The sequence below is a fragment of the Bidens hawaiensis genome, unplaced genomic scaffold (assembly GCF_021521415.1).
Source record: "Bidens hawaiensis isolate Kalapana, Puna unplaced genomic scaffold, B.hawaiensis_p1.1 tig00002123_1, whole genome shotgun sequence".
NCBI classification, from domain to species: domain Eukaryota; kingdom Viridiplantae; phylum Streptophyta; class Magnoliopsida; order Asterales; family Asteraceae; genus Bidens; species Bidens hawaiensis.
The window spans coordinates 2,510,911-2,655,089 of NW_027491112.1; the positions used below are offsets into that span (position 1 = coordinate 2,510,911).

The following is a 144,179-nucleotide window of genomic DNA, read 5'->3' on the forward strand; positions in this document are numbered from 1 at the left end:
ATCAAAATCTAAAGAGCAAAAGAATAGCTTCAAAGCTATTGAAGAAACACAAATCCACCCCTTAGGTCTAACAAGTTAGTCCAAGGGTAATGGTTAAGTATTCCCCACAATGGGTTATAATCTTTCTTGGCACAGATGAGTATTCCTGCAAAACAGAACACCGTAAGCTCGTTACGAGGAATGGGGGGATTCTCTCGTAACCACCCTCCGGCGCGACAATCAGTACTTGTAGTACAGTGGAAATATATTGAGAGAGAGTTAGAATGCTGGATCGTGGATCCTTTACCGTTTGGAGGTATTTCTGTATTTATAGCCGGAGGAGAGAGTATAGCCAACTGCCTTGTCAGGCTTTCCACTAATTATACTCTCCATTCGTGCGGTCATGGAGGTTGGTGGATATCATGGCCTTTTGATATTGATGTGGTGTACTATTTGTACCGTCTTTTATGTGTTATCCCATCTCTATTGGTTAGGCGATATTCCCGATGTATATTCTTCTTTGTTGTCCCATGCTTGTGGGAATCTTAGCGCTACCATACCCGAGGTGTCAGGGAATGTTTATTATATTGGGCTTTATTCATGGCGCCATGCACCTCCTACTGGCGCTTAGTCTATCCGCTTAAATTTGACTATGCTTGTGGCGCCATGAAGCCCGCCTGGCGCTTGGTTTATCCATTTATTGGGTGTTATATTAATTTGAGGTAGGTTTAGTACCCTACCTCTACAGCTACCCACCTTGTTATTCTTACCTGTGTTTTGAGAGGTCATCACACTAGTGGTTGTTCTAATTATTTGGCAAGTAAGTTATCATCATTTTGTTGATGATTTGAGATGGGAACACACTATCTTAATATAGCATTGTTAATCTATTCAATTGGAAAACTCTATCTATATATAGAGTTTATTATTAATTGAGTGAAGACTCACATCTTGATATAATGAGATATTGAAGAAGTGTAAAGCCAGTTACTTAGTGTAACTAGTGAAGAATGTGTTCATTTCCTTTGACTAGTGTAGAAATGTAAAGACCACTACTTGACATAGTGGGTTGAACAAGGTGATAACTAGGGTTGTTCAAAAAATTCATGGCTCGGAGCTCGCTCGAAACTTGCTCGAAAAAAGCTCGGAGAAAGCTCGCTCGAAATCGGCTTGATTGTAAACGAGCCGAGCCTAGATCGACTCGATTTCTAAACGAGCCGAGCCTGAGCTAGCCCCGGCTCGACTCGAGCTCGCTCGATTGGCTCGAACTATTTTATTTTAATTTATTATATATATACATACATGCATATAATTATCGAGCCCAATTATTTTAACACATGGGCTTTCCTTTAATCCAGTCCAATTTCCTTTCTCACTCCATAGTCCATATTCATAATTCCATATACCGAGTAACTGAGAGATGAGATTTCATAGTTCACACACTCAATAATCAGTATACTTTCCATTTTCCATCCTAACCCTAGACGCTCATATTCACCTCCGCCGCCGCTCATATTCACCTCCGCCATCGGCCGCCACTCATCCTCCGCCATCGGCCGCCAATTCTCTGCTTAATTTTGTATTAGACGTATTTATTTAGTTTGTATTTGGTTGGTGTTAACCTCAACGTCATATTTATTTAGTTTAACTTGATAGTTGCATATAATTTTTATTATTACATGTAAACTTGAGCCAAATCGAGCCGAGCCGAGCCGGCTCGATTTAAAACCGAGCCGAGCTTGAGCTCATATTTTTAGCTCGATTAAGAGTTCGAGCTCGAGCTTGCCTTGGCTTGGGCTCGGCTCGGCTCGGCTCATGAACAGGCCTAGTGATAACTTCCTTTGAAGAGTGAGATGATTGTACTGATGATCACTTCCATTTAAGTGCAAGGCGATTGTATCGGTGATCCCTACCGTTTAGGGAGACGATAGTGAAGAAAACTTCTTATTGGTGGATCAGGGAGAGAACTTAGGGTGGATTAGTTAACATCTACTTACATCTCAATATATTGGTTGTCTCATTTCTATCCCTTAAACTCTTTACTTAATGCATTTATCATTATAAGTTTGAAAAGGAATTTTACAACGTCATTAGCTCATTAAAATTAAATTAATTAAGAAACCCTATTCACCCCACCCCAAAATTCTAGTTTCCTACACAAAACTTGTAAATCGAGTCCCAATGATCAAAAAAAACTTACAAATTTGATTCGTTTTCAAGATCATGAAGCAAACATATAAAAATGAGCACGTCATACCGGGACATTCAAAATCTTATAGAATAACACATATTAAAAGTTATATGAGAAAAAAAGGATGTGTTTTTAGTCATGTGACATAGTGCGGTTGGTTAAAAAAATAATCAAGAAAAAACAAACGAAAAAGAATAGGGTTTAAATGGTAACTGTAATTAAACTTGAGATGCATATTGTAAATTCAATAACTTAAGTTTAATATTGTTTCATTTCAGTTGTATAATATGTGATTTGACACTACAAATAGTGCTCTTGTTAGAAAGCACATACATCAGAAAATATAAATATGGTATAGTCGAATTTTAGATATTAAAATTGACTATATCAATTTAAATTTTAAATTGATTGAATAAATACATATCAAATTACTAAATTATAATATAAGAAATATATAATTTATTTTAAGTAAATAGAAAAAGTGAAAACGAATTTTGTAAGTAAAAAATGTAGATCTTAAAGTTGCTCATTAGGATTTTGGTTGGTTAGGCCATACGGTGTGGACGTCAAAGATTTTGGTTGGTAATGAAGGTGGGGCGGTGCATTTGTCATTATCACCGAGTCACATCATATTTTCATCTTATTTTGGCCTCTTCGTCTCGCATCTTTCTTGCTCTTTTCACTATTAAATTTTTTCTCTCTCTATTATCAAGTTATTTATTTATTTATTTATTTGGGGGGGGGGGGGAGGGAGGGTTGTGATTTTTGGCTTTTCATTTTTAACTTTATGGCTAAAACACCCTTCCATCAACTTGATCTCCATTATCTTAATATCAACCATCTAAAGGACACAAATCCTTATTTTTATACTATTATAGATTTGCTTTCATAAAATTTTGGTATGGTCCAAATTCCAAATCAATCCAAATGCAAAATCACGTGATTGTGTGGAGTGTGGACAGATACTCTTAACTCATTCTTACATAAGAGCTTACGTCATCAATAAAGTTTTCCTTTTTTTTCAACGACTTTGTAACGACCTAACTATTCTAAGTCTTTTTTAAACGGGATGTCAATTGTTCATGTTGATTTTGACATTTTAGACCTGACTCAACCAGAAATATCATCAAGAAGAAAAGTCACCACTACAGAAAAAGACTTTTAAATCATATTTGAAACTTGAGATTATAATATCCCAAGCATCACCCCATATCATTGGACTAGAAGACCAATTGCATCAATAAAGTTATCTAAAGGAAATTGGTAGAATGTACGCAATCGATAGGTAGTCACGCATTGGAAACGTGGAAGAGAAACGTCGCGATCCAAATTTAAATGCTATTCGTGAGAGAGAGAGGAAGTCAATGATATGGATTTTATTAACCCATATATGGATTTTATTAACCCATATAAAGATTTCATCACATTTTGATATTTGCATTAACCCATATATGGATTTTATCGACTTATAATCCATAAACTAAGACTTTTAAAATTACCCAATAATCAACTTAAGAGGCCATCTAGGTTTTAAAACCTACTGACATTGATGATTATGTAACCTCCCTAACTAAGTTGAAATGAATGTTGGAAAGTTTAATGATCCTACCCCTTCTAATTAAACCATTAAATCAATCAATCTTCTGAATGGAATAAAGCTATTATTAGCAAAATTGACTCCATAAGTCAGAATAACATTTGTGATTTGGTTGAATCACCTAAAAGTGTTTATAACTACACTAAATCCCAATAAAAAAAATAGTTTAAAAGCACGACTGATTGTTAAAGGTTATATTCAAGGAGAAACCAGTTATCAAATAATCTTCTTACCTTTATTACAATAGATTTTTTTAATTATCATTATTGTTCTAGTAGCTTTTAATAGTTTAGAGCTAAATTAGATGAACATTAAAACAATTTTCCCTAACAATTGGCTTACATACTTATTTGTTCATAAGACAACCTAAAAGTTATAAACTGAAGGTCAAATAACTTTTAGTCTATAAGTCAATAAAATCCATATATGGGTTAATGCAAATATCAAAATGTGATGAAATCTTTATACAATTATTTTCATTAAAAACCAAGTGGATTAATGTACATACCTTAAAATGAGTGGGAGCAACTAAAAACAAACTTGTCCTTATATAAATGGCATTCTTCTGACAAGTATATATTACATAAGTAAAAGCATTGTTCATACACTTTGATATTATAGATCTCAGAGAAATTCCTTACACATGTAACAAACAATACAGCTCTACTTTAGAGGATAATAGAAACACATAGATTATTTCCTTATGCTTCATTAAGTAGAAGCCTTATATAAGTTCAAGTCTATACTCGTTTAGATATTACTCAAAATTGCAACACACTAGATATGTGTAGATTAATGCGAAACATCTAAAAGAGTACTAAGATATCTTTAAAGAAAACGAAAGACTATAATATAAATGAAGAAGTGAGAATTCAAACCATTACACAAAACTTTGTTATATTCAGATATAAGAAAATGTAATTTTCGAGATATATTCTTATGGTAGCAGATACATCTATCTCATGGAGGAGTCATAATGAACTGATAACAACAATCTAAGTTATAATGACATAATGTGTTGATTAATCACGACGTAGTTAGCAATAAATGTTGTTGAAAATTTATCAGTGGACTCATAAGTTTATTAACTCCATATAAATTATATATTGAAGATTTAATGTGATAAAGTCAGCTACCATGTTTTCTCAAACAATAATAGTTCGAGAAGTGCTGCATTAAAATTCGATATGAAATTAATTATTCGTTTATGAACGAATTGAGGAATCTAAATTTTCGTATCGAATACGATCATGATATGCTTAAGGATCCGATAACTAAAAGTCTCACCCATAAATATTATGAAGGCGCTTATAATAATGACGGTTATTAATGATTATGCGCAACTGCATATCATACTATGAGTGATTAACTCTTAATATGTTTTGCATGCATAATGACATATACACGAATTAATATACAAATCAAACGTTTTAAAGGGCTTACTTTAAAATTTTGATCATAACTACTTAGTTTTAAATAAGGACTTCAGTATGATTAATGGGGTCTTGAGCTGATGTTCAATTCAATGACTATATTTCTCTGCTCCAGTTTATGTTTAAAGCTATGAGTGTTAAATCCTGATCATGCTTATCTAATACTCCTAATAAATTATTACTTTCATAGTCGAGATTTTGAAGATTGGATTTCGGATTGGTGTTAAGGTTCCGGTTATGTTCAGAGAAGAAGAGAAGGTTGGAGTGTTGGTGAAGAAAGATGATATCAAGTTGATAGTTGAATGTTTGATGGGAGATGATGAAGATGGAATACAAAGAAGAACAAGGGCTAGTGAGTTGGCAATAATGGCTAAGAAAGCAATGTTAGAAGGTGGATCTTCTTATGAAAATGTGACTTCATTGATTCGAGATGTGACAGAAACAATACAACAACAACAAAACCATTAAAAGATTGATAATCATTTTGTTTAGTCTTTCTTTCATTATCATTTATGAAAGATACAGCATCACAATTAATCATTGAAAGCAGTAATCATTTTGTTTAGTTTTACAATTTCATTTATGAACGATACATATTCAAAGTTGATCATAAAATCGGTGTAAGATTAAATATATAATTATATATATGGCCATTATAATCATTTATATTATAATAGATCAAAATATTAGTTATACCTTATTATATATTAGTTTGGTAATTGTTGATGGGCACCCTTACTAGCTAGTAAAGGGTTTCCCCTTGGGTGTATATAAAGAGAGATAAATATTAACATCATAACCAATCACACACACATTATAATTTTGTGTGTCTCCTCTCTCCTAAACCGGGTTCCTCTCAAGAACCCTAACACCATCCTTAATTATACATCTTAAAGGAGAACTCGATCAAGATGACAAATATGTCGACTGCATCTTACCCTTATGCGGTAACTACTCTCCATGCTGTAACAGGTTCATGGGATTATTTTTATTCATGTTTGATGACGGGGGTAGCCCAAGGAATTGATAAAATGGCTTTCACACATTAAAGCTAAAAGGGTTAAAAGGTTAAAAGCTTCGTTTCCCGCCCAAATTTAGGAAATAAGTACGTGAACAGTAACCACGTGCAACAGTACGATGTCAAATCACTATTCACATCACTGTTCCCTCTGAGCAAGGGACATGCTCAGAAAAAGTATTATTATTATAATCGTTACCCAACGGTTAAAAGCTTCCCGCCCATAAAAGGTCAACCCTCTAGCAAACTGGAGGTTAACTAGTTTACACACTGGATAAAAGGCTTGCATCTCCCTCTATAAAAAGATGATCTAGCCATAAACAAGAACACACCAGGTTAGGGAGTTAACATATACTCTCTAATCTTCTCTTCTTCCTTGAGAAATCTGCACTTTGCTTATTTCTTTCTTACTTCAATAATATCATAGCTTCACCAAGAACTTCATCCAAAAACCGGTCTCAAACATCTCGGTCTTGGATCTCCGGTGAACTATAACAAATAACAACAAACTAGTGAACCTCTCTCTACGCTTTGCAAACATAGAGGGAGACCACGACCTGCGTTAGGTTAACCTGAACCCTTGAAGCCTGTTAGCCTAACCAGTCTCTTCACTATCATTGGTCTTATCTTTGTTGTAGCAACAAGTTGGCGCCCATCGTAGGGCTACGCCGCTTACTTTATCTTAAAGACCAGTAGTGTAGCTCCATATTCATCAAAATCACCATGTCGGAAGGTGGATCTCCCGATGAAGTCAACCAAGTGTCAAGAACACCGACACCAAGTGTCGGCCAGGAAACACCGGCGGCTACCACATCTTTTTCCACCCCGGGAGGAACTCCGACGGAACCTTTGTTCCTCGAGTTTTCACCTTTCCGAACTCCAACCCTTCACGATCTGGAGTCCCATCTCCTCATGCAGGAGTCACGAACACCCCGGAGCGTGTCGACTTGACGATGGAAGGGGTATCACGGCATTTCTTGCAACTAAGACATCTTCTTAACCAAAACATGAGCCAAGAAAGAGAAAAGGGGATAAGATTAAGGCTGGAGTATGACGATCCGGAGCCCTCACTGTCGCTCGGACATCCACCTTCCCCTATAACCAGCTCACGACCGGCTGTTTCTCATTTAGAAAATGGTCCAAGTATAACCTTCCAACCCTTTAACCCAGCTCTGTATACCTATGGGAGGCCAAGCCCAACGGCCTTCCCCTTGTTCACTTCACAACCCCTTGGGCACGAGACCACTCTCGACCAAATATGGCAGTCACCAGCTTCAAGTGTTCCTCCTACAGCCACTACATGGGAGCAGGCCATGTCGGTCTTGCCCTTGGCTCAGAGTGCAACAATGAGCACCCCCATGGGAACAAACCAAACAGTAGCAACCACTGAAAGCCTTCAAGGCTTTAACCTCATGCCTTAGATGATGGCTCAAATGATGGCACACTTCCCTTGGACCCAGCTCATCAACCAAACTCTGAGCACTCACCAAGGGGCAACGAGTCATAATCATGCTACAAGGGTAGAAGAAGACCTTAGAAAGCCCTATAAGCCCGGTAACCTATCTTATTTCTCTCAACAAATTGCCTATTATGACTCTCAAACGAAAATCAAGACGCCACACCATATAAAAACATATGATGGAACCGAAGATCCCGAAGACCACCTCCAGGTCTTCACTGGTGCAGCTAGAATCGAAAAGGGGTCCCACGCTGAATGTTTTTTGATGTTCATGCAAACACTAGTCGGATCAGCCAGGATATGGTTCAACGACCTCCCTGCCCAAAGCGTTCGAAGCTTCGATGATCTGAGCAAAGGATTCTTGGCCAACTTTTCACAACAAAAAAGGTACGTCAAGGATGCCACGGTTATTTTTTAGATAAAACAAAAAGATGATGAAAACCTTCGAGATTTCATCGAAAGGTACAAGAAAGAAGGGTTGACATATGTGGGGGCCGACGGAAAAATGAGGGTAGTAGGCTTCATGAACGCCATCACCTCTAAATACCTCACAAGGGACTTTAACAAGTGCCTGCCTAAAACCCTTGAAGAAGCTCTCGAACGAGTTGAAGCTCATATCCGAGGTGAAGAGGCCGTTGATTTCAAAGAGCAAAGAAAAAGAGCTCCTAGTTGGCGAGGCAACAGCCCCAACCGAAAGAAAGGGAACTACAATCCCTATGATAAATACCCAAGGAGCTCAGACCAACGAAGGCCTGAAGGCCAGAACCTTCCAAGCGGGGAGAAAACTGTGAACTTCACAGCTCTAACCAAAACCCCTCAGGAAATCCTTGCCACCGAAGAAGTGAAACACAACTTCCGACCTCCTCGACCCTTGCCCAAAAGCAAGAAAAACGAAAACTCCACTCAGTTGTAAGGCCCCGTTCCCGGTAGCCCTACTTTAGCGTCGGATTTACTCATAAACACAGTTCTACAAATCAGAGTTTATTAAAACTTTCGCGGAAACGTTAACTTAAATCATTTGTTACAAAACATTAAATCTTTTCTTTGATACCATAACACAAAATATCATATTTAAAACATCGTTTCTTCCATCTTCAAATGCCAGCCATTCAATCTATGCCATGTGCCATCCTCATGCTAGCTCCTCAATCTACTCACCTGCGTGCATACTAAAAGTCAGCTACGCTGAGTGAGTTCTAGTTAATCAAGCAACTTATCATACAACCACTACATGCATCATATACGTATCCGAAGACACGTAGTCCACTATCTAACCTTCTCACCTTACCACTTAACCTCTTATTTACCCCTACCACTTTGCCACTTTGCCACTTTAATAACGTATAACGTTATGCCACTTTAATAACGAAGTCACGTATAGGCTTACCCTACCACGTACTATCGTCATGCCACTAACACACTTACTAGACTCTTGCCACTTCTAACACGCTCTACCTTTACTTGTCTACAACACACTACATATCATTACACCATTTACATAATAAGCAAGTCACACCATAACATTTACACACTTATAACCACTTAGAGATCGTTTCCCTTGCCGACACGTGCAATATCCGAAGATCGTTCACTTACCGACAAGCAATCATATAATAGCTACCTCGTATATCATCTATAGCATACACTTACCACATAAGGTAAGTGTGTTCACACTTCACATCGAGTATGCACACAGCCCCGAAAACATAACACAGAAATGGGGCTATAAACTCACCTGAACCCGGTTACTTCTTCCGTTAATGGTTACTTCTTTCTTGAGTAGTGCACGACTAACTGTATAACAATTACACGTATCAATTAACTATCACTACCCATATCGTCTTTTTAGTTCAATTATTACCCACAACGAACGGGGGTCCGGGGGCAACGCCCCTGGCAGCGGGGTTCTAGGGGCGGCAGACCCTAGTGGGGTCCAAGAGGCAGAGCCCCTGGCTGGGGTTAAGCTATCTTAACACATTTTATTTTCGTTAACTGTCTTAACACATTTTGCATATGGATTTTAATTTATTATTTTATTCACCTACTCATTCGTTAGCCCGATTCGTGGTCTAGAACTGGATTACTTTTACTTAGCATTTTAAGCGAACTTAACGTTTAGCGAACTTAACTTGGTGAACTTATCAGTAGACGAACTTGTACACACACAGCTTAGTGTCCGACGAACTTAGTGTTCAGCGAACTTAGTGTTCAGCGAACTTGGTGTTCAGCGAACTTAGTGTGGCGAACTTGCCTAGCAGCGAACTTATACATTAAGCGAACATGTCAGTGGGCGAACTTGGCTGGCAAACTTGCTTGCAAGCGAACTTGCGTGCATGCGAAGTTGTTCAGCAGCCGCCGCTGTTGGTCTTTAATCACCAAAATCATCTTCGTTTCATCAAGAAATTCCTGGATATGATGTTAACCGAACCCGTGATCATTCCCATGGTCTTTCTCGGGTAGAACTAGGCCCGGAAAAGCATAAAGTTTGGACCTTTAAGCTTAAAACGTTCAATAACATAACTACGGTTTATCTTAAATGAGTCGTGCCTGGCCGTGGGTTTGTTAAGTTCGTTTTAACGTCAAGTTTGCAACTTTACGTTTCATTTACACTCGATCTAATCTCGTTCTACGTTTCAAGACTAAACGTTAATAAAAACGTAAACTTTAAGATCAAAACATACCTTTTCATGTTTGGCTTAGTTATGGACTTTAGATCTTGTATTTATCTTGTGTAATGAAGGATCTATCAAGAATCACGTTTGCTTGGCCTTGGATCTCACCCTCTCTCTCGGCCGTGTATAGTGTAGGTGTATGTGTGTGTCTTTGAGTGTGTAGAGAATAGGATGGAAAGAAATGAGGGTTTAGGGTTTAAGGGTGGTTTAAGGGAGTATTTATACTCCTAAGGCCCATGGACCGTAAGCCCATCTTATCCATAATCCCATCTTGATTAATCTAAGCCCATGATCTTGTCTCTACTAATTATTAACGCGAAAACACTAAACGTAACTTTCTTTATTAAATATGAAAATTTTAGGATGTTACATCAGTTCTGTGAGTTCCACGAAGAAAAAGGTCACCACACTAATGATTGCTTTCAACTCAAGAGAAGAATTAAGGAAGCTGTTAAGTCCGGAGAATTGGCTCATTTGGTAAAGGGGGTCAAGGACAAGATGGACGAAAGAAAAAGCAAAGAAGTGAATATGGTGAATATAGACGAAGGTGTTTCCCACAAACGACAAAGCTTGGAGGCTTGGGAGCTTCAATGCGTCTGCTTCCCACCACCTCAAGGTAACCTACTCTCAAACCCTTTGGTGGTAGAAGCGAATGTGGGAACACTCAAAACAAGCAAAGCCTACATTGACACAGGGGCGGCCATAGAGATCATGTATGAAAGGTTTTTCAATCAACTAAGCAAGGAAGAACGTTCAAGGCTTCAACCCTCCGGGTCTTCTATAAAAGTGAAGGCAAGATGAAGAAAACCAAACCACTCACTTTTGTGGTTATCAGCATACCTTCCAACTATGATGTAACCATAGGAAGGCCAGGACAATGTGCGTTCAACATGGCTGTCTCGGTTGGTCAAGGTGCCATAAAGTTTCCCACCGATATGGGAATTGCAACCATTCAACCTACCCAAGAGGTTTGCACGGTTGAAGGGGAAAGCTCACAAAATGAAGATGACGAACAAGGCTTGATCATAAAACCAAAGTATCATGAACAAAAGGTACGGGTAAACACAAGCCTTTCCAAAGAATCTCTCTCACACCTTGAGAAGCTTCTAGTACGCTACAATGATGCTTTTGCTTGGTGCCCGTAAGACATGACCAGCATCCCTCGAAGCATTGCACAGCACGAGCTAAAAATACCACCTGATGTCAAGCCTGTTGTCCAAAAGAAACGGAGCTTGGGTCCTGAACGAAGCTTGGCAGCATGCCAAGAGGTTGAAAAGATTGTCCTAGCCGGAATCCTACGGGAGGTCAAATATCAATCTTAGGTGGCTAACCCAGTCATGGTTCGAAAACCTGACAAGTCTTGGAGGATGTGCATCGACTTCAAAGACTTGAACAAATCATCTCCAAAGGATCGCTACCCTTTACCCGAGATGAACCTCAAAGTTGACTCTTTAACCGGCATCCCTTTAAGTGTTTTCTTGACGCTTACAAGGGTTATCATCAAATTCTCATGAAAGTGGAAGATGAAGAAAAAACCGCATTCCACACGGACAAGGGTATTTTTTGTTATCAAAAGATGCCCTTTGGCCTACGAAATGCCGGTGCAACCTATCAACGATTGATCGATAAAGCGTTTTCCATCCAAATTAGCAGAAACCTGGAAGCTTATGTCGATGATTTGGTAATCAAAAGCAAAACCGAGCATCAAATGCTTGATGACATAGAAGAAACCTTCCAATACTTGAGGGAGATCAATATGAAACTCAACCCTGGAAAATTCTCATTTGGGTTCGAAGAAGGCAGGTTTTTGGGACACATTGTGGGGAAACAAAGCATAAAAGCCAATCCCAACAAAGTCAGGGCTGTTCTTGACACTAGATCTCCACAAAGCAAAAAAGAAGTGAAGAGTCTGAACGGAAGGCTTGCAGCCTTGAAGCGTTTTACCTCCAAGCTCGTTGAAAAATCCCTACCCTTCTTCAAAACGTTAAAGGGTTGCACAAATAAAAAAGACTTCAGGTGGACGGAAGAAGCGGAGGAAGCCTTCAACCAAATGAAGCAACACTTGGCTTCACTTCCAGCCATTGCAGCCCCTGAAACAGGAGAACTTATCTCTGTCTATCTCTCGGTGGCTGAAGAAGCATTAAGCGCGGTTCTAACCATCGAACGAAACAAAGTTCAGGTACCCGTTTATTTTTTTAGTAAAACATTAATGCTGGCAGATATCAAATATTCTCCTTTGGAAAAACTTGCTCTAGCCTTAATTCAAACGGCCAGAAGGCTTCGAAGGTACTTTCAAGCACACCCTATACAAGTGGTCACTGACCAACCCATCAAGAGTGTGCTTGAAAAACCAGAAAATTCAGGCTGATTGGCCAAATGGGCTGTGAAGCTAGGTGAGCATAACATCACCTATGTTCCAAGAAAAGCTGTCAAAGCCCAAGTCTTGGCGGATTTCATTGTAGAAATCCCAAAGCAAGTCACTCCTGAAGTATATACAACTGCCACTGAACCTTCTGACCCCGAAGCCTGGAAGCTTTTTACCGATGGAGCTTCCAGCATCGAAGGGTCAGGAGCTGGGCTCATTTTAATCAACCCCGAAGGGTTAGAATTTACATATGCTCAATGACTTGAATTTCAGACCACCAACAACGAAGCTGAATGTGAAGCATTGATCGCCGGTCTGAAGATTGCCAAAGAGATGAAGATCCAAAAGCTACAAGTCTTCACAGACTCGTTGCTTGTTTCAAGTCAAGTCAATGATAGCTATGTAGCAAAAGAGCCCAACATGAAGAAGTATCATGAAAAGGCAAAAGGGTTGATGACCACGTTTCAAGAGTGCACTATCAAGCAAGTCCCAAGATCACAAAACAAAAGAGCCGATGCCCTGAGCAAACTAGCATCCCTCACGTTTGCACACCTCACCAAGAGAGTTTTGGTTGAAGTGTTAAAGACTCCTTCAATCCAAGAACTGGAGATTCAATATGTAATCACTGAAGAAGGTCCCAATTGGATAACTCCCATAGAAAAGTTCCTCAAAAATGGTGAGTCAGACAGAGGCTGAAAGGGTTTGAATCAAGTCCCGACAGTATGTGTTGCAAGGAGAAACCATTTATAGAAAGGCCTACCTTGCACCACTACTAAGATGTGTGGGCCCTGAACAAAGCCAATATCTGATCAAAGAGGTTCATGAGGGAATATGTGGAGCTCATTTTGGGCCAAGAACGGTGGTTGCAAAGTTGATGAACCTTGGATACTTCTGGCCCACAATGCACCGCGATGCAACCGAACAACTCAAGAAATGTGAAGCTTGTCAAATTCATGCATCGGTTCCCAAAATCCCTATCACGATCTGGTTCCCATCTCTTCGGCTTGGCCATTCCACAAGTGGGGAATGGATATCGTTGGTCCATTCCCACCAGCCAAGGGTGGGGTAAAATTTTTGCTAGTAGCCGTTGACTACTTCACCAAGAGGCCTGAAGTCAAACCACTTGCAAAGATAACGGGCAAACAAGTCATCGACTTTGTATGGGAAAGAATCATTTGTCGCTATGGGCTTCCAGGAGTATTGGTCACGGATAATGGGAAGCAATTTTCCGAGAAGCCTTTTAGCACATGGTGCAAAGAATTCAGAATCACCCAAATGTTGAGCTCAGTTGCATACCCACAATCCAATGGCCAAGTTGAAAGAACAAACATAACCATTGTGAAAGGTACAAAGCAAGGCTGGGAAGACATAACAAAAATTGGCTTGAAGAACTCCCAAATGTTCTATGGGCAATAAGAACAACCGAAAAAACAAGCCACAAATGAACACCTTACAGCCTAGTGTTCGGATCGGAAGCTGTAATCCCAGCAAAAGTCGGAGTTGTGACTCAAAGAATACTTAACATGGATCTCGAATCAAACAACAATGAGACCATGTTGAATTTGCAACTCCTTGAAGAAATTCATGATCAAGCCGCAACACAAGAGGCTAAGTATAAGCAAAAAATGGAAGCTTATTACAATGCAAGAGTGAAACATGAACGTTTCAGGCCGGGAGACCTTGTACTCCGAAACAATGAGGCCAGCAAGAAAGAGAATCAAGGAAAACTGGGCCCAAAGTGGGAAGGACCATACACAATCCTTGAAGCTCACCAGGGTGGATCCTACAAGCTGGCCGACGCAGAAGGCAAAACGCTTCCAAGGCACTGTAACGGCAAAACCCTTAAAAGGTTCCACGCCTAGTCAAGATCCTAGAATGTATTTCAAGAGATGTATAACTCTCCTTTTTGTAAAAAAAAATACCTCTTGAATGAATAATGAATTCTTTATCATCACTTATCATAACTATCCTATAATCAGGTTGAGAACCTTGCAAGAAACTCCATGGAAAGGTCCATGTAAGGGGATGAGCTCTCAGGCCACATCGCTCAATAGGTTCAAGGGTTAAATGAACCTATATAAGGGGTGAGTTCCTATATCAATCCAACTCCATGAGACTTAGAAAATTTTTCAACCAAAACTTGTCTCATAGACGGGTCCGAACAGCCTACATCAATTCGTTCCTTAAACTTTAAAAAATTTTACGAAACAAACATACATTAAGTAATGATACAAAGGATAGTCAACATGTGCTTTTTACCTAATGAAGCCTTGAAGCTAAAGTGACTGCAGCACTAAAACTTCTTAAGGAAAGTTAGCTAAAAACACATCAAACTAACAAGACAAGCAACCAAAACACAATACATAGAACATTACGATTCATAAACAAGGCCTTTTAAGGCCATAACTAGCATCATCCATGATAGGCCATTCCGGCTAAACAAAGGAAATCACGAGGATTCCCGTGAAAATGTTCAAAGGTCCAAACATGCCAATCACAACCATAAAGCAGAAACCTTAAGGGTTTCATGCCAAACCTAAATTGTTCAAAGTACATAACATTGTTTAAGCAGTGCTAAGAAAGCTACGAATAAAGTGTTCAAACATCAGAAACATGCTTTAATGTACTAGCCTCACCACTTTTCCCTTTCTTGGACTTCTTCACTTCTAGACCACCACCAGCAACGGTCGAACCTCCAAGGTTTGCCACATGAGACCTGTCGCTATCTCCAGATAAAGTTTCTTCGCTATCACCAGAACGGGAGCGCTTCTTAGACAAGGACTCAAGCACCTCTTTGGAAACCTTTTTATCAAGGCCGGCTGGTTTCAAGCCCTGCAAAACAGAAAGAGGCTTACCAAAGCATGAAGAAACTTCACCCACATAAGGGTAAGTGAGCCTTTCCATTGCATGCACTGAGTCTGAGAAGAGCTTGGAAGCTTCACGGTTAAACATGGTCGAATGCTCCATAGGCTGACCAGCTTCGTGATGCTTGAAGCCAGCAACAAAGCCCAAATGCTTCCCATAGCCCAGCAGCTTTGAATAAACATTGCCCAACACCGAGTTAAACTCAGAAGAATGAAGCAGGTAAGTCACAACCTGATGAAACCCGTGCTCAATTAGCCACCGGTTGTCGTTAGAGGTTTGGGTGACTGAAGCCTTCAAGCCTTCTTTCTTCATCTCAAAGGCTTTCCTCTGTACCTCAAAGGCTTCCTATCAGCATCCAACTTAGCTTTATCAGCTTCCATTGCTTTTTTTAACCCTGCTATCTCAACCTCGTGTCCACGGGACAACTCATCAATCTTCTTCACATAACCCTCTTCCTTCTTTGAAAAACCATCAACTTCTTTCCTCATGGCTGTCATAGAGGCCTTCATCTTTTCCTTCTTCTTCGAAAAATCCTCATACTCCTGCATCCCCTTTCGAAAACGAGTAACACCCTCAGCCAAAAGGGCAGAAAGGTTGCAAGAACTCAAGATTAACCTTGACAACATGGAATCACCCTCCATCTCAGAAATAGTGTTTCTAACCCCTGGAGGAGCAAAGTTAGCCAACACATCAGCACAGACTCCTGGGTCTTTGAAGCTATCTCCGACCTTAACATTCCACTCAGGCAAATAAACTTCATTTCCATCCAACCCTTGAACCGTTGCCATCACAACCTTCTTACCAGTCGATTTCTTCTTCTTGGAAACTACCAAGTCCTGCTCCTTTTCCCCCTCCACACATGGACCCTGATCTTCGGTAACCTGAACATCATCACTAACTTCAACTGGTTCGTGAGACGACGATGGGCCAGAAGAATTCAACAAACGTCGTGTGGAACGACGAGTAGAAGCTCTAGGAGCAGCAGCCTTGGTAAACCCTTTAACGTTCGGAACTCCCACATACCCTGAATCTTCGATCCTACTCTCTTTCCCTCGAACCACAGCATCATCCCCAGCAGTAGCTGCAACATACGTAAACCCAACATCTGAAGTATCATCACTCTTCAAGAAGTCCAAAGCTGACATAACTACAAACAAAGTAAATCTATAAATATGCATACGAGATAAAACAATTCAGGTGCAAGATAAACAAACGCATACCCTTATCATCCCTCATAAGCACGGGATCCCGATTAGTCTTATCCCATAATTTTCTAATTCCTAACAACACAAGAAGATTTTCGGGAAGAGGACGAAGACGCGATGGACACTTTCTAATCGACTTCAAAAACACATCATTCAACTCCGATTCGGCAGGCTCTGGTTCGTTTAAAACGGCCTCGGGTTGTCTCCAAACGGATTTGAATGGAAGAATGGAATCATAAACAAAGAAAAAACGGTCCTTCCAAGAACCAAGAGTCGTAACCGTCAACGAAACTAAACATGTATCAACCTGAGTATGTTCAAAGGTGTACCAATCGCCGTTCTTCGCTAAACGAAAGAAACGGCGAAAACCCAAAAGCGTCGGATCATATCCTAAAGCTCTACATAATACCTCAAAGTGTAAAACCCTAGCAAGCCCTAAGGGGTGAATCTGACCAAAAGACACACGGTAATACTCCAACACATTCAAAACAAAAACCGAAAACGGATGCGGAGATTCGAAAATTCAAAATGTCGACAATAAAGGGCAACGAAACCCGCCGGACAACGATCGATTGACGAGTCGGTCGGCGGAGCAACCGGTTTTAAATCTAAACCTATACCCCAATCGAGGCAGAAAGATTCAACCTCCTCTTGGGTTAATCGAGAGAAACTGGCCAACAGATCCTTACGAGCACCCATAAAATCGAAAGAAAAAGGAAGGATTTTGACTAACCTGATGAAGAGTTGAAAGAAACTTGATGAATGTTTGGAGAATATTATGAAACTTTACAGGAAAAACTGAGGAAAATGAACAGTTATAAACACTATTAAAGAGCAATTATTGGGAACCGCAACATGCAGTAACCAGAAAATCAACTGTCTTGTCAGAAATTCAAAAAATAACCAAAACCGTTTAAAGCCTCGAAGCCTTTAAGCAATAACAAAATGTGTGCAAAAGTCAGAAGCCCTTGAGCTTACTTCTCAAACACCTTTGACTTGGGGGGGCTGATGACGGGGGTAGCCCAAGGAATTGATAAAATGGCTTTCACACATTAACGCTAAAAGGGTTAAAAGGTTAAAAGCTTCGTTTCCCACCCAAATTTAGGAAATAAGTACGTGAACAGTAACCACGTACAACAGTTGATGTCAAATCACTATTCACATCACTGTTCCCTCTGAGCAAGGGACATGCTCAGAAAAAGTATTATTATTATAATTGTTACCCAACGGTTAAAAGCTTCCCGCCCATAAAAGGTCAACCCTCTAGCAAACTGGAGGTTAACTAGTTTACACACTGGATAAAAGGCTTGCATCTCCCTCTATAAAAAGATGACCCAGCCATAAACAAGAACACACCAGGTTTGGGAGTTAACATGTACTCTCTAATCTTCTCTTCTTGCTTGAGAAATTTGCACTTTGCTTATTTCTTTCTTACTTCAATAATATCATAGCTTCACCAAGAACTTCATTCAAAAACCGGTCTCAAACATCTCGGTCTTGGATCTCCAGTGAACTATAACAAATAACAACAAACTAGTGAACCTCTCTCTACGTTTTACAAACGTAGAGGGACACCACGACCTGCGTTAGGTTAACCTGAACCCTTGAAGCCTGTTAGCCTAACTGGTCTCTTCACTATCATTGGTCTTATTTTTGTTGTAGCAACAATGTTCTTTATTACTTACATGAAGAACTAATCAACAATCGGTCATCAAGAAAATTATATATGTGCCAGTTTTAAAAGAAAGTGAAAGTTGAAAAGTTGTTAGCTAGCTAAAAGAGTTTAAAATTATTCAGTAAGTTCATTTTTGTGTGTTTCTTTAGTACGTATGGTAAGCATATTAAGGTTATTTAGTTTCCTACAATACGTTTTCTTGTTTTGCAAGTTGTTTGCTTAGTATAGATAGAAGGTTAGGGTTATTGTTTTTGTGCGCAGGTTTTATTCAGTTTGATCATAAACTCCTAGTTCTGTTTTTCTTTTACGTTATGGATCTTTGGTGTGTGTGTGTGTTATTGACTGCGGGCCTAAACTATCGGTAAAGAAATCTATGAATGTCTACCGAAGTGTATAAATCATTTTCATTTTATTTAGCATTAACCAACGGTCTTTTGATATATTGTAATTACTAATTAATAGAGTGTGACAAGTGTCTTTTGATGCGTAATGGATTTCAACCTAACGTGGAAAATTAGATCACTTGGCAAAACATATTCAAATACGCATAGCATATTGTATTATTTTTACGCAACATATTGAATTTGTTGTGGCCGAGGCCACACGAACTAAAAATATAATTTCTTTTGTTTAGAATTAAAACATCTCACAGAAGATTTAAAAGATGCGAGAGACTTAACATTCTTTAGTTTTGGACAAACTCTTGCAAGGGACCCTATGTAACACCGCGTCTTTTACCCTATAATATTTGAGCCTAATATACTAACTTAATAAGTATATGGACCAAAAATGAAAATTATGAAAACTTCACCCATCGCGATACGCGACGGGGCAATCATAAGCCCATCGCGTAGCGCGATGGACTTGCACACAGACCCAGAAATGGGCGGCGTAGCGATACGCTACGGCCCAAAACATAACGGTCATCGCGTATCACGATGACCATGCTGAGTCATTGGACACGTGTCCAACCACGTGTCAACACGTGGCACGATATGACAGTCCACGTGTCACCACCAGATAAGGCGGCGTCAAATCGCGGTGTCGCGATACGCGACGGGGTAAGAGGAACCCATCGCGTATCACGACGGGGTATGGATTTTGCCTATAAATAGGAGGTTACGTATTTGGACTCCAGTCATCCCAAATTCACCTTCATTTTCACACACATGGCCTAGGGAAACGTGCCCTATTTCCGTGACGAGCCGACGTGCCATTTTCTCGTGGTTTGTGCAAGAAACGACGTTATAATCAAGCTAGCAATCATACAATCGAGTAGATCAAGATCCTGCCTTTTTCTTATTATCATTCTAAGTATCCGATCTAAGGTAAGAGTTATGTTTAAGTTACTTAAATTATAGCTTAGACAAACAATCGAGGCTATGGCCTTTAACCTTGAAAGTATTTTGTAAACATTCACATTCATAAACAAGTTTTCATAAACGTTACTTCATAGCAAAGTAATATTAACCAAAGATATATTTTGACGGGCATGTAGTAACTGTAAGGGTAATATCACTAGTAGTAAGTTCTTGCCTAAGGAAAAGTAATTCGTACAAATCCCAATCAACCGAGGGACCTGTTTACTTACCAGGAGAAACTTACCAACGTGTTATAACCTATTAAGCCAAAGCATGCTACATCAAACGTCACATGAGTTTTCATTCACAATCAATGATAAACGATTTCAAGGTTAAGCTTAGCAAACATAGCTTAATCAAAACATCATTCAAGTATTTATATAAACCTATTTATGTATAGGTTAAATATCATTCACAATCAATCAATCAGTCGAGGTTTCCAACACCGACGGTACATGTGAATATGTTAACCTTTTAGAATCAGTCAAAACATATTTATACTCAATAAGATGAATGGGTGTTTGTCTTAACGAGTCGGTCAATGTTTACATGAGATTATGTGATATCTAAAGCGTTATAATACAAAGTAGAGAATAAAATCAACTCAGACCGAATACAGTGTTTGTCTTAACGAGTCAGTCAATGTTTACATGAGATTATGTGATATCTAAAACGTTATAATACAAAGTAAAGAATAAAATCAACTCAGACCAAATACACATGTGTCCGGATCCAAACATAACCGTTCAGCCTAATCATTCAAAGCCTATGTGGCTGCGGGCTAATGATCATAATTAGTTTCCCATTAAGGGCTACGTGGCTCGGGAAAAATTGTGTGTGTAGGGCAGTGGTACATAAACCGGAAGTAGAAATGGTTCCGTTGAGCTTGTAGAGAAAACTATATTTGTATTGTAATAACATTGAAATGTTTTATAGAGTCATACGTGTTCACCAGCATATAGCTAACGTATTTTTTTCCAACCCATTGCAGGTAATTAAGCCTAAGTAGCATTAGCAAGGATTGGAGTCTTAATGAAAATAGAAGCGCGTACAAGATGGCTCCGTTTTTTATAACTAAAATCCTTGTAATATGAAACATATATTTTGTAAACTAAATACTTGGGTATTTAATTCCCAAGTAAATTTCAATGTAAATTAATATTATATTCAAACCTAAAGTCTTCCGCTAAAATTAACCCATAACTCTGATATATTTACAAAATAGGTACCAACTTGTGGTCACACGCCTAGGCCCTAAGTCGGGGTGTGACACCCTACCAGACCTTGGAGCCACGACACTCCTTCAATCTTTCTTATCATCCAAACTTTTAATAGAGAAATCAAAGGTCCAAGAATGCAACTATCAAGACCGAATTTTTAAGGAGAACATTTGACTAGTGATTTCAAGTTGATTCACCGATAGGATTCACTTAAATCAACTCCGGACAACTTAAACAGCTCTGATTAAAGATCATATTCGATTAAGGTTAGAGTTCTAGCACAAAAATCAAGTTTCAGTTGGATCTATTATGGGACTCTTAAAGTGTTGGGAAAACAATGATTTTTTAATCAACCTTAATTGTTTCGATAATGACCAAATTAACGTAATTTGACATAAAGTATTACTAGTTCATCGATCATGTTATACGTTACATACATCATACATGTCCTTAACACTTGATTAGGCATCATGGCACTAAAAAAGTATGATTAAATGATCAAAGTGTTCAATAAATTCTAAACCAAAAATTGAAGATAACAGAATTACAAGTCCAACTCATTGGATAAATCTTTAAAAAAATATAAAAAAAAATTATAACTTTAAAAAATTTTATAAAAATACTTAAGTAAAATTGATTGAATATGTATTATTTGTAATTCAAATAATATTGAAATAATTGTTCCACTTACGAAATGTCTTTCATTAAATTTATCTTTAAAATTTAACATTGCCTAAATGGTTAAGTTAAATACCCGTAAAGGTTTTGGTTGGATAAACCTAAAGGTTATTAACTCATTAAGTTAAATACTTGGGTTTAATTGCAAGAGTAAAACCAAGGTGAAAGGGACTCTTTACAACATATGAGGAATCTTGTTTAGAAGGCAAAAATGAAGAAAGGGGCCTCATACAATGTTCACCTTCTAAAGTTCAAAGTGAAGTGGACATGGCGTCAACGGTCGCTTGAAGAGAACGTGGAGGTCGACCATCGGGTCAGTAACACCTAACTTAGCCATCTCACATGTTTGGCTATAAATATAAAATTATGCAATCTTAGTTTCCACCCCTTTTCTCTACAATATTCACATATACATACATAGATGATCTCTTTCATTTTCAAAAAACAATTTAAGCTTCAATTTAAATAGAAGAGATCAAAATCTAGAGAGAAAAAGAATAGCTTCAAAGCTACCAACCTTGTTATTCTTACTTGTATTTTGAGGGGTCATCACACTAGTGGTTGTTCTAGTAATTTGACATGTAAGTTATCATCATTTTGTTGATAATTTGAGAGGAGAACATGCTATCTTGATATAGTATTTTATTTTATTTTATTAGGTTGGAAAACTCTATCTTTATATAGAGTTTATTATTAATTGAGTGAAGACTCACAATCTTGATATTATGAGATATTGAAGAAATGTAAAGCCAGTTACTTAGTGTAACTAATGAAGAAGATGTTCACTTTCTTTAACTAATGTAGCGTTGTGAAGACCACTACTTGGCATAGTGGGTTGAACAAGGTGATCACTTCCTTTGAAGAATATGACAATTGTACCAATGATCACTTCATTTTAAGAGTGAGACGATTGTATCGTGATCTCCTCCTACCTTTTAGGGAGATGATCGATGTCGAAAGGTCAATCAAAAACATTTATAAAATACCTCTACTAGCAACGGCAAGTAAGATCGTCTCCACAGGGAATCAGTGGAAAGTGCAAGTAAAGTTCATAATTATTAATTAATTAACTAAGGTGGACAGACGATGTCAAACGGTTTATAAAGATGATTATAAGAACACACGATTACTTTTAAAGCTGTAAACAATTATAAGATAATGATTCACTTCAGGTTCAGGTAAAGTGATAACCGACTAATCACATATTCATAAAGATTGCACAGTAATTACTAAACCTAACAATTACGTTGTGAGGACAAACGATACTCTAACCGAATTGTTGACACAACCGAACCCCAGTTTACAGTTTAATGTATGAAAAACAAATTGTAAGCAATAACTAATGATAACTGGTTCAATAACATAAGAGCTAACCCTACATGTGATGAACACAACCAGAAAAGTGATGCAAAGTTTGATAATCAAAATCATAAACTGTTTAAACAATCAATGCTAATGTAAAACAAGATTAAATACATTCAATTAAGTTCATAATCATTCAAAACATAGAATCTGATCAAAGTTAGTTTACACAAAACCCTAGCCTAAAGTGAATACAGTGGTTTAGCCTTACATACGCATCACGAAGGATTCGCTTATCTGATGAAAGGATGAAAGCATGCGATGAACTGACGAACCGGAGGCTTCGGGATGGTGGAAAATCGTCCTAGGCCTTGTACTTGGTTGTTGAAATGAAGGATAGGTCGAAATAGGGGCTCAAAACTGATTATATCAAAGTTAGGTTAATTTTCCCGTCTCGAGGGATGTTAGCGCGGCACTAACATCCAGGGGGAGTCCTTAGCGCCGCGCTAAGGACTAATTTCCTGATTTCTTAAATTTGATCTTAAAGTAGCTCTAACATCACCCTCAGGGGCCCCTTAGCGCTACGCTAAGGGTGTTTGACGCATCCTCTTTATTTTCTTCTTTTATTTTGCATAGGAAAACGTGTCAATCATCATGAGTCTTCTACATCTTCCTTCCAAGCCCGTAATTCATCTCGATAAGCGTCCTTAACGTCAAGTATCCTGAAACACATAAAAACGCTTGAAGTACCAAAGTTCACATAATATTTAAATAAAAGTAAACAAATAATATAATAATATACATGACTTCAGGAGATGACAGTGAAGAAAACTTTTTATGTGTGGATCAGGGAGAGGACGTAGGGTTGATTAGTTAACATCCACTTGAATCTCTATAAACTGGTTCTCATCTATATCCAATAAACTCTTTACTTAATGCATTTATCATTATAAGTTTGAAAAAGAGTTCGTCATTAGCTCAATAAAATTAAATTAAATTAAATTAAGAAACCTTATTCACCCCACTCCAATGTTCTAGTTTTCTACACAAAACTTGTAACTCAAGTCCCAATGATCAAAGAAAAACTTACAAATTTGATTTGTTTTCAAGATCATCAGGCAAGCAAAAGATCCATCGGTTTTAGAACTTACACAAAGAACTGAAATGAGTTATTGTGTTATTGAAGTTATCACATAAATATGTAAACACGTGTGATGTAGTTATTGCTCTAGAGTAGTTATTGCATAATGTAGTTATCGCCCTAGTGTAGTTATTGCATAATGTAGCCACCACATAGCATTGTTATCACATACGTAGCTATCTCATCACATAGTTATCACATAACGTAGTTAAGCAACAACTATCTATGTGATAACTTATCTTGGTGACAGCTTAGTTTTAGCGATAACTTATCCTGGGTGGCTACATAGTTTAATTGGCGATAACTTATTTTAGGCGACAATTTAATTTAGTTACAACTAAAAAGAAGCAATTACTTAGGAATTTCTTGAATAGTTTAATTGATAGATTTGTATATGAACCTCGTAGAGACGATCAAGGGTTCAAGTAGAGAAGGCTTTTGTTAAAAGCAGAAGAACTCACCTCAGGTGAGTTCTAGGTCCACTTTTTACGTGTTTTGGGGTGGTGTGCATACTACGTAAAGTAAGACGTGTTAGCCATGAAGTATAGAAGTATCAAGTTTTGACATGTATACTTTTATAGGTAAGTGCACGTTCTAATCTACTAATGGTCCCTCATACGGACTTAGTCTTCAAGAAGGGTGGAAGTTTAATTGTGGCTAGATATTTCTATAGAAGTTAGCAATGCCTTTGTATGGTCATTCTATAGTTTAGCGACTCCGGTCATTCAAAGGTAAGGTGTGTCATGACTTGTAAAAGGAAGTATGGGTGAATTTATAAAACATAACTTTGACTTGCAAATGATGTAAACGTAAAGGAAGTTCCTATCTTCCGAAGAAATGAAGGGTATACTATTAGGGGTGTTCTAAACCCGATATCTGAAGTTTCGGATATCAGAACTTCGGATATCCAGACCTTTCGGATAGTGAACCGGATATCCGAAAATCTGAAAAATAAAAAAAGAAGAAGAAGAAACCTGTTTTAAAAGCAAACTTACAGCATCTTGAAAAAGTTTTTCAATCCAACAAACTAATCAAATTGTTAAAAAATATTAAAAATAAAAAAAAAGCAATCTATGAATCTTTTATACAAGCTTCATATGTATTTTAACAATATCTAAAAGTCTTATAAATACAACTGTCCAATCATAAAGAGAATGGGGAGACGAGGTGTGGTGATGACCGACTAGGGCTGGCCGGAGGTGGTCGACGGTGAGATGGGGGCGTGAGGTGGTGACGGAGTAACGGTGGAAGAGGGCTGGAGGCTAGAAGCCTGAGGTGGATGGCCATGGTTAGATGAAGATTCAAAGAAGAAGGAGAAGATAGATGAAGATTGAAAGAGCGGTTGTATGTTTTGAAATTAGAATTAGGGTTTTCTAATTTGAGTCTTAATATATGATATTCAATAAATTAACAAAATAATATATCGGATAGTTCGGATATCCGAACTATCCGAAAAATCTCATAATTGCTATCTGAATCCGAATCCGAATTTTCGAATATCCGAGATTCGGATATCCGAATTTTCGGATATTTCGGATACGGGTTTTCGAATATTTAGGATTCGGTTTCGAATTCGGATTTTTCTGAACACCCCTATATACTATGACAAGTATTATGTTTTTTTTGTGCCTTCGGGTATGTGTCTGTTATTATTATTAAATACATTGTATGATCAATTGTTATGAATTTAGAACTTACTAAGCAATAACTTAAGCTTAATAGTGTTTCATTTCAGTTGTATAATATGTGATTTGACACTACAAATAGTGCTCTTGTTAGAAAGCACATACATCAAAAAAAAATATGGTATAGTCTATTAAAATTGACTATAAAAATTTTAAAATTGATTGGCTAGATACATATGTAAATTACTTAATTATACTATAAGAAATATATAATTTTTTTTAAGTAATAGAAAAAGTGAAAACGAATTTTGTAAGTCGAAAATTTAGATCTTAAAGTTGCTCATTAGGACATTTTGGTTGGTTAGGCTATACGGTGTGGACGTCAAAGATTTTGGTTGGTAATGAAGGTGGGGCGATGTTTTCGTCATTCTCACTGAGTCACATCGTGTTTTCATCTTATTTTGACTTCTTCATCTCGCATATTTCTTGCTCTTTTCACTATTAAATTTTTTAGCTCTATATTATCTAGTTTTATTTTATTTTTTTATTTGTTTATTATTTTTTTTTGTGGGGGGAGGGGGAGGAGGTGTTTGGGTTTTTAGGCTTTTCATTTTTAACTTTATGGCTAAAATACCCGTCCATCAACTTGATCTCCATTATCTTAATATCAACCATCTAAAGGACACAAATCCTTATTTTTATACTATTATAGATTTGCTTCCATAAAATTTTGGTATGGTCGAAATTCAAAATCAATCCAAATGCAAAATCACGTGATTGTGTGGAGTGTGGAGAAACACACTTAACTCGTTTTTACATAAGAGCTTACGTCATCAACAAAGTTTTCCTTTTTTTTCAACGACTTTGTAACGACCCAACTATTCTAAGTCTTTTTTAAACGGGTTGTCTACTGTTCATGTTGATTTTTACGCTTTAGACTTGACTCAACCAAGAATATCATCAAGAAGAAAACCCACCACTACAGAAAAACCTTCTAAATCAGATTTGAAACTTGAGATTATAAGATCCCAAACATCACCCCATATCATTGGACTAGAAGGCAAATTGCATCAATAAAGTTACCTAAAGGAAATTGGTAGAATGTACACAATCAATAGGTAGTCACGGATTGGAGACGTGGAAGAGAAGCGTCGCTGTCCAAATTTAAATGCTATTCGTGAGAGAGAAGAAGTCAAGTTGAGTTTTAAAAAAAAAAAAAATCGAAAGACTAAGATGGGGGAAGAAAGGAAGGTGGGGCGTAAGCGAATCAAATCAAGAACAGGCTCACAAAATATTAAGTTTGACTTGTTTTGAGCTGTATTTCTTAATCTTGAGCTTAACTTGTAAGAGCTTGTTCAATTCAAGATAACTCGCTTAGTATTGGATAGCTCATAATTATTTAATTATTTTATTATTTTATTTATACACAATTTATAGTTATATTTTATATATAATATACTACCCATATTTATGTTGGTACAAGTTAGGAGGCATGGAGTACACTTGTTCAAGAAAATATGTTGGTACAAGTTAAGAGGTATGGAGTACACTAGTTCAAGAGTATTATGAGTTCAATAACTGAGGAACCTCTATGTATTCTTCTGGGAGGGGTTGCCCCTTGCTGATCAAAGGAGCGACACCCGTTGCTGGTGACAGTACTGACTTTGTACTTCATTTCTGAACTGAAGTTCTGTAGTAACTTTGAACTTGGTAGTTAAGTGGAAGGTCGGTTGTGGTTCTAATGAACTTCGGTTGCCATTGGTCTTCTACCTAAGTACAATTTCTGGTACTAGAAGTAATTGTTAACTGTCATAAGTCATAACCACATTTGGAACAATCGCGAAGATTCACCTGGTGTCGATTTGAAACCCATACAAGAACATTAATTCCGTAATGGATTACACACTTCGAATTTCACGGAGTCTCATCAAGTGAGAAAGTTTGTCTTACGAATTATTGATTTAGTGAACGCGGTATACTTTAATCTGAAAACTATAACCGAACACTTTATTGTTCCAAAACGTGTTGTTCCAGACACACTAATCGGCCCACGCCAGACCGTCCTAGGCCCATCACGTGAGAGGTAAATTAAGTACTTGCCAAAACAGTAGCCAAACTCCAATCAATTTCGGTTAATTCATTTATGACTAATGGATAGGTTTTGTTACCCGAACTAATTGTTAATCAGGTAATATAACCAAAAGCTTTTTTAAACTTGGGATAATGAAATAACTTCTCAATCTTCTGTAACTGGACCCAACCCAGACCCGCCGAAACCGGTTCCACCTTTATCCAGTCAAAACCCAGCCCGGCCCTACCAGAAACCCAAAAACCCGACTATACCCGGAACCAGTTCCTACCCGATTTAATTTTGACTTTTGTCGAGACCATACCCGGAACTAGATTCCACCCGGTTCAGTTCCTAAAAATACCCTCTTTGTGCGCCTCTAATGTTGGCTGGAAAACACATGATTTAAAAATCTGAAGACTCGTCAACAAGCCGACTCGGGCTCGCTAGTTTGCAAACCGTGCCGACCAAGCTTCATATAAGCTTATAAACAATTATGACTCTCATTAATATTATTTAACTAAGATGTTTGATGCTTTGACATCTCTTATATCTTAACTAAAGTTTCAAAATACCAAACGACTTTGATCTTATGATGCAATCTCAGTTTTTACAAAATTACAACACAAATTCTGAAACAAACTATACAAATCTAGAATTTCAAACCCTAGGCACTCTTTCTACTTTCTTGAACAGATAAACCAAACTTTACAATACTCAAAAGGCCAACTTTACACACCATGCATACAAACAAAGATCAAGGACCAATCCATTAACCATAACAAAACTGATTCAACTTATGTTACCTCCTGCTACTAGATTCTGAATCAATACTGCTTCTGCCCGAGTCTATATGTTCGAGCCGGTCAACTCTCCATGAAATCAAATTTGTAGATTTCAATAGCATGCCTAAGGCTGAAGAACAAGTTGCTCTCACTATTGCATCTGTAGAACGACTTCCTTTGCTCACCAACAACCCGAAAACCTAAAAACAAGCAAATATATTTCAAAAAATATCCAGTCACATTTTTTATGGACTCCGCATTTTGACTTTCTGGACCCATATGCTTCACAGTTTAGTTGAAGCTTTTGGATTTCTTTGAAAATGTCAGAAGAAGGTAGATACGGAACATAAATGAACTCAAATATGATAGTTAAATTATTAAAGAGAAAATAATCAGATATATATATATATATATATATAGGGGAGTGTTCAAATAAGAACCAAGAAATATGTTGAGACGGTGAGATCCACATAAATACATAATGCATTTGTACATATTGCTTTAAATGTGATACACCTGCCAGATATATAACCACCCATATATCTCTCTCCCATTATTTCTAATTATATTTTATGCACGATGCACATGTGCGAATTTGTTTCTCATAGTTCTCAACATTATACTCTGGTTCAGAAAATAGTTGATCCCTGTGTGTATGTATATCGTGTGTGTGTGTGCGCGTGCGCGCGCGCGTGCTATAGCCTATAGGTGATGTTTTATTCTTTAATAAGGAGAGAGGATTCCACCTGATGATAATAAGATGCTAAAATGTGCTGATCATCTGTTAAAGAAAGCATACTGCTGGACAAATAAACGGCATTTGCTTGGATTGCAGGCCAAGGAGCATCAAAAGCCTACACAATTAACATATAAGGATTATTTTAATTCATGAAGGATAGATTATACATAGCTATTTTCATTTTTATTATATTTTTAAGACCTGTATTATTGATGCCATGTATGTATCAACCCTGGAAGCCAGATGCTGAATGAATAGCCTCGCAAGATCTCTAAGAAATTCTTGATAGTCACTCCTGAAAAGGGTAAAGAGTGGAAAATCAAACCATGAAACGAACGAGAAGAATATTATTATTGTTATTACTACTATTTTTATCAATATATACCTGTGATCAGATACATAACGATTTGTATTCAGTAGGGAGATCAAATCCTCAATTTCCATGAGGGGAGCCACCTGCTTGATTGTATTCTGTTTGGTAACCAACAAAAGTAACTGTCAAGAAGTGGAAATAACTTAAAATAACAAATTTATGAAACACCTAATGATATTTACCCGGCAAGCTTGTCGGACAGAATATTCATCGTCAAGAAGATGAAGAACCAAACGTGGCAAAACAGCATGTACCTGAAATGACCACAGGTTGTGAAACAAGCCAAAATGGTCAACTTTTTGGATTGGTCAAAACGGGCTAGGTTGACCCAAAACACTTGAGTGAAATAGTTGAAAGCAATTAAAAAACCTGCTCAAGAAAAGAGTCACGTGGTTGACCATATTGACTTAACGCTCCAAATGCTGCAAAAGCATTTGCTCTCATCTTTGTGTCCATTGAGAGCTGTTTACAAACCACAAAAATTGTCCATAAAGAAACTGAATAATTAGACGACTTTATCGTTTTTATATATTCAAAATGTTACTTTTACAAATTCACCTGAAGATTGCGAAGCCGGACAGACAAATTAATTAGAACATGCTCCACGCCGTTTGGTGCTAACTCAAGAATCTAACACATATAATATAAAAATTCACTATAAATTCAAGAAAAAGTTGTTTTATATATAGAAAAACAAAAACTGATTCTAATATACCGAAAGCAAGCATAGCACTGCAGTCAATTGAACCGAATCGTCTGAGTCATCGAGCAAGGCCAATATTACACCAAGAATTTCTTTTGTGTATGTATTAATATGGACAGGTGGAATCTGCAAAAACATGTTGAAAAGTAAGGCCTCAGAAAGAAACTTAACCAAATTGATAGAAATCATATAAGTGCAAGTTGTAAAACCTGCACGAGTCCACGTAGACAAAGACGCCTGACCATAGGAGAATCATCTGACACGTGTCGACATAATGCTTCAACTATTGGCTCCAATACTGAACCAGATCCTTCATTGCTGCATTAAGAAATACTAATTAAAAATATAGAAAGCCCATTATTTATTATCTAACTGAACAATGCAGCTTTGATATAGAAAAAATTAGGTGAATGTGTGAAACAGAGACTGTAATGCAATTATTTGAGACATACATGTGACGTACAAACTCTGACAAGGCTGCTGCTGCAGCTTCTCTTTGGAATCTCACCGGTTGATTCAAGTATTTACTTAATATAACTGATATTGCTGAAACCTGAAAAGGAAAAAAAGTTCGCATACAAGTCCAATAAAAATGAACGTTACACAACAGAGTTTTAAATGTATCATTGTGAACAAGAAACAAGAATTGCAAGGCAATTTTATTAAGATGGAGAACTCTAATTCATATAGCACATCATGTGTTTATCAAGCTTGAGTTGATTGGACCCATAATCTGGGCTAATCATTTCTTGGTATTTGTTTAGAGGGTGTTAATCCTAGATGATGACTGATTGATGTTATATGGAACTACTGGTCAGTTGGATGATTTAGGCTTGTGCATAAACCAACATGTTAGTTTGATAATGATTAATCCTTATTGTGGGTAATTTATGCATACCATAACTAAGCATTTATATGTGTTGATTATCTATTTATAATAATATACTTATACACTGTTAAGGATGGCTTGAGACTATAACTAGTAATAGAGATATGGTTGATAGTCAAAGGACTTGCCTAGTAGCGTGTAACTGTATTAGCAACCGCTTTCATTTAACCTTTCGTGGGGAAAAGAAGAAAACATAAAAAGTTTACCTCTTTAGGTCTTTTTATGGAAATAGAACCAGCCAAGTCACCAATAAGATTGATCCACTTTTCATCCACATTGTGTTCTCCATCTCTAGCCAAAATCTGAACAGCAAGAAGAAAAAAGAGGGTGGAAAATAGTAAATACACCTTTTGGATGCTGCAATTAGGCTACACTTATCCAAAAGTAAATACCTTTCCCATTTCAAGGTCTCCAACACATTCACAAAATGCCTGAAATGCTATTAGAAGCGGACTGCAATTTAAGATAAATACATATAAGAAAATTCAGCCTCGGAACATTCTCAGCATTAAAAAGATTTTATCTTTTGGCAAACTGCAAGAATATGCAATGTACTTTTGTAACTATTTAAATTAACATATTCTTACCAAACTATGCAAGTTGTTGCATTTAATGGTAAAAACAGATACACATGTTGCATCAAATGGTTAGAAATTTGCATAGTTTGGTAATGAATGATAGGTTCGTTGCTTTCAACAGTTAAAAGAATAAATTGTGTTGTCAAAAAAATTGAATTACCGTAGTTGCTCATGCTGAGAGGAACTGTGACACCTTCCTAAATGAAGAGTAAGTATGGCAGTAACTGATGCATAGTCGTGTTCAACTGCTCTCTTCCCAATTTTACCACCTCCTCTGCAGAAAATGCAAAGTTTAAACAAAAGCCACATCACAAAATAACTGAAAGTAAGTTAATGCATCAAAAAATGACCTGAAGAATGCAGTCAGAGCAACAATAGCAGCTTGCAGGATCTCATTCTCCGCACGGCCCCCAACAGAATCCCCTGAAAGGTCTCCTTTTCCTATGTCAGCTTTATGTACAGAAGTGTGACTCAGAGTAGATATCAAGTGTTCTAGAAATGATGACGAAAGCTCATTGTGCTGAGAAAAAACCTAAAAAAAACAAGCAAGCTTTAGCCTTGATGAAGGAATATATAGGTATTCTATTGTAATATCAATAGACACTCACATAAAACGCATCCTGCATTGGCCAGCCACCTGGCATTCTAAGTATATCCTTGGTGACAATATCCCGAGCTGCAGCAGTCAGTACTTCATTATAAACAACTCCCGGGCTGGTATGTTCAGCTAGAGATGAAATCTTTAAAAAGTCAAGAAAATAACATGGATAAACGACATTTTAAATTGTTTTTTTGGAACTTGATTATATGACCATTGTGACTTAAAGTTACAATAATCAGTTTTTATTGTTTGAATACGCATATTTTACTTCCGATTATTTAGAGGCTAGATAATCAGTTTCAAACCAACTGCAACAACTTTATTTCAACTTCAAACAATGGAAGCACATTTACCACCCATTTACTAAAGTTAACCATCTGATTAGGGTTATTCAATATCACAGAATCGGTTTCAAAACACAGATACAAACACCCTTATTTGAAACAGTGGAAAGTGTTGCATGAGAAAAAGGATACAGCAACAAATGTTTCATGGCGTAGGGATTTCTCAGTCACATGAACTGCAGCAGAAAGCAAAGACTGGGCCGTTCTGTAGAAAAACACAAAATTTTCCATGTAATTAACTATGCACAAATAAGAACATTAATTAGAAGCTCTACGTTAATGGCATTAGTGACCTTGATATATCAGTCTCGTTCAGCTCATTGCCCCTTCTAGTAACAAACTCAATGACTGCTTGTATACCACCTTCCGCTGATGACTTAACCTTATCACATATAGCTACAGAACAACCTTGAAGTGTAGCCACCAGCTGCATTAAGTTAACAAGACCAATAATACATGGTGATCATAATTACTTCCATATTTACATCTAAATGCATATATCACACACGTTGATGTGCGTGTTTAGTCTTACCTCGTCTTTTGTCAACAATATACAAACAGATGAAATGACGCGGTTAAATACTTCAGAAGGATCAATAGATGTGTCCTAATCATACAAAATAAGTTAGAAAACAAAAGAACATATAGGAGGTAGATTAATATATTCTGTAGAATTTACAGGCTATAAAATGAGTCAAATGGGACACAGACATCTTTTAATGACTCATGTACAAAAACATAAATTTGTGTTATATGCAGAACGGGAAAAAACACTTATTTTAAGGATTAGATTAACTTACTTTTCTTAATATAGCTATAACATCCTCAAGGGAAGACAAAGCAGCATAGGAAGATTCAATAGGTGTGCTAGAATTAGAAGCTACAGGCCTCGGAAGAGACAGAGATATATCAAAAAACTGGTCTAAAATCTGCATGAGGTAAGAAAGGTAAAATAGCAGACTCAAAAATATTATTATCACATGCATAAACGTGTAACATAAGATCCGATCAGCTTAATTATCAAACTTAATATAAAAATATTCACCTGTGCAGCAAGTTTTCTGACTTCTGAATTGGTATCTGCACAACGTGGAAGATACGCTATGACTCTATCACCCAAATATAAGGCGTCTCGACTTGGTAAAAGAAATGCAGCTGGCCATAAAAGCACAAGTATATTTACTAAACAATATACATTGCAAAAATTGGAAGTATAAGATGGTTTGAAGTTGCACTCACATGGCAAATTAGCAACATTAAACCGTGAGGTGCGATCAACTTGTTTGATGTGCGTGCAACTTCCCTGACAACCAAGAGTGCAGTAACCAGTGACACAAAGGGTCCGGAATTTCAGCAGCATCTCATAAACTGCAAGACAGCCTCTTTTCCTCTGATAATCAAGAGGTGAAGAAACGTATTGATCAATCTGTTTCAAGATATGCAACAGTTGCTCGGCACGGCTTCTTCCGTCCTCCCCACTAAACAAATAAAAATTTCGAATATAATATGTAAATATATTTAAGTTCATCATATGCTTCTGAATAAGGAGTACCTTGTGAGAAGAATTGCACACAGAAGAGTGATAAGATTGTGAATAAGAGGATTGACAGCATCAGCAGGTTCATTTGGCAAAGCAAAAAAACCTAAGGTAGCCTGTCAAATAAAATATTTTTTTAATAGAAAAAAGAGGGAAACTAATAGGAGTATAGGACTGAATAATAGACTAAACACAGTTATAACTGGCACCTTCATGACAATGTTGCGCATTTCATTTGTCAACTTTGGATCCACAGATACTAAAGTAGTACAAGCACTTAAAGCAAGGGCCTAAATACATGAAAAATAAGTAAATGAATTAACATGTGACAATTTGTCTTTAAGGTAATTAACTAAAAATAAATGAATCTATAAAAGGCTTTATAAACCTGTGTGCGTAATAGCTCAACACTCAAATCAGAAAAACCCTCTTCATCATGCGGGCACATTAGAGTTAATATGTAGTCAAGCAATATGTCTCGTTTTTTCAATGGAAATGATATACCACTTTCAGCAGCATTAATGACAGCAAGTCCTGCATTACCATCAATAATATGTCTTACATAACAGCCAACTTCCCCTTGAAATATTTTAAGGTGCCAACAAACAAGACTTTTCTATTAAAAGGGGTTGACACAAATATCCTAAAACATAAAAAAGAGAAGAAAATAAAACAAAAAATAGAGCTTTAGAAACCATAGCTTAAACTGTGAACTCCTATAAAATACTGCCTTGTGTTAATATATGCATTGCAAAGAAAATAATGTAACCACAATGAGTAGAGCATCTAAGTTAACTTCACCCAGAACAACATAGTTGTAAGACCAAAGGTCATTTGGCCCAATGGTACCTGGTTGTGTAATAGGTACTCCCTCCCTTTGGAGGTCAAGGGTTCAAATCCCGCAGTAGGTGGGTTAGGTGGATTTAGGAGTAGACTATTAGTTCGAGATGAAAGAACATAGGTGTAATAGTTTGACCAACCTAATAAGTCAATGGCAGTGATAACAGCTTGCTTTGCACTAGGGTGACGCACAATTAGAAGATGGGACAGCATGTTAGTGCCCTGAAAAAAAGAAATTACATGTCAATGATATATAGAATCTACAAAACATAATAGTAACCAAACCATAACTAATAATCTACTCCAACATGAACACATGAAAAAAATAAAACTGCACAAGCAAGGCATACGGGCATAGAACTGAATCAAAAAATAATGAAAGCTTACCACAAGTGCATCTATTCTGGCTTCAATTACAGTTGATGGAGCATATCTTGCAGCATATCCATACATTAGAGCCAATGCAGCATGAATATCATCAGAATCTATTATCTTACTTTTATCTGAGAAAAAGGCTAGAAATCTGCAATTCAAACAATCTCACAATGTTAAGACTCAAGATAATATATAGTTTAACAATGATTATAATCTAGTTAGCATATATTACCTCTGGAAAACACTTTCTCCAATGTTTTCAAGAATCTCTTTAAGTTTATCCAAAACAGTATCCAAGTGTGATGCTGCAACCTGCAAGGAATTGCCATCAGGAACTTACTAACATCAATGGCTAGATTATGTGATACAGATTTTTGGTATTCATTTACTCATTTATATTCGTATTCAAAAAACTTCACTAGTAATATATGCACTATACATACCAACCCCATGGCTTTAGCCAAACCGAGCCGATTTTCAGGAATGGTAATATTTGATTGCTTGTACATCCAGTCAATCTTATCACGAACATAAGTCCTGTTATCGACTTTCTGAAGAAGTATACCAAGACATCTATAGAAGTAAAAAAAATCTCATTATGCTTCTCAAGACTCACAATAAATAAGAGAAGACAATTAAATAAGAAATTCAATAAGATACAAAAAATGCAAGAACATATACCATATACGCAAATAAGTGCATACCGGTGAAGTAGTGCAGAATGCTCGTCATCAGATGTATAAAGTTCATACTGTTTTGCAAACGCATTTCCTAAAGAAATTACCCAATCGGTGTCTTGGACAACGTCCAATGTTTCAGCCAGAAACTGTAATGGGAAAGTATGCATTTACAATAAATGGTATTTCAAGACTGACATGCTTATAAGGCAAATAATGCAGTGAAAATACAGATAAAGAAATGCGTAAACACGCGTCCATATGAATTAGTAGAGAATTCATATCACGTACATTGATTATCATATCATCCCATGTCTCTTGATAAGAAAGGTCTTGTTTAAGGTCTTCTGTGTCGCTGACATATGCTTTCAATTTTGGAATCTAGAGCTTACCAAAACAATAAATTAGTTAAGATTTAGGTAAAAGTATATAATTATCAACCACAACAAATAATGCAACTAAATTTAAAACATAAAAAGCATGTTAAACCAAATTATTTCCAAAAGGTCAGCTCTATAAAATCATAAGCCACCTCCATTAGTCCATTTTAAGAATTGCATGTGTTAGGTGTAATAAAGTTATCATATCTAAGGTTAAAAAAAATCTATTACTGAATGGGAACCCTAAACTATGGAATAACCACATTATATATTGTTGGCTATATAACTTCACTACCTCATCTTGCCAAAACAAGCTTATGTTTTTTGGAAATAGAGACGCCAAGTAACACAGCACCTGCAAGTACCAAGCAGAAGGTTAATACTCCTGTCAAAGTTTGAAATTAATAAAACATATTAAAAAGAAATATATAATTAACAATATATATATATATAGTAATAATAGACTTACAGTCAAAATTTGAGTAGCCAGTTGCTCCCTTGCAAGAGGATTGTGAAGCAGCACCACCAAACGTGCAAAAAGCTCCTGAGGTGCATTTAAACAGATCACTATCAGTTGAATTTATGCACCATATAAACCATATACCCTGCATGTATGTATGTACAATCTAATGGTACCTCAGGGCGTGGAATATCAACACGAGTTCTACATTCACGAATCATCCTCTCACTATGAATAGCTCTATGCCTGCACATATCTGATATACATCTGCAAACCTGTAAAATGTCTTGATTACTCCAGAATGTCACAATAACTAATAATTCATCTAATAGAGAAAATCCTTAATAAAAACTTTAGACCTTTATCCTTATTCATATAGTCAGAAATAAGATCAATCAAACATTACCGTTGCAACTGCACCAGTGTATAGACGAGGTATGATCATCTTCAACATGAATGGCCAAAGAACATGCTGCAGAATCACACATAAACTGTAGTCAACTTTTGATTCAGATTTTTTATTTTTAACTGACCAATTTCATAGGGGATGTAAAAGGTAATACAGTAAAAGCAACACACAATTTCATCGTAAAGGAAAACAATTGCAATACATCAGAATGAAGAGGAGAAGTCTGGAATTTGGTCAGAGTTCAACTTTATTTACCTCCATTTCGGGAATAGTTATGGTTACTAAAAGGAGACCTTTTTCGCATATTGCCCTTAACTCCGTTGGTCGAACAGACCCAATTTTTGCCTGCAAGAAACAATGTAACACAGGCACACACTTAGTGGACTTCATACTCACAATTAACAAATACATATATATGGCACTCAATATATGAGATACAAACCTCTGCTCGCTTTTGCTGAAATGAATAATAAAGATTTGTAGGGCTAAATGAGTCTTTTGAGGTCACAAGCTCATCTATTTCTTGATCTGACATGGCACAATGTCGTACAAGATATTCAACAAACAGCTCACCAGAAGGACCAACCAAGTAACAATGCGAAGCCATGACGACTATTAGCTGGAAAGAGAAACAACTGAAGTTATGTTCAAACTATAACACCATGCCAATTTCCTAATAGTAGGAATATATGATTGATTAAAAACTGATTTAGTAGTTCCTTATTAACTTATAGTTTACAGATTCATAATCAAATACATATTAATCCTTCCAATTGGCATAATATAAACAAACAACATAAGTACAGTAAAAATGGATTAAAAGCGTACCTCTGCTAGTGCTTTACAAACCCCTAAATTTTGCTCATCTAACAATAATGTGATGGCTTCAATGAGTGCTGGTCTTTTATTATGCCAAGCTTCAGATAACCTTGTAATAAATATCCAATAATTGGAGTGAGAAAGGAGATAATAATGTTGTGTGTTACTTTTTGTATTCTTATTTGCACGGTGTCGTTTGAAAGTGTATCTATTGTACATATATACCTGGGTAGAAGATGCTTAAGAACACACAGAGCACCAAAAGTCATTTGATCTTCTTTCAACTTGGATTTCTGTAGAAGAAAGATACATGTCATTTAATGAAGAAGCCAAAATTATAATAAATAATATCAAGAACAGATTGTGGGACTTACATTTACAAGAAAACTAAACAATTGCTCAGGATACACCAACCCAACAGTGAGAAAGCAATGTTGAACTTCATTATATGTCTGCAACCGAAGTATCAAGACAGTTACAAATATAGGAACACGCACCAATCAGTCATAGTTTGATATGAAACTTGTATAATATTTGAGAGAAAAAACCACCTTGAGGCCTACTGAGAAATATGTACCCTGTTTGATGTCAGTATAACTACAAACAACTGGAAGAAGCGTCGACAAAACAACTGTGAGATCCTGGAAATTCAACAAAATACCATCAAGAATATCTCTACAATCACAAAAGCCAAAAAGTATAATTAAATGCTCAACATAAAAAACATCAGAAAGATGTAGTCTAACAGACCTCAAAATAAAGCAGAGTAGAACCCTTTTCAGAGAGTAAAGATGCGTTCAGTAGATTGTGAAGACTACATGTAGCCAAAAAAGCAGTATTATGGTCTCTTTTATACCTGCATAACATAGAAGAAAATATGTAATCATCGTTGATATCCCAATGTTAAACACTTTAACCATGCAAGAAAACATATAATTGTGAAGCAAAACAAATGATCTTTGTATCTTACAGTTCCAATATAGTTGGAACAAATTTCGGTAAAGCAGCCTTCAACAAGGTTCTTGTGACGAGACCAACCAATTGACCCAACGCTTCAACAGCAGATGTCCGAACCTGATGTATAAGTTATATTAGCTTAAAAAGTAGAAAAATACCTAAGTATGTAAAGTAATTCCAGTTTAGCGCTGACGATATCAGAAAACCATAGTCATCAGTGTTGAATTATAAATTATGGATTTGTATATCAGTTTCCATTGTATTTCAAACAGTAACTTTGCAAGAAAAGTGTAGTTTCATGGCAGCAAACCTTAAGATCACGTGAAGTTGCCCAATTTTGCAATAATAGCTCAAAGGCAGAGTTTAGAAATGACCTGCACTTAAGCATGTCAGTTTCAGGAAGGAAAAAAATGTGTACATATCATAGAATAAATATCTTCTGACAAGCAAATTGATTTCTCACGTGACATCACTATCAAGAATAGATGAAAGAGGGAACTCCACACTGTATTGCCAACAGGCTTGACACCAACACTTGAATGCTAGAAAAATGAAAGAAAAACAAACCCGTTCGATAGATTAGAAGAATACGTATGCACATGAAAAAACATTTAAAATGAAGTTCTTCTAACATACCATGTGCAAAAATTGGTCGATGTTGATCTCTAACATTCCCAAGAATGGGAAGAACTCGAGAAAGCACACCTTTAAGTCTTGGGGTAAACTGAAGAGCTTCAATCAAATGTTCATTTCATCAAAAGATATTCAGTTTCAGCCGTTATATTTTTATCACCCAAAAATAAAATAAAAATCTTCTATCGTCTACAATGCGAGTGAATCAGAGAGTTAGAGAACTAACCATCAGAAATGGCAAAGTCTGCAAGTATTTGGACCATTGCTGGTAGAGCTGAATTCTGTGCAGACATGTGAAGAAACAATTCTTCCATCATCTGCAATTAGAGTGGGTTAAAAGGCTGAAAAGTTAAACATATGAACAGATAATGAAATTCGTTTTGTTTGTTTGTAGCCTGTTTAGCAGACAGGACAGGTTTACAGTTCCAAGTTTCATTTGTTCTTTCATTAAAAGAGGTTTGATGTTGGAGATAATATTGTTATCTACTCTATCACTCATTTGATTTTTGAAATAAGATTTTCAGCTGTATGTTTGATTTGCACATCTGAAGCATACTGTTTAAGGTTGTATTGTTAGATTAAATCCATATTGTTATCCACTAGTCATCCATTTGATTATTATATAAATTAGGGTACTTAAAAGGCATCGGTACGTTGAACCCTATTTACACTTGCCCAAGGACTCTAAGCAAAAGCACACTACAACAACCTATGTAACATGTTTAACTGGGCATATAATTTCCATGGTATTTTTTTGCAAGGAATACAACCAGATAAAGACACAAATTGAACTCATAAGTCATAAAGGCAATCATTTCCCCAAAATCAGAGCCATTTCAACTCAGCTCTACCCCAAAAAAGTGTGTTTACTTACAAACTCTACATTGTTCATCTCATATATGTCACCCACCACTTATTAAGGTTCAACCTTATCACCGAACTACAAGACCATAAGCAGTTACCAGGTCAGGTAAATGAGAACCAATTGCAACAAGTAGAGAAGAAGCAGCTCTTTGCCAATCAGCTTTTATTTCCTACAAAACATATAAAAAGATAAACCTATATACCCAAATCTATTAGATAAAAAACTAGATGATAACATACCATATCAAAACTTGGCTCAATCCAATTGAAACAACTTCCTAACTCATTCAAAAGATCCAAGCCAGGAGCAAACAGTTCGTAAACCGTTCGGCAAGAACAAGAACTTTGTTTATGTTCGTATGAACGAACATGAACAAGAAATTTTGTTCGATTAGTTAAACAAACGAACATGAACAGAGCCTCCGTTCATTTGATTGTGTTCGTGAACGTTCTGTAATGTGTTCATGAACATTCGTTTATGTTTGTTGGTACATGTTGTTCATAAAAGTTTTTTGTATATTTACTTATTTATCTAAACATTTTGTATTCTTTAATTTATTACCTCTAACATAAAAAGGTAAACCATATTCTCACATTATTTTTGCACTGTTCCCATTTTCTTCCTTATTATTCACATTGATGAATACATCGACCACAATCTCTAGGCTGCGCCGACTTTATTTGTGTTTGTTTGTGTTCGTGAACATGTCCATTTCCTTATGAACGAACACGAACATAAAATCTCGTTCAGTAAGTGTTCATGAACACATTATTTCCTTAACAAACGAACATGAACAATGCCTTGTTCGTGTTCGTTCGGTTCGTTTGCAGCCCTACTCAAACCCACAATACCACTAGAAACTAAGCCTTGTATATCTATAATACAAATCTACATATGAACTTTGTAAATAATAAGCATTATGTTACTATATTACCTTCGATGAAATGATCTCAGCAGTAGCAAGTTTGGCAAGTTTGTCCATATAAACAGTGTCCACTTCCGAGTCCTCTAGGGCACTAACCGCAATCGACATTACTTGAAATACACCAGCAATATTCCCAAACCTCTGCCAATAACAATAAAATAAGTTCAAACTGTCTGTTTTATTATTACAAGTGTAAGTGTGTAACACATAGCCTACTCCTTCCTTTCCACAATCAAAACCTCCTTCACAAAATTTTATTTATGTTAGGTTCATGAAGGCCTTTTGAGCATATTTTGGTCTAAATTTACAAGGAAAATAAGGGCGGGCCATTTATTTGAGGAAGGCCCGGTTTTGTTTTGTTGGTCCCTATGTTACTTAACTTATCTTTATATATATATCCATGTCATGTATTGTAATATTTGTACTGTGCAGTATTGCAATATTAAAGAACCGTAGTTGCAACCACGTAAAATTTCTGCGTCCTGTTTATTTGCCTTCGTGTGTGTGTGTGTGATAGTATGATTCCACTGAGTTGTTGCTACGATCAATACCTAACAATTAACCTAGTATATACATCCACTTCCAAATTTTACAAATTAAACTATAATTACTTAACAACTATAGCGCGGTACATAATAATGAAAATATAACTACCCAACGGTCACCACGAGATATTGTTAACCTAATTGTATCTATATATCCAACTCATGTATTGTAATCTTTGTACTAAGCAATAAATAAACCCTAGTTGCAGCCTATGGACGTAAACCACTTAAACAACTACAGTGTGGCACATAATAAAGAAAATATAACGACAGTGTGTGCAACAATGTGATTCTGCTTCCTTGTTGCTCTGCGTAGTTGCTCGATACCTAACATTTAACCTAGTGTATATACATCCACTTCCAAATTTTAACTTAAACCAATCATTACTCAACACAATAGTGTAACACATAATAAACGACATATAGTTAACCCAGCAGCTGCCACGAGAAATGGTGTACCTAATTGTACCTCTATATATATCCAAGTCATGTATTGTAATCTTTGTACTAAGCAATAATTAAGAAACCCTTGCTTTTGTGTGTGTGCACGATGGTGTGATTCCGCTGCGTTGTTGCTCTGATCAATACCTAACAATTAACCTAGTGTATACATCCACTTTCTAATTCCACTAACCTAATTGTATCTCCATATATATCCAAGTAATGTCATGTGTTGTAATCTTTGCACTGAACAATAATAAATAAACCCTGCGTAACCACGTAAAATTCTCGTGTCATGTTTATTTGCTTTTGTGTGTGTGTGTGTGTGCGTGATAGTGTGATTCCGCTACATCTTGCTCTGATCGATACCTACCAATTAATCTAGTGTATACATCCACTTTCAAATTCGACTAACCTAATTGTATCTCTATATACATCCAAAAATAATGTATTGTAATCTTTGCACTGAACAATAATAAATAAACCCTAGGTTGCAGCCCATGGACGTAAACCACACAAAATTCCCGTGTCCTGTTCATTTGCTTTCGTGTGCGTGATAGTGTGATTCAATACCAAGCAATTAACCTAGTGTATGTACACATCCAGTTCCAAATTCCAAAACTAAACCTATCATCACTCAACAACTATTATAACCTAGTGTAAAACACAATAAATGAGAAATAACTAACCCGACGGCCGCCACGGGACACGGTTAAGCAACAGTCAAGCACTAGAAGTGGATTCCTGCAATAATATCCATCACGAAATTCAAATTCAATTCAATTCAATTTGAATTCAAGCAAATTCAATCAACACGTATATATAAATATATGCTTACAGTGGGGCTAGGGATTTAAGAGAGGTCATGGAGGCTTGTTTAACCATTGGCGATTCATCGGCAAGCGAAGACACCAAAACCTGGATCGCCTCTGAAGGATAATAATAATAATAATAATAATAATCAATAATAATAATTAGAATTAGAAGAATTATTAATATGAATTGAATTGAAGGAGGAAGTGTACCGGGAGCAGGAATGGAGTTACCGGAACTTGCTGCCATTATTATTATTATTATTATTATTATTATTATTATTATTATTATTATTATTATTATAACTGCATCTAATTATTATTATTAATATTATTAGGTACAACAAAAAAACCGACGAAGAAAGAAGGAGGAGAAGAAATGGATCGTAAAAGTGCAGGGGTGGGTTGTGATGTGATGTGATGACAGCGTGTGATGATTACATCACTTATTTATTTAATTCAATAAATGGATCATGTAACTAACATGTTTACTCGGGTGTTACAACGACTGTCATGTCATGTCATGTATGGTGATTCTGAAAGTCAGCATGGTCTGGGCATAGTAACCGAGCATGCTAATTCATCTAACACATAAATAAAAAGTCATCATTTTGAACCAAAAAAAAAAAAAAACTAATTTGGTTCGATATTAAATAGAAACATCTAAAACTTTTAGTTTTGCATTTATTGATGATGTTCAAACAATACAAAGCTAGTAATGCATAACAATTGTATTAATCTTAGCTATCATCTTTTGGTCATTGTTGGTTTCAACTAACAAACTGGTTGATAACGATCTCACATTATATCATATTTGTTCCCAACGGTTCGTGATTAATAGAATTCTAACTTCTTTAGTTCCAGGTCGCCTGAAAATCACATTTTTTCTGGAATACTCAACATTTTTGTCCCAAACATCTTTGTAACCTTTTATCGAACCTTTAGGAACTTTTTTCTAGTAAACCCTCAATTATTGAGGTCGCCAGAACCCTAGTTATATCGTCGGAAGCAATTGATGGTGCTCAAATGGTGATGGTGGTGAGTCGGTGGTGGCGGCGGGTTTACTCTTTCGGCAAAAATGTGACAATTCCGGCCAAAAGCATTTTTCCAGCGGGCCGCAAGTAACGGCTCGTTAGGGTCTTGTTAGTCGCGGACCATTGGGAGCAAATAAGTTAAAAGATGAGACCGTCAGTAGCCAATTCATTAGCTATGACCGGCAGCGGCCAACATATAATAGTTGGGATTAATAAAACCAATATACCTTCTTTAGAACATTCCCAACCCATTCTCCAAATTACGTGAGAGGGTTCTCTATTTTTTAGAGATGGTTAAAAGTGGTTATGAGAGGATGAGAGAGAAAATGTGATTGTTCATGATTAAATTTGGAGAAATACACTCTCCACCTCTATATTTTTTTAATATTTTTGAAAGTGGTCGTGACTTGTGAGTGAATGAGAGGGAAAATGTAATGATAAAAGTATAAAAAAAGTATTATTTAATTGAAAATGAGATAGAAAAGATGATGTTTTTAGTGTAATTATAGAGATGGAGAATGGATTGAGAATGCTCTTATACATTCTACTGACAAGTTAAATAAGGGTGGACGCATGGTTTACGACCGTGTAGAAAGATTTATTCAGATGAATTTTCAGGTAAGTAATAATGGTTGTCCAAGCTGCTATATCGTTTTGATCATGATTCCTTTGTTTTTCTTCACAACCATTTCTTCTTATCAGGTTGTCTGACCCGCTATCCCAAAACCACACATCCCATCTTTCCTTCCACTTCGTCCACCCTAACTAACATAAATCTCGAATTTGGGAAAAATACATAGTGAACATGCTTTAAAACCAAATCCAAAGAAAAGTAACATTTTAGTCATCAACTACTAAAGGTTAAACTCTTGTTTTTTTCTTGAAAAGAGCCTTATGATTATAACAGAATTCATGAATTTGGTGGCTGATTTTGCTCCACATGTGTTGTATTCATAAATTTTTGTTCATTAACATTGAAATACAAATTTATTATTGATAACATTTTGACTTTAATTACAAAAACAGTCTTTGTGATTATCTCTAGTCACACTTTAAAATTATAAGTTCAAAAATTGCATGCTTGGGTTATGTAGTTTTTATTTTGTAACAATTTTTGGGTGTAATCTCGTGTTTATTGTCCTTCTCATGTTTGTTCGGTTGGGTTCCTAGTTACTTGCTAGGATTCCCATGTTTTCGTTTTAATATATTTGGCCTTCAAAAAAGAAATAACAAAAACAAATTTGTGTAATACTAATCTTCGTTAATTTTTTGTGTCCCTTACATTTGTACGTATTTTCAGTAGCAGATTCTCGGAGTTTTAATTTTGTGATAAACAATTTCGCATCTAATCAATCTCTTCAAGTGTTGCATTTAAACCTCAAATTCGGACTTGATGATGAGTTTAACCTCAAACTAGGAAGCTTAACCCCATTTTAGTTTGATGAATGGTTTTTATTATAAGGGTGTATTTACATTTTAACAAAAGTAAAAATAAATCTTTAAAATAAAAAACATTTTAGAAGATAGTGTACATCCAAAACAAATCTTGGTCAACACAATAAAATTTACAGATTCACATAACAATATAACATATAAGAGATAAAGATTATGAGTGTATTCAACTTGCAAATACTCAGTACAGATTGTTAAAACCTAGGTGCTCAAACGCGTGTGACATGTGCAGAACTTTACATACTCCATATAATCCTGTATACTTTTGTTCATGGTAAGTCAGATAAGAAGTGGTTATTCCTATTCTCAACTCAATGATAAACAGAAATTGAACACTAAAAATGCATCAAAAAGGAATGATGGCAGCTTTTCAAAATGAGGATAATGAGTTAAAAGGAGACCCGACTGGCGCAGCAAGTCCAAGAGAACGCATTATTTTGAACCTGCGAACTTTCCTTGAAGTATGTAACGGGCGGCTCACCTCCTGCATTTATGTTAATTGTTAAAAAAAGGGTCTTGATTTATAATTAAAGATAACATGGTTGGGTGGGTTGGGTTGGGTTGGGTTGGGTAAAAGATTTTAAAAAATGTAAATTTATTGTGCGGGTCTGGTTGGATCAACCCGAAACACTTTTTGTAGAAATTTTTAAAGTTTATAAATAATAAGTTTGTTAATCATCAATTGTAATTAAAACTTGAAAAGAATTATAATATTTCAATAGTAATGTGGTTCTTTTTACAAAATCATTTAGGAGGCTTAATGCGTTTAAAATACACTTCTAGGTGACTTTCACCTATTTGACTCGTTTGACCTTTTAGAGATAAAATATAACATGAGTTGACCCGTTACGTACTAAAGTAAATAGGCCGAAATTGCCACCTCAGTATATATTATTAAAGAAATGAGAAGAAAAAAAGTATATATATTGGTGCATTGCAATAACTCACATCAAAATGAACTTTGGGTTTCCGTTCGCGTTTGCTCCTCGCTCTGCTTGAACCTGATGAGTTATCCCTTTCTGAATAAGGACAAAATAAGTGTAAGATGTCTGAAAACACTAATATAACTTTATCAAATTATAAAAGTAATATCATCGCTTATCTTAGCAATGTTTTTGGTTTGCGAATTAGTGTTACGCATTTTCCCATTGTCACGTCAACGACAATCACTTATTAACTAGATTACTAGAAGCATGTTAAAACTATTGACGCTTTGAGAACAAAATTCTTTGTTGTATCATCGGCGGATAAATTCATCAAAATAAAAGCATGTTGAAACTATACAGTTTTTCAAGGGAAAGAAGGGGTATTGATATATAAATAAAGAAAAACATCAACGAATATTGGTCCCTATGGTTTGGAGAAAACTGTGTATTTGGTCCCTACGCATTAAAATTAAAATTTTACGGACTTTGTCTCTACAACCACTGATTGCTTTCGATGGTCCCTTGTCAGATGAGATTCCTATTTTGACTTTTAAAAACTACAAAGAAAACCCTTGACTATTTTACCCTTTTTATTAAATCACAGTTAACATCTCCTGTTTGTTAATGCTACTGTTTATAAAAAGTAACATAGTCAAGGACTTGTAAGTGTAATTTTTAAAAGGGCAACATAGCAATCTCAACTGACCCAGAACCATCTTTGAAAATGCCCATCAGAGCCAAAATTTGTAAAATTTAAAGCTTAAGGACTAAGTTCATAATTTGCTCCAATCCACCGGGACCATCCATGTAATTTACTCTATATATTTATATACTAATCCTAATAAATGTCTATTTGAGGAAAACTAATATGTTCCATCATGTTACCTCCTTTCTCTCAAAAGCATGAGACATAAGTTTTACTTTAATGATTTGAAACTTTAACCTCTACGTTTTTGTGATTAAATAAACAAGAACATACCATGTGATTGGTCATGGTGATTTAATACATCAGATCCTTCAGGAGAACCAAACAAATCCTTACATGGTGTATGTTGTTCCTTATATTGCAATGCCTGCATTTACAACAAATTCCAACATAATTGAACTTTTATAATAAATTTCAGAGAATTGTGAAGGGATGAAACTAAATTAAAATATTTATTCCGAGGTCAAATATATTTTATTACCTGTTCTAAAGCATTTTGAAACTCTTTAGCCTGGTTACACCTCCTTTCTTCAAAACACTACACGTGCATAAAGAAAATTGTAACCGCGTTATGAACTAACTAAAATCATTGCATATTTGAAAATAAAGAATGAATTAGTTAAAGAACAAAATTATGTAATGGAATCTATACTCACTTCCTCAAATGGTGAAAGGTCTACAGCAGGATCAACCGAAACACTGAAAAATGAGAAGAAAAATTCAGGGCATATAATTAAAAGAAAATAGAATATTAAAGAATCTTTACACATCCAAAATAAACATATATTAGAATATTAAGTATTCATTACCTGCCTTGCTTACCAAAGGGTCGCACTAAAACAGACGGGCCTGGATTTGACACCTCTCCCAAAATCTGGAGACAAGAAACACCTCAGTTATCATCAATATCACAAGCAAAAGTTTCTCTTCACACACACAAATTGTTTGTGTGTATGTGTACGTAAAATGTATGTTTGTATCCAGAAATGGGACAATTATAACGTTTCAAAATATTAACATCACATATAGATTTCAGCAATTTATGTAGTCAGTAGTCACTAAAATCAAGTTAGCTTAATATTTGTAGCAAGATATTATTTCTAAAGAAAATTTACGCATATCTAATTCCTTACTTCTGCAGGCCACCAAAATTCTCCATCTGTTTTAGCCCAAACAACATTTCCAGGAGTTGTGTATACTTCCCGGGATCTACTAGGAGTCACCTCCAATGCATCATCTTTATTTTCATTATTTCTATTTCTACACATAAAAAAAAGGAAACCTATCAAAACATTTTATTTCAAAGAATAAGCCTATTATTAGTATATGAATATATCATATCTGAGACATATGATGTATATATGTGTGAACCCTCGGGTGGGCAAAAGTGAAATTGCACATATGATGTATATATGTGTGAACCCTGCTTGGGCAAAAGTGAAATTGCACATATGAATATATCATAATTTTTTCTTATGTTGTTAAGCCCTGCTTGCGGTGCACACATATGATGTATATATGTGTGAACCCTCGGGTGGGCAAAAGTGAAATTGCACTAATTTTGACGTTATTTTACTAATCTCGTGAAAATAACGTTAAAAGTGACGGACGGTTAATCAGGCATCATGTAGTGGCGTTGATAGCCGAAAGACAAGGGTACATGCACCGATCAGCCGGTGTCCCGATGATTGAGTGCTATGTGCCTTATGTCCAAGGCTTGATGCAAAACTACTATCGAGCCGGGGGTCTCACCGGAAGCAGCCTCTCTATCCTTATTGGGTAGAGGTAAGGCTGTCTACATCTTACCCTCCTCAGACCCTACCATAGCTTTGCTATTGGTGGGATATACTGAGTACGATGATGATGATGATGATGATATCTGAGACATGAAATAATTATAATAAAAAGGTCAAAATTTTGGCACCCACTTTGACATGTTACAAAAATTACCCGACCCGACACTTCATAACAACATAAGAAAAAATTATGAATAAGTATGTGTTGAATTGAACCTGTTACTGCAAGATTGAAGATTTGCTCCTTTCCCAAAGGATTTAACGTCTGTCAATGTTTTCCGTCTTCCATCTTGAGTCCTGTTTGACTTATCTTTGCTGCCACGTGGGTCCCGTTCCAATTCTTTTACATGAAAGATGAAAAGATACAACACAAAATAAATACATCAACCAAGATATAACAAGAGCTCATAATATTAAGGAAAAATTTACAAAACAATCATTCACCAAATCTCTAGAAAAAGGTTAAAATATGGCTAACTAACATCTTATGTATCATGTATCTTACATTATTTATCACAACTCACAAGCATCTGTTTAACAAATTACAAAAATACCTTTTACATAAGGTGGCATTTTTCATCAATTTTGCTATAAGCCTATAAGAACTTTGTTATACAAAAAATATATCAATTCAGTTTGATAATAATATAAACAGCAACCCGTACAAATTCATATAAATTATAAGCAATAACACAAATAATTATTATTAAAAAACAAAAAATCAGACAAAAAAAAAACCCTAATTCAAACAAACATCTAAAACACCCAAATTAACACAAACTAATCAACATTTAATCCAAATCACACCCAAATTAGCTCAAATGAATCAATCATTCAATCTAAATCATACATAAATCAACACAGATGGTTCACACATCAAACCACAGGTTTCTTTTGTACCCTTGATTAACCGAACCATTCATATTTACATATACTTCTAGCTTTTATATCTCCATTCCATGTGTTTCATGTTTAATTCCTCCATTTCATGTGTTTCTAAGCAAAATTTTAGCCCAAGGTTGGACTTGGTTATTAGCCAAAACTAACCAAACCGAACCGAAAAACGGCAAACAAACCGAACCGCTTATCCAAAAACCGACTGGCCAATAAAATAAATTAACCGATAACTTCGGTTTCGGTTGAGGCTAATAAACTAACAGGTCACAACCCTAAATTTTGCTACAGGACTTTATTGTACACAAGAGATGGCAATTCAATTCGATAAGATAAACAGCAACATGTTCAATTACACATATAAGCATAAACATCAACACATTTTTTTTAAATCACAGAAATAAAACCCTAATTCAGACAAACATGTACACAATTTAACCAATAATTCAATCCAAATAACACATTAATCAACACAAATGTTTCATAAACCAAACCACACACACACACACACACATATCTAGGGGTGAGTCAACGTACAATAATCGCTTAACATACATTACGTACACGAAATACGTTCAAGGTTAAAAAAACATATATGTTCAAGCCAAATTCCAAAACCTAAAATGCTCAAGCTTAAAACCTAAAACGTTCAAGGTTAAAACCTAAAACGTTCAGCCTTAAAACCTGATACATTCAAGGTTAAAACCAATCACTCAAAGTAAAAAAAATCATCGATTGAAGCTTCAAATTGATGATTAATTGAATCGATTTCAAAGATTAACCGATCAACTAGCTTCAATTTCAATTCTTATCAAAAGCTAAAACAAATTAGTGAACAACAAAAAGCGATGGTGTCTCACGACGGTGGATGGTGGTTTCAATGGTGGACGGTGACGGTGACGATGGACGGAATCATTGGGGGCAGAGGTAGACGAAGACAGGCTCGCGTAGTTGTGATTTTAGGTTTAGCGTGTTTTTTTTTAAATCAACAATCAAGGTAGTCGCGTACATAATATATCATGGTACATTGCTTATCACAATTTTGCTAAAAAAAATAGCCTTTATATAAATAAACCCTAACTCTAAGAAACATGTAAACCATTCAAACTAACCAATCATTCAATCCAAATCATACACAAATGCTTCACATATCAAACCATAAGGCACCAATTCCATCAAACACTTTCAAATTGAACTATCTAAACAATAATAATAATAATACCTTTGAATGAGCAAATAGGAAGATAGAAGACAGTACGTGGTTTGGATACAGAAGGAGTTCTGGGAAGCTGAAAACAGTTGGGTATGTGATCAATAATTTGATTAGGTTTTATTATTATGGCTGTCTTCTTCTTCTTTCTGTAATACACCTGCTTCACCTCAACTGCCATTTGTTTGCAATATTATCAATGAATGAATGAAACCAAACCCTATTATTATTATTATTATTATTATTATTATTATTATTATTGATTGTGTTTAATGGGTGGGTCGGGTGTTCGGGTAACAAATTTCTGCAAAGATTCTGCACCAATTTTGTATTATTTGTGTACGGTTGGTGGATACTTCCATTGCGAATTTGTAATGTCTGTTCATAAATTATATATATGGAGCCCAAAATTTTTCATATTTTTTTTACTTCTTATTATTATTATTACCGACTGAAACCGAACAAAAAACTAACAAAACGAAACCTAAATTAACCGAAAGCTGAATTAACTCGCTCGGTTAACCAAGATCCACATTGTCATATATTTCTAGCTATTATACCTCTCTTTCATGTATTTATTGTTTTATACATTTATACTATATATAATACACCAAACAGGGGCAAATTAAGACACTCATTTATAAGCAATTTACAACACTTAAAGCATGAAGTACATGTGTAATTAAGGGTAAACTTGTCTTTTAAACACAATTCACTCAACTTACAAGTTTGTCCCCTCATCTTTAATCATATCATGTTTTTAGTTTCAACTTTAAACCAACTTCTCACCCAACAATAAGTTTTTCATACGTTAATATTTTTGTAAAAATATTACACCATAAAAACAAGTATTTTATTCTCTTTAATTTGTATTTAATATTATTATAATTTTTTCAATTGAAAAAATTAATATGTTATGTAGGGGTGTTCAATGCCGGTTTTGATTGTTTTTAAACGAAAACTAAACCATTAAAAATTGAAACCAAACTGTTATTAACGGTATGGTTCTGGTTTGGTTTTTATGAGTTTAAGCTTTGGTAATAAAATTTGCTTAAAATGATTATTAATATAACCGTATCATCAATTCCAACTAAGTCAAAATATGATACTTGAAAAGATAAATGAAGTAAAAAAAACGACTGAAAGTAAATAACCCAGCCGGGAAACAAAACTGATGACCAGTTTAAACGGTTTCAAGGTTTTAAACCGAACCATGAACATAATTGTTACGTGATTAATAGATTCCGCGTTCAAAGAGCCGCTGCATCGCGCGGGCACTCGTCTAGTTTCATGTATGCATCTCAATTTCATGTATTTCTAATCGAATTGAACCAGAAACCAAAACTAACCGAATTAACTGATGACTTTGGTTAAGGTTTCGGTTTTGAATAATAACCAAACCTTACACACTCATAATTGTGATATAAAATATTGAACTAGAGTTTTTTTATAATAAAAAGGTTAAAATTAGAAAAGATTGTTATCATTCCTCTGTATATGATTATTTAAAACTTTAAGCACAAAAGAATGGTAAATAAAGGAAATGTTGACTCAACTAGACAATTACTACTCATGGTTATTGTCGATGGGGTACCGATACCGAATCGGGTACTGTCAGTATCAACTTTTTGAGGTATCGGGATCCGTACAATACATGTGTTTTACCAAATTTTGGTCTTCTAGATACCATACAGAGTATTTTCGGTACTCGTGCCCATTTTGGGAATACTGGGCAGTGGGCACCACTACTTTCGGTACTGGTACCTAGCTTATTCCTAAATTCTAATCACATGTCCCCATCATCTTTTTTCTTGAAATAAATTTAATTTATTAAATTTAAATATCATTTTAATTATACTGGATGAGTGAAACCATTACGCATCTTTTTTGTAGGATGTTTTCACCTGCGTGGTAGTAATGCGAAAAAGCATTTTTCACTTCTGTTTTTTATGTAATCACTACCAATGACCTAACGACTAATAGCTAACTTTTTTCATCATAGAGAATTTCACCATATAACTCCATATTATTAATCTTGTTTATTACAAGATTAAATTTGTAAGACTGTTTGAGTAATAACTAATAAGTAAACTTAAAGGTTCGTATTTGTTATGGTGAATAAACAAGACCACACTCACAATCAAAAATCATGTCAGAAAACTAAAAAAGATTGCACTGTTAAGTGTAAATTATAGGTGCACAAACCGAGTATTTTAGAAATCGAAACCAGATAGGAACTAATTATGGGTATGGTCAACAAAAGTCAAGACCAGGTATGGTACAACGTATATTCTGGTATAGTAGGGTTTTTGAGCGGGTTTTCCGGGTGTTTTTTTCGAGTTTCAGGTAAGTCAGGTCGGGTTTTGACCGGATATTCGGGTTTCGGTTTAGGCGGGTCCGGGTCAGTTCAGGTTTCGAGTACGACCATGGGGAGAAATACAATACCGGGTCGTATCCGCGGGTCAGGTACGGGTAGGAACCGGTTCCAGGTCGGGTCTAGAACCGGGTATTATGTGCACTTCTACTGCAAATCATTCCACATTCTTATTTCTTCTGAGAACTTATAAACAAATGCAAGTTTCTATGCAGGAAAACAAAAGGCATACCATGAAATAGTCCTCAAAATAATTCTGATAATTTCACCAAAACCCTATTGTCCAGCTACAAAATTGGGACCAACATAATGTATAACATAAACCAAATTTAAGAATACAACTTAATCAAACATTTACACATTTGTGTCACACATTCTATGCTCCACAAACTAAGACCACACGTGCCCGTCATCCTTCTTTTGTTTCTTCTTCTTTTTCCTTTCACCTTTCGGTTCTGCCCTCGCTGCAGCACGTTTCGATTGCTGTTCTCGTATTTCTAGTAGCTTGGATTTTGCATCTCGGAAGGGTGCATCGGATTTTGATGCCATCAATTGCTGTAATAAGTTAATTACAACAAGTTAATCAAAATCGGATTACTTGATAAGAACATAATGAAACATATTTCGAGAAAAAATCAAACCTTAAGATGATCCATGGCTGCCAGATTGAATCCAAGAGTATCCTTACATTCCTGTAAAAAAATATAAATTCATTCATATGTATGGATGCTTATATAAAATATTATTATGTCAACTGAAAGCCAAAAAATGTTACTTCGTGCTTTTAAAAGCGGTAAAACAAGAAAACCTTTATATACGTATAAAATTTTGTTAAAATTTACCTTGACTCTAGCATGAAGTATGTCTCTAAGAAGAGCCAAAAGAGGTCTGGTACTTGCGGTAGCAACTAGTTGATTATGATGCAACTGCAATAACACTGTGGCGATCCTACAAACCAGCTCAACCTGCCAAAAGAATATTATAAAATCATGTAGTGTATAAAAATATTAACCAAAAATATTGAAATCTTACTATTGACTGTTTTCATCTCTAGAAAATTGGGCTTAAAACATAATACAAAAGTAACGATGTAACGTGTATGTTCTAGAATCTTCTAGAACAAACATAGTCAATGGAATACCTTATCTGGATTCGAAGACCATTCTTTCAAAAATGATAAGAGCTTTAATGCATCCGCAAACGGTAGAGCCTGCAAAGTTAACATATGATTAATGATGGAACTGTTGAGACTAAACAAAGGATAAAATCACATAACAATATTAACTTGCATAAACACTATCTTTATTACCAATAATGTCTGCTCCAGATCATTAGTGTGAACTTTTGAAACTGCACGAAGGATAAAATCAGACGGAGAGAGCCCCAGCAAAAAAATATTGGACTGAAACTCTCCACCCTTTCCCCTTTTCTTTTCCTCCTGAGATTTACAAAATATTGAAATTTTACAAATGGTATTTTAAACATGAATATGTAATATATATTATATAAACAGCAATAAACAGACAGACCTCATGTTCAGCCAATCGTTTCAATTCTTCGGCTGCAATGTCGAGTGCTTCAAGAATCGAGTCGGTTGCTGTTAAAGTTTCTTGTGTCTTCTTTCCAGCTATAGCTACAGCTCCTTCTTCCGGAAGCTCTTGTTGAGGTAAATATCTGTTTTCTAGTGAGTTGTCCAGGTCAGCTTCAAACATCTCTTCTAATCTTTTCTCTTTCTCTTCCTGAATTTATGTCAAAATGAATATCATTTCTACATTTTTTCAAGACTTGTACAAGTAACTAATAGTCTAATATAACAATATTAATACAAGTAACTAATTTTCCACAGCATTTTGAAAGTTGCCGATTTGACTCAGTCTCCTTTTATCTAGAATTTTTAATGGGCCTGTTTGAGATAATGCACAGCCGATTCAACCCATTGATAGGCTTGTAAACAAACCCATTAATAAGCAAAATGTGTTCCTACGAATCATTTACAGGCTTAACCATTAATAAGCAAAATGTAGAAATATATACCTCAAGAAAAAATGGTTCTTCAGTGCGGTCCCACCGCCGTATGGATCGATCGTGGGACCCAGTAACAAGAAAATCACCACGATGGCTTATAGAGACACACCAAACTTCAGCATGATGGCCTTCTAGAGTTAAAAGTAGCTCAAATTTATCAGCATCCCAGTATTTAACCATGCGGTCTTTGCCAACACTAAACATGTAATGTGTATTGCGAACAAATTTCACTGCCGTTACACTGCCATAAAATTTAACTTTTACTAAAATTGATCCAGAAATGAATTTGTTGGATTATGTAAGTATTTTATAATAATAAATTGTACCTGTCAGCATGAGCAAATAAGGACTTGTGACAGTCACCAAAATCCAAACCCCAAATTTTCAAGTTTTTGTCAGCAGAACCGGTGACAATAAGATCTCCATCAGATGAGATATCCATACATAATACTGGCAGCTTGTGACCATATAATGTAAGAAAGAATTTTAAAGTGTCCATGTAGTAGACCTGAGAGTTTTTAATGAGATAATTAGTGACTAATACAAAAATAATATGAACAAATGCCAGAAAAGACATGTAAGACCTAAAATCTAGTCATGTAAATAAACCGAGCGTTTAGTGAACAGATCGTGAACTGTTTATCCGAAAGTTCGTTTATTTTTTTATTTAACAAACAAAAGAACATGAACAAAACTTTTTGGTTCATTAAGTTAACGAACTAATATGAACACGTGTTTTCGTTCATTTCTGTTTGTGAATGTAAATTAAGACTCGTTTATGTCGGTTCCTTTACACTTGTTTAAGTTCCTTCATTTACGTTTGTGTCTGGTTTTAATAACCTTTTTTGGCCCAACACATTGTTCTTCACATTACTTTTAACTGGTTTTAGCTCAAATATAACCGTTCATATATGTTCACTTATGTTCGTTCGTGAACCGTTTGTTTATACTATTAACAAACAAACATACACAAACACGAACAATCAGCCTACTAGAAACACCATCAAATTTATCTCTAAAATGTTTCTCGACGGCTTAGGTGTGGATTTGGATAAAATCAATTGTGCATCACAATATACCGAATAAAAGTGATTATATAGCAATTAAAACAACAAATAAACAACTCTAACCTTCACAGTGCAATCCAATAAGGCGGCCGCAATATGCTTCCCATCAGGGCTTACAGCCAGCACTATGACATCATCATTCATAGGTAAAGTCCTCACATTTGAAACAGTTAATTGCGCCGAATCCTGAAAGCCCAAAAAATAGAAACAGATGACTAAATACTCAAACACATTAATAAAATTCATCTAAAGTAAAAAAAATGCTGAGTTTGTGGTTTCAAAGTATAAGCACACCTGACCAGAAACTTGGGTGGTTTGATATTCCCAAAACTTAACATCATGATCTGTACTCCCGGTTACAAAACCACCACCATCTGGTGTGTGAACAATTGATTGAACCGAGCCCGTATGAGCTTTCACTACTTCAACAGAAGTACCACTTCTAACATCAATAATTTCAAGATTGCCGCTTTTTGTACCTATGACAGCATACTTATTACCAGGAACAAACAAACTGCACAACCCGTATCCAGAATCAATGGTTCTAAGACAAGAACCAGTACTAGGGTTCCAAATCTTAACAGCATTATGACTCGTTGACAATAAAAGTGAGCTGTCTGAACTAAGTGTAACACTTCTTACATCAGATCGATGCCCTTGAAGCTCAATGTCACTTGTTTTTGTGGTTGAATTGCTATCAATTGAATAAACTTCAAGCAAATTGTTGTTTAACGATAATGCTAAAGTAGCTAATGAGTTCTTGGAAGTAATGGGAGAGAATGAGATAGAACATATTTTTTTGTTGGCTCTTACGGTTTGCAAAAGCTTGAAAACATCAGGGACGGTAACCATGGTTTGTTTTCCATCATCTTTAAGTTCGTGATCTGTCTTTTCATTTTCAGTGGCATCAACAACCTTAGAACTTTTCTTTTCCTTCTTCCGATTAAGTCTTCGTTTTGCTTTACGTTTAGATTCAGCTTCATCTAATACACGGTATATCTCAACTGTCTTCCCTGCAGCTTGACAAGCCAAAAGGTTACCAGATTTGTTAAATCTCAAAGTTGCAACTCGGTCTTTACTCTGTCGGTTAATTTCACCAAAAAGTTTCAAACTTTCCCATTTGTTTCCAACAGATGAATCTTTACCGTCTGTGACGGTTTGATCAGGTTTCGATTCAGATTGACCATCTGCAACTTCGTGTTTTATGGTATAAAACCGGAGCTCTGAATCTGCTGATCCAGTGACCAAATATCTCTGTTCAGGGTCAACATCTATAGACCAAATTTCACTGTGATGGCCACCAACTATTTGTGTACAATGTTGTGTGTCAAGATCCCAAACCCTTAAAAATTTGTCCTTTGAGGCACTAACGAGTTTCTTTCCAGAATCCAAGAAGGCAAGATCGGTAACCTAATATCCAAAAGCATATTCAAGCAAGAATTCTTACTTTAGCTTACAGATCTATAAACGACATAAAAAATAACTAGGAAAAAACTTTAAAAGCCCTCAAAATTAGACAAATTGCATAAATGACAACCCACTTCTGTTCAATTCCCGTTTAAGGCCAACTTACCACCTCTAGTTGTTTTACATTTTTAAGCAAAAAATTCCTAAGTATGTTTCTATTTTGTTAAAAAACTGAAAGTAAAAATTCTGAAATGAATAATAAAATGGAAGCAAGTAGCTGTTTTCTAGCAAAAAAAAGTAAATCACCTGAAATGGGAATTATAAAATAAAAGGTTGTTAATACAAGCTGCCCTTAAAAATATAGACCTGATCACGGTGACCACGCAGACGAAAAAGTCCAACCTCACCAATAACATCCCATAAAACAATGTCATTGTCCTTGCTTCCAGATGCAAGTAATGATCCTGTCTTGTTGAACCGAAGAATTGTTGTAGCCCCTTTATGCCCATTCAAAGTTGTTTCACAAGTTCCTCTCTCACAATCCCAGATTCTTATACTTCCATCAGCATGCCCACTAGCTATCTGTAACCGATAAAAAAACGGCAAATACAGAAATACTCTCAGTTGATTACTTTTTCCATTAAAAAACAAACGATTCTACCAGCAAAACAAGCAAAAAGCATCTCGTCCTTTAAAATCCTATTATATCCAATCCATTACACTCATTTTAATTTTACAGCTTAGAACTATGCATTACACTCATTGCAGCCTTCAAATGTTATTCAAATTCTTCCAATGCCATCATAAAAACACATAATAATACTCTGATATTATCATTAACTTCAAAACGTAATTCAGCAGTCTCCCCATCAGTTTACACTCATTTTCATTTCACAGCTTTGAACTATGCATTACATAAATTTTGCAGGATTCAAATTCTTCCTAGTGCTATCGTAAAAAGTACAAACACAAAACCTAACCTAATATCTTCAGTGAAACTAACAACTTGAAGGTTAAGCAGCAAAAAAAATATCACTTTGATATGTATCATTAACTTCAAAACACAACCTAGCAGCCTCTCCACAACCCCTAACATTTCAAATTCTCAATAAGTAACACGTTCCTACACTCTATTTTTCACACAGATTAGATTTAACAAATTCTAAACTGGACAATATAACCTATACACTCGTTAACAACACAAAAAATATATAAATACATAAAATGAAGCAAATACTCTCAGTTGATTGTTTTCATTAAAATAGCAGTTCTATACCACACAGGTGCATTCTCAACTCTTTTAGTACTATTCTACAATCAAATTACACTCATTTTAATTTCTCTGAAATTCTATCCAATGCTTCGGTAAAACTAACAATTTGCAGATTAAACAGCAAAAAAAAATCATTTAATACCCTATCAAATCACCTAAATATGCATCATTAACTTCAAAACACAATCTAGCAGTCTACACAACCCCTAACATTTCAAAATCTTCATGAAAATACTATAATAATAACAATATGACCTGTATACTTGTTAACAATCTTACGCGCACGAAATCGAAAAAACAAACCGAATTAGAAACAGAGGTTTTAAAATTTAGTAAAAACCAAAATATCGGTTTTGTGTTTTGTAAAATACCAAAAAGACCAAACCAAACCATAAAAAAACGATCTGTTGAATTACCTTTCTGTTGAATCTTTTATGTTTTCTAAACATGGATACTTGTTTTATTTTTTAACGTTAATCAGTAATGTTTTGTCAATTTGTATGAGATTAAATCATTTAAAATATAGGAGTAATTATCATTTATTAGTTCTTAATTTCTAGGCCAAAATGTATAATATTCTATTAGCCCCAATTTCAATATATCATGTGTCAAATTTCTATACTAGCCCGACTTAACACAAAACCGCACCGAACCGCACCACGCACAACCCTAGACTAATCAACAAACATAACAACTACATCTACTATAGAGCAAATGAGTAATAATCAATCAATCAATCAATTACCAGAGACGAAGAAGACGGAACAGGTGCAATTGCCGTAACGGCAATCGACGGTCCACGAGACTGAGTGGACGGACTAAGCGTCTTCGCACAGACTCCTTGCCGGACGTGCCAAACGCCAACCTTCTCGAGTGCCGGAGCTAGTAAATGTTTACCGGAGGTGTCGTAACTGATGTTTGAATCCACGGACGTGATTACTCCGAACGACGCCGCGGACTCGTACCGGAGATACGACTTCACCATTGCGAATCGGTTGGTGGTTGAGTGGTTTGGGTGCTAGGGTTTAGTATGGGGTTTTAGGTTTTGTGAATTAGTTTGACTTATTTTGACTAATTAGATTCCAAAACTTGGGCTTTTTTTTTAACCCGGATTGAATTGATGAACTGGAAAAGAGGGTTAGGCCCAACTGTAAGACATTGTTTTGGGCTAATTTCGACTTGTTTTATATATAGAACTAGACGTGCACAAAAAACCCGAATTCAGAACCGGGCCCAAAATAAAAACCTGAAATAGGTTTTCTTAATACCATGGTTTTTAATACCCGAACCCGTACCCGACCCTACCCGTAGGGTACGTATAGGGTATGCATTTTGGCACTAAAACCCGAACCCGAATCAAACCCGATTTGTACCCGGTAATACCCAAAAACCCAGACCGGTTCCATACCCGGAACTGGGTTTTTCTAATACCCGAAACGGGTATTTCAAATACCCGATGTATACCCGAAAAATACCTTAAAAATACCTAAAAAATACCCCTAAAAAGTGCAAACTTTTAAAAAATCCAATCTATACCCAGAAAAAACCCGTAAATAGGGTTTTTTCAATATCCGATAATAGGGTATTCAAATACCCGGTTTTAGAATACCCAGTTCTATACCCTACCCGAACCCGATGAATAGGGTATGGTTTTTAGAGACAATACTCGGCCCGATTATTACCAATACCCGGTCATACCCGTACCCGGTCATGCCCGAACCCAGGTATATTAAAAACCCGATTTGTGCACCTCTATATAGAACGACAAGGGTTTATGGAATTTATGGAAGTAGAGGTGCATAAACCGGGTATTTTCAGGAACTGGAACCGGGTTTAGTCAACAAAAGACGAGAACGGGTTCAGGTAGATACCGGTTCCAGGTATGGTCCGGTATTTGACCAAGTTTGCTGGGTTCTTATCGGGTTTTGATCGGGTAGTAGTGGAACCGGTTCCGGTGTGTCCGGGTTGGTTCCGAGGAGAAACCCAAAGCCCAGTCTGTACATGTTGGTCAGGTCCGGTTCTGATAAGAACCGTCGGGTCGGGTTTGGAACCGGTTTTTCTTCCCGTCTCTGTATATAAGTGTTGCGTTCTAGTTTTAACATTCTATGATGTTTCATAATTTAGTTACTTGTGAGGTGTTTGATTTTGTTTATTTGGATGAGAAAAAAAAAAGAAGCTAAGGGAATTCTTTCATTAATAATAAGCAACGAATTTCTTTTACAATGGATGCATGGACATTAAATCATCGTATCAATTACATGTGTGTTGACAACTCATTTCATTGATGATAAATATCATAAAAGAATAACAAATTTTAAGTTGATTCTTAGCCATGAGGGTGATGATATCACGGAGCCCTCGAGGAGTGCATTGAGGAACAAGGGATAGAACGAATGATGACATTTGCCATGCATTATCGAACGATGCTACAATTGGAGAATTGCACGCTAAGTTCTCATTTTTGATTGGTAATGGTAAGTATGAAGCATTTGTGTGTCCCACATTATGAACGTAACTGTTCATAGTGGTTTGAAAGGATAAAATAATTCGTAACACGGTTAAATACATAAGATTATCACCGGCTAGGCTTGCAAAATTGAAAGCATGTGTTACCTATAAACATAGCTAAACAAAAATAATGTTTTCTACATGATTGGTCTTCCTAATCAACACTTCCATTATAAAAGTGTCCACTGAACATGAAACACACATTTATTTTATACTTTCTTAAAGACGAGCATGACTTGTTCCTAAAAAGACACAACTAATGAAATTAAACATCCACATAATACATGTTAGGCACCTGCCATAAAACCTAACTGCAAAAAGGATATTGTAATGTATGATGTTATTGTTATCCATAGCTACATAGTGGTGGTGGGTAACTATCAAAATGCACCAACAAAAGCAGATGAATACTAAATTTGATTTTTTAAATAACCAAATGATGTTGACAGCCATTAGGCTTGTGTTTTAGTGGTCAGGAGTTTTCTCTTAAGGGTTTCCTTCAAATGAGGTATCGAGTTTGATAACTTGAAGGAGCGTCATAAATTGGAACGGTTGAAATCACGTCACAAAATTTGAACATGGGTAATCGTGATCAGTGATCCAAAAGCTTGTCGTGGATCCAGATACCGTTAACAAAATGATGTTGACAAGTCACTTCACATGTTTCTTCATGAATGCGTCTATCATTTAGTTGTCAAAATTATATTTCATCATTTACAATTACGGTTACTCAAGATTTTTTTATTTTTTTGGGTAAAACAAGTGGAATTATACAACTATGGCAAAATCAATCTTACCCTACTAGTAAAATAAAATTAAAACATGTTATTTGAAAGTGTAATATGAAGAATCCATAAATTAAGTATTAGTAAATTACATTAAAAGGAAAAAAAAAACAAATATGTTAGTTTGAAATGGTTTTTATATGGCCTATATACGTCTATTGAAACATACTCGTACCATATTTTAGTATCTAGACATTTGTAGCCATTTTCCCACGTCATATATTTGGTAAAATAATTTAAAATTCCAATCACGTGAGATATTTTGATCTTTTACATCAATGTTTATATTTTTCTATCAATTTTGTGACGTGTCAAACGTTTGATAATCATTGTTGCTTATTTTACGTTTGAACGTTTGGGTTTACTAGCTAACCAGGATTTCATCGGGTACAACCTTAGTAAACTTTAAAGTGCATGCCTAGATTAGTCTACACATGAAACGCACCACTGGTCAAAGAGTTTTTGCCGCTCTCTAGATTAATTCATGGCATGACGAAACCATAAACCTTTATTATAAACAAGAAGGATTAGTTAATCCTCAAAAAAACAGAAGACCTCACACTGGCGTCGTTGAAAGACAACCTATTTAACAATATGGCATTTAGTATCATATAAAGTTTATCTATATTTAAAAAAAAAAAGCAAACAATTAGTTGCAATTGTAACAAAAAATAAACAATAATAATAATAATAATAATAATAATAGTGTCATATTATCTCAATTGATTGTATATAAACTGATTTGACATGTTTTGTTTGCCATTTGCATCCATGTTTGTTGCTCTCTGTTGTATTCAATTTCTTAATATTATTTGTCTATTATCGATTTGTAGTGCAACGTCCATTTATAGACCACCAATTCTTCTATCCATAAGTTGGCAAAAAGTTTGTGTCGGTTTTAAGTTCCAAAGAACCAAAAATTACGGTTTATTGATGAATGACAAACCAATGATCATTTTGGTATTCGGTTTTCGGTTTTTTACGTATAGGCTTATGATTATTTATCGGTTTAATTTGGGCTGGATTTTTTTATAAACTTTGTGCCTAAACTTTTTTTATAGGTTTATGAGAAATGAAATGCAATCTTCTAGCATCACGAGGGTCGGGCCATAGGGTGGCCCAGGTGGACGACAACACATGACCCAAAATTTACAGACCCAAATTTTTATTTAACTCGCTTCTCACACATACGTATATAATACAGAAATACAACAAGTTGGGGATGTCGCTCATAGGGATGACAATGGGTCGGGTTTGGGACGGCTTTTGGTATTTCCAAACCCATACTCGATTACTAAAGCTCGTCCCAAACCCGTTAGGTATTTCTCGGGTAACCTGCTACCACACCTAGTTGGCCGGAGTCCTTGACACCATTTGGTGCAACTATGATTAAGTTAGATGTTACAAATTAGTAAATTACCCATAACATTAATCATGATATTTTAATCTTTGTGTATTGTCTTGTTGCATTAAATGGCTTATTTAAGTTTCATTAAATTGATTAAAAACGAAAGGAGGCCCCACTATTTTTTTTATACTTAAGATTTGCACCCACAGCCCATGTTTGTGATAAACAATTATTGATGTGTACCAATATTGTTTTCTATTTTTTTTTTAAAAAACAACAACACATGCTTGTAGAAAAGCAAAATAACTTGTGCAATTGACATATTTCAATGCTATATTTATTCATCCTACCATACAATAAAAAAATGTCTTAAAACTCTTTTCATAGTTTTATGTATTAAAGATGGTGAGAGACTGAGGGTGGTAGAAAGATGGGATGAGACGTGATGTAGCGGCTGAGATGGATGGTGAGATGAATTGTCGATCGGGGTGAAAGGAAAGCCAAAACAAGGTGGAAATCATATGTGTTATGACAATACTCAATGAAACATCGTCTCACCTTTAATGCCGCCTAAAACTTTTAATGCCAGGTAAAACAAACCATCAGTATAATTTCGAAACACATTTTTTAGAACCATATCATAATTAGTAAATGAAAGCAGAAAAATATAGGATAGAAAGAAAAATCCTCTTGACTTATTGGTGGTGGACTGTTGGTATGTGAAGTTGTGAACAAGAGGCCTCAAGTTGACTTCTACTTTTTCTTCAAAAAAGTCAAATAACATAGTAATTGTTTTGCTACTAGAGTACTAGGACTCCCTCTCACTACATAGCGGGAGTTTGGTACCGATTCGTTTTGCTAAAGTACGAGTACAATGACAACACTTGGTATAATAGCTAAAAAAGAGAAAACCCATAAAAATAGTCATGAAACGCCCAAAAGAAGTACAGACACATGTTTTACTTCGATTAAAACCTGAAAATGGATATCATTACCGATAACGATAATACTATCAATTTGGTTCTTCACGCTAACAACACTCGCTTAGCCTAAAATACAAAATTTCTTATATTGAAATGCATATAAAAATAAGAACATCACAGCGACATATTCGAATTTATAATGCATTATATTATATTATTAGAATAATGAAAATGGTAAACGGTGTCCCTCAATAGAAAAAAAAATTTAAAGCGCGAATTGCGATGATAATATGTACGCTTATAATTCGAATACACTGTATATTACTGCTCACAACTTGATTTTGAATTAAAATTATATCAAGAAAAAGTTAACAGCTCACGACGACTCTTCAGTTATTTCTAAAAGGAATTGGGATCGACATTGGCGCCAAGGAAGAACAATACCCCATGAACGCCTGGTATTTTACAAACTACAACACACCTCAACCGTCATATTTTTACTATTGCCCCCACTACGTTTTTTACAAAATATGAACTCACACTCCGACTCTTTGCGATCAGATTATTTGTACCTCGATACTTCATTTGATTTAGATTTGGAAGATGATGTGATATTTGTTGCGGTTCGAGTGTCGAGCCAACTCTTAGTTGACGAATGTAAAAGCTCACGACCACGTACAAGACGACCTCAATCCGCTTCAACGAGATCGTGAAAGTGCTCATGACCTTTTGCCTTTGACGACATTTTTTCCCTCCTGATGACTTGTATTTTCTTTACCTTTTGGTATTAATTACTTTTTTAAATAAAAAAATATACTTAATTTAAAGTTAATGCTAATTAACCCACAACGCTCAAGTTAAAGAGCATGCTAGTTCCTAAAAATAGTGGTCTAGTCAACGCTAGCTAATTAACCTATAACACATAACCTAACTTTCATTTACCTACGAATCAGCCTCTTAATCAATCTTAATTATTAGATTAACCTGATCAAAAATAAAATATCATTTTACATTTTTTAAAGAAAACCCCATTACGTATTGCCTAACATTTTAGAGTGATCGATAATGACCATGCATCCAAATATTTAAATACTTCTCTTTGCTGTACATTATAGAGCAAAGATTCGTTAGTATATAATGCCAACGACTAGATTTACAAATAGTTAATTAATATTATTTGTAAAAACATCTAATCGAGCATCAAATGGAAAACTTCAACGAAAATAATCATTTTATTATTATATTGAAAAGTACTAATAACAGTCAAATATATAATAACCTTTTTAACAAAATAAATAATGTACAGTATTATTATAAATAATGTTACTTTGTGACCGGGGTTCATTAGTCAAAGATTTTGATTTTAATTATTTGTTAACGTTAAAATCTAGTAATATTTAATTGTCATTGAAGATCTATACTTTAACTACTAATGATTGTTAAGTAACCCAATTAACTTTATTTACGTGTTATTAATTTATAAGATAAATTTATTTTTCGTATTGTTGTGACTTGTGAGAATCAAAAAAACCAGAACCTATCGGGACGAACCTTATGGAACACTTGTCACCGCCCAAGCTAGTTCGTGATGGCATTAATTTTTAAGATTTATTCTTAGTTTATTTTTTCAAAAAAAAAAAAACATATGTACTTGTATTCTCAAAGAACATTTAAAAATTCATCAACGTTTTCAAACAAACACAACTCACAAATCACAATCACCCATATCTACCACCAACCATTATCACCATTCACCACCTACTATCTACCTCACTAACACCATTGACCACCACTCACCACCACCAACAAACCCTAAGACAAACATTATTCAAACACATAAAACATAAACTCTATCTCCTCCTTATCCACGCACGTACGTCGTAGAAGACACTACTTGTTAGAAACACATATTACACACAAACACAATCAAAACTTTTTATAATTTGTGAAACATAACTTCTTAATATGTACGCGTAATTTATGTGGGGTATAAATCAAAGCTTTTTAAGTGTTTGTTAACGATTATATATAATTGACATGCCTATACATTGATTCAAATAAAACCTCAAATGATCAAAAGCTAATTTCTAAGATAAAAATTTTATAGAAAAAAATGTATAAGGGAAATAAGAAATAATTTTGAAAATAAATCAATTTAGCACAACACCCATTATTGTGTCTAGACACTCAACCTTAGGCAGGCCCGCGGGGGTGTTACTTACAGATTTTCAAGCATAAATCTAAGCCGAGTTTAAGTTAAGTCTGAATCAGTTAGCATTATTTTTAACATTCACTTTCTAGAATAGTAACCAGGTTTTAATGGTTTATCAAATAAGACAAATTATTATTTTTAGAGTTAAGTGTCATTTTAGTACATGTGGTTGGCCAACTATGTAACTTTAGTACTTATTCTTTATTTTGTGTAAATAGCTACCTCAGTTTTAAAAAACTTGCATTTTTAGTAATTTTTTTCTAACTCCGTCTATTTTTTCTGTTAAGTTAGGAATAATTTGATAACTTCGTTAGTTTCTTTGTTTTTTTCTTTTCTTTTTAACGCTTATATTTTGTAAACCGTAAATCCTCAAATCATAACATAAAAATCCAAATCCTAAATCCCCAAATATCGTAAAAATTCAAACCCTTTGATGATATGGAGAAAGGGTTTGGGGATTTAGGATTTGGATTTTGATGTTATGATTTGTGGATTTTGTGTTTACAAGATAAAAGCGTTTAGAAGAAAAGAAAAAAACAAAGAAAATAACGAAGTTACCAAATTATCCCTAACTTAACGGAAAAAATAGACGGGGTTAGAAAAAATTACTAAAAATGCAAGTTTTTTTGAAACTGAGGTAGCCATTTGCACAAAATAAAGAATATATATTAAAGTTGCGTAGTTGACCAAACCACATGTACTAAAATGACACTTAACTCTTATCATCATCATCATCATCATCATCATAGTTGTAAATATCGCGCCTAGGCCCCGAGTACTCAATGAGCAATCCCCGCCTAGGCTGAGTTCTCGGTGAGCCATCCCCGAGTACTCTTCGACTAAGCCGAGGACTCCCAACTCCTCAGTAAGCCGCCTAAGGTACTCCTAACGTTTTTTTCAACCTTGATTATTATTATTATGCCTTAATTAAGTTAGTCAAGATGTTTAATTATTCTTTTCAACATTCTAATATAAATTATATTGAAAACAAAGTTGTATTTCGAATAAAATATTTTATGGTATCGTATACAACTTTCGTGCATGCTTTGTTGCATTGAGCGGGGCAACTCCAACTAGTTTATTATATTGTACAAATTCTCATCAAACGAGCTCCATAGTAATATTGTTGATATATGACATGAACGAATCACCATTGAGTAGTCGAATTGGAGAAAAATCAATTGTTAGTGTAGAGGGAATCATCCCAAAATTGCAACCGGATCTTTTGCTAGGTGTTTCTGGATTTTTAAATCACGGTGGACCAACCACGTAATCATGTAAGTTGGAAGTATTTGCAATTTATAAGAGCATTTATAAATTGTTTTCAGAGATATGATATGATGGTAAGATGTATTCTCTCTGTACCAGAAGTAAAGTGTTTAAATCATGTAAGTGGGAAGTATTTGCAATTTATAAGAGCATTTATATAAGAGTATAATAGTTTGCTGTAAATAAACACGTAATCATATATATATATATATATATATATATATATATATTCGTAACAAAATAACTAGCATTTGGCCCTTTTGTCAAGTGTCATGCCGATGACAATTGATGCTTGGGAAATTTATGGTGTCATGTTTGAAATCTGAGTCAATGGAGACTTCTCACAATTATGAGTTTCCTTGATGGCGATCCTAAGTGAGTTAGGCCTGGACGTCAAAAACAATATGGACGAGTGACATCATGCCTCAAAAATACTCACTCAGGAATCGGAGGTAGTTTCACACGTTAAAAAAAACTAAAAGAATATTTTTTTAGAGCGACGACTTTCTTTTGTGTGTAGGCTACCCAAATTGGAGAGACCTGCACTCTCGCCAGACTATGTTATTTTAACTGGGTCCACACTGGCTTCAAAGTTTGCCTTGGGCGTTCCACATGAAACCATACAACCGGCCGTCACTTGACAGTCGTTATGCCGTCACAAGAGCTAAACTCTCTGATGTAAAACATAGTGAGATGAAAACCCTTGTGAACTCAAGATTCGAACTGACAACCTACCCAAATCCTTTATTACCACAATTTACCAAAAACAACATAAATGAAGATAAGTTGAGGAAGAACTCAAACCTTCCTATTGCTACAAGTGTTGGCTATATTATAAGTAAATGAATAACTAAATATAGCTTCAAAGTATAACTATTTTCTTAATAAATAAATAAATACGTACATAAGTTAAGCCGAGAGTGCCGGAGAATAAAAAGGCAGCTTTAAAAGTTAAAAGACAATACAAAGCAAACATATGAGGCGACAAAACTCAAACTGTGTTGATTTCACTCCATATATATAGAAGTCAACTGCAGTATATCTATATCTATATCTATCTATATTGCATTACACTTCTACTTCTAGCTTTCATTAAACAAATCTATATCTCCATCCTTCTCTCTCTACTTATTTTACAGGTACAACTTCTCTCTCTACAACTTTTATATATTAATATATACCGTTTATATGTATGATTTATTAATTAAGATTGATTTCACCTGCAATATTATTATCTTGCTGCTAAGACCTGGTGTTCATAATTTGGTTGCAATTATATATTAGTGTAGACATATATTATTTGGATAATAATAATAATAATAATAATAATAATAATAATAATAATAATAATATTATCTGGTACCTTCTACAACGGAAGGTGGATTTCAAGGCTTCAATTGGAATCGGTGCTGCTGCTGGTTTTGTTTGAATTTGCTCAACTTCTGCTTGTACTCTACGCTTCAAAATTTGTACGTCACTAGATGTCATTTTGTGTTACAGTTTTTTGTGATTAGTGAAATGTCAATCCAAAATGTTTGTTCATTCATTTTTGTTGTAACAAACTTTTAGTTGAAGATTTGAAGATCTGAAATCTCGCTTTGGTTTATCGAGTTTCGTAGGGAAAATTATCAAAATAAGCATGTTTGACTAAAATATCTTAAAAAAATCTTAACCAAAACAATCATATCATATATAATTTCAACACATAACCGAGTTGGATACCTCTAGACACTAAGGTAGCCCGAACGAAATTCCATGCGAAAGTGAGTTGACACCAATAATGTCATGACATGTGTCTAAACTGGGCTACATAGGTGTCTAAACGTGAATAAAAGGGCTATGCAGCTGTCTTATATTTGCCATGGCTACACGTGTGCCCGACAACCGTGGCAGGGACTGTCCGACACCTCTAGAGCCTTGGCAGACAAAGCACCTGTATAGCCCTTTTATTCACGTTTAGGCACCTATGTAGCCCAGTTTAGACACATGTCATGACAATAGAGGTGCCAACTCACTTTCACATGGAATTTCATCCGGCTACCTTAGTGTCTAGAGGTATCCAAATCGGTTATGTGTTAAAATTATATTTCTTATGCTTGTTTTAGTTAATTTTTTTTTTTTTTAAGATGATGAGAGGATTAGGCATGATCTGATAGACCTTCACCTCTCAGAGGACATGGGTTGAGGATAGGAATTCATGGAGACATATGATTAAGGTTACGAACTTCTAGGAGCAATATATAGTTTATAAATGGGATTTTTACTGCGTATGATTGATTGATATATTTTGGTAATTTTTCAGATTTCATAGCTCTTTAATTGCCTCTCATTTCTGTTATATAACAAACTTTAACCGTCGTTTCAGCGCGAATACAGTTCAGAAGGTATTGAAGAACATTTAAGACAGTATGCATGTCTGGCCCTGTGGCCATACCGGAAAACACACTATCACTTTCAAATAGAACGACATCCTTCAGTTCGTTATCATTTCACATAACAAATGGAGAAATATCTAGATCATCAACCGAACCAATCCCCTTAAGATTTGAAGAATTCACACTCCCAAACGAGGAGTATTACTCCGGTTCACTGCTCGGGAACGTACCCGAGGGATCAGGAAAGTATGTTTGGACAAATGGTTGTACATATGAAGGAGAATGGAGTAGAGGTATATGGCATGGTAATGGAGAGCTTCATTGGCCATCAGGGGCTTATTATGAAGGCGAGTTTTCGGGTGGGTATATGCAAGGGACTGGGACTTATATTCGGGCCGATAAGTTAGTTTATAAAGGTCGTTGGCGGATGAACCGGAAACATGGGTTGGGGTATCAAACTTTTCCTAATGGAGATGTGTTTGAAGGGTCTTGGATCCAGGGTTCACCCGACGGGCCGGGTAAGTATACATGGGCTAATGGGAATGAGTATGTTGGGAATATGAAAGGCGGGAAGATGTCGGGTAAAGGCGTTTTTAAATGGACTAATGGTGATTGTTATGAAGGTAGTTGGTCTAATGGTGTTATGCATGGTTTTGGTGCTTATACATGGAGTGACGGTGGTCGATATGTCGGGTTATGGACATTAGGGTTAAAAGATGGGAAAGGCGCTTTTTACCCGAACGGGTGTCGGTTGCCTGCTAGACAAGAGTTATACCTTAAATCTTTGAGAAAACGCGGTTTGTTGTCTGACTTGCAAAAAGTCAAACAAGTATCGCGTATTCAACATGCTTCTTCGATTGATATGGGTTCGTTTAAACTCGGTGGTGGTAGTCGGTCGTCTCATCGTAACACGTCTGATAAGCTGGATGAAACGCGTAATACCAACAATGATAATAATAATAATAATGTTTCTTTAGAAAGAAGGTGGAGTTTAGAGGTTGCTATAGATAAGTTTATGGGGCATGATAATTTAGGTTCGTTTCGGTCTGATCCTGGTGGGGAGAGTGAGACGCAGACTCCAATTCTTGAAAGGGAATATATGCAAGGGATATTGATTAGTGAGCTTGTGGTTGATAGTCGGTTTTCATCTGGTTCGAAACGAGAAATGAGACGACACAAGAAACTTGTGAAGGAAGTTAAGAGGCCCGGAGAAGCTATTATCAAGGGTCACAGGAGTTATGACTTAATGCTTAGCTTACAGCTTGGGATCAGGTACATATTAGCTTAGAAATTGTAGGGGACAAATAAAAAATAAAACAAAGACCACTGATGTGTTATCCGGACACCATTGATGTGTCTTACGGGCCGTATGCTAGGGAGAAAATGGCAATATGGCTGTATTACAGGGCGGAAAATGGTCAAATGGGTTGTATGAGGGCAAAACCATACAGCGTCCTTATGATGTTTTGGCTGACAAATAAAATGACCGATTAGACCACCGACAAAGCTTTTTTCACCCTATGACCCATACGTAGGGGTGCAAATGAGCCAAGCCTCGAGCGCGGCTTGTTTGACTTACGAAAGATCGAGCTTGGCTCGTTTCAAGCTCTTTTTCTTAGGCTCGAGCCCGGCTAATGAGTAGTTTTTTCAAGCGCGAGCTCCGCCCTTTTATTATTTATTAATAAATTTTTATAATTTGTAGTTTATTTTATACTTTTTTAGTTTTAAGTTTTATATATAACAAAATATATATTTTTAGTATTTATCATAATTTTATATATTATTATGTAAATTTATATTTAATATTTTAAATAATTAATAGGCTCATTTAGTTTCACGAGCCAGCTCGAGCTCAATAAGTGAAGCTCGGGCCCATTTATTAAACAAGCTTATTTTAAGGATCGAGCTCATTTAAGCTCTGCTGAATTCAAGCTTTTAGCGAGCCAAACTCAAGTAGCCCAAGAACTGGACTGGCTCGTTTATATCCCTACTCATACGATCCGTATGATGTGACCATGTGGACTGGTCACCCGACATATATGATATTTTACATTTGTTATACCGAACCGATGAACATTGAAGCTTTAAAATATGAGTAGGTATACTGTTGGGAAAATAACACCGGTTCAAAAGCGAGAAGTACGCAGATCAGATTTTGGTCCGAGAGCTAGCTTCTGGATGCAGTTCCCTAAAGAAGGATCTCAGCTAACACCTACTCATCAGTCAGAGGATTTTAAGTGGAAGGATTACTGTCCAATGGTTTTCAGGTTGATTGTTCACGTGTACATTATTAGGATCATATGATTATGTTGTTTAAGTTATTATTTTAGGTTCTGAAATGTTTTATGTTTGTTATTATTTCACTAGGAACTTAAGAGAAATGTTTAAGATTGATGCTGCTGACTACATGATGTCTATATGTGGCAATGATGCTCTTAGAGAACTTTCGTCTCCCGGGAAAAGTGGCAGCGTGTTTTTTCTGTCTCAAGACGACCGTTTCATGATTAAGACTTTGAGGAAATCTGAAGTACAGGTGACAGTTTATGCCCATGTATTTATGGACGTGTTGATTCAGGTTTTATATGATCTCTAATGGGTCAAATGCGCAAAACAGAAAAAACTAGCTAACACAGAAACGGGTCATCTGAGTTGAACATGCTAAAATCCACACAGAGTGTAATTTTAATGCATAAAACTGTAAACCATTTTATATATAAAAAAAAGATTTGAAAATGTAGTTCTTTTATAAAATTTGGACGGTGTCTCATCTAAGCCGAACCACTTTGGCTGCAAGAAAATTAGCCATTTTGACCCGTGACCAGTACCATCTCAGCCAATTTTGCCACCATTAGCCAACTCAGTAGTCATGACTCTACCATATACAATCAAAATGTATTTCTAAATATTTTACATTTATAATACTTATAATAACTGAATTCTATTATTACCCGTTTAAGCAGTTGTGTGTACGGCTCGACTGACTTGTGTTAGCACGTAGGTTCTTCTACGGATGCTTCCAGACTATCACCGTCACGTGCAGACATATGACAACACACTCATAACTAAATTTTTTGGTCTTCACAGGATAAAACCATCAAGTGGTCAAAAGGTAACATGTTATTTATTTTAATTAATGAAGAACCTTTTTGTATTTAATTTTTGCCTAATATATTTTATATGATTGTTTCAGTTTCGGTTTGTAGTGATGGGAAATATGTTCTGCACAGAACTAAGAATCCATAGAAGATTCGATCTAAAAGGTTCCTCTCTTGGGCGGTCTGCAGACAAAGTTGAAATAGACGAAAACACAATACTTAAAGATCTTGATCTAAATTATTGCTTTTATCTCGAACCTTCTTGGCGCGGTGCTCTGCTAAAGTAAGTAATAACAATTTTGAATTGTACATTATGGTTAAGCCCGTTAGAGTTAAGTAATGTCTTCATCTTTGACTTTATGTATGCAGTCAAATTGAAATCGATAGCAAATTTCTAGAAGCTCAGAATATTATGGATTACAGTCTTTTGCTCGGTGTACATTATCGAGCCCCTCAGCACTTGAAATCATTAATGTCTTACAACCAAAGTGTTACAGCAGACGGACTAGGAATCGTTGCAGAAGAAGGTGACGCGTCTTTCAGTTTGATATTTTAATTTCTATTTTTTTTAATAATAAAACGTCATGTTAATCCTGTTTATATCATTTAATTACATTCTTTTCAATTACAGAAACTATGGAGGATGAGATATCACCAGAAGGACTTGTTTTGGTGCCACGTGGATCTGAAGATGGTAGTGTTGTTGTGGGCCCGCATATACGAGGAAGTCGCTTGAGATCATCAGCTACCGGTGATGCAGAAGTGGATCTCCTTCTACCTGGCACAGCAAGGTGTGTGTGTGTGTGTGTGTGTGTGTATGATCTCTAACGGGTCAAATGGATCGATACATTTAACTTTTTTTGTAAAATTTTATTTTGGCAGGCTACAAATACAGTTAGGAGTGAACATGCCAGCAAGAGCGGAGCTTCTTCCAGGTGAAGAACAAAAACAAATGTTTCATGAGGTATATGACGTCGTATTATACCTGGGCATCATTGATATATTACAAGAATACAATATAACAAAGAAGATTGAACATAGATATAAATCTTTTCAATTCGATTCTCTATCGATATCAGCCGTGGACCCCACATTTTACTCGCAACGGTTTCTTAAGTTTATTCAGAAAGTATTCCCTCAAAATGGTGCAGCGAACTAAGACCGTTCTATAATGTTCATTCAGATGGACACAAAAGGTTAGTAGAGTTAAATGCATTGCAAGGTACATAAAGTGAATACTATGAATTTTGTAAAACATGCTTTGTTTGACATTTGGTTCTTAAACCTTTTTATTGCATACACATGGTTCTTTCTATTTCAAATGCTTATTGAGTTATTGTACGACAAACCAACGACACCCCATAAATACTCTACTAACCAATGAGATCAGATGAAATACTTATTACTTAGGTGTTGTTTGTTTTTGAAGACAAAAACTGTCTGCAATCTGATTTCATCTGATTTTATGTCTGTAACTGAAGATGTGATCTGAAGGTCTGCAATCTGAAAATATAATACTGTTTGTTTTATAAACTGGATATTGTCCGCATAAGCTGAAAATTAGTAACCTTTCATATATATCACAATAGATAGAAGTTATTTAACGTTTGTAGAGTGCTAAAATAATTGGTAGTGGCAGTGGTGTACGGACTATGGAAGTGGGTGGTGGTGTACGTGTACGAACTATGGAAGTGGGTGGTGGTTGACGATTGTGGTAGGCGGTGAACGGTGGTGATGGATAGTTGTGGTGGTGGTGGGTGGTTGACGGTGGTGGCGTTGGGTGGTGGTGGTGGCGTCAGACGGTGGGTGGTGGTGGTGGCATCAGACAGTGGGTGGTGGTGGCGGTGGTGGGTGGTGGTGGTGGGTGGTGGTGGACATTGGATGTTGGTAGGATGATAAGAAGTGTGAAGATGTTGGATATTAGTTTCTTATTTAAAACCATATAAGCAGTTTTCAGATCTGTTTTTTTTTAAAACAAACTGTCTTCAGGAACTTATGTCTGCGCGCCTGCAGACATAACCCTCCTGCAGACCTTTGAAGCAAAAACAAACACAACCTAAATGTATTATTTTTAAGAGTCTTGAAACTTCATAAGATTAATTTTCATGCACTACCTACCTACAATTGGTTATGAGCTTCTTACAATCATTTTATGTAATTAAAATTCATTATATATGTTATCTTATATAATTAGAAAAAGCAAAGGAACAAAGCCAACCTGAACAAGTTGACCCGCCCACTCACGATTTTTCAGAAGTAGTGCTTCCAATAAAAGTATTTTCAAAATTGGTGGGGTCTTTTAAGTATTTTTAAAAATGGTGAAACCGTGGTTTCAAACCACGGTTTGTCTTTTTTTCCTTAAGTGTGTCAGTTGACTTTTAAGAAAACAAAAAAGTAAGAATAAAATAATACAAACCGTGGTTTGAAACTACGAATTGCACCTAAAATATAACCTAATACTGTTGTCCATAAGCGAGGTGGTTTTGATGTTCAAACCGTGGTTTCAAACCACAGTTTGATGTTTTTTATTATTTTTTTGGCAAACATAGAATATATTCATATGCATGTTTTTGTTTTTTAATCAACTCGTGGTTCAAGACCACGGATTGATATGTTTTTGACCACTTTACATAATAATATATCTAGATGCATGCAAAAAAAAATAATTAAAAACAACAAACCGTGGTTTCAAACTAAGGCTTGAACATCAAAACCATCTCAAAAACGAAAATTGGTATCAGGTTATATTTTGTGTTTAATATGTGGTTTGAAACTAAGGTTTGTGTTATTTTATTCTTACTTTACTGTTTTTCTGAAAACTCACCTGACACACATAAGAAAAAAAAACCCAAACCATGGTTTAAAACCACGGTTACACTATTTGTGAAAAACATTAAAAAGGCCCACCATTTTTGAAACAATATATTTATACACACTATTTTTGAAAAATTTTCCCCACTCACTCACCTAAAAAGAAAGTATAAATGGAGCCCCATTTCTAGTAAACGACATTAAATATGGTAAGGCCTACATGCCCATAATAATAGCTTTACATCATAACTCTCTTTCCGCCTGACTTGTGGGGTTTGTCACCTCCTATCATATCCTACACATGCTCATGCTTAGAGGTACACAAACCGGTTTGAAACTTAAAACCGGTTGAAACCATGTCGGTTTGGTTAACAAAAGTCAAAATTGGTTTATGGTCGGTTTTAGTTATGGTTGAAACTGGTTTCTTGTTGAGTAGGTTACGATCGGTTTTGGTTCGGGTTGAAACTTGTTTCTTGTTGAGTAGGTTACGATCGGTTTCGGTTCGGGTTTTGAACGGTTTCCGTTCGGTTAACGGGTTTGAAATCGGTTTTGGTGAAGAAAATTACAAACCGGTTCTGAACCTGTGATTCAATCGATTTCAAAACGGCTCGGTGATTCGGTTAATAGGTTTATTTGCCCACCTCTACTCATTCTCACCCGTATTTCTCCTCTTTTTAAACATTTTTCAAGAAAAACAAAAAAAAAACATACGTGATTATGTATTTCAGCATATGGAAGAAGATTTTATTTTATTTTAAAAATGTAACGTTGCTATCAGTAGGACGTAGGGTTAAACCCACACAACATAAAGTTATAATAATATCTAAAAGACTAAAAAGTATTGCTCTTCAAAAGAACCTTAAAACTATGTTATTTTTTAAAAATTCTCATAATAGCCAATTTAAAGAATGTGTTTCCAAAATTATTCTCAATAATTCAAGTTTTCAACTTTGTCCCTTTGTTATCTCGTCGCCGACGACATGATAGCGAACACCGACGATGCGTTACTGAAACAAATAGGATAATGACACGTGGTCGGAATAAGTCGTCGACGATGCGTTAGTGGATAACGCATCGCTGCTACCCTACGTTAGCAACATAACGCATCGCTGCTACCCTACGTTACGTTAGCAACATAACGCATCGCTGCTACCCTACGTTACGTATAACATAGGGTTGACGATGTGTTATGTTGCTAACGTAGGGTAGCGGCGATGCGTTATGTTGCTGCTACCTTGTTATTACAACACAAGGGTTCCACGATGCGTTAGTGATAACGTATCGCTGCTACCCTACGTTAGCAACATAACGCATCGCCGCTACCCTACGTTAGCAACATAACGCATCGTCAACACAGATTCCGGACACGTGCCGTTATCCTATTTGTTTCAGTAACGCATCGTTGGTGTTAGTTATCATGTCGTCGGCGACGAGATACCAAAGGGACAAAGTTAATTAGTGGGAATAAACTTGGAAACACATTCTATGAATGGGTCATTTGGGAAATTTCCCTATTTTATATGAGCAATATAGCATTTTTCTTTATTACATGTATAAAAAGTAAAAACATCTGTGGGTTGATCCGAACCTCTTACTAGTCAAATAAAACACGTACTATGATTGAATCACTTTCAAAAGTTATTGACGGTGCCTAGTAAAATCCTTTAAAAAACAACCATATCTAGTAAAATCTCACACATAACAAAACTAGCTGTAAAGTTTGAGGATGATGGAATTCTAGCAAACCATACATGATAAGACTATTTGCAGTGAGACCTACGGCTTTTAAATCATCACAGGACCTGTTGTTAAAGCAAATCCTAGCCGGATTAATTATGGGCTAAGACCGTCTCTAATGGATGGAGATAGGAGTGATATTTGAGAGTAATATGAGAAGAATAGCAAAACACATAGAATATTGATAAGAATAATGATAATGAACATTGGTACAAGCGTACATGTTATTTATAAGTATGGTACAACATCTACAATTGTACTATACAACATCTACAATCATATTAGTATTCCTAATGGCTGACGTCGTCCAAGGACAACCCTTTTCCAGCTGTATTTCTTTATTCGTTGCACGATCTTCTTTCTTGTCTTTATTAGGCAGATGTTTCTCTAGCTTCTTCTGTAACCATGCTTCACCATAGGTCTATATGCCATTTTGAGATATTACCCTTAGAGCATTCTCAATCCATTCTCCGTTCTCCATCTCTATAATTACACTAAAAACATCATCTTTTCTTTCTCATTTTCAATTAAATAATATTTTTTTATACTTTCATCATTACATTTTCTATCTCCTTCACTCCCAACCACTTTCAAAAATATTAAAAAAATTATAGAGATGAACAGTGTGTTTCTCTAAATTTAACCATGAACAGTAACATTTTATCTCTCATCCTATCACAACGACCTTTAACCATCTCTAAAAAATAGAGAACTCTCTCACATAATTTGGAGAATCAGAATCAGTTGGGAATGCTCTTACACCTGCAAAGTATCCATAGAAATATAAAATAAAAGAAATAAAAATATAGCATAAGTAATCTACTAATATCAAAATATGGTAAGACAATATTCTTGTAACATAATGAGACGAAGACAAGAAGAATGTGGCATGTAAAGACCAACACATTCTAAGGTGGTGTTTGTTTTATGAAAAAAGCTTTGTCGGAGCTCTTCTGTCTATACCACGCAAACCACGTGCAGACATGAGCTACAAAGTGTTTGTTTTCTCACATACGTTTCGTTAAAAAACATCTATGCGGGCATTTCTTGGTGCAGATCTAGCGCAACTTCTTTTTTACTTTTTCTAACCTCTTTCTAACCTCATAAATCACCGCTCTCTTTCACAAACTCTCAATTTCACATACTCTCAACCCTAGTCGTCGCCCTTCCACCTGTGTCTCCCCTTCACAACCCCGACTCCAAAGATCGAAATCCAACACTATAGGCATAAACATAATGTACCTTGCTTCTACCTCTTGTCCCTAATGCTCTACGCCACCGCCACCGCCTACCATCTCTTTTGAAAATCGACGTAGACTGTAAGTGACATTAACAACCTTAGAGTTTTTTATTTTTTAATTTCTTATGATAAGATTGAATTAGTTATTAGGTTTTCGTGTATTTGAAAGTTGAAATCAATGTATATAGCCTTTGAAAATTCTTTTAAGTTTAAAAAACCGGTTTATTTAAATTTCAGTTTATTTTAACAGTATGCATAAGTTATAAAGCAAACAACCTTCTTATTATAGACTGCAGACCTTTGGTCTACCTCTTCTTCTACAGAGGTTCACAGGTTTGATCCACATACTACATACATTTTACCTCTTAAAAAACCAACTACACCTAAGACAACACTAACACAAAACTACATTTAACACTAAAAAGTCTTTAGCTTTAATCCTACGTCTTCATGAAGTTTTATTCTTGACCATGTCTTCCGAAAGGTGCAACTGTAGCAAATCCTCCTTAATCTGCTCATCACAAGCCAGTTCGGATTTACCTCTTCTCCTTTATAATGAGAGTTTCAACGACTCTTACAGGCGTCATCATGTGTCCCCAATTAATATGATATACTAGTTATCCTATTTTGTCTTGAAAAACCTTCTCTCTTTATCTGATCAAACTTTGTGTACCCACATATCCACCTTAGAACATCCGTAGTGGGGCGTTTCTCACCTCAAAATTCTTCCCAAAACTCTATGAACACCACCCCCTTGAAGTTTTGAGCTAATCTTTGACATGGAGAGTTTTCTACAAAATGCCTCCTATTTCTTCCAGCCAATAATATTTTTTGTGCCATATTTATTTCTTTTATTTATATTAAAAAAATATGAAAGAATTAAAAAATAATAATTGTGTAATAATTACAGGGGAGTTTTGAGACTTTTTACAACTACACAACATTTTACAAAATTCTTCAATGTTGACCGGGACACCACGTGTCACAACACCCCTATGTAAAGAGGTTTTTTTTTTTTTTTTTTGGCTATAAATAGTCTGATGAACATACTAATCTCTACTACCTCCAGCTTACATGCATATGTGTACTCTATGGTTCAACACTTTGATCCATATAGCATGGTCGTTCGCACTAAGGCCTTTAGATTATGCACAATGTAAACAAATTAAAGTTTTTAAACTTATTTAGAATACACGTAGTTATAGTTTTTACCTCTTAAAACTAGCTAAATTTGATGAAGTAATATTCAACCTTTACAATCCTGAGGTAAATAACTTTTCATTACTTTTTTAATGAACGTCTGAGTTTTTTTGTTGTGTTTAGGTCATCGTATTCTCTAGTTTGGAGAGCTTAATTGCCCCATTCTGGCTAGACTATTTTGTCTTAACCGGACCGGACCACTCAAGCTTCAGATTCTGACTTTGGTGTTCCCCGAAAAACCATACCGTTAGCCGCCACTTGACTGTCATTGTGTTGCCACAAGAGCATAACTCTCTGACGTAACACACGATGAGGCGACTGGATCTGAACTGACAACCTCGCAAAACCTTGCTTAACTATTTCTTGCCAATATTAACCCGATTTGAACTGATACCATCATGGCACAAGTGAGGGATAAATGACTTGTTATTACTTAAAATATATTTTCTTACGAGTACATTCATTTTAATACATGAAAATTGGGTCAAGTCATCTTTTTGTAAAATTTAAGAAAATTATGTTGATTTCGTTTTTAAAATATTGCCCATAATAAAAACAAACTATTATAATATCAAAGAACTTTTTATACTAAAACTAATTCAAACGATATAACGATTATTTTATTTTCTTCGACATAATTTGGTGGCCTACCTGTATAATATTAAACTTAAGATATCTTAAATTAAACTCTATAAACATTATTATGTTATATAAAAAAACTTTTAAATACTTTAATTCAATAAAAAATAATGAGTGGAATTAGCAATTAGCAAATAATAAATCCACTAATTGTGACATAGTGGTAGGAGACTTGGATTTTTCATTGAAAACTCAAGTTCGATCTTCACTTATGCCACTTTTACCTTGTGAAAGGTTGTCAGTTCGAACTGAGCCCACCGCGGTTTTTGTCCCACCGTGTGTTACACAAAAGAGTTATGCTCTTGTGGCGGCACACGACTGTCATGTGGCAGCCGACGATATGATTTACCGGGGAAACGTCGAAACCAAACTCTGAAGCCAACATTGGCTCGGTTAAGACAACATAGACTGGCCAGAGTGGGCAACATGGCTCCCTAATTTGGGGAGCTTGTAGGGGTGTGTGTGGCGTAATTTTGGGCAAAAACCAAACCGACAACCAAATCTTCAGTTTTAAAATTTTTGAAACCGTTCGGTTTTAGTTTTTTCAGTTGTCGTTTGAGTCTTGTTCGGATTAGGCTGAAAAGAAAGTTGGCCGAAAATAATGAATTTAGGTATAAATAATTTTGTTAATTTTCAATTAATAGACTATTATACATTTGGCCAAAAATATTTGAATTACATATATTTATTAAACTCCTATAAATTACTTAAAATAAAAAAATAAAAATCTAGAAATTCAGTGCAGTTTGGATTTTTGGTTTTATTACACGCAAAACCAAAACCAAATCCAAATTGCTAGTTCAGTTTTCACAAAAACATATAAGAGCATTCTCATCCCATCCACCATTTTTTTCCCTATAATTAAAATAAAATTCATACTTTTTAAAATTTAATACCCATTTTAAAAAATCTCCCACAACCCATCCACCATCTTTATACTTATATTACTCACAAACAATTATTTTTATTATATTTCTCGTTTTTATACACTTACAAAAATTAATGACGAATAGTAACCTTTTATATATAAAGAGTTGATGTATCAATTTTAATTTAGGGTTGACGTAAACTAATGGTGGATATGATGAAGTTAGTTTTTAGCATATTTTTTTTTTTTAAATTTAAAGATGAGAAGAATATGATGAATGAGATGAGAATGCTCTAACAGACCGTCAGTTTTTGTTTTGTTCAGTTTATCAGTTTTTTGGATAGCTAGTGGCCTTATGGGGTGTTTGGGATTGCTTATTTTCACCAACTTATAACTTATTAACTTTTTGAGAAGTAATAAGGTGTTTGAGATTGCTTATATTGTGAGAGGAAAAGTTTCATAAGTTACAATATTGTAACTTATTAACTTAAAGAAAAATTTTAAAGAGGTAAAATAAGGAATCCGAAACACCCCCTTAGGCAAAACGTAGTGGGCGAATTTGGGGCGAAATTAGGGTGGAACACCGCCCCCTGGGCGAAATTGGGGCGGGGACTATTTGTCGCATGAAAAGGTTTGAAGAATATTAATATTCTATTAATATGTGTGTGGTATATATATACATATACATATACATATATATATATATATATATATATATATATTATATTACTATTGTAGCCCCTACACCATTACCACCAAAAAACAAATTCTCACTCATTGCTGACTGGGCGCCACACGGCGCCAAACGCCCCAATTTGTAGCCCCTCCACTACACATAGCTAGTGGAGGGGCTACAAATTGGGGCGTTTTGTGCCGTGTGACGCCCAGTCAGCAATGGGTAAGAATTTGTTTTTGGGTTGTAATGGTGTAGAGGCTACAAATATAATATAATAATAATATATATGTATGTATGTATATATATATATATATATCCCCCTCTCTCAATCACAATATAATAATACTAGTTTGAGTCCGTGTATTACACGGGTAATTGTTAAAAATTTTAAACTTTTACCATTAAATGAAAAACAATCAACAAATTGATCATATATTGTTAATGCATTTACAATTAAATTAAAATTACAGAAATTACATAACTAAGATTACAAAAATATATTACAAATAAGTAAAAACTTCCTTTTACACTACATTTGTGATTGTATTAGCATGTATACATTGTTTATCAAAAATCAAAATTTTTAGTCCATGTCAGCTTATACCTCTTAATAAAGTAACATATATGCCTGCTTATAACTCTTGATATAGCTATATATAGTTGTCCGTGTGATAAAAAAAGTTCTCCAAATACATAACAACCCTAGATAAATGATAATATATATCCATGATACTAATAAAAAAATATTCACACACATAAAATATCATAACTTTTAATCAATTAATATGATGTCATTTGAGAACATCTCCTCATGTTTATCCAAAAAAAACATGATTATCCCAAAAACCATATACCTGAACTTTGATGATATAATTATTCTTAGAATCTTTACAATTTGAAATTGATTGATCATGATAAATTTGTTGTCATTAATATTCTGTGTATAACAAATTTTTAATTGACTTTATATTTTACAATTAAAAATGTATAATCAAGCAACATAAAAACCGAAAATTTAAATATAACAAAATGATTTGTTTATTTCATATGAATGTAATTGCAAGGAAAATGAAAAATGCATACTAACATTAAAACCATGTTCAAATAATAGTGATTATTCTGAGTTAATAGAATATTAGAAGATTTAAAGTTGCATAAAATGAATGTAGTCTTATTTATAATCGTTGAAAGTAAGGCTGCCGCTTTTACCCGTAACATGAAATCCAACCCAAGAAAACCCGTACCTGAACCCAAACTAACCTGACCCGAGAAACTCGAACCCAAGAAAATAGTAACTCGAACATGAACCGAGGTAATTCGGATTGGTTCTTGGGTCCGAATTCTAGGTTTCGGGTCAACTCGAAAACATTTAGTTTAAAATCATATGTATTTTTAGGTATTAAAGCCTAAGCCTTAGTCACTAACGTTATCAAAATTTAGTCCAAGTCGATTGTTCTCATTCCACATATTATGAATCGAATGTTCATTATTTATTATTTTGAATATAAACCATAATAAACACTTTAATTAACGCTTCAAAATTCACTAATCGTCTCTTGTCAATCCATATGGAGAATATTTATTATGTGTAGTAATGGATTTAGTTGGAATAAACCTATAATTTTAATGTTATATATTGAAATGATTTTAGAAGATAAGGATCATATATGAAAATTAGTTGAAAAAAAGGTGAGGAAGGCTATGGTATTGACAAGTGGCAAAAATGGTATGCTTTTATTAGAATAGATAGATTAAAAAACACAATTCGCCCCCCACAAACAACACAATCCGGCGATAAAAGCTTGGCGCCCCCCCCACATTTCGCCCAGGAGGCGGTGTCGTAGGCCCTTCACGCCCAAATCGGCGCCCACTACACATAGCCTTGGTCTAAGCATAAGAAAATCTCCGGTTCTAAAAAAATAATAATAAAAGCAAATAATAAAGGCAGTGTCAGTGAGTGATTGCAAACTGAAACGTGCCATTGATGACCGGATTCGCATCTCACTTCAGAAAGTAACCACTCATCTTCATGTAATGTTTTCTCTCTCTACATTCCACCTTTCTTCACTAATCTCATGACATTTGGTATTGTATTTGTATGTATAACCAAACAAACAGTTTCTAACTCTTTGTTTATGCAGATATTGATTTGATTTGATCTGATCTGATCTTATCACACACACACACATACATAGAGTAAGTATGAGTTCGAGTTCCGGTCAGTACGATCTGTCGTTTAAGATCTTATTGATCGGAGATTCAGGTGTCGGCAAGAGTAGTCTGCTCGTCAGTTTCATTTCCAATACTGTTGATGATCTACCTCCAACTATTGGTAACTTTTACTTTACTTTATATGCTTAATTAATGAATCAGCTGATGTGGTTTGTTTCTGCTAATTAGGTGCTATATTTTTACAAACTTATTAGTGAATTGAAATTGAAATAATATGTTAAGCTTTAGTATTTGATCAATTGAAATAATAAATGTAGTATTAGTACTAGTAATATATAAGATTAATTAACCCTAATTATTTTTTACAAGAGATTAAAATTTGTATTAGTTGCATACTTATCAAAGGTTAGTCGAGATTAATCGGACTTTAATGAATATTTTTCAATTTTATACACACACACATTTTTATATGTAATTTTCAGTTTTATACATACACAAACATATATTGACCGGAAATTGGTTGGAATCTCGCTTGAAACCGCAAGTTTTTGCTACAATCTCACCAAAAATAGTTGATTTGGGTCAGAATATCGTCAAAAACCATCGATTTTCGCCGGATTTGACTGTTGACCGATTAATTGGTCGACTAGCCCAAAATTAATCAGTGAAGGGGGGATTAGCGATTAATCAGGGATTAATCGGTGCCTAGTCGGAATTTTTGCAACACTGCTCAGGATGTATAGGTCTCGCTTGGGGTCTAGGTGCAAAAAAAGCGAGGGGCTGTGAGAAAAAAGTGCAATAATAAAAACAATAAAATATATATATGATAGGTACATATAACTAGTATCACTCCCCAAATATAGTAAAAATTTAATACATTTAGCAATTAAAACATCTAACCAGTACAAAAAATTAAAATTAAGACATGTTAAAATATTGATATTTGAAAAAATATAGCTTAACTAGAATATACCAAACAAGTAATATACAGAATCAAGAATTATCAATAATGTTGGAGTAAATTACCTAATTTGACTTTTTAACTTCTGTAAAAAGGTTTCATCTTCAGTGTCTAAAGTGTCTAACTTCTGTAAAAAGGTTGAATCTAAGGTGAGAATGACTTGCTTTCGCGCATTCTTTCCGGTTCTTTTATTCGTCGCTCTGATGATGCTGTTCTATCTTCTCTGTCATGTACTAGGGGGAATCTCTTTTTTTTATTTTGTACTTTCAAAAGTAGCGGGGGCGAAGGCCCTCTCTTTGCTTTTTAGCAAGATGGGCTGCTCCTCTCCTCTGGCCTTCGTGATTGGCTGATTAGAAAAATCAGAAAAAATCAAAAACAAATCAAAAAATTAGAAATTTCTCCTGGATATGCACCTTCATCATTAAAAGGTGGGTAAACACCGCTTCACCTAAAAATTGCGCCTAGGCATGCGCTGTGGTCGCTTTTAATAACTATGATCAGTTGTTAAGTTACACTTACAATGTGGCTTGATGGAGCAGTGGCTTAGAAGTTAGAATCTTTTAATAACTATGATTAAGTGTATCTGACTATAGATGTTCACGGTGTGGTTTGGCTGGTTTTGACCAAAAAATATATATGGGCCGAACTGCTAGCTATGGTTTCAGGAAAAGACGAATTAAACCGGCTGGGTCGGTAGGACTGGCCTGATTTGGTGGTTTGATGGTTGTGACAATTCGGCCTCGGTGGTTTTGAACTATTTTTTCCAAAAGCATAATTTTGTATTATTCTTTTTTATGAACATAGCGTTAAAACGGCCGGCTCCAAGTTTCAAACTGACAACTCTTCTTAATTTGAACTGCTCGGTTGATTACAACGGTTTACTGACATGTTATGTTTGTGTTCATCTTTCTAGCTAACTGCTTTAGTATTATTGAGTGTCTAAACAAGTTTCTTATGATGAGCTATTTCTGTGTTGTTATGGTCATTTCAAGCAAAAACTGAGTTGCATAATTGCCCTTATCGCTCATTGCTATATATGTTTATATAAGATTAATATGCAAATCTTCTCATTTTGCTGGAAGTACAATGACAAATTATGTGTCTTGTTAATTAACAGTTTTAGTTTCTACTTAGTTTACTCTTTATTTGTTGAGCAGGTGTTGACTTCAAAATCAAGCAGTTTACAGTTGGCGGGAAAAGATTAAAACTTACAATATGGGACACCGGTATGCAACTATGCATTGTATTTTAATAACATTTATAATTAATAAAATACAGTTCAAAAAAAGTAAACACAATAAAAAAAAACAGAAATCAAATCGGAAGAAGTAGCAACATAAAAATAAAAGAATCAGGATTGACTAAGTACAGGGTTTGACATTGCTAGAGATGACCAAATTGCCTGAAAACTACACTTAAATGTCTTAATTTGTATTTAAAGTATTTAATAAAGTTTTAAATGTAGGTAAAACAACTTGGTTGTACAGATTAATTAGATCAAACCAACCTGTTTTGTGTTTGATAAGTTGCTTGTGCAAAATGTGAAAACTGGGTCGAAGCAAGACCTAGCTTGCGCAAGGCCAAAATATTTTTGTTCCCCACGTCACGCATATTCACATGCTTGAGAGGCTGCCTCTTAATGGTCATTAATAGGCTACACCTCTTAATGACCATTAAGAGGTAACATCTTAGTGGTTACTTCTTAACTATTTAGACTTAAGGTTACCTCTTGATCATTCAAACTTAGGTTACCTTTTAACCATTAAGAGGCTATCAAACAGTCCCTTAATTTTTTCAAGCCAATCAAACGATTGCATATTTGCATGCTCTCCCTTCAGTTTCCATTTCGGATATCATATCTCATTCATTGTAGCTCTAATTGGTCACGAGAATACAATCCTCGGGATAACTAACCATACATATATTTTCTTACAAATTTTTTTCCAACAATAACTCTAAAAGGTTGATGTTGGATCGTTGCTTTGTGCACATTTATCTTTTGACCTTTTTCCAGAGAATAAATAAAGCATGCAAGTTAATTTTGAAACAGACAAAAATAATTTGTGAAAAATCCCGTTATAAGTTACCGTCATTCCGTCAATGGTTCCTAATTTGTGATCTGATATTTGTTTGTTGCCAGCTGGACAGGAGAGATTCAGGACATTGACAAGCTCTTACTACAGAGGTGCCCAAGGGATCATGCTTGGTACACAATCACAATTTTTATATCCAAAACTGTGAAATATGCCTACACATAATTCAGTGCACTTATATTATAAATGCACACCTTTAGTATTAACTCTTGCACCACAGCTATTATCTACTATTCTTCTATCTAGTGATATATTGAACACATTATTGTGTTACAGTGTATGATGTTACAAGGAGAGAAACATTCACAAACTTGTCTGAAATATGGGCCAAAGAAGTGGATCTTTATTCCACTAATCAAGACTGTGTGAAGATGCTAGTTGGAAACAAAGTTGACAAAGTAATCTCCACATTCTATTTCAATGTTTAATATGCTTCTATTTGGGTATTTTTGGTGGGTTTATCTCTAAGATATTCTATTTCAGGATTCGGAAAGGTTTGTAAGCAGGGAAGAAGGTGTTGCTCTTGCGAAAGAACTCGGCTGTTTGTTTCTTGAATGCAGTGCTAGAACTCAAGAAAATGTACATCAATGTTTTAAAGAGCTTGCAGTAAAGGTTAAGTTGTTTTTATTCGAAGATTTAGATCATTATTATCCTAGTGATATTGTTAGAACTATTGCACTATCAACCCTAACTCTAGATTATAGACACAAAAAGTGTCAGTGGATCAACGTAATTCAACCCGACCTGTTAATATTGCAGATAATGGAGGTCCCGAGTCTTCTGGAAGAAGGGTCTACAGTGGTGAAGAGAAGCATAATGAAGCAGAAACCAGAGCACCAGGCTAGAACGTCTAATGATGGCTGTTGCTCATAAAATGTGCCCCAAAACCTGTCTTATGGTTCCACCCATCTAACCCGGTCTTGTGAGCTTCTTAATAATTCCAGAAAAATACATGTAAATCTCCAATTTCTTCATGTAATTAGGTTTGTGGTTAAGGCATCTCTACGCTCTCAAGAAAAGCTAAAAAAACGGTTCCTCATGTAAAGTTGTGATCATGGTTTTGTCGAGTTTGCCCAGAACAGTAACAATGTTTTGTGATGTTATGTAGTTATGATATGTAAATAACTTGCCACTCATATTGGTGATGTGTTGTGAATTTGGCTAGTAATAACAAGTGATTCTTGGGTGTGTAAATCATCTTAGGTTTAACGAGTAGAATCATTGAACCCGAACACCATTCTAACCCAATTATCTAAACTAGTCAAACATGTTAACAGTGATTATAATCAAGTTGTAAACACGAGGCAAGTTAAAAGATTGTACTAACACATTGTAAAGTAGATTGGTGAGTCGACCTGTTTAACTAAACAAGTTAAACATGTCAACCAAATCATGGTCCACTTATCAAATACCAGGTGGTTTCCATTTTAGAACTAAAAGGCACGCTATGGTGACAATGCAATACCGGTATCATGTCATAAACTACCAAAAATAATATTTGAATCATACAATCCTTTAATTATGAAGATAAGCTATCTCAAGTCTCAACAAACAAAAACAAAACTTTTAAGATCAATATTAAACCTGAGCACCCACTGCACTCTGTCTAGCTGCAGCTTCCAAGATCGCCCACGCTTCTGTATTAGGTTCAGCTAGCTCTCCGGGTGTCTGCCAGGTGTCACACGTCAGCCACACATGACCATAAATCAAACATAAACATGAACCTTAAACCAATCAAACACCAACCTTTCCATACACATTTGTTTTACTAGTTGATGCCCCGAGTGAAAGTAAAAGTTGAACAATTTCCTTGTGTTCCCCTCTAGCCGCGTGATGAAGAGGCTGTCCCAAAATCAAACTAATTAGCATGTGATTATATGAATGTAATATATTATATGTAATCCATATTTATAAGATACCAAACTATGAATGTAATACAGATAGTTAGAAATGAAAAGTAACTTACAGTGTCGCCTTCTACATCGACTGATTCAAGCATTCTTTTCACGTATTCAGGAGAATCGGCTTTACCAATCAATAGTTGAACAATTTCCATAAACCCTAAAGTTGAAAGCAAACATAAAACAATGTAATAATTTTTATAAAACTTATAGTAAGAGTGTGTGACTATTAGCTAACCTCCAGCACAAGCATCATGCAGAGGAATACCACCATCTTCATCCTTACCCTCCACTGAAGCTCCTCTTTCCAGCAATAACTAATGAATACAATCAAGGTTATAGTTGGTCAAACAGTCTGGATTATATATTTTCACCTAAACATACCTGAACGCAAGACGTATGCCCATAGAGACAGGTGAGATGAAGTGCAGAATCTCCATCTTCAACAGGTTCATCAATGCTGCCTTCCAAATGATCTATTTTGGTTGAATCAATGAGAAAAAAAAACATTATAGAAGCAACAAAATATCTTTATTTTCCCAAACAGAAAAAACTAATGACTAAACTATCCATCAACTTGCAACGAATTGTATAATCAAACACGTTACGAATAGGAGTGCAAGCAAGCAGTGCCACTCGTTAGCCACTCAAGATCAGATCAATAAAAAGCTCAAAACGAGCCGAACCGAGCCTCAACTAAAGCTCATTTAGATTTCAAGCCTGAGCTTGAGCCTTGTATGGGAAGATCGTTTAGCCTTGTGTATTTCAAGTTTAAATCTTTTAGATTTTTATGTACTAATTTCACATTGCACAGCCGAGTTTAGGCCAAGCTTTAGCTCATTTAAGATTCTGCACACGAGCTTAGGCTCGTTTAAATTTTTTCTCAACTTATATATACAAAAGAGTTTATATGTATATAAGATAGTTAACAAATAATAAACAATCTAAGCCCTAGCCAAGCTCGAGCTTAAAAAATGACTCACGAGCTGAGCTCGAGCTCTTGTAAGTCAAACTGAGCCGATCAACAATCTGCAAAAGTGTAAATTAAAACTATACGCCTATTCGAGTTCTCCGAAAACCTAATTTCAGTTTTAAACATTGAATTGTCAAACCCCTAAGATAAATTATCTAACAATAACAATCTATACAAACAATTCGATTAATAACACAACATGAATCAATCAATAATTGGAAGGTAAATCAAATATATATCTATATATATAGAGAAGAGAATAATATAATATTACCTAGGGCTTGACGGAGTGCATCAACGTTGCCGTGAGCGGCGGCGGCGGCTAGGTCACGGAGGTGAATAGGCGTGTCTTCGAAATCGGAGTCCGGCAACGCGTTTTCTTCAACGAAAAGGATTCCGTCGTCATCGTCGTCACCGTCAATGTTGTGTCTACCGGGAACCGCCATTGTTGCTAATTAACGCCGGAAAATGAATAATAAGTGGGGCGGATTATTATTATGTGAGGGTTAAAAGGAATATGTGTTAAACTTTAAGCGGGTGAATCAAGATTAGGAACATGAGATTTGATCAACACACGATCGACTCTTTTATTAAAAAAATGACTAACGAAAAAAACTTAATAATTTACTAACACAATGAACCTTGGGTCAGAGGTGCACAAACCGGTTTTTTTAAAAAAACCGGTTCGGTTATTAACCGGACCGATTTTTTTTGGCCCGGAAAAAAACCGGTTCGGTTAATAACCGGACCGGTTAATAACCGGTTTTTTTCTGTCAAAACCCTAACCGGTCTAACCGGTTAGGACCGGTTTAGAAACCGGTTAGAACCGGTTAATAAACCGGTTTTTTTATTAACCGGTTTTTTTTATTAACCGGTTTTTTTTTTTTTAAATTTCGCGGTTTCAAATACGAATATTTGTTTTTTATATTTTGTACTTAATGAAGACCATTATTTTTTCACAGTATAAACAAACCGGTAACTACAAGGCAAACCGGTAACTACAAGGCAAAACGGACTGACCGAAGCCATTCTTTGCTTTCGTTGTTAGGGTTCTTTGCTTGGAAGATGAGTATGAGTGTGTGTTGGTGAATGTGTTTTCAACAAACCAAAGATTAAAAACACATAACTTTCATTTATAGTTTTTACATTAAAAATACAAACATTAAATCGTTATCGCATATTCGTAACTCAAAAATACAAACATTAAATCATTAACACTGAAGAAATCTCTGCCAAGAACTGTTGTTCATGATTTAACTCAAAAATACAAACATTAAATCGTGAACTAGCAGATGCTCCTGTTGTTCCCAATCGCAGTTTGTTCATGATTTGCCTCCATGTTTGCTGTTTCTTTAACTAAATTAGAAAAATCCAAATCAACAAGTAAATAAGAGCACATATTAGGAAAAAGAATGCTTAGACACGATTACATGAACAACTTGCTGTTTCTTACTCATGATTTGCCTCCATGTTTGCTGTTTCTTTAACTAATTTTCTTCGCTACCCGATCCCGAGCTATTTCTTAGGTAATCGTCGTACGCGACTTCTTCATCGGTCATTGGTTGAGTGTGTCCTTCATTGACCTCGTCTTCATACAAGCCCGCTTCATACTCCATTTCCCCCTCGAGTGAGCGTTGATGTTGTGCCCTATCTAAAGAGTCCAAGTAATCCTTGTAGCAAATCGACATCTCTATAGCTGGTGTAGTGAGTCGAGTCCTCCTAATCGATATAACCCTGCCAGAAACAGAAAAAGCAGACTCCGAAGCTACCGTGGAAGCTTGGACCGTTAGTAAATCTTTGGCCATGGCGGCGAGGATCGGAAACTCATCCTCCTTACCTCTCCACCAAGCCAGCAAATCAAGACTTCTAAATTCATCCGGAGTCATGTGTTTCACAAAGTTGGTACCACCATACCTTCCAAGTTCACTGCTTGGGGTGTTTACCTTTTGACGTTTACCGGCGTCTTCCCAAATCATGTAGTACATCCCCATTTCAAGGTCGGTTTGGGATTGGGATTGGGATTGGGCAACAGCTCTTAACGAGTCATGAATTTGGGAAGACGACCCGTATTTTGTAAGGTAGACATCATACATGTTTGACAAGGTGGTGTTGAAAGCATTCTTTAAAGTTTGGCTATAATAGGGGTTTTGATCGTCGTTTAACCCTAGCTCATCACAAATTTTTTCTATTAAAGCTTCAACACCACCAACATTGATGCAAGGGTTTAACGCAGCAGCACATGTCAAAACAGCGGGTAGTTCTTGAAAATATTTTCTAAATTTTTCTTTCATTTTTACACCCATATCAAAATAAGGTGCACCCCTACAATGAAGTTCACTCAACTTTGTGCACATGACAGCAATTTTTGGTAAAGCAATGGGGCTTATTGGATAGTAAACCCCGGATAAACTAGTTGTGCAAGATTTAAAAATTTGAAGGACCTCCGTAACGATCTCAATCAATAACCAGTTTCTATGATCGTACGGTGCACATTTACCCATACTTGACAAAATTTGATGAAACGCAATTAATGATTCTTTTTGTTGGATGGCTTTCTCAAACATATTACAAGTCGAGTTCCATCTTGTTGGACAATCCCAATTTGGCCCCAACCATTGACAATTAGCTTCTACACAAAATTTTTTGTATCTTGAAAATGTTTTATTGTTGCTATAAACATCTCGTAACATTCTTTTAAAATTGTTTCTTTGCGTTTCGATCACGTTTAACCCATCTTGCACGGCCAAGTTGATAATATGTGCAATGCATCGGCTATGAAAAAACGCTCCATCACAAATAGGTTTATACTTTAATTTTAAATGGCCAACCGCGGCCGTATTGTTGGACGCGTTATCAAACGAAATTGAAAAGATTTTATGTTCAATCTTGTATTTTCGAATGACTTTATCCAAGATTTGAAAAATATTTCTACCCGTGTGCGGGTAATCAAACAATTGAAACGCAACGGTTCGTTTCATCATTTGCCACGACTCGGGGTCAACCCAATGAGCCGTCACACAAATGTATGAGTCGGGCGAACCATGAGGTACCGACCACACATCCGTTGTTAAGTTTACACCAGTTTGTAAGTTTGAAAAGTATGAAATTAGTTCGGATTTAGCGTTTTTCCATGCTTTAAGACAATCTCTTCTAAGGGTCGAACGACTTACGTGTTGGTAGCGTGGTTGAACATAGTTTCGCATCATCTCCGTGAATTGAGGGTTGTCGAAGTGGTTGAAAGGAAGTGTTTGTTGAATCACAAAGTTTGAAAACTGTTGACGTACCGCTTCAACGTCGTACGTAAACACCGCTCCTTGATTCGTCATCTCCGGCTGCGAACTACTTCCTGATTCGTCCTTCAAGGCCTTGCAAAAGGGCCTTTGTACATGCGCTTTTAAAGTGGAGTTTGCATCTTTGCCATAAAACTTCAAACAATGTTTGCATCGAGCTTTTTGGCTACCGTTAGACATTTCGCATAGGTCGAAATGTTGCCAAACATCATGGTTTCGTTTCGTGGGGATGACCCGAACGACCGTTTCTCCCGTGTTCGAGGCACCCATGTTGACGGATGAAGCAGCACTTTGGGAGGCCATGATAATCGACTACGAAATAAGAGTGGTATACTCGAGTATGAAATAAACGACTACGAAATAAGAGCGTATGGAGTGGTAATGTGGTATAATTGAGCGTGAGATAACAAAATAATCGCGTATGAAATAAACGTTTAGAGCGTTTGGAGTTGTATAATCGAGTGTGATCTAACCAATACCCAACCTAAACTATATATAGATGTTTGTGGGGGTAAAATGGTAAAAAAAAAAACGGTCCAAAAACAAAAAAAACGGGCATATAGCCGTTATACAACGTTCAAAAACCGGTTTTTAACCGGTTAACCGGTGATGGAGAAACCGGTTAACCGGTTTTCCACAACGGTTAAAACCCGGTTTTTTTATAAACCGGTTAACCGATTTTTCCCTAACCGGTTAATAAAAAAAACCGGTTTTTCCATTAACCGGTTCGTTAACCGGTTTTGGATCTAGAACTTGTAACCGAAAGACGAACCGGCGGTTTGTAAACCGGTTTTTAAAAAACCGGTTTTCGTAAAAACCGGTTTCCGGTTTAAACCGGTAAACCGGTTCCCCAACCGGTTTTTTTGGCCATCACTACCTTGGGTATATATAAACCCAGGTTCCTAATCCTATACTAACTCAAATACGTAATTTGAATCCAACACAAATAGGATTATATAAAATTAGACTAACTTATCCAATAATAATAAACTAATTATTATATTAATTATTCTTCAAGATTTTAGGAGACTTCAATCTGATTTGGTGTTGGACACGTTTAATACTCCCTCTCAACACCAAACTTCTTCTAACCGTGACACACACGAAGCACCTCGACTCGAAACAACCCGCGACTCCACACAACTAGTCACGTCTTTCGGCTTCGACTCAAGTGTTGAATTGCAACACTCCCTCTAGATTCATACTTGTTCCTAGGGTCTTTCAAAACCCGCAACACTCGTTCTTTTTGGACTTGATTCTTGGACTCGTCACACACATTTTACACGAAGTTGCGTCTCAGTCGGTTACTCCTTAATTCACACAAGATTCTAGACATATCCAACTCTCCTCTGAATAACAGCCTTGTCGCATGCCTTGATCATCTTCGATGCTCTCCTATGAATACACGGTTCATACACGTCGAATCAGCCCCGATATCACACCCGATCTTTCCAAACATGTTCTCCTATTTGTGGTCCTAATTGGCAGCGCAAAACCACTAGTACTTGGTATCGCTTGACCCCCGGTTTCAGCCTACTAAACTACTCCGACACACGAAGATCTAACTATCCCGACACACTGTCATGGCACAACATCGCTGCCCAACACATGGAGTTTTAACCATCCCGACTCACGGTGATGGCTCATCACCACCGAAACATTCAACTCGATGAACGCCAAAACAAAGTTGACACACAACCTTGTTGCACTCTCTTATACCAGCGGACCCGAACCACCTCGTAATCTACACAAGATCTAGGACACCATTCAAATTACTACCTCTAAACACATTTTCATGCCTTACTCCGGTGGTCTCCTACGAACCCATTGTTCGTACAAACCGAAACCATTGAGCCCGCTGCCTTCTATTTTGACAGCCCGAAAACCATAACAATATTACCATTTTAGCCACCGGTTCTAGCTCCGTAACTCATCCCTCGATGTTGTCAACAACTTGAACCGTTGATGCCATGTACGTTACAATTTGGTCCCGAAATCGGACCTCGAACTTCTGATGTTGTTGTCTCGTTTAGACAACCCGATAACGCTACCGCTCGGATTGTTGGATCATCGATTCAACCCACTAAACTACCTCGACATACAGAGAGTTTATCATCACGACAGACGGAGACTTAACCATAGCCAGTCTTTCATGTGTGCTAGGCTGGATCGAAAAGAAAACAGACGCCAAGTAGCAGGCAGGCAACCAGGCACCTCAAAAGTTGCTACGGCTGTAAATTAAAAGAAAGATTAATAGAAGCAAGCATGCAACCATACACCTCTAATTAATTCACGAAGAAAGATATCATAATTAGATTGATTCTAAATTCGAACGAGTTTTATTTATTTTCTTTCTGTTCGATTGAAAGAAAAGGAGAAATATTGCAACTGTGTGTTCTTGTTCCCAGTTTGATTTTTCTGAACGTAACCGATTGCTGTAAGTTTATTTTTTTATTGAAGGTGTGTCCGTGTTTTGATCGCGGTAAGTTCCTTATGAACAAAGGTGTGTCCCGATTATGATCGAGGTGAGTAAGTTTCCGATCCAAGTGTGTCCGCGTTCACTATGAACGAGTTGCGACCTATTTGTCGGGTTAGTAATTGAATCGATCGAAGTTGAAGGAAGCGAGGGACGGCTGTTTTTGTTCGTTTGAAACAGAGACCTGATCGAAATTTGTAACGGTTCATATTCGATCGTAGTAAGGTTCTGATCAAAGGTTTGGATGGCCTGATTCACAATGGTACAATGGCGAACAAGTAACGGTGTGGGAGTTACGAGGTGGTTCGGGTCCGCTGGTATAAGAGAGTGCAACAAGGTTGTGTGTCAACTTTGTTTTGGCGTTCATCGAGTTGAATGTTTCGGTGGTGATGAGCCATCACCGTGAGTCGGGATGGTTAAAACTCCATGTGTTGGGCAGCGATGTTGTGCCATGACAGTGTGTCGGGATAGTTAGATCTTCGTGTGTCGGTACGATTAAACTTTCGTGTGTCGGAGTAGTTTAGTAGGCTGAAACCGGGGGTCAAGCGATACCAAGTACTAGTGGTTTTGTGCTGCCAATTAGGACCACAAATAGGAGAACATGTTCGGTAAGATCGGGTGTGATATCGGGGCTGATTCGACGTGTATGAACCGTGTATTCATAGGAGAGCATCGAAGATGATCAAGGCATGCGACAAGGCTGTTATTCAGAGGAGAGTTGGATATGTCTAGAATCTTGTGTGAATTAAGGAGTAACCGACTGAGACGCAACTTTGTGTGAAGGTGTGTGACGAGTCCAAGAATCAAGTCCAAAAAGAACGAGTGTTGCGGGTTTTGAAAGACCCTAGGAACAAGTATGAATCTAGAGGGAGTGTTGGAATTTAACACTTGAGTCGATGTCGGATGTTAAACGTGTCCAACACCAAATCAGATTGAAGGCTCCTAAAATCTTGAAGAATAATTAATATAATAATTAGTTTATTATTATTGGATAAGTTAGTCTTATTTTATATAATCCTGTTTGTGTTGGATTCAAATTACGTATTTGAGTTAGTATAGGATTAGGAACCTGGGTTTATATATAGCCAAGGTTCATTGTGTTAGTAAATTATTAAGTTTTTCTCGTTAGTCGTTTTCTTAATAAAAGAGTCGATCGTGTGTTAATCAAATCTCGTGTTCGTAATCTTGATTCACCCGCTTAAAGTTTAACAAGTGGTATCAGAGCTTGGCGATTTTGAGAGTCGTTATCAGAGAAGAGGGGGCAGCCCCTCGCGGGGTTGCAACGGGCCGGCAACGGTGATGCATGGTTGGAAAAATAAATTTGCTCTGATACCACTTGTTAAACTTTAAACGGGTGAATCAAGATTACGAACACGAGATTTGATCAACACACGATCGACTCTTTTATTAAGAAAACGACTAACGAGAAAAACTTAATAATTTCCTAACACAATGAACCTTAGGTATATATAAACCCAGGTTCCTAATCCTATACTAACTCAAATACGTAATTTGAATCCAACACAAACAGGATTATATAAAATAAGACTAACTTATCCAATAATAATAAACTAATTATTATATTAATTATTCTTCAAGATTTTAGGAGACTTCAATCTGATTTGGTGTTGGACACGTTTAACAATATGTTTATTATGTCAGCGTTGTATACGGTGGGTTCGGTGTGGTTTGTAGTTAAAATTGAATCGGAAACTAAAATTTTAGTTTTTGGATTTTTGAAACCGTTAGGTTTTGGCGTCTTTGGTTTCGGTATTTGCGTTTGAGCTAAATTTTAGACAGAAATGAAAGTTGGTCGATATAATGAATTTAGGTATAAATGATTTTGTTAGTTATTAGCTAATAGACTACTATGCGTTTGGGTAAACGTACTTGAGTTACATATTTATTAACTTGTTATAAATTACTTAAAACTTACAAGTAAAAATCTAGAAATTCGGTTCGTTTTCGTTTCTTTGGTTTTTGTTTCGGTTTGATTTTTTTCATTTGGATTTTCCAGCATTTTTTCGGGTTTGGATCGGTTTTTTGATTTCTTGCACAACCTTAGGTAGCACGACCGAAACATCAACGGATTCTCTTCCACTATGCGGAGATGAGTCGTTTATTACGATATGTGTCAAGTCGAGGATAGTGATGTATAAATGTGAGGCTTCTTAAACCTTTTTAGGACCTACTTTTGAAGATTCAGGCATTGTTTAAAATGTTGAATTCTTTTTTGTTCCCGAGTTTCATTTAAGGAGCGAAAAGAAAAGGAGGAGAATTAAAAGAGAAAAGAAAGAGAGGGGGAGGAAAATGTGTCACTTTATTTCGTGTTCCTGAATTTAATGGAAATGGAAGGAAAGGGAAAGAAAATATAGGAGTTAATAGACAATTAATTATACAAACACATTTTCTCTCTTAATCTCTCCAATTTGAAAAGATGATTATACATAGGGGTGTCAATTATTGACACGACCCGAAACCCAACCCGAACCCGACACGAAAAAACAGGTTTTGGGTCGGCTAACACGACCCGTTTAAAAAACGGGTCGGGTTCGGGTTGACCTGTTTTCTAAACAGGTCGGGTTCGGGTTGACATGTATAAAAACGGGTTGACTCGTTAACCCGTTTAATTTTAGATACTTTAAAATTAATTTTATATTTCCTCCTTAGTTTTAAAATGTGTTGGAGAATTTAATTATTTTGTATTCCCCATGTTACCTTTTTACGTCTCCTCTTAAATTCTATTTTTCGTGAACGACACTTTTAAATTTTCAACCAGAATTTCGTTACCCCAAGATGCATTTTTCTGTCCATTCACCAATATACATGAACGCATCGTCAAATTCATCTATATCTAAATCGATTCATGCTTAAATTTCATTTGAATTTTGCAATATATGGTTTTGATTTTATTATAATTTGTATGCCTGATTATATAAATTAAGTTGTTTAAAAAATATGGGTAAACGGGTCGTGTTCGGGTCGACCCGAATTTATGTGTGTGCAGGTTAGGGTTGACATATTTGACACGAATAATAATATGGGTCGGGTTCGGGTTGAACATTTCAATCCGTTAACCCGCCAACCCGCAACCCGTTAACCCGCCAACCCGACACGTTTGACAGCCCTGATTATACACTTAAATTTTCTAGTTTTTTCTCTCCTTTCCCCTCCCCTCTCATCCTTAAAATATCTCTGGAACATGATTCCTTCACCTTTTCTTCTCATTTCCTTCCCCTCCCCTCTTTAAATAAGACTCGGGAATGGTTCAAAACCTTTTAATAAAATATTCATTCTTGTCTTTTGACAATACTATACATTAGACGGGCCATTAGGATAGTCGGAGAATCTATCTAACCGTCTAAATAAACCCATTTTGATTGAAGACATTTTTATACACTGAGAAACGTTTGTTTGTAATGTTATTAGAAGTTTTGTAAAATTATTTTAGGTAGCTTGAACATCATGTTACAATGTCTCATTATGCTTATCTAAGATCAAAGCTTAGGTTTTAAAGAAACCACAATAAACTATAATCGTAATTTTGGCAAGCCTAGTGACTAGCTATGATTGTAACCGTGGCATTTAACTTTCGGACAAAGCCTTCACACTTTTGCCTTAGCTACTTAATAAAATCAAAACCAATAGTTGGTACCTGTTTTGTAAATAAATCAGAGTTGCGGGTTTTATTTTAGCGGAAGTCTTTAAATAAATATTATTATATTGAAAACTTATAAAAACTCGGGTTTAAATACCCGTTTGATATTTCAAATACATTTCTTTATAAAACATAACTCTTTATATTATTTTGAAATAAAATATCTTAGCCATCAGATAGCATCTAATGACTATAACTCCATTCTTCTAATCCTTCTTGTTTGTTTGTTATAACCTTTCTTGTTTTCCTGTAACATGGGTGGGAAAAAATACGTCAGCACAAAGCTGGTGAATAACGCTGACTCTAAAAATATCTTTTCAATACCTTTGTGAAACCAACAATAATACCTTTATGACTACTCATTAGGCACCCAACTACATTGGGATCAAATTACCCTAAGTACCATGTACAATTAATTATATACACAATATCATTTCTCTAAACAGTCCCGTAGACCTTCAGAGGCATGTTGATGATATGCATGGCCTCGGGGAAATGCCGAGTCACCATGTATGTTTGGATCCAGACACATGTATACTCTTAATCAGAGTGTCCGTTTCTTATTATTGTACACAAAGTTTTTAAGGATTCGTAAATCCTATGCAAACATTCTGACTCAATATAAAATGTTTGGGGCGTATTCACCTTTTCTGTTTATAATCAGTTTCTGATACTGATTCCTGTTTTCTGTTCTCTTCTTCTTGTTTTATTACCTAGGACCTATAGTACGAGAATAACATTTGTATAAATAACTAGATCATCGATCTAGCTTTAGACCTTTAGTCTATTTTGGTATAGCTTCAACCTTGATAAAATCATTTGTTTATATAAAACATCTGGACCTTTAGTCCTCTTCTTTATTATATCAATTATATGCTACGTTTCTTCTTCAGGAAGAAACATCTATACTGAGTTTCTTCTTCAAGAAGAAACATAATTTCATAACTATAATTTCTTTTATTATATTTCTTAGTCATAAAGAAATATTATTTTGACTATAACCTTTGCTTAAGAAAAGTCATTTTATACTTAATCGTAATCAAGGTTCGGGCTATACCCTCGACTATGGTCTAAGCCATTTATAATAATAAAATAATAACTTAGGCAGAACCCCTTACCTCGCACGGGTATTCGGAGTTAGATATTCCTAAGTTTATACGGGCATCACTTCTACTCTATATGCACGTTTCTTGAGGAGTTCTTGATCCACCTTCCTTGGCACGCAAATCGAGACAATATGTTGGTGTCGCCGGGTCATGCAAGTACTTCGAGACGGATGTCGGGTTACTTTAGGGTGGCACGCACTTTGAGGAAAATACCGAGTATTTGGAACGGATTACGAGATAATGATTGTCGGGTCGGTGGCACGCAAAATGGTGTTCGGCACGCAAACCGAGGTAGAGAGAGTGTGTAAATCTAGAGAGAGAGTGGATGTGGGTGTGAGGGAATGAGCCGTGGCCCTCCCTATTTATAGCCAAATTTGGATCCCATCGCGGTACGCGATGGGTCCCTTTTCTTTCTTCGTCGCGTACCGCGACCGCCACATTTCTGAGGTCTCGCCACGTGGCCTGACACATCTGCCACGTGTCGCCACGTGGTCTGACATGTTCTGCCACGTGTCCTGGTATGATGCCACGTGTCACTAGAGTGTGACACGTGTATGTTGCGTCATCACGGCCTATCGCGGTACGCGATGGCCGTCTCCTTAGACTCAAAGTGCGCCATCAAAGCGCCACATTACGCCCAACGCCCTTCGCTGTCTCCGTCGCCATCGTCCTCGCCCTCGCCCGAGCCCGTGCGCGTGCGCGTCGGGTGCTACGCACCCTCCGCTAGGACTACTTGGTGCATGATATTCATAAAAGAATATTACTATGGAAAATCTCTTTTATAAAGAGCTTCCATTTCTTTACTACTTTCCCTGTGGGATGGATTCCATCTTCCTTATTTATACTTTGGTGGAATGCTTCCACTTTCTTACATCTTCCACTGTGGGATGGAATTTCTTTCATGTAAGTAAACTTAACTTAGGAAATATTTTTATTTCCTTATTTTTCTTATATTTTCTTATTTAATATTTTCTCTTGACTTGTCTTGATATTATTTTTGATCCCTCAACTTTCTTAAGTTTGTCAAATTTGGATCGAAATTTTGGGGATGTTACAATTTGTTAGCAAACTGCTAATGTTAAATGAGTCATGCTACACATGTCACCAACGTGTTTATGTCTTTTTCGCAATGCAGTGGACTGTTAAAGCTTGGGGTATATATAGGTAGCGGTCTGCTTAACCTTTTTTTTCCATATTCTACTCGAAAAGATACCCATGTTTCATATATTATGACTCCCGTAATTCATTTCCTAGCAAGTGATATTTCTATCTAAGTTTTGATCTTTCCCATCTGAATTGTCGCGTTGTATCGTATGTTCTAATATCGTGGTTAGGGACACACTATTACATATTTTTCTTCCATATTTACATTTAAAATTCTAAACTTTGCTGGCATTATAACACTTAGGCCCCTAAACTTTTGAAGTTTGAATTTAGAGCGCAAAAATTTTTAGGGTGTAACAAGAGAACACGCTTAAAACTCCCAAAGTTAATCGTGATGCCTCCCCATTCATGATACCAAACTTAGTCCTTCCACTATTGAATGGTCTTTATAAATTACATAAATAGTCTTTAGGTGAGAAATGACTTAATTGTCTTATTATTTAACAAATACACGGGCTTAGCATCAAACTAAAAGCAGTGTTTTAAAAATCGGTTGAGCCGATTAAACCGGATTTCGTATAGCAGGCCGGTATTTTGAGCCCGATATCTTTTGTCGGTTTGCTAGACCATCGTACCGACGGTTTTTTTCTAAAATACCGGTTTTTACCGGCAAACCGGTTTTAAGTACGAGAACTTTTTTATATTTGCGGCCCATATTTTTCTAAATTACTTTTAAACCAACAATTAACATTTAAACGTGTAAACTTTAGGACTATAATTTTAAAAATTAGTGCTTTTGTATTATTTTTTTAATAGATTATCTTTTGGATTATTTTTTTTTGTTATGAAATCATTTACATTTGGGTTATTTTTGGAGTTGAAGTTGAATTTATAAGGATAGCTATTCAACCGGTTGAACCTTTCGGTATTGTAACATCTGGCCCCTCACATCACCAATATTGTCTGCTCTGCCCAACGAAGAGCTCACGGATTTGTTTTTGGTTGCCCAGATGGAGACTTCCCAAGAGGTCACCCATCCTAGTTGTCACACCCCGGCTTAGGGCACAGGCGTATGACCAATCGTTGGTACCTGTTTTGTAAATACATCAAAGTTGCGGGTTATTTTAGCGGAAGACTTTGGTTGAATAGAATATTAATTTCTTTGAAAACTTCTCGGATAATAAATATCCGGTGTTGAAATATCGTTTGTAATATTTTAATAATTAAAAACTGAGCCATCATTACCTTGCGAGCATCTAACTCCATGAATGTCTTGCTACCTGTACTAATCTGTATTCCCTGAAACGTGGGGAAAAATACGTCAGCTATATGCTGGTGAACACGTATGACTAAATAAAACATTTGAATGACAATATAATACAAATATAGTTTTCTCTACAAGCTCAGCAGAAGCATTTCTACTTCTGGTCTATGTACACTGCCCTACACACACAGTTGTTCCCGAGCCACGTAGCCCTTACCGGGAGACTAGTTATGACCATTAGCCTGCAGCCACGTAGCTTTGAATGATTTAGGCTGAACGGTTATGTTTGGATCCAGACACATGTGTATTCGGTCTGAGTTGACTTTATTTTCTACTTTGTATTATAAAGTTTTAGAGATTCACACGATCTCATGTAGAAATTGATTGACTCGTTAAGACAAACATCCGTTCATCTTATCGAGTATAAAGATGTTTTGACTGATTGAAAAGGTTTGAACGTATTCAACTGTCCATCGGTGAGCGTTTGAAACCTTGACTGTGAATGAATGAATGATTGGCTGACTGATTTATTGATTGACTGACCTATAATAAAATAGGTATATAAATATCCGGATCGTCTCTTGATCTGGCTATAGACCTTTAGTCTGGTTTAAATAGCTTTAAACCTTGATTGATCATTTGTTTGAATAAAATATTTAGACCCGTAGTCTTTCTGTTTATTTATCAAATCATATGATGAGTTTCTTCATCAAGAAGAAACATTCATTGACTGCTATGCATATAAAATCTTATGTTTCTTACACATGAAGAAACAATGTTTTAACTATATTCTTTGTATATGAATGCTATGTTTCTTAATCGTGAAGAAACTATATTTCTTTATGAATGAAAAACTGATGTTTCTTAGTTGTAAAGAAACACTATTATAATCCTTTGTATGTTTAAAGCTTATGTAAACATAATTTTGATCAAGGTTTGGGCTATACCCTTGACTATGGTCCAAGCCATATAATAATAATAATACCATAATGACTTAGGTCAGAACTCGTACCTTACACGGGTATTCGAAGTTAGATACCTAAGTTCGTACGAGCATCACTTCTACTCTATGTTGTGTACTGGTGTTTAGATTGTCAGAACTTCGAGGCTTAGTACGAACTTCGAGGTTGGCACGCAAAACGAGGCAACATATGGTGGCCGTCGTGTTGTGCACGTACTTCGAGATAGATTGTCGGGTTATTTTCGGGTGGCACACACTTCAAGAAACACGTCGAGTATTTGCACGGATTACGAGGTAATGATTGTCGGGTCGGCACGGAAACCGAGGTAGTGAGAGAGTGATTCTAGAGAGAGAGTGGAGAGGTGTGTGGGTAATGTGCTCGTGGCATCCTTTTTATAGCTGATTTTGGACTCCATCGCGATACGTGATGGGGTCTTCCATGTGGCCATCGCGTAGCGCGATGCCACCACTTATGCATGACTACCACGTGTCCTGCCCTGCTGCCACGTGTCACCTGAGTGTGACACGTGTCCCTGAGTCATCACGGTCCATCGCGATACGCGATGGCCGTCTTCTTGGACTCATCGCGTAGCGCGATGGGTCATTGTATATTATTTTTCACTTTTAGTCCCTTGTCTTTGATAGCTTGTCATTTCTAGTCTGATTCTCGTTGTCCAAAAATACTAAGGCGGCTCTCAAGCGGGCGAAGTGCAAAGTGCGCCATCAAAGAGCCACATTGCGCCCATCGCCCAACGCCCTTCGCCCGAGCGCGTGCGCGTGCGCGTGCGCGTCGGGTGCTTCGCACAATCCGCTAGGACCACTGGGTGCATACTAGGCATATAAGAATATTATTATGAAAAATCACTTCCTTATAAAGAGCTTCCATTTCTTTACCACTTTCCATGTGGGATGAGTTTTAACTTATTTATGCACATGTGGAATGCTTCCACTTTCTTACATCTTTCAATGTGGGATGGAATTTCCTTATTCCATATCTTTAACATTAGATATTTTAATTTCCCCATAGAATGGTTTTATTTTCTTTATTTGAATTTTCCCAACACTTAATTTTGGAATAATTTTGATCCTCCAACTTTACTTAGTTGTCAAATTTGGATCGAAATTTTGGGGATGTTACATCCTCCCCACCTTGGAATGAATCTTGTCCTCGAGATTCGTTTGTGAATGATTTCTTACTCGTTTGCTTTACTAGCAAATTCTTTCTAATCTGTTTTCTCGAGTTTAACTTGAACTGTTTGAATGTTTAAAATTCCTGATTTGTTGTTAACTTACATCTTAGGATGATGTATTCAGTCAATAGTTTAGAATGTCATAAGTAATTATAAATTGCTAAGCACAGTGGCCAGTTGTGTTTAACTATTTACCTTACCTTGTGTATTCTAAACACTCACTGATGTTAACTCGGTTGTATCTTGAATTCAGTCTACCGAATCCTTTATTCATCTTGATAACTTTCAAGATATTTATTCTTGAACAACGATATCCTTTACTTATGATCTTGACGGATTCCTTCCGTTTACTTTCAAAGGTCTACTAACTGATTTTCCTTTGAAAAGACATACTTTTATGTCTAATCTTTATTCTCTTTATTTCATCTTTTCTATAGATGATAATCATTAAATAACATAGTTTCTTAAATTTCGAAAACTTTCGAAATTTAACTATCTCTTTTCTTAATAGTATTCTTTATCACGATCTGTATTCTAAGGGATTTAACTTACCCTTTTATTGTGACAAAACTTCTTGTTTAAATACGAGTTAACAAGTAGTTTATATGAGTTAACTAACTATTTCTTATGCCTTTGAGTCTCGGACTACTGTTGTTTGTTTCTATTCTTGATTGCCAAATGCTCCTTTTGTTTCTTTCCTTCCTATTGTTGTTGATCCTTTAATTGCGTCTTTGAACATTCTTTTAAAAATGTCTGTTTTCTATAATTGAAACATGCAACTGCTTTCCTTCCACAGTTGTCTTCAGAATGATCGCTTTTGTTTTCGACACTTTCCATAATGTCGTGTATCATAGTTATGATAGATTGGTCTTTTGAATTTAAATGGTTTCTCCTTGTTGGTGCTATTCTCTTGTTTGTTTATTGCCTTTTCCTTCTTTCTCATACTATTTTTCTCTTTTAACCTCCATATTTCTTACCATACTATTGATCAAATACCTGGCCAATTCCATAGCCGAGGAGGTTGTTAGAGGCTTATAGGTTTTTACTATATCTCCTATTTCTTTGGGTAATCCTGATATATATATATATATTGAAATACTCTGTCGTATTCTGAGTTGTCTAGAAGCGAAGTTGATTGGTAATCTCTAAGGAACTTAGTGTTGTACTCTATGAGATTTGTGATATCCATCTTAGTTTGAATAAGATTGTCTTCCGGTATGGGGCAAAACTGTTGTAATACGAGTTCTTTGAATATTTCCCATTTCATTTGATACAAAGTTTCTCTCCCCTTTCTTGCGATTAGATTGTTCCACCATTCTAGAACTTCACCTTTGAATTTTAAAGATGTGTACTAAGTCCTTTGAATCTTAGTACATTGACTAATGATAACGATGGACTCGATCTCTTCAAGTCATCGTAAAGTTGGTATAACACCTTGATTGCCATAGAACTCCTTTGGTTCGTAGGTTTTGAAGTTCTTTAAACTACAACCTTAAGTTACTAAATGGCTCTTGAAGTTCTTGAAATGGTTTTTCCATGATGATAAGCATTTTGACACGGGTGAGTTCTAATAATCTTATTTAAATGCTTAATTTTGTATATCTCCCATTTCATATTGATAAGAGAGATCATTGTGTCATGAATTCTCTCTTGCATTTTGACTAAATATCGTTCAGGAATCTCATGGTCAGATTGCGTCATATTTTTGTTGCTTCTCTGATTGGAAATTTCATCATTATTTACTGACTGTTTAGGTTCAACCTTCTACAAATGGAATTGCATCAGTATGAAAGAAACTTATATACTGATGATATATTGCGTGATATGTGAACCTAATGCTACAAGAAATTGTTTCATAGATGTGCCTTTCCACTTTTTCTTGAACCTTGATTAACCTTTCCTTAAGGTTTATTTATTGGGCATAATCCATATGTTTTACCCTTTTGACTGAGAATGATATTAAAGAACTTTTATAAGATGATATATCCATATCTCTTAATTACCATAGCTCTTTCAGAATATCCTGTTGATAGGGTTCTACTAGTTTGTTCTTTATTTTATACTCTTGAAATGACTAGTATATACCTTGTGTACAGACAACCCATGAGAATTTCTAATTCTCTTTCTAGGTTTGTTTATGTCTCTTTTGCTAAATACCTCTTTGGCATTGATTTGGAGTTATTTATTCTCTGAATTTTGTCCACCTGGACTTTTCCTTTAAGCTGATATTTTCTTCCAGACTTGTTGGGAAAATAACTCTAAGAGTTTATGCTTTCTATTCCATGACATAATTTAAAGATAAGTTTAGTATTTCGAAGAAAGTAAAACATATCTTTTATTTATGTTGTAGTAGTAAGAATGCACAAAAACTACTATTACTATATTTATTACAAGTTATTGTTTATTCCTTCCAGCGAATGATCAATTTCTTGTTCTTGTTTTTCCTTCTTGATGCTTTTGCTTATCTTCTTTTCTTTTGTCTTTCCTTGTTTTCCATTTCTTTCTTAAGCATTGCTTATGCTAATTTGGTAATGATTAGACTTATTTTCAATGCCATACATTCCTTCTAAGGAAATTCTGAGTCGTATTCAAGCGTTTTTCCTTGAGTAAAGTAAGGATATTGTTGTTCCCGATAATTGTCTTTTGGATTAGCCATTACTATTTTTCCTTTTGACAATATTGTATCCTGCTCCTTGTATATTCTGATTTATGCTTATCAGAATTAATGGATTCTCAGTGTCGTATGAATCTGAATTTTCTTCCATTGTCATTTGATATGAGTCTTCATTACTGGACTCAGAATTTGGGAGTAGAGATGTTCCAATACATCCCTTTCCTTTACCAGATTGAGGTTTGAATGGTATAACTATTGTGATTGGAAATCTGCGTGAGATTTGATTGAAAGTAGGAATGCGTTCCTATCTTATTGTACACTTTACCTTATCCGTAATATTTGAATGTTTAAATATTTTTCTGTTAAATATCTAATTTATCATGACTGATGTTTATGTAATAAGATTGCTCTGTCTATTTATTGATTGTCAGAAAGATTCTTTGTTTGCCCTCTATATGGCAAATTAGGAACCATTGATTGTTCTTGACTGATAAAGATTGTATAATAGTTGTTATTACTGGCCATATCTGATGGCTCAGATTCGAATGCAGTGATTGAATGTCTAGCTACTTGGCGTATATGCCTAAAGTAGTTTTATATAAGACATTGCTACAGATTATGTTTAGGGATATGTAACTTTCAATTTATGATTATCCCTATTTATTCAACATGTAGTTAAATCTTAGGTATTAATACATTAATACCTAATTAGTTATGACTGATGGCTCTTATTTATGAGAATGATATATATTTCTGATCAAAGCCTAGGTATGATTAAATACCTAATTCGCTAAGATCGATGGCTCTGATACCAACCTGTCACAACCCGGCTTAGGGCCTAGGCGTAAGACCAATAGTTTGAAACCTTGACTGTGAATGAATGAATGATTGGCTGACTGATTTATTGATTGACTGACCTATAATAAAATAGGTATATAAATATCCGGATCGTCTCTTGATCTGGCTATAGACCTTTAGTCTGGTTTAAATAGCTTTAAACCTTGATTGATCATTTGTTTGAATAAAATATTTAGACCCGTAGTCTTTCTGTTTATTTATCAAATCATATGATGAGTTTCTTCTTCAAGAAGAAACATTCATTGACTGCTATGCATGTAAAATCTTATGTTTCTTACACATGAAGAAACAATGTTTTAACCATATTCTTTGTATATGAATGCTATGTTTCTTAATCGTGAAGAAACTATATTTCTTTATGAATGAAAAACTGATGTTTCTTAGTTGTAAAGAAACACTATTATAATCCTTTGTATGTTTAAAGCTTATGTAAACATAATTTTGATCAAGGTTTGGGCTATACCCTTGACTATGGTCCAAGCCATATAATAATAATAATACCATAATGACTTAGGTCAGAACCCGTACCTTACACGGGTATTCGAAGTTAGATACCTAAGTTCGTACGAGCAGCACTTCTACTCTATGTTGTGTACTGGTGTTTAGATTGTCAGAACTTCGAGGTTTAGTACGAACTTCGAGGTTGGCACGCAAAACGAGGCAACATATGGTGGCCGTCGTGTTGTGCACGTACTTCGAGATAGATTGTCGGGTTATTTTCGGGTGGCACACACTTCAAGAAACACGTCGAGTATTTGCACGTATTACGAGGTAATGATTGTCGGGTCGGCACGGAAACCGAAGTAGTGAGAGAGTGATTCTAGAGAGAGAGTGGAGAGGTGTGTGGGGAATGAGCTCGTGGCATCCTTTTTATAGCTGATTTTGGACTCCATCGCGATACGCGATGGAGTCTTCTATGTGGCCATCGCGTAGCGCGATGCCACCACTTATGCATGACTGCCACGTGTCCTACCCTGCTGCCACGTGTCACCTGAGTGTGACACGTGTCCCTGAGTCATCAAGGTCCATCGCGATACGCGATGGCCGTCTTCTTGGACTCATCGCGTAGCGCGATGGGTCATTGTATATTATTTTTCACTTTTAGTCCCTTGTCTTTTATAGCTTGTCATTTCTAGTCTGATTCTCGTTGTCCAAAAATACTAAGGCGGCTCTCAAGCGGCGATGCGAGCGTGCGAAGTGCGCCATCAAAGCGCCCATCGCCCGAGCGTCGGCTGCGAAGTACGCCATCAAAGCGCCCATCGCATGCGCGTGCGCGTCGGGTGCTTTGCACCCTCTGCTAGGACCACTGGGTGCATACTAGGCATATAAGAATATTATTATGGAAAATCTCTTCCTTATAAAGAGCTTCCATTTCTTTACCACTTTCCATGTGGGATGAGTTTTAACTTATTTATTTATGCACATGTGGAATGCTTCCACTTTCTTACATCTTTCAATGTGGGATGAAATTTCCTTATTTCATATCTTCAACATTTGATATTTTAATTTACTCATAGAATGGTTTTATTTTCTTTATTTGAATTTTCCCAACATTTATTTTACGGAATAATTTTGATCCTCCAACTTTACTTAGTTGTCAAATTTGGATCGAAATTTTGGGGATGTTACACTAGTACTACTTCCACCTAAGCACGCTTAACCGTGGAGTTTTCATGTGCTCCACAGCCAACTAAGCCCAAAACCCGTTGGTGATTGAAAATGCAGGACATTTACTTATGTGGGATTTGCCAAGGATCTCTCTTATCTACGGCTAATAGTTTCTGCTCCAAGAACAGAGGATGTGGGATTTGTCTAAGAGTAGGACGATGTTGTGTTTGCAATTGTGTTACAGGTATAACCCGGTTCAACCGGTTGTGTCATTTTTTAGCCCAATCCAGTACAAGTAAAATACTAGTTTTTAAAACATTGACTAAAAGGATTATAGAATTCAAACGATTGGCTATGGTATGTCAAAAGATTCATTTTTAAACTGAAAACATACCAAACCATAAGAGACCAAAAGCGTAATTTTCTCACATATATGCTGAAACATTATATATTCCTAAAAGTATTACGTCAAACCCTCTGGTGCTAAAACTCATGTTTTGGTGTGGTTCAATTTCAAATCTTCAACACTTAACGATTTTGATTTAAATAATTTAAAAATAAACCATTACAACCCATGCATTTGGTGTTGAACTTGACTTTTAACGAACGTAGAGAATCCGGTAGGCTGCCTAAGTAATGCCACAAGGTATGCCGTACCTAATCAGTAAGCATTTACTTATTTGTTGTAAATAATGAACCATATATCATCAATGTTCTTGCACGGTTTCAATGAATCAAATCGGTGAAATTGTGTTTTTTTCTAGCAACAACTATATTATAAAAAAAAACTATAAGAAACTGGATAGGACAATACATATCAATACAAACTGGCCCATAAAAACACAACGAAAGGAAAAACGGCACAAAGACTAATAAAACAAACAACTAAAAACAAGGACCAACAAAACCGATACAAAAGCCTCCTCAACCCGTTGCACTATATTACAAACACAAAGAGACCATATTGTGTTGATTTTGTTACTAGATATATTTAGTAAATTAATTTTCAATAATAATGAGCCTTGTTTTGAAAAATACTTAAGGTTGTTAAGTTGATTATAAGATAATCACTACATAAGAATATATAATAAACAAATTTCAATTCATAACTCTAATATATATGTCACCTTGTCAAACAATCTAATGTTACAATCATCATGAATCGTATATTCATATGAACAAATTAAAAGAATTTCAAAGAATCAAATTACAATGAATAACGGTGTTAGCATACCCTGATAGATCGTGTGATTGCTATGATCTACCAGATCTCATTTGTTAGCAGGATATTGACAAACACATGGAATATATGAAATATCTGATAACATGTTAATTCACATGGTTAAAAAGAATAACTCGTGTGATTAGAAATGACAACCAACCAAGTTAGGTGCAGAAAAGACGATGATTTGGTTATTTGATCCAAAAGAATTATTGGTTTCCTTGTAATCATCTTCGGTAGGAGCCGGTAAATTTAGATCCAACGTTAGCATGGTTTTGTGTCTCTTGGACTCATGATGGCCATTTGATGTATTAGAACTTGTTGCAGCCATGGTCATGGATCTATGTCGCCTCATGTGACCGCCTAGTGCTTGGCCAGATGTAAACTCCGAACCACAAATTGAACATTCATGAACCTTAGGCCTTTTGGTGGAACCACTAGTGTTACATGACACATTACTCTTGTTTGGACTAACCAAACTAAATGTTCTATTTTTAGAATCCTCATGCACATCCTTGTGAGGCTTGTTATGGCTGGCTCTATGGCCACCAAGGGCTTGAAACGAGGCAAAACCACGATCACATGTTTTACATTCGTAAACATATGATCGAGATGGTGCCACCACTGTTAATGGATACGGTGGAGGTAGATCATGATGCCCATGAGCCAAAAGCATGAGGCAGTTGGCTATGTCTTGGTCATTGTTGGCATGGTTATCTTGATCAAGAATGTTGGTGAACTCAATAGAGGTTGTGGGTGGTAGTTGAAAGAACCCATTATGGTTCACCGGAGCAATCATGTCGCTGGTGGTGGTGGTGGAGGAGGAGGTGGAGGCAAGGGTTAGTGTAAGCGCTGATGATGGTCTTCGGTGTTTGGTACGCTTTCCCTTTATGATCATAATATCACCACCGTCATGAGTGTCCATATTTTAGGGGAGGGTGGGTTGTCAAGTTAGAGTTTAGGGTTATATATATATATATATATATGTGTGTGTATGCATATGTTGCATTATATATATGTATTCATATATGTCTAGTTGTGTGAAGGTGTTAAAGAGTAAGAAAGAGAAGCCGCCCCCGTGAGTATGTCCACCGTTTGAGCTTTGCCTTTCCAACCTTGGAAGTTACTATATTAAAAAACAACCAACTAAACATGTATAGTTAGTTATAAAATATGTTGGAAATTTATATAGTTTTTAACTTACATAAATGAATTATTAACCATGTTTCAAGAAAAAGTCTATGAATGTGTTATATAACTATTGTTAATTGGATGGCTTGGGAATATTATGTGTATGTGATATAAATGTTTTATGATGATTGATAAATAATATTATATTATATATATATATATATATATATATATATATATCCATGTGCATGGATGCAAGTAAGAAGTGAAGGGAGGGAATCAGGTTGGCTTTGAAGCAGACCCAACCTAATCTAACCTAATGGAGGAGTTGGAGGATTCCTTTTCCAGGTTTGGAGTGCAAGCCTGGCACACTACCCTTCTCATACTAAATCACCTTCTTAGGTATCCAACCAATTATTAAAACCCCTTTATTTAATAGTTTTTTTAATAATATATTTCACCATTTTAATATATCCATATAATGTTTTTCTTAAAAAAATTGTGTAAAACCAGGGTACCATCCTAGGGCCATGTGTAGTGCGGCTATAAAATGGGCGTTTTGCGTCATGTGACGCTCAGTCAGCAAATAATGAGTTTTTGTTTTTGGGGTGTAATGGTGTTGTAGCCTAATATATATATATATATATATATATATATATATATATATCACACACCCTAATATAATAATAATATATATGCACACAACACACACAGAAGGCCGGCGACAAATTCCTTACGCCCCACCCCTTTTTGCCCCAAAAGTGGCCCAGGGGGCAGTGTGCTCGCCCTTCTTCGCCCAATTTCACCGGAAATTCCGGTCCATTACGGGTAGCCTAAAAACAGTTGTAAAATCATGCCATCAAGTTTAAGACATTGAGAAAGTTTTTTTAATTAATATTGTAGTATTACATTCATATTAACTATAAAAAATATATTCGTGATTTAATAGTATTTTTTTTGTTAAAAATTAATTATGTTTAGAAAAGGTTATTTACAAAGATATGGAACAACAAAATGGTCAAATATAAGTGCCATTTACACTCTATTCATCAAACTCATTACTTTGTTGAAATGAAAACCAATATGTATATTTAATGTTTAAACTCAATTACATAATAACTAGTTTAGTTTAATGGCAAAGAGGTATGATTTCTGATCAAAAGGTTATGAGTTCTAGTCTTATTTGAGATATGTTTAAGCCTATTTTTATACAAATGTTTTTTATACAACCAAAATCATAACCAAGTATGCTCATTTAAAAATTAAATTGTTTAAATCCAACAAAATAGTTCATTTACTTGAGGTCCAAAATATTTTTCGTCTTCGTCCCAATTTTTTTTTTATTCCATCAGTTTGAAACTAAAAATGAAGAAGAAAAGGGAAGGAAATAAATTTTTAGGCACCTGGCACATCGATTTAGATATAAGAAGTGAGGTTCTCTAGGCCGAATGTTTTATTAAAAAATAATATGGATGTAGAAAAGCATAACTAACGAAGCCATTAATTATATGGATATAAATGTATATATGTTTGTTTGGTTTATTGGTTAGTATGATAATGGAATATCCATGATATGATGGATTTGAAGTTCGAAAATTAAAGAACGAAGCATATGAAACGATGTTGCATTGTAGTTTTATAAAAATATATTTATAAACATTTTCGTGTAACAAAAGGAAAAAAAGGTTCAAATAGATTTTCAATTTTATATAGTATTTTGGTCAAGAAGTATAAGTCAAGAAAATGATAGTATGACCCAAAAATCACGCCGCTTTTAAGCTTCATGCATGAAGCAATCACTCCTCAATTATTTGATCAATCATTAATGACCTAAGTAGACTACTGCCCTGTTTGTTTTTGCCTATTTTCTCTGAATAGAGGAAAACGTTTGATTCGGTCAGACGTAATTAGACGTGGGGCTGTTTTTTTTCCTGGCATTAAGAGGTTCGACGTCTTAATAGCATCTGAACCAGTAAGAGTTTTTAGTGGGTCTGAAAACCTCTTAACCCAAAAAAAATATACGTTTGTCTCCGACCTCCATTAACTTCTAACCCGGAGACTAGGCTCCATCTCCGACGACTAGAGGTTCGTCTCTAGCCTCCACCTCTTAATGATTCAGATTTCAGACATTTAAGCCACCTCTTAACATTCAGATGTGGTATTTAGATTCAGACTTAAATCTCTAAAAAAAACAAACAGGGCCTATGTATTATTATTGGTTTTCATATAGAGACAACAAATTAAGAATATTAACTTCACAAATGGGATATCATAGGTGTTTCAAACATCAACAAAATATATAATGTAACAATCTAACATTTATTATTATTATTATTATTATTATTATTATTATTAAGGAGTTTGGCGACGCAATCATGTTATTGGTTGCCAAACTTCTTATTTGCTTTTACTTTGTTTTACATTATCAAATTTGTGTCGGTTCGCTGCCGGAAAATGAGCGGTTTTTTTCACTATCGTTGATACCGTCAAATGATTCCGGTCAAATTCGTGTCAGCTCGCGGTCGCAATCCATGGTTTTTCTCCCATGAGTAATTTTTAGTCCATCGATTCTGAACCAATCCGCGTCAGGTCAAGGCCACAACGCGTCTATATTTTTGGTTTTCTCTGTGGTCTTTTTTATGTTGATATGTTAATTTTTTGTATTTTGAGTGTGGACGAATAACTTATTGATTTAATTTCGGTATCGTAACCTGATACCAACCGAACCCGTATCGGTTCACCGCCACAACACATGGTTTTCTATGTACGATTTAGTCTCGACAACGTCAATTCCGACTGAATTCGCGATAGTTCGCAAACGCAATGCGTGGGTTTTTTATAACTTTTTTTATCCCTCGATTCCATAATCAACGAATTCGTATCAGTTCGCAACTACAACGTGCGTGTTTTTTTTGTTCGTCACATATTAACAAAAAATAAATATGTTCAATTGTTGTATGTTTAAGAGTGGACGAATTTATGATTTGCTTTATTTTTTGGGTCGTAACCAGATATCAATCGAAGTGTCATCGGTTCGTAACCGCAACACGTGTTTTGTTATGTTAATTTGTTGTGTGATTACTGGTTTAGTAACCTGGCACCGATCGAGTTCACCTCAACTCGAAGACGCACTGCATGATTTGATAAGTTGACACATACAACTGTCAATAACATCAACCTGGCGCAACGCGTCTGGAATCTTCCATTGATTCTGGACAAATCCACGTCAGGTCAAGGCCACAACGCCCCCATATTTTTGGTTTTCGTTATGGTCTTTTTTTTGTAAATATGTTAATTTGTTGTATTTTGAGTGTTGGCGAATTAACTTATTGCTCAAATTTCGGAGCCGTAAGTTGTTACCAACCGAACCCGTGTCAGTTCACCACCGCAACACAGGGTTTCTACGTACGATTTATGTCACACCTCGACCAAAGGCGGCGGAACATGCCGAGATGTAACGATTGCCCATAAGCACATGACACTATTTAAAGCGACAATATTTAATTTCACAACATCGAAAATGTCACATAACAAATATTCAATACATAGTCATAACAAGATATCACAAAACATAGCAAATTAAATATTGTTCATTTTGCTAATCTCCTAAAGGTATTTGTAACGTTTTCTCCACAAGCTCCATAATCAACCAAGATGTAAACATGTAACATTTCATAAAATAAAGTTTGTCAACACAAAGGTTGGTGAGCAATTCATAAGTTTGAGCATACAATATATAGTAAGAAAGATCCACAAAACTCGTATACGAAACAATAAATAAAAGCAATAATTTGGATAAAATCGCTAATAGAATTACGTTAGCGACACCTAACTAAAAGGGGATGCCAAAGAGTCTAGGATTTAATAGTTATCGTTAATTGCATTACGTTAACGACACATTGCTACAAAGGGATGCCAAGTAGTCTAGGATTTATAGATCAACCAACCAAAAGTGTAACATCGTGAAAATATCGGATTCAAATAATCAAGTTTCCAAAGTCAAGGGACCAAAAGTGTCAAAAATCAAACCTTAGGGTGAAAAATAAAAATTTGGATTCCCTGACCCATCGCGATACGCGATGGATTAGAAGAGAGACCCATCGCGTATCGCGATGGGTTGTCTGACAACAAGGCACGTGGCACGCCACCTGACGCGTGTCCCGGCACGTGGCCACACATGGCACGTCGTCCGCCACGTGTCGACACATGGCACACCGTCTGCTACGTGGCAGACCTATATGTTGACTGGCGCGACCTACGTCGCGATACACGACGGGTGACCAAGGAGGCCATCGCGTATCGCGATGCCCTCCCAGATTTGCCTATAAATATTGGGCATGAGCCCATGCATTTTCCACACCAAACATCAGCTCTCATCTCTCTCTAGAATACCCACTTTCTATCTAGAACTTCCTCGAAAAGCGTGCCCCGATTCCTCGATTTTCGTGCCTATTTCCTCGTTGTTCGTACCACCTTCCACTGACATACCAACCAAGAAGGCGTTTGTACTTCCCGACATCATGGTGATTAAGCGTGCCGACGAGTGTTGAAGTATTGATGTTCATTGATTGGCGTGCCAAGGAAAAAAGTGACGAAAAGAAGTTGAGCAAGAAGGTGAAACGGTATTGAAGTGCTACTCGAGTAATCAGGGTTTATAAGCCAAGCAAAGGTAGGTATAATGCCCAAATAAAATAATAATAAAATATTATAATGGTTTAAACCTTAAGTCGAGGTTATACTCGATACCTCGATAAAGTAAAGAAAATATATAACAAAGAAAAGTAAAAGAAAGGAATTATGAATATTTATAAATATGTATATATGTGTGTAACTATATATATATTCTTTGTTATGAAAATATTATTTAAGTAATAATAACTATTCTTAAATAATAAAGAAAAGAAAAGAATATGTTTCTTAGAGAAGAAGAAACGTAGGGTTTTATAAATAAACTAAAGGTTTATAATATTACTTTTTAACTAAAGGTTTTAAAGTAAAAGAGATTTTGAACTAAAGGTTTATCGAGGTAAAGTTTATAAAATAAGACTAAAGGTCTTAAGCCGGATTGTATATCCGACAAACAATTGGTTATACTCGTACTATAGGTGCGAGATAGCAACGGGAAAGACCCTCAGACGGTGTTTGAAGCTGATCCAAATTGAAAAAGGTGAATACGCCCCAACTTTACAAACTTGTTTTCAAACGAGTCAAATATGTTATATGAAAAACTTTACATGAGACTAAGTGTCTCTAAAACATTTATAAACAAGGGTATAAACACTAGCCTCAGGCTATCGTGTAGGTTTGTCTGGATCCTTACATATGTGATGGACACATCACACCTGGTCACAATTACGCTCGCCTGCGGGGAGTATGACCTTGTGTATACGTCTAGGCACTCAACTAGTCGAACGCTGCAGTATTTGCTAGGGGGGGGACCGAGTGTAGAGACTTGAGTTTATGAATTGTGTTGTTTTAACTTGATTATTCCTAAGCCACGTTGGGCCATGACCTACGTAGTGTCGAGGGGTGATTAAGTAAAGAAAATATTTTTAGCGTCAACATATTTACCAGCATTCGTTGCTGACGTATTTTCTTACATTTTGCAGGTGATCAAGGTTAGTGCTTGGAATGACGAAGTGTTCAAGATATCCGATGGCTCGGATCTTTTTGTTTAAATTTAATATAATGATAAACGGTGTTTTTTTTGTAAAACAAGTAATCCTTAAACATCAAACGTGAAACTTTTAAATCCCGTCTTTTGTATATGTAAATATTACATTTTAAATCCACAAGTTTCAAGACTTCCGCTATTAAGACGTAACTCTGATTTATTTACAATTGTGGTACCAACTGTTGGTCATACTCCTAGGCCTTAGATGGGGGTGTGACAGGTTTGTATCAGAGCCATCAATCTTAGCGAATTAGGTATTACAAGATAATACCTAAGCTTCGATCCAAGTATATGAAAATATTTTCATTACTTGTTTATTTGAAATAGGGATAAGATAGGCTGATAAACCTTTTCTTTCCCTCCTCACTCTAAACCACCCAAAATGTTAGATGTCATTCAAGAGCATCATGGATAACTTTGTACGAAAAGCAAAGGAGATTGGAGTCGCCGAACCTCTACCCAAAGATAATATGAGTGAAGACTATTATGAAGCATTTTTTGATCAAGGCGTGGAACATGACCTAACCAAACCATTTCAATTCCCTGGTACTAAACAAAATCCGATCAATCTATCCGACGATACCTCATGGAAGGATATCAAGCACTGAGGCATTCAAGCTACCACCCGCCAACAATACCCATGTACCATCCATCCGAAGTTCCAACATATCACCCATCTGAGATCCCCACATATTAGCCATCGGAGATCCTACCATACTACCCATCTGATAATCCAACATACCTACCACCAAATCCTCACTCATCATATGCTTTCCTCTCCAACCGGCCAATTAAGAAGGAACCAAGATCTCCCTCATCTGATTGAATGCAACGCCATTCTGATCAACATAGATGGCACACTGGAAGCTCCGCCTTTGACTCTGTTTACTTCCGACCCAACAATGGTGAAGGACCATCCCGCAAGCCCAAGATGAGAGTAATGATGCCCTATGAGAGTTTCCGAATGCCCCCGATTGTGAAAGAGACTGTTCAAGTAATGGAGGAAGAAGAACCCGAGGAAGAAGGGGATCTGGAGGAAGAATCCGAGGAGGAACCGGAAGAAGAATACCTGAGAACCCAAATGAATTGTCAACCCCAATGGAGGAATCACTCTCTCCCCAAAACCCAAGTTATGGCTCGGTTGATCCGTATATGCAATACCTTGAGGAACTGAGAAATAAAGCATCATCAGGCTTTCCACCCTATCAAGGCACGATTCCGACAGAGGAGGAACAAGCGAACGAAATCCGCCAACAAAACGAAGCTGCTGAGGCATTTTTTAACTACTCATCTGATGTGACCGCATCTCCATATCCGGACCCGAAGAATCATTTTGACGTAGTGTTGATGGGTTACCGCGACCCACCTCCAAGATACTATGACAATCGTCAATTTCAGGTTAACTCCGTTAACTCAACTCCGTCAAGTCAAACTTAAAGATCACTGGATCTATAACGCACACCTCATTACATTTAAACTAGGGTTTAAATGACGCTTAACACTTACTACATGTGTAGTCTTTCGGGAATTGCACCGAAACGCAAACGAGTTGACGCAAACGATTGGTGAATAAACGAAAAACGTCAAAACAATAATTATGTGATAATTATGTGTTAGACTTATGTGTTATGTGATAACATAGTATAAAACGCTAACTCAAGATGCAAACTAGTTAATTTAGGCTAGAAAAGTACAAGTTAGAAGTTGAGGGACCAAAGTGTAATATATTATTATTAATAATATTAAAACCCTAACCTCCTTCTCTCCCTCACAAACCCGATCGGCCAGCCCCTTTCTCCCCTCCCTCTTGCGACGGCAGCCTCACACACACACACATCACACTCGTTTAAACTTGATTCTTCATAATCGGAGCATCCTACACTCGTTTCTAAGCACCCCTCACGTTTCCCTTGGTTTATTTCTGCGTTTTAAGGTATAAATATGAAACCCTAACTATTGAATATCATATTAAGTGTTCTTATGATTGATTATTGCTAGAGGACGATTGATTATGTATTGGTTGTTGATATTGAGGATCATATGTGATTTTGAACGGTGAAAGATTGATGAATCGTTGATTGTTTGTAAACCCTAGAGGGTTGCTACTGATTTTCTATGATTAATTATGTGTATTACATGTTTTGGGTTATGTCGTATGCTTAGGATGCATGTTAGATGATTGTTTAGGCTTGCTGAGTTTTTGACAGCAGTGATTGTTAAGATTGAATGATGTGTAACTTGTTGAATATAAAAGCAAACTGAGCAAATTATGAGTCTACAAGGTATTACTCTGAGTCTAGTTTTCAGAAAGTCCAACCACGCCAAATTTGGAGGTGTTTTGGTTGGTCAAACGATTTAATTGTGATTAAAGGTTAAAACTGGTACTGGACAGATTGTAAGTTATGTTTAGACGACTGTAAATAAATGTTAATGTGGAAATTGGTTGAGGTTGTTAACACTACAGGGTACTTTGTTGAGTCTAGTTTTTATAGAGTCCAAGTTTGTAATTTTTGGACGAGTAAAAGTTAATCTTTATGATTTTACAAAAACGTTGTGCAAAGCTGAGTTGTTAGACCTGCTGTTAGGTTGTTTTGTAAATGTTATATCTCATGAACTACGAGACCAATTGGGTTGGTTCCACTTCTGGAAGTTGACTTATTGAGTTAGGAACCTAACCCAAGTGGTCTTGCATTTATTGGATTTTTCGTTTAACGGGAATTTCAAATAACATTCTGTTGCGCATGAATTTGACTGTTATGAGTTTGCTGTAATGATTTGATTATTGTGAGAAACTCATGTGGAATAAAAATATAATAAAATATGTTCTGGAAACCTAAGACATATATGCTTTTGTGATGATTTTTGGTAAATTAATTGTGATGCTATGATCGGTGGGATAGACTAGTTTTGCAAGTAGAATTCTGTCGTTAAGAAGTTAGTTGCTGAATTTTGTGAAAGTTGCATGAAACAACGTGATTGCTAATTTATTATCGTGTTTCGACCAAATTGCCCTTGCGGGGAATAATTGCTAATTGATTGTCATGATTTGACCAAATTGCCCTCGTGGGGAATAATTGATAGTTAATTGTTATGTGTTGACCAAATTGCCCTTACGGGGAGTAATTGCTAGTGATGTACATTATGAATACGAGTACTCAGTATATCCCACCAATAGCAAAGCTATAGTAGGGTCTGTGGAGGGTAAGATGTAGACAGCCTTACCTCTACCCCATAAGGATAGAGAGGCTGCTTCCGGTGTACATGACACGTAAATAATTGCTCACACATGTAACGTATCACAAATACACTTGTTAAAGTCACACACGATTCACAAACGAAACACGAAACATACTGTGTGCATAGGTATTATGTGCCGGGTCTAGAGACTCGATAATATTCCGACACTTAGAAAAAAATCTCTATGTTGTTTTAGAACGCTAGAGAGAGTTTTTCTGTGACACGCATCTTGGTGATTTATTTTGGGAATACTTCGCAAACAGTGAGTTCACTTACCCCTTCTAAACTATTTTCAAACGCTTTTCACTTGGGGGAGATAACATACTCCGAAAACGCATTTAAGATTTTGTTAGTATAAATTATATATCACTCGTAAAGACTAAGTGGCAAACGCGTTAACTAAAGTCCTTCATTCACATCGAACCGTTTAATATTGGATAATAGCGAGTCATTGTTGAGTAGTACTACTGGGTTTGACAAACCCCACCCAACGCTAAACTCGACTGGAGGTCGAGTGGGTGTAATCTTGGCTAAACACATACCATGGTCGGGATAGACCTGGTGGCAAGGCAAATGATAAACAGTCAGCTTCGGTGTCGAACACTTAGTAATACTTGTTTTATAGGCTAGCTACCTATAGATATATAATTGACATAACACTATCTGGTAACGCTTAACGCAAAACGCTGAACGCAAAACGCTTAACGCAAGACGCTGAACGCAAACGCTAACGCTTTATTTTATTTGAACTCGTGAACTCACCAACCCTGTGTTGACACTTTTAGTATGTTATTCTCAGGTAGCCGAGACGGGCGCGCGGTTTAGGATCATGCATTGCTTGAAATACTTTTAATTATGCAAACTTATTTTAAACTGTTATCTTTGGGTTTTAAGTCGTCCTGCGTGACGCAACATTGGTTTTTATGGTTTTACGCTTCCGCATTTAATTACTCGTAAACGTTTTCATGGTTTTGAAACTTTGTTTTATGGTTTGATTATAACTAATGATTCCGATCCTGTTAGTTCACACCCTCAGACGATAAAACTCCGTTAGTGGATTTTGAGGGTGTGACAGATTGGTATCAGAGCCATTGGTTATAGCGAACTAGAAGCTGCATGCATACTAGACTATAACCGCGACGACCCATTAGTTATAATGATACGCACTGCATAGGTTTGTGTAGTTCTGTTATCTTATCTCTTTACCTCTTTCATTCATACGCGCGCATACACGGCTTACCTGTAGGGATGTCGACGCCACCCTCATCATCATCCGATCCGATGACTCATGCTCACGGGAAGGAACCGCAGTTACCTACCGCATCGCCACCCCGAGTAGTCCCGGAACTCGAAGCTCCCGCACCGAAGAGGTATCGCTTATCCGGAGGCATGTACGAAAACGAAGTTAGCTGGGATTGGTACCCTAATATGATCAGACGTATGATCTATCGTGAACAAGTTCCACCATTGCCACCCCCGAACCATCCTGCTTACCCCAACACCCTACCACCCATAACCGAACCTGTAGAGCGAGTTCTCGCAGCTGTTGTTTCATGCTTGGAGCGTGACGTGGATTACATGCGCTATGCGAGAGCGAACGTTTCCGGACTGTTAAGAGATGGAACCGAAACTAAGGAGGAAATTTTCCGCCTGACAGCGGCTATGAAGGAAATGCAATATGCTAGCGACCAACAGATGAAGATTATGAGAAAAATGCAAGCAGATATGATAGATTTGCAAGAGCAACTTCTTGTGGCGGGATCCCGGACAGAGATAGCTCTAGAGCGATGCGATATCTTACAGACGCAAATTGCTCAGAATCCGAGGAAGATCCCGAGGAGGAACCCGAAGAGGAACCGGAGGAAGAACCGGCTGAGCCGGAGGCACACTCAGAGGTGTCCTCAGACAAGGACATCTGAGAAGGATAACACCTAGATGTCTGGAAGAAACGCTGGACACAGACGTGGTAACATCAACTTGACTGCAGCAGAACTCCAAACTCTGCTGAATGACCATGCGGCGGCCGCTCTAGCCACACATGTACAGAACCAAGCTGGACGTCAAATTGGAACGTGTACCTTCAAGAAACTACCTTGACTGCAAGCACAGTACGTTTAAGGGCACCGAGGGAGCTATAGGCTTCCTGCGTTGGGCTGAGAAGGCCGAATCGGCGTTTGAGATGTGTAATTGTCCCCCTGCCAGTAGGGTCAAATTTGCTGCTGGAACACTTGAAGATTCTGCCCTCACTTGGTGGAATTCAAATGTGCAGATATTTGGATTGGAACTGGCTAACGCGATGAACTGGAGGAGTTCAAAAACATGATGCGAGAAGAGTACTTTCCGAGAGAGGAGATTGCAAAGTTGGAATGCGAGTTTTGGTCATTGAAGATGGTGGGTTCAGAAATCGAAGCCTACACCACCCGTTCTCACGAGTTGGCTGTGATGTGTCCACGGATGGTAGACCCGCCGAGTAAGAGGATTGAAATGTATATTGATGGGTTAGCACCGCAAATTCAGGGCATGGTGACGTCTTCCAGGCCAGCCACGAATCAACAAGCGATTCGGTTAGCTCACAAACTAACGGATCAAGCAGTGACCCAAGGTGCGCTACCACCTAGGGGTTCAACCACTAAAGCCCGTGACAACCCGAACACTGACAACAACAGCAACAACAACCCGAACAATGGAAAGAGAAAGTTTGACAACACCAGATCCTCATCCTCGAACCTCCCACAGCAACAACACTACCGAAAGCCCGAATTCACCCGGAGCTTCAACAATCAGGGTCACAATAACAATAACAACGGTAGCGGGCAGGGTTCGAGCGGATATGCTGGGAAATATCCGAAGTGCAACAGGTGCAACTATCATCATGTTGGCCCGTGTGACCGTGTCAAGTGTCAGAGATGCGGAAGGATAGGTCACCAAGCAAAGGAATGTAGAGGAGACCTTGCGGCAAATGGTGCTCCTAAACCACCCATGACAACCAAGGGATATTTTGAGTGTGGACAAAAGGGACATTTTAAGAAAGACTGCCCCAAGCTGAAACAGAACGACAAAAATGGAGATAATGGAAGTGGCAATGGTGGTGGAATCAATGGTAAAGGAAGAGCATTTGTTATTGGGTCGGGTCAAGCCCGCAATGATCCGTACGTGGTGACTGGTAAGTTCCCTGTGAACGATTGTTTTGCTTCTGTATTGTTTGACACTGGAGCTGATAGGAGTTTTGTGTCGAAAGTCTTTAGTCAACTCTTAGACTTAACTCCAACCCCGTTAGATGCTAAGTTTCCTGTTGAATTAGCTGACGGTAAGACTATGGTAACGACTCATGTACTTGTGGGATGTAAGTTGAAACTGCCAGGTCATGTTTTTGATATCGACCTTATTCCTTTTACGCTTAGTAGTTTCGATGTCGTGGTCGGCATGGACTGGTTATCCGAGAACCGAGCGGAGATTATATTTCACGACAAGATAGTCCACATTACTACCCCTTCCGGCGAGATCATTTCGATCCGGGGCGAAAGAAGCGGCATGACCACCAGCGTCATTACCCTCATGAAGGCGCAGAAGTATCTACGAAAGGGTCATCCGGCAATTTTGGCGCATATTGTTGAGAAACCCGCGGAGGAGAAGCGAATTGAAGATATACCGATTGTGCGAGTTTTCCCGGAAGTTTTCCCGGAGGATCTGCCTGGACTCCCTCCTATACGACAAGTCGAATTCCAAATCGAGTTGACACCCGGTGCAGCACCCATAGCACGAGCCCTGTATCGGCTCGCACCGGCGGAGCTTCAGGAACTGTCCACCCAGTTGCAAGATTTGTTGGATAAGGGTTTTATCCGATCTAGCTCATCGCCATGGGGAGCCCCCGTCTTAATTGTCCGAAAGAAGGACGGGACTTTCCGCATGTGTATCGACTACCGGGAGTTGAACAAGGTGACGGTCAAGAACCGTTATCCTTTACCACGAATTGATGATATGTTTGACCAGCTCCAAGGATCGAGTTATTACTCGAAGATCGATCTGCGATCCGGTTACCATCAGCTTAGAGTGCGCGATGAAGATATTTCAAAGACGGCTTTCAGAACACGGTATGGTCACTATGAGTTTTCGGTTATGCCTTTTGGTCTAACTAACGCACCAGCCGTATTTATGGATCTCATGAATCGAGTGTGCAAGGCGTACCTCGACAAGTTTGTGATTGTGTTTATTGACGATATCCTGGTCTACTCCAAGGACAAGGCTGACCATGAGGAACACTTAAGGGTAATTCTGGAATTGTTGAAGAAGGAACAACTGTATGCTAAACTCTCGAAATGTGAGTTTTGGCTTCGCGAGGTTCACTTTTTAGGACATGTGATCAACGAGAATGGTATCCATGTCGATCCCGGTAAGGTAGAGGCCATCAAAAACTGGGAAGCACCTAAGACCCCGACTGAGGTGCGGCAATTCCTAAGACTGGCCGGCTACTACCGGCGTTTCATTGAAGGATTTTCAAAGATTGCTCAACCCCTCACCGCTTTGACTCACAAGGGTACTAAGTACAATTAGGGTGACGCGCAAGAATCCGCTTTTTAACTGTTGAAAACCAAACTCTGTAGCGCCCCTATTCTAGCCCTACCCGAGGGAACGGAGAATTTTGAGGTACACTGTGACGCATCGATACAAGGTCTCGGTTGTGTGCTGATGCAACTCGAGAAGGTTATAGCTTATGCCTCTCGACAACTACGGGTTCACGAGAAGAACTACACGACCCATGATTTGGAACTCGGAGATGTGGTGTTTGCCCTTAAGGTATGGAGGCATTACTTGTACGGTACCAAGTTTACCATTTACACCGACCACAAGAGTCTCCAGCATATCTACGATCAGAAGGAGCTGAACATGCAACAGCGTCGTTGGGTCGAGTTGCTTAAAGATTATGATTGTGCCATCAAGTACCACCCTGGCAAGGCCAATGTAGTGGCTGACGCTCTCAGTAGAAAAGAAACCGATAAACCCAGGCGAGTGCGATCATTTCAACTCACGATTCATGTCAGCTTACCCGATCAGATTCGCGATGCACAACTTGAAGCTTTGAAAGATGATAATCTTCCATCAGAACTCATGCGGGGCATGAACAAGCAACTTGAAACCAAATCGGACGGGGTCCGATATTTTGAGAACCGGATTTGGGTTCCACGATACGGAGAGTTGAGAACTCTAGTGATGGACGAAGCTCACAAGTCCCGATATTCTATCCACCCTGGCTCAGATAAAATGTACCATGACTTAAAGGCACTTTACTGGTGGCCGCACATGAAAGCCGACATTGCCACCTACGTGAGCAAATGCTTGACTTGTGCCAGAGTCAAAATAGAATATCAGAAACCATCTGGTTTGCTGCAACAACCGGAACTTCCAATGTGGAAATGGGAACACATTTCAATGGATTTTATCACGGGATTACCTAAAACACCGACGGGATACGATACCATCTGGGTGATTGTTGACCGGTTGACTAAGTCGGCACACTTTTTAGCAATTAAGAAATCGGACAAAATGGAAAGACTAACTCGCGTCTACATGAAGGAAGTAGTGTCTAGACACGGAGTGCCTGTCTCAATCATTTCTGATCGAGATTCCCGTTTCACTTCGCACTTTTGGAAGTCGCTACAGAGTGCCCTAGGCACACGCCTTGATATGAGCACAGCCTACCATCCTCAGACGGATGGGCAAAGTGAACGAACTATTCAGACCTTAGAGGACATGTTGCGTGCATGCGTATTGGATTTCGGAAAGAGTTGGGAACCACAATTACCTTTGGTAGAGTTTTCGTATAATAACAGCTACCACACAAGTATTAAAGCAGCGCCGTTTGAAGCACTGTACGGACGGAAGTGTCGATCACCACTCTGCTGGGCATAGGTGGGTGACAGCCAAATCACTGGTCCAGAACTAGTGCTTGAAACTTCGGAAAAGATTGTTCAAATCCGAAACCGCATGGCGGCAGCACGAGATCGCCAAAAGAGTTACGCAGACAAGCGCCGAAAACCTCTCGAATTTCAAGTGAACGATCGAGTGTTACTCAAAGTCTCACCTTGGAAAGGTGTGGTTCGCTTTGGAAAACGAAACAAACTCAACCCACGATATGTTGGTCCTTACCGGATAACGGAACGCGTTGGTCCGGTGGCGTACCGGCTGGACTTATCAGCGGAACTCAGCAGTGTACACAATGTTTTTCACGTATCCAATTTGAAGAACTGCCTATCTGATGAAACCCAAGTAGTCCCTTTGGACGAATTGCAAGTTGATGAACAGCTACGTTTCATTGAAGAACCAGTCGAAGTTTTGTATTGGGAAACCAAAACACTCAAGCACAGCAAAATTCCAATCGTTAAGGTTCGTTGGAACTCGAGACGTTGACCGGAGTTCACGTGGGAACGCGAGGATCAAATGATGAAAAAGTATCCTCACCTTTTTGAAGGGCTGACCAAACACCGGAAACCGCGAAACCCGACAAACCGTCAGAAATCACCGGAGGTATGAATTAAATTTCGGGACGAAATTTCTTTCTACTAGGGGATGATATGACAAACTGAAAATTTTTCTTACTTTTTCAGACACTCATCACGACTTGACTCAAATTTTCGGGACGAAAATTCTTTAACATGGGAATGATGTGACAATCGTCAATTTCAGGTTAACTCCGTTAACTCAACTCCGTCAATTCAAACTTAAAGATCACTGGATCTATAACGCACACCTCATTACATTTAAACTAGGGTTTAAATGGCGCTTAACACTTACTACATGTGTAGTCTTTCGGGAATTGCACCGAAACGCAAACGAGTTGACGCAAACGATGGGTGAATAAACAAAAAACGTCAAAACAATAATTATGTGATAATTATGTGTTAGACTTATGTGTTATGTGATAACATAGTATAAAACGCTAACTCAAGATGCAAACTAGTTAATTTAGGCTAGAAAAGTACAAGTTAGAAGTTGAGGGACCAAAGTGTAATATATTATTATTAATAATATTAAAACCCTAACCTCCTTCTCTCCCTCACAAACCCGATCGGCCAGCCCCTTTCTCCCCTCCCTCTTGCGACGGCAGCCTCACACACACACACATCACACTCGTTTAAACTTGATTCTTCATAATCGGAGCATCCTACACTCGTTTCTAAGCACCCCTCACGTTTCCCTTGGTTTATTTCTGCGTTTTAAGGTATAAATATGAAACCCTAACTATTGAATATCATATTAAGTGTTCTTATGATTGATTATTGCTAGAGGACGATTGATTATGTATTGGTTGTTGATATTGAGGATCATATGTGATTTTGAACGGTGAAAGATTGATGAATCGTTGATTGTTTGTAAACCCTAGAGGGTTGCTACTGATTTTCTATGATTAATTATGTGTATTACATGTTTTGGGTTATGTCGTATGCTTAGGATGCATGTTAGATGATTGTTTAGGCTTGCTGAGTTTTTGACAGCAGTGATTGTTAAGATTGAATGATGTGTAACTTGTTGAATATAAAAGCAAACTGATCAAATTATGAGTCTACAAGGTATTACTCTGAGTCTAGTTTTCAGAAAGTCCAACCACGCCAAATTTGGAGGTGTTTTGGTTGGTCAAACGATTTAATTGTGATTAAAGGTCAAAACTGGTACTGGACAGATTGTAAGTTATGTTTAGACGACTGTAAATAAATGTTAATTTGGAAATTGGTTGAGGTTGTTAACACTACAGGGTACTTTGTTGAGTCTAGTTTTTATAGAGTCCAATTTTGTAATTTTTGGACGAGTAAAAGTTAATCTTTATGATTTTACAAAAACGTTGTGCAAAGCTGAGTTGTTAGACCTGCTGTTAGGTTGTTTTGTAAATGTTATATCTCATGAACTACGAGACCAATTGGGTTGGTTCCACTTCTGGAAATTGACTTATTGAGTTAGGAACCTAACCCAAGTGGTCTTGCATTTATTGGATTTTTCGTTTAACGGGAATTTCAAATAACATTCTGTTGCGCATGAATTTGACTGTTATGAGTTTGCTGTAATGATTTGATTATTGTGAGAAACTCATGTGGAATAAAAATATAATAAAATATGTTCTGGAAACCTAAGAAATATATGCTTTTGTGATGATTTTTGGTAAATTAATTGTGATGCTATGATCAGTGGGATAGACTAGTTTTGCAAGTAGAATTCTGTCGTTAAGAAGCTAGTTGCTGAATTTTGTGAAAGTTGCATGAAACAACGTGATTGCTAATTTATTATCGTGTTTCGACCAAATTGCCCTTGCGGGGAATAATTGCTAATTGATTGTCATGATTTGACCAAATTGCCCTCGTGGGGAATAATTGATAGTTAATTGTTATGTGTTGACCAAATTGCCCTTACGGGGAGTAATTGCTAGTGATGTACATTATGAATACGAGTACTCAGTATATCCCACCAATAGCAAAGCTATAATAGGGTCTGAGGAGGGTAAGATGTAGACAGCCTTACCTCTACCCCATAAGGATAGAGAGGCTGCTTCCGGTGTACATGACACGTAAATAATTGCTCACACATGTAACGTATCACAAATACACTTGTTAAAGTCACACACGATTCACAAACGAAACACGAAACATACTGTGTGCATAGGTATTATGTGCCGGGTCTAGAGACTCGATAATATTCCGACACTTAGAAAAAAATCTCTTTGTTGTTTTAGAACGCTAGAGAGAGTTTTTCTGTGACACGCATCTTGGTGATTTATTTTGGGAATACTTCGCAAACAGTGAGTTCAGTTACCCCTTCTAAACTATTTTCAAACGCTTTTCACTTGGGGGAGATAACATACTCCGAAAACGCATTTAAGATTTTGTTAGTATAAATTATATATCACTTGTAAAGACTAAGTGGCAAACGCGTTAACTAAAGTCCTTCATTCACATCGAACCGTTTAATATTGGATAATAGCGAGTCATTGTTGAGTAGTACTACTGGGTTTGACAAACCCCACCCAACGCTAAACTCGACTGGAGGTCGAGTGGGTGTAATCTTGGCTAAACACATACCATGGTCGGGATAGACCTGGTGGCAAGGCAAATGATAAACAGTCAGCTTCGGTGTCGAACACTTAGTAATACTTGTTTTATAGGCTAGCTACCTATAGATATATAATTGACATACCACTATCTGGTAACGCTTAACGCAAAACGCTGAACGCAAAACGCTTAACGCAAGACGCTGAACGCAAACGCTAACGCTTTATTTTATTTGAACTCGTGAACTCACCAACCCTGTGTTGACACTTTTAGTATGTTATTCTCAGGTAGCCGAGGCGGGCGCGCGGTTTAGGATCATGCATTGCTTGAAATACTTTTAATTATGCAAACTTATTTTAAACTGTTATCTTTGGGTTTTAAGTCGTCCTGCGTGACGCAACATTGGTTTTTATGGTTTTACGCTTCCGCATTTAATTACTCGTAAACGTTTTCATGGTTTTGAAACTTTGTTTTATGGTTTGATTATAACTAATGATTCCGATCCTGTTAGTTTACACCCTCAGACGATAAAACTCCGTTAGTGGATTTTGAGGGTGTGACAGATACGGATATCCCAATGATATTCCTCAGTCACAGGAAGAACACCTGGATCGAGCCTTACATGAGACAGATGAATTAAGAAAGAAGATATCGGTAGATGAGAAGAAAAAGAAGAAGATATGAGACAAGCTTCTTCGAAAATGTAACGAGTTGACCAAGGTGGTGATAATTGGTCAAACCCAAAGTCAACTTTCCAAAATATTAAATGTTATGAGATAACTCATTAAAATTAAGTAAGACTTAACCAAGTATATAGATCTATTGTTTTAGAACTAACAACGTACGTTAAGCGAGTGTTCGGTTTTGTCGGTCCAAACTTTGCTATGAGATCAAGTTGGATCCAACATTTTCAAGTATTTAAGAAAATAATTAAAATCAGTTTGTAAACTATTTTTAAAGAAATATATAAGTCTTGGTAGCTAAAAACACACTTGTGTGTCTTAAGCGAGTAAAAATCGGATCGGTTCGGTTTCCATCTCACAATAAGTTCATAGATGGTTTCCACATGACCAGATATCCAAGAACTTGTATTATAATGTACAAATGAAAATACTTAAGTTTTACAACCGAAAATTTAACAATAAATTCTTTAAACAAAAGCTCGGTTTACGGTTTCGGATCTAATTTCGGGTTAAGACCGAGTTTAGAATCTACCAACCCATAACCATGGAACTCATAAAAATGGTTTTATAAACTGAAATCTAACATTAAACATGTTTTAAACAAGTATTTAACAAAAACTAGTAAGCAAAGTTCGATTTACAATTTAGAGCTATTTACGGTTAAACCGAAGCATACACCCTCAAACTCATAACCATGGAACTTGTAAATAAACTAAAATGAGCAGAAGTTAAGCATGGTTACTAAGCAATAATAAAGTTAGATTGTTAGATGCGGAAAATATATAACAAGGACCACGTAAGTCCTTCTTGAAGCCTTGCCTTACAAGGTCCGAAACCTCACCGACCGGAGCTGAAGAAGCAACTACCAAAGGTAACAAGGGGTGTATATTATATATATGTTGTGCCACCATAAACAAGTATCAGTAAGGTTAGATGAACAAATTAGAAAGAAAGATTAAACTCAGTTTGACTTTTAGAAGTCAAACCTTCAAGAACACTAAGAAAACAATCTTAAGATCTTTGAATTTGAAAGAGAATTGAGAGTTGTAGCAGGGAATAATGGATGGAAATGGTGGTGTATATATAGGGTAAGTTGAAAGGGTCAAGTATAAAGTGTTTTGCATGAAAATGGGGGTATTTTGGTCACATGTTTGCATAAAAAATAAACAAAAACGTGGAGCTGCAAACCCACAGATCAAGATACGCGACCAGTATGGGTATCCCCCATCGCGTAGCGCAATGGGGTTGATACCAGACTCTCCAACTTTTGAAAATCGACAGTTTTGACCCCCGGAGTTCGTTTTAAGTGATTTTAACGTGTTTTAAAGACCGAAATGGATGTTTTCAAGACCCAACAAGTGTAAAACAGTATTGTAACATAAATTCCATCATTTTGATTACATCCAAGGTTTCGGTTTACAAAACGGGTCGGTTTACATAATGAAAGTTTACAACGAATACGATTCGAGACCCGAAATTGACGAATGTCATAATTTAGTCTCGACAACGTCGATTCCGACTGAATTCGCGTTAGTTCGCAAACACAATGCATGGGTTTTTTATAATTTTTTTTATCCCTTGATTCCATAATCAACAAATTCGTATCATTTCGCAACTAAAACGCACATGTTTTTATTTGTTCGCCACATTTTATTTTATTTTTTTAATATGTTCGATTATTGTATATTACTGAGTGAACGAATTTATGAGTTGCTTTATTTTTTGGTTCGTAACAAGATACCAATCGAAGTGTCATCAGTTCGTAACTGCAATGCGTGTTTTGTTATGTTAATTTTTTGTATTTTTCCGTTAACAAAGTTTTTTTTTTTGGGGGGGGGGGATGTAATTACTGGTTTCGTAACCTGGCACCGATCGAATTCATCACAACTCGCAGACACACTGCACGGTTTGATAAGTTGTACGAGTATGACTGTCAATAACAGCAACCCGACACAACGCGACAAGAAACTTCATAGTTTAGTACTAAAATAGATGTACCATAGAGCATTCATAATATGATGTTTTTCTTTGTTATTTTTAGAGGAGGGTGAGGGTGAGGGTGAGGGTGAGGGTGAGGGTGAGGTGAGGTAAAGAGTGGGTGATATAAAGGAGATGAGAGTTTTGTTCTTCTATAAAAACACCTTAAAATATATTTGTGTGTGAGAGAGAATTGATGCTTGTAGAGTTGTGAATTGTCGAGTTGGACAAATGAGAATTACTTTTTTTTAACGGCAAAGAATCTCATGTGTAAACCTAACATTTCGGAGCTATGTCCAAGGTTGACCTTTCGACCCGCGTGAAACCGTACCCCCTGATGCACGTGAACCAGATGAAATCCGTAAACCCTCGGTCTCTGTCGGGTTCGAACCTGGGATGAAAGCCCTGATTCGTCCATTCACCCATATATCCTTTGAATTGGCTCAAGTAAAAATCGAATTTACGTCTCCACTAAGAAAAGATAACCTTTTACCACTAGACCAACTACTCAGAAAAAAAAAATTTAATTGGTGGGAAGGTGGCATGTTACACTATTAAAAACACACTAAAATATGTTATTATGGATGTTCTCATACATAACACATAATAATATAAGAAAAAAACATATAATCTCATTATTTCAGAATAAGGATAATGGGTTATTATATTTTAAATATCCTAACTTTGAACTATTGGCAAAGTTTAATCTCGATTAAAGAAATCTTTTGTGATAATCAAAATATTCAGCTTATTTTCTTCTAAGTTTCTAATAGTTCCACACTAATTGAAAGCTAACATATAAGTTTTTTTAATGATATAGCATGCTAATGGGACAAAAATGATGATGTGGACCACCACTGGCAACCGGCCACCACCACCTCCCTGAGAAAGAGAGTGAGATGAGACTGGAACCAGTGTACCTTCAGCCAACACGCGGTGATAGCCGTGCGACTAGGTTAGCAACGATATGTCGTTGGTGACCTTAGGTGGTTGGGCGAGCGGAGATGAAGGTGCTCGGGTAGTTGGAGACAACCTCACTTGCATTTTTTTGTAAACACACCTAGTGCATGGTGGTGGTTATAGGGCAATACGGCCATATTTGGCAATGTTGAGGTTGTTAGGGAATAATATATGTTCAAAGTTGGAATTATCACAAAACGTTTATTCAGTTGGAATTAATCACGGTCAATAGGTCAAAGTTGAGATTGTTAAAAATCCAATAACCCTAAGAATAAAGATGTTACAACTTTTTTGAAATTTATTGAATTCTAATACAATAACAACAATACTCTAACAAGAACACAGGTATCATGGAAGATCTATCTTCGACATATTAGCGACGGATCCCACTAGAAAATATAAAAATATGAAATACTCGCATATAATAATCGATGAGACAACGAACAATACCCTAGCCCATATCGCTCGAAGTAGATATTTCAACCGAAGGGTTATTGGCGTTGGTGAACCCAAACGTTGGTCATCGAATGTAGGAATTGTTAGTGATGGATCCTCCTTCGATAATCTGTCGATGATACTTAGGATTATATTTTAGATGAGATTCTCGGTCAGGATTTGCAATCAATGAGTGGGAAGAGTTTCCAATTGATTATCCCGTAGTAATCCTTCGATGGCATTAAAAATAAGATTCTTTAACAAAGCTTTGATTGTCGTTTCTCTATTAGACTTTTTCCTACAACATTCATTACCGACCCAACATCAACCATTTCAAACGTATACATGGTAGCCATAAACAAGTCATTCTTTTTTTTTTTTTTTTCATTTGATTTTAATTATTACGATTATTTTCTACACCTCTCCAAATATCCCTATATAATTAGTGTGTGATATGTAATTTATTACAAAAGTTTTATTTTATTTGTAATATTTCGATATGTAATTGTTTTGGAGTTGGTGATCCAGTCGGTGTTTTAAAAACCGGTTCAAACCGGCCGGTTGAACCGGTTAAACCGGATTTCGCACACTAGGCCGGTATTTTGAGTCCGGTATTTATGACCGGTTTGCTAGAACATCGTACCGGTGGTTTTTGTCTAAAATACCGGTTTTTACCGGCAAACCGGTTTTAAGCCCGAGAAATTTTTGATATTTGCGGCCATATTTTTTCAAACATACTTTTAACCCAACAATTAACATTCAAACGTGTAAACTTTAAGACTATTTTTTAAAAACTGATTGCTTTTGCATTATTTTTTAATATGGATTATTTTTTGTTATAAGAATCATTTAGTTTTGGGTTATTTTTGGATTGAAGTTACAGTTATAAGAAATTATAAGGTAAACTATTCAACCGGTTGAACCTCCCGGTATAACCCGGTTCAACCCATTTTTTAGTCCAATCCGATACAAGTAAAATGCCGGTTTTTAAAACATTCATCCAGTGGTAGAGACACAATTCTGTAAACATCTTCAGGTCTAGGAGGAAGTAAAAAAAATACCTTTAATAAAGGTTAGAAATAATTTTATTTATTTGAAATATCTATATAAAACGGACGATAAGACATACACATATCTTTAATACCGAAATAACTTGTTAGAACCTATATGAACTCATTAACATGTGCCAAGCACCAAAAGTTTACATTTAATCATACACCTACATAGGATTAATACCAAAATGGTTTGGTGTAAGCTGTTGCACATTTGGGTAACCTAAATCAACAAACACACACATGGCAATGTCCATGAAGGGCCAAAAGTCATTTGCATGTTACTTTATATGAATGATCCTAATTTGTCTCATTGTTGAGTACATGATGATATTATTACATGACTAGAAACCTAATTTGGTCTTGACATACAAATCGATTGCCCCTAGAATTCAAAGAAAGTTATACTATCGTGGGCCAGCGATGACTTCAATACCTTTGCAACATTGTATTGTTTAAATGTGTATACGTGTGTTTAATTGCATACTAACTTGGTTGTGTGTGCTTGATTGAATTACAACGGTATACCGTAAAGGGTGTTCATAGATGATCGCTTGTCGGGTGCGAATTATTACCCAAGGAAATGTAGTTTGAATTTTTCTTGATGGCATTCAAGGTGGAAGTTTATACAGGCTAAACGCATTCCATCTCTTACTTGTCTACCCTTCCCCACAAAATCTAGATTAGTTGTCAGCCCTCTTCATCCATCGACCCTAATGTATGACGACTTTCTTTCTCTTCTCCTCCCTCTCGTCCTACCCCGAGGAAATTTATACACGTGTAGAAAGATTAAAATTCCATGTGTAGAGAATAAATTTATTGATTCTCTTGCCTCACTGTGCCACCAAAATTTTGAGCGCTTTAGATTTCGAGATCTTAAATTGCCATTTTTATTATTATTCTTGATAATGTTTAGACGCTAATATTTAACTCGATGATGATAATATCTATTTTTAATTTTGAAGTAAAAATAAATAAATATAATAATGCAGCCTCTCTACAATAGCCAGCTCGCCGGCCACTTGACACTCTCTTAGCCGTGGTGGAGCTGGTAAATTTTGTGGACCACAGTGTGTTTTTGGAATATTCTTTGTTGACTATGCAGGTGTCTTCTTTGCCGAAAGAGCTTATTTTTAATCCTCCTATTGGCTCGTTCTAAATTTACTTATATTTGAAAAGAAAAAAAAGAAGTTAATGACTATTTTGTGAATGTGGCCTAAGTTATTCTACAAAGGGAGACACAAATAAGAAGAACAAGAATGATTTGTGACAAAATAAAATGCCTCAAAAAAATGTTTTAAAAAATCATAACTAAATATATAAAAAATATGAAAAAGTACAAAAACTAAAATGTTTTTCCGTCTTCCTCGATAAAAAAAAAAGACACAATTTAAGGAAAGATCATTGCGTATTTTTAATTATCATTGTGTTTTATTTCTAATTTTGTCATTGATTACGTATTTTTCCTTGAAGTTGTGTGTTTTTTCCTTGATATTACGTTATATTACTCACATTGTGTTATATCTTGCGATATATTGTGTCTTTTTTTCCGTCATTGTATATTCTTCGACATTGTGTCTCTTTTGTCTTTTTTTTTGAACGAGAAAGACAAGAGAAACGTTCTACTTTTTTAGTTTTTTATTTATATTTTGAGTTATAATTTTTTTAACTTTTTTCTTGAACTTTTTTGATGGTTTTTTTTCGATAAATTCTTTTCACATTTCTCATTTTTTTCGCACCCTTTGTGAACAATCTTGGTGCGCCTTATAAATTTTCGCCGGGGTTGTAAGGACTATTGGGCTAACCCTATGGGCCGACATGGGTTGGCCAAAGCCCATTGGACTAGGAGCAATACAAAGATATCCTTCTCTATACACAATATAATCAGGGCCGAAGGTTAGTGAGGGCCGGGGCCCCGGTTTTTTTGCGTAATAGTGTAAATTTACTTGTTGTCGTCCGAAATTTTTTATACGCAATATAAATTTAGCCGTTTTTGGCCAAAAATTTGAGCCCAACCCCCTCCTTTTTTTGAAATTTTTTATACATTTTGAGTCCGCCCCCCATGGGTCTTAGATCAAGCTTCCCCACTTAATATAATTAAGTGATTCACGTGTAATGATTATTTACATGTCATGTCTTTACATGTTGAAGGGGTTTTCGTGCAAGGAATCTGGTTTTTCATGCTTGAAGAACTCTTACAAACTCTCATAGTTTGGTGGTTGCGGTTGAAACATGGACATACAAGATACCGACAATTGACAGTTGACACCATTCCTAAACAACTTGAACGTGCACACGCTTAATTAACATTGTACACCAAATCCCATGTTTCTTCAAAAGGTATGTTATCTTCTTGATTGAGTTTTATTGTTTTAAATTTTTGGTATTGAACGTTTAAATTATAAAATGGACGAATCAAGTTTTATAATTAAATGTTTTTGTTCATGTGACGTGCAGCTTCTGAAGTGCTACCATTACCTCTTGCAGCTGCTTCTGATCGTTGTGCATGTAGACTAGGGGTGGGCGTGGTGCGGTTCACTAAAACCAAAACTTCGGTTTTTGAAGTTTTTGAAACCGTTTGATTTCGGCTTTTTCGGTTTTCTTTTTGGGTTTCGGTCCGGTTTTGGATTTTACGGATTTTGCCATTTGAGTGTGAAAACTTTAGGCCGAAAAAAAAGTTGGCAAAAAATAATGAATTTAGGTATAAATAAATTTGTTAATTGTAAAATAATAGACTATTATACATTTGATAAAAGATATTGGAGTTACATATTTAATTAATTCTTATAAATTATTTAATATAAATATAGGAATTCGGTTTTGGTTCGATTTTTTTGGTTTGTTTACATGCAAAACCAAAACCGAACCATTAGTGCGGTTTTTACAAAAACATAAAACAAAACCGTCATTTTTTGTTTCTGTTTTTCGGTTCCGGGTCGTTTTTTTCGGTTTCTTGCACACCCTTAATGTAGACCCACCACTAAAGAAGCAAGAAAGCAAGGTTAAATTGTTTTGATTCGTTTTTGCAAGTCGATCTTCATGCTACAAAGGCAGAGGTTACAAACATGCGCGAGCGATAATGTTCCTTTAGAAACTGTTGCCTATCTAGTTAGATAAACAATTAAGCATCTTGTGTTATTATCAATAAAAAACTTCGTAAATAACTTGCAAGTTTTGTACAAAACCACCTTTTCAAACATGTTTCATAATGTGTAGTTATGTACAATTTAACGAAGTGTATCTTATTTAATTAAGCTTGCAACATAATCCGAATTGACATCTTTTATCACTTTATGTGGTAAACACGAGCCGAGCCGAACCGAGTAAAGGCTTGCTCGTTGCTTGGCTCATTTACAACTGAACCAGACCGAACGGCTGAAACTCGAACCGAGCGAAAAGCGAAAAGAGCCAGAATCGAACCAGGCATTTTTCGATCGAACATCGAGCGATTTCGAGCATTACTTATTTCTTTTTCACTTTAAAATTTTCAGTAAAAAACAAGTTTGAAGATTATAAACAATATATTTTGTAAACAAGTTAGTACTTTTTAGGGCATGTTTGGGATTGAGTTTGAAAAATGCTTATTGGTGCTTTCAAAAAGCTAATAAGTTTAAATGTGTTTTGCAATCACAAAAAACAATCTTATTTTAGTTTTTTTAAAATGGTTAAAAAGCAGTTTCCAAATGCCCCAAATCATGGCTTTTCAAAATGACTTTTTGAAAAAACCAATTGTTAGAATTGGTGATCTATTCTTCTCCTTTCCACAGGTCCGGCACCCCGTTAGGCCCGAATTTTATTTTTTAAAATTATATTTATTTTTATTAAAAACAATATGTATATTTAATGTTTAAACTTAATTACATGACCACTAGCTTGGTCTAGTGGCAAAAGGGTATTATTGTCAAATACAAGGTTATGGGTTCAAGTCTCATTGGAGACATGTTTAATCCTATTTTTATACAAATTTTTACACAACCGAAATTATAACCAAGTAAACCTATATAAAAAATTTAATTGTTTAAACCAACAAAATATTTCTTTTTAATTAAGGCCCAAAAAAATTTTGGTATTCGACCAAATTTTTTTTTTTGCTTTCTCGAAGCCGGGCCTGGCTACCACCACCGCAAGGGAACTACTGCAACTACCAAGCACCACCACCACCTCTGGAATTTGATTCCCTTTACGCTGGAGCACCATTGCCGTTGTTGCCGCTTCTCCTCTATGTCAAAACCTCAATTTTTTGTTAGTCTTCTTTTTAATTTGTTTTAATTATTGCTTAGTTTAGGCAAACCCTCAATGGTAATTTGTTTGCTTAATTTTGTACCCTCATCAGACATATTTGTACATGTCTATGTGTATGGGTATGATTGTGACTTTATGTGTATGTATGTGTACAAATAAATCTATGTTTTGTCATTAATTGTCTTACACACACATGATCTAAGACGCAAGAGCCTCTACCTAGAATTATAAATGATTATACATGTTTAATAAAAAGCTAAGTACACTGTAATTATAATTATACATATATATATATATTTAAATAATTAAAACCAGTATGTTATGCTTTTATCATTTATCCTTTTTGGTACATAAAAGTATGAAACATACAACTATGTTATAGACATGCGATAGAAAGTAGTTAAACGACTCGTACTTACATAAACAAACATAAATTTTATTTATTTTCGATTAGATAAAAAAAAAAGACAAACTTGTCACTTAAGTAGTTAACATACATCGGGTATGAATGTACATGAATGTATCATTCATTGAATGATTTAAACATTCATGTAGTTAAAGGCTCGACCCAACTCATCTCAATCTCACTAAACCATGCCACGTGTCAAATATCAAGATTTAGCACATTGTTTTCCATTAATGATTGATATAATCTAAGATTGAAAATGATCACGTTTGATATGAGATGGATTCAGTGAACCACGTGGCATAACTTCAAAACAACAAGTTACAAATATCTTAAACCACAACTACTAAACATACACGTGTACCTTTCTTTCCAGACATAAACTTACAAAATCCCAACCATCATACAACACCAAATACACATGTTACAAGTCATCATTACAAAAGATATCTGGTACTAAACACTTAAGCTCTGTACAAGACTTAAACCTACATTAACCACCACCTCTCTCTTTAATGCAAATCTCATAAAGTTTATATCTTTCTAGTGTTATATATAAGAAGCACTTTCATCTAATTTTTCCAACACATCAAGATTATTATAGGTGATGATGAAGATGCAAGTGGTAATTATGTTGATGTTGATGGTGTGGTGTCTAACACAAGATATGGGACTTGCTATGAAGAAGAGGAGTATGATGATGATGATGATGATAGTTAATGATGATCATGATCCTAATGATGGGAAGGTTACATCTATGAAAAGTGATGAAGAGGTTGAGCCAAACAATCATCACAGGATTCCAAGAGGATCATGGCAAAGTGGTCAGGGTCAAAGTGATCAATCTGGTACTGATGATGGTCATGCTTAGGGGCTGTTTGGTTCATTCAGATCTGAATGAGCATCTGTCCCATTCAGTAACAACAGTAAGTCTGAATGATTCAGATATAATTTTAACTATTCAGATGTTTTTCAGTTTGAAACCAAATAGTCTGAAGTCTGAATGAATCAGATGTTTATACATAAATGGTTACATTCAGATGTAAACAAACAACCCCTTAGTTTGGTTAAAGTCATTTGTTTGTTTAGATAGGATCATGTAGCTTGGTCTGTGACATGTGAGACATGGAAGATCAAAGCTTTAAATGAACATTGAACAGTACTAGTGACATCAAGAGGACAAGAAAGAGGATATTTTATGGGAACACTTTTGAGTTTTATATAAATTTTGTAAAAGGTGAAACTTATTTAATTAAAAAGGAGATCCATTTAAGTTGTATATTTATATTAAGGGGTTTTATGAACATAAATGTAAATGTTATATTTGTAGGATTTTTAAGCATTATATATAAAAGTTCATTTGTGAATCTATTCCCGAATGTTTTGTTTCGGATAAATGTGAATGAAATGTTGGTTGAATAATTAATGAGATTAGAATTGAAATGATTCTTTTAAAATCCTCTAATTCTCTTGATTTCTTCTGGCTAAATAAATTTGTCATTTATTCAAAATGAATTGAGTTTCATATACTCAACTGTTGTTGTTGTTGCGGCTATTACCACAAAGGTTGTTTTATTCGTGAGAGTTAACAAGATATTGAGCCCCGCATGCTCACGCTTACGGGATCATTGTGCCGCCCATGCCCCGTGCTAGAGGGTCACATGAGTGATGAGTCTGTGAGTGAGCTCATGCTTATTTATTTAACTTTTTTAACAACAAAGTTCATTAAAACCAAACCGAAACCCCTTCTACCGGGAAGCTATAGCAGAGTCTGGGAACACAATAAACCAAATTACAACGTTAAATCTTTCTATCTAGATTATTTGTTCGAAAATTAAAAAAAAGGTTTCTTTTTTTATTTTTAAGAAACTCACCTAAAATTCAACACAAACCTTAATTTTTAATACAAAAATTATTATTCATTAATGGATTCATTTTCGGCATCGTTGTCATCATTCTTCGAGAAGCCCATAACAACGTTGGTGTAACACCGTTTTTCATCTAGATAAATAATAAACAAATTGTTGGAAACGATTAAAGAGCAAGGGGCTAAATGGAACTACTTTAAGAAAGTGTTTTAAGAATTAAAGCCTAGCAAAAATACGATGTTTGCCTTTCCCTTCTTAGAAAGTAGTTGTTTTTGCAAGCAATGAAGAAAGAAACGAGAAATGAGTCCAAGAAATTGGCCTTGAATTTGAAGGATCGGATCGCTATTTCATCATTACTCGACGGTGGAAATTATTAACAAGCACTTCATTCATCCTCTAGATCAAGGCTCGGTTTGATTTCAAGGTGAATTTTCAACTTAAAGTTAAGTTTACTTTTAATCTATGCATGCGACGCTCAAAGATTGATAATCGGGTACCTAGGAGCAAGAAAGTAATAGGCGGTTCAATTATAGGATTTTTAAAGATTAAAAAAAGGACCAGATAAGGTTGTTGTAAGAGTATAGAGAACTTGTTAGTTCTTGCATTTAGATAGTTATCACACATAAATATATATTACAAA

General features: G+C 36.2%; 7 protein-coding genes across 9 annotated transcripts; 2 read left to right on the forward strand and 5 right to left on the reverse strand.

The window, feature by feature from the left end:
- Window positions 1–28,426: 28,426 nt before the first annotated feature.
- LOC143607282 (protein SHOOT GRAVITROPISM 6-like) lies at window positions 28,427–43,823 on the reverse strand. 2 transcript variants are annotated; one of them, XM_077082789.1, is made up of 51 exons: window positions 43,755–43,823; window positions 43,568–43,658; window positions 43,419–43,473; window positions 41,753–41,884; window positions 40,916–40,987; window positions 40,180–40,270; window positions 39,957–40,052; window positions 39,784–39,862; window positions 39,631–39,694; window positions 39,334–39,437; window positions 39,114–39,219; window positions 38,915–39,004; window positions 38,738–38,815; window positions 38,589–38,656; window positions 38,373–38,472; window positions 37,987–38,163; window positions 37,800–37,889; window positions 37,542–37,607; window positions 37,312–37,410; window positions 37,145–37,219; window positions 36,971–37,030; window positions 36,587–36,676; window positions 36,323–36,444; window positions 36,062–36,191; window positions 35,851–35,930; window positions 35,631–35,766; window positions 35,384–35,465; window positions 34,792–34,937; window positions 34,613–34,693; window positions 34,419–34,519; window positions 34,106–34,344; window positions 33,912–34,021; window positions 33,667–33,795; window positions 33,399–33,473; window positions 33,160–33,293; window positions 32,999–33,071; window positions 32,530–32,661; window positions 32,272–32,453; window positions 32,082–32,195; window positions 31,736–31,796; window positions 31,550–31,645; window positions 30,907–31,007; window positions 30,664–30,772; window positions 30,467–30,580; window positions 30,310–30,381; window positions 30,121–30,213; window positions 29,934–30,005; window positions 29,764–29,849; window positions 29,580–29,673; window positions 29,386–29,493; window positions 28,427–28,839 (listed from the first exon to the last, which is right to left on the reverse strand). In XM_077082789.1, the coding sequence occupies exons 1-51, from the start codon at window positions 43,789–43,791 to the stop codon at window positions 28,657–28,659; spliced, it is 5,175 nt and encodes a 1,724-aa protein (XP_076938904.1). In that variant the 5' UTR covers window positions 43,792–43,823; the 3' UTR covers window positions 28,427–28,656. The 2 variants fall into 2 exon arrangements, with proteins under 2 accessions (XP_076938904.1, XP_076938908.1); XM_077082793.1 differs by lacking the exons at window positions 40,916–40,987; window positions 41,753–41,884; window positions 43,419–43,473; window positions 43,568–43,658; window positions 43,755–43,823 and having other exon boundaries at window positions 39,957–40,044.
- Window positions 43,824–46,181: 2,358 nt separating this feature from the next.
- LOC143607299 (uncharacterized) lies at window positions 46,182–51,773 on the reverse strand. Of its 2 annotated transcripts, none has more exons than XM_077082798.1 (9): window positions 51,572–51,773; window positions 49,672–49,795; window positions 48,793–48,913; window positions 48,469–48,533; window positions 48,316–48,358; window positions 48,141–48,197; window positions 47,933–48,026; window positions 46,976–47,046; window positions 46,182–46,511 (listed from the first exon to the last, which is right to left on the reverse strand). In XM_077082798.1, the coding sequence occupies exons 1-9, from the start codon at window positions 51,738–51,740 to the stop codon at window positions 46,398–46,400; spliced, it is 858 nt and encodes a 285-aa protein (XP_076938913.1). In that variant the 5' UTR covers window positions 51,741–51,773; the 3' UTR covers window positions 46,182–46,397. The 2 variants fall into 2 exon arrangements, with proteins under 2 accessions (XP_076938913.1, XP_076938909.1); XM_077082794.1 differs by having other exon boundaries at window positions 48,793–48,919.
- Window positions 51,774–54,003: 2,230 nt separating this feature from the next.
- Window positions 54,004–60,853, reverse strand: LOC143607317 (putative WD repeat-containing protein C3D6.12). The gene is made up of 12 exons (XM_077082803.1): window positions 60,451–60,853; window positions 58,799–59,014; window positions 57,320–58,435; window positions 57,089–57,211; window positions 56,285–56,466; window positions 55,968–56,199; window positions 55,463–55,672; window positions 55,243–55,371; window positions 55,075–55,143; window positions 54,776–54,898; window positions 54,575–54,625; window positions 54,004–54,488 (listed from the first exon to the last, which is right to left on the reverse strand). Exons 1-12 carry the CDS (start codon window positions 60,688–60,690, stop codon window positions 54,324–54,326), a joined length of 2,856 nt encoding a protein of 951 aa, XP_076938918.1. The 5' UTR covers window positions 60,691–60,853; the 3' UTR covers window positions 54,004–54,323.
- Window positions 60,854–70,056: 9,203 nt separating this feature from the next.
- LOC143607324 (phosphatidylinositol 4-phosphate 5-kinase 9-like) lies at window positions 70,057–75,535 on the forward strand. The gene is made up of 9 exons (XM_077082810.1): window positions 70,057–70,219; window positions 71,116–72,397; window positions 73,225–73,392; window positions 73,493–73,658; window positions 74,124–74,234; window positions 74,316–74,503; window positions 74,590–74,747; window positions 74,852–75,011; window positions 75,103–75,535. Exons 2-9 carry the CDS (start codon window positions 71,163–71,165, stop codon window positions 75,377–75,379), a joined length of 2,463 nt encoding a protein of 820 aa, XP_076938925.1. The 5' UTR covers window positions 70,057–70,219; window positions 71,116–71,162; the 3' UTR covers window positions 75,380–75,535.
- A 9,801-nt stretch (window positions 75,536–85,336) lies between these two features.
- Window positions 85,337–89,747, forward strand: LOC143605696 (ras-related protein RABC2a-like). The gene is made up of 7 exons (XM_077081716.1): window positions 85,337–85,404; window positions 85,533–85,723; window positions 87,682–87,750; window positions 88,665–88,730; window positions 88,894–89,015; window positions 89,101–89,229; window positions 89,377–89,747. The coding sequence occupies exons 2-7, from the start codon at window positions 85,594–85,596 to the stop codon at window positions 89,488–89,490; spliced, it is 630 nt and encodes a 209-aa protein (XP_076937831.1). The 5' UTR covers window positions 85,337–85,404; window positions 85,533–85,593; the 3' UTR covers window positions 89,491–89,747.
- Window positions 89,748–90,057: 310 nt separating this feature from the next.
- On the reverse strand, window positions 90,058–91,961 carry LOC143605706 (uncharacterized). The gene is made up of 6 exons (XM_077081724.1): window positions 91,766–91,961; window positions 90,903–90,994; window positions 90,757–90,835; window positions 90,584–90,678; window positions 90,364–90,459; window positions 90,058–90,285 (listed from the first exon to the last, which is right to left on the reverse strand). Exons 1-6 carry the CDS (start codon window positions 91,935–91,937, stop codon window positions 90,196–90,198), a joined length of 624 nt encoding a protein of 207 aa, XP_076937839.1. The 5' UTR covers window positions 91,938–91,961; the 3' UTR covers window positions 90,058–90,195.
- A 21,023-nt stretch (window positions 91,962–112,984) lies between these two features.
- LOC143605716 (zinc finger protein ZAT5-like) lies at window positions 112,985–113,767 on the reverse strand. Its single transcript, XM_077081733.1, has one exon. The coding sequence runs from the start codon at window positions 113,765–113,767 to the stop codon at window positions 112,985–112,987; it is 783 nt and encodes a 260-aa protein (XP_076937848.1).
- Window positions 113,768–144,179: the final 30,412 nt, after the last annotated feature.

Coding starts and splice junctions, on each gene's coding strand:
- LOC143607282 (XM_077082789.1), bottom strand. CDS start 43,791: ATGGCAGCAAGTTCCGGTAACTCCATTCCTGCTCCCG. Junction 35,767..35,850: donor GGAGAAAGTGTTTTCCAGAG/GTAATATATGCT, acceptor TTTGAATTGCAG/ATTTCTAGCCTTTTTCTCAG. Junction 33,072..33,159: donor AACGAGACTGATATATCAAG/GTCACTAATGCC, acceptor GTTTTTCTACAG/AACGGCCCAGTCTTTGCTTT.
- LOC143607299 (XM_077082794.1), bottom strand. CDS start 51,740: ATGGCAGTTGAGGTGAAGCAGGTGTATTACAGAAAGAAGAAGAAGACA. Junction 48,920..49,671: donor CTTCAATCTTGCAGTAACAG/GTTCAATTCAAC, acceptor TTTTATGTGTAG/AAATAGAAATAATGAAAATA. Junction 48,198..48,315: donor ACCTTTCACCATTTGAGGAA/GTGAGTATAGAT, acceptor ATGCACGTGTAG/TGTTTTGAAGAAAGGAGGTG.
- LOC143607317 (XM_077082803.1), bottom strand. CDS start 60,690: ATGGTGAAGTCGTATCTCCGGTACGAGTCCGCGGCGTCGTTCGGAGTA. Junction 55,144..55,242: donor ATCTGGAGCAGACATTATTG/GTAATAAAGATA, acceptor TTAACTTTGCAG/GCTCTACCGTTTGCGGATGC. Junction 54,899..55,074: donor GGTCTTCGAATCCAGATAAG/GTATTCCATTGA, acceptor TTCTTTTGGCAG/GTTGAGCTGGTTTGTAGGAT.
- LOC143607324 (XM_077082810.1), top strand. CDS start 71,163: ATGTCTGGCCCTGTGGCCATACCGGAAAACACACTATCACTTTCAAAT. Junction 74,235..74,315: donor AACCATCAAGTGGTCAAAAG/GTAACATGTTAT, acceptor TGATTGTTTCAG/TTTCGGTTTGTAGTGATGGG. Junction 74,748..74,851: donor AGGAATCGTTGCAGAAGAAG/GTGACGCGTCTT, acceptor TTTCAATTACAG/AAACTATGGAGGATGAGATA.
- LOC143605696 (XM_077081716.1), top strand. CDS start 85,594: ATGAGTTCGAGTTCCGGTCAGTACGATCTGTCGTTTAAGATCTTATTG. Junction 87,751..88,664: donor ACTTACAATATGGGACACCG/GTATGCAACTAT, acceptor GTTTGTTGCCAG/CTGGACAGGAGAGATTCAGG. Junction 88,731..88,893: donor TGCCCAAGGGATCATGCTTG/GTACACAATCAC, acceptor ATTGTGTTACAG/TGTATGATGTTACAAGGAGA.
- LOC143605706 (XM_077081724.1), bottom strand. CDS start 91,937: ATGGCGGTTCCCGGTAGACACAACATTGACGGTGACGACGATGACGAC. Junction 90,995..91,765: donor TGCACTCCGTCAAGCCCTAG/GTAATATTATAT, acceptor CAACCAAAATAG/ATCATTTGGAAGGCAGCATT. Junction 90,286..90,363: donor AAACAAATGTGTATGGAAAG/GTTGGTGTTTGA, acceptor GACACCTGGCAG/ACACCCGGAGAGCTAGCTGA.
- LOC143605716 (XM_077081733.1), bottom strand. CDS start 113,767: ATGGACACTCATGACGGTGGTGATATTATGATCATAAAGGGAAAGCGT.